Here is a 118,627-nt window from a genome sequence, read left to right as displayed (position 1 = left end):
TGAGCACACAGTGCTGCAGTGGAAGTGCTGTGTGCTGGGTGATAATGGTGAAAGTCGGGGTTGCAGACCTGCCTAAGACATGCAGATGAGCATATAGTTGTATTTACATTTGCATATTTGCTTTGCTGTGGAGGGTTTTTGTCACTTTTTTTACTCACCATAACTTAACTCAGTATATATATATATATATACATACATTATGAACCAATATACAAATAAATGTAGAAGGGTTATCAAAAACATGCTCTACTACAAATACCACTTCTCCATAGAAACAGTACAATAAAATCATATTTCCTTTAAAAATCCAATCTCATCTTCCAATCAAAATCCTCAAATGCCAATCAAAAGCCTCAAATGCCAAACAAAACAAATCCCTGCCGAATCACTGCGAAAGCAAAACGCCGATGAGCCGGTGATAAAAAGGCCTGGCTCCCGATAGCCTGGCGATAGGCCGTTTCTGCCGATATGTGTTTGCAGCAGAGAGAGAGCCGTCACTCTCTCTGCGCAAACTTCGGCAAAATAAAAAGATATCAAAACAACTTTTACTTATAGTGTACATGTGCAGAGAGTCTCCGGAGCTGAACCGCTTTGGTTTTAGGTCCGGGGACCCCCTGCTTCCCGAGATACAGGCCCCTTTATGAGGTGCTGGTATCCCTCTGCATTTAAAGGTCCCGATCACGTGACCGGGGAAAGTAAACAAAGCAGAGGGATACCGGCACCCCATAAAGAGGCCTGTATCTCGGGAAGCAGGGGGTCCTCGAACCTAAAACCAAAGCGGTTCAGCTCCGGAGACCCTCTGCACATCTACACTATCAGTAAAACACACATATAAATAAACAATAATTCCTTACCTTAGCGGCTATCCGCTATGGTAATTAAGCAGCCTTAATGTATTTTTAATAATATTGTGCGGGAGCAGGGGGTCACCTGAGCTGAACCACATTGATTTTTGTCTCAGGGACCCCCTGCTTCCCGAGTTACAGGCCCCGGTAAGGGGCATCGGGTGCCAGTGTCGCCGCCATTTTTAAAGAGCCCACGTTGCGTCTTGGACGCTTTAAAGATGGCGGCGACACTGGAACCGATGCCTCAAACCGGGGCCTGTAACTCGGGAAGCAGGGGGTCCCTGAACCACAAATCAATGCGGTTCAGCTCAGGGGACCCCCTGCTCCCGCACAATATTATTAAAATACATTAATGCTGCTTCATTACCATAGCGAATAGCCGCTATGGCAATGAAGGGGTTAAGGCATAATAGCATGTTTATTGGGGACAATTGCCCCCAATAAACATTGCAATACACAACATACAACCCCTGTGCCCCCAACAACCCCTATACCCCCATTACATATATTTCATTTTTGGGATGCACAGCAATGATACTAGAAACCGGCGGGGGCCCTCGGGTGTGCCCTGCAGGCCTGCAGTACCAATTCTGTTCCCCCCTCCCGAAAAATACAACAACATATACTTTACAATAAACACCCCCCCCCTAAAACATACAATACAGTAATGGGCAAAATTACTATTATCCACAAATGGATAATAGTGCATTTGGCCATTTAAAATACATAAAGAACAATAAATACATTAAATACATATTGCACTCACCCATGTCCGGCTGCCACGATGAAGGCCATCCTCATCTTCATCCTGCCCATGCCCCCTCCGCTGCTGCAAAACAGAAACAAGAATAAAAACATCCAATGTAATGTCCCCTAACCCCTTAATCACCATAGCGGTTATTAACCGCTACAGTCATTAAGGGGTTAACCCACCCTCACCCACCACTCGGGAGGCCTACATACCCTCCCCCACTAACCCCCCAACCCCGTGAGGCCTAACCACCCTCACCCACTACCCAGCCGGGAGGCCTACCCACATACCCTTGGGTCCAATACCCCCTCCCCCCACCCCCAGTACCCACAATAAAAACAATACACAGCCCCACAATAAACATCATTCTATTTATTTAATACATAACCCACCTCCTGTGCCCCCCCATAAATAAATGATTTATTCTTTTATATACAGTGTTCATACCCCAGGCCCACGCGAGACCCCGGTGGGCCTGACAGGTCACCCGACAGACCTACAGGACTTGTTTCATACAGGTTCTGGAGGCCTGTTGGTGGGTCCCGTCAGGCACCATGGCCCACCAGGTGGTCTCCGCGGGTCATCGTGGGCCACAATTGGGTCCCCACGGTAGGCCCGCGGATGTCTGAGAGCCCCGGGTCAGACCCACAGGTGTCTGCGGGGCCTCGGGTTGTTCTCACGGGGGTCTAGGGACCCACGGGTGGGCACTACGGGCCCGCGGTGCCCCCACAGATGTGGGGCCACCGGTTCTTCCCCGCAGGTGCCCCCCGTGGACCCACCAGCCTGATACCCGTGAGATACCCGAGGATACCGCAGGTGGTCTCCAGAGGTCTCACGCAGAACCAAAAGGAACAAACGCTGAATGTAAAATAAATAAACCTGACCTATACATTAAATACATCAATCCTCCCCAACACATACAGTACAATAATGTGCCAAATAACTATTATCCAGATAGGGATAATAGATTATTTGCCCATTATTAAACACATTAACTTGCATATTAAAATAAATAAAGTACTACTGACCTCATCAATAAGAAGCCCCCGTCGCCAGCACAATCCTTGTCCTCCGTTGCCCACAAAATACATAGCCAATACATAGCAATAACATTCAGATATCAATTAACCCCTTAATCACTTTATCGGATAATAACCGCAAAGGTAATGAAGGGGTTAAGCCACCCTGGCCCGATACACACCCTTCACCCATTTATTTGTACAGTGGCTTCATGAGAGAGAGAGAGAGACACAACTGTATGCTCATCTGCATGTCTTAGGCAGGTCTGCAACCCCGACTTTCACCATTATCACCCAGCACTTCCACTGCAGCAAGGGATTCTGGGAAATGACATGCAAATGAGCACACAGTGCTGCAGTGGTAGTGCTGTGTGCTGGGTGATAATGGTGAAAGTCAGGGGTTGCAGACCTGCCTAAGACATGCAGATGAGCATACAGTTGTATTTACATTTGCATATTTGCTTTGCTGTGGAGGGTTTTTGTCACTTTTTTTACTCACCATAACTTAACTCAGTATATATATATACACATACATTATGAACCAATATACAAATAAATGTAGAAGGGTTATCAAAAACATGCTCTACTACAAATACCACTTCTCCATACAAACAGAACAATAAAATCATATTTACTTTATAAAATTGAATTTCATCTTCCAATCAAAATCCTCAAATGCCAATCAAAAGCCTCAAATGCCAAACAAAACATTGCATTTACATTGTACAGGCATACCCCGGTTTAAGGACACTCACTTTAAGTACACTCACGAGTAAGGACATATCGCCCAATAGGCAAACAGCAGCTCACGCATGTGCCTGTCAGCACATCCTTAACAGCAATATCGTCTCTCTACCTGTACTGAAGCTGTGCGCAAGCGGGGAGACTATAGAGCCTGTTACAAATGCATTATTTACATCAGTTATGCCCTTATATGACGATTGCAGTACAGTACATGCATCGATAAGTGGAAAAAAGGCAATGCTTCACTTTAAGTACATTTTCGCTTTACATACACGCTCCGGTCCCTTTGGGTACGTTAATGCGAGGTATGCCTGTATACATGATGCATACAATCTATGCACCATGCACACTCTGCCAATGAATGTTAACAATAACATATTCCAAACAAAATACCGATATATCCAAATAGGTATACTATTTAAACCAATCAAGTAACCATAAATCAATTAGCATTCATTAATTATATCACTAAACAATTTAAATTCCATCCATAACAATTAAACAATTAACTATTTCAATCGTTAAACAGAACAAGTTATCCTCAGACAAAATATAAGTATCAAAAAGAATACAATATACAAAAGCAAGCCTCACCCTGACCTAAAGTACACCATACAAGACCAAAAATTACATCTATATAATTGTAAAATACATGACACACACATTTATGCATAGCCAAAAACATTTTAAAAACACAGCAAAACAAGCTTTTCAAACAACATCATTTCTTACCCTGTATGTATATATCGATCTAGACATACATACATACATACATACATACAGTGGCAAGAAATGATATACCAAAAAAAAACACATGTAAAAAAACAAAACAAAAAAAAATGAACACGTTAAATAAAATATATTTCTTTTGTTCACTTACCATTACTTGACCCACTCACCGACTCCCGTTGAACAGCTTACTCTCGAACCAATCCACGCACAGGAACCCATAAAATAATAAATCATAAAATAATAAACATTAAAATAAAAAACCAAAACAATCAAGGGGTCTTCTATTTGTAATCCATCTTCATCTGTATTCTTCTTTCTTGTATCTGTGGCTCTCTTCCGGGGTCTTCTTGTCTTCTTCAGCCACGCCCTGGCCTTCTTCTTCTGTAGGAGGTCCTTCCTCCTCGGCGTCTGCCTTCAAAATGAGATGACATAGGCTTTTAAAGGCCTATGACGTCACATTTTCGTCATATGGTTGCCACGGCCCTGATTGGGCCGTGAAAACCATGTGTTTTGGCTGATAAAAAAAAAATGATGACGTCATTTAAAGGCAATGAAAGCACAGCCAATCAGAATGGCTGTGCTTCAATTGCCTTTAAGATGACTTCATGAAAAGAAAGATGTCTGGCCTCACATGGTACGGTAGCCAATCAGAGCGTGGGAAATACATCCCAACTCTGATTGGCTCTAGTACCATGTGACAGTCTTTCAATGACGTCACATGCGATCTCCCCCAAGCCTCTGTCACATGGTGTTACGCCGGTGCTGCCCGCAGACCAGACCCGTCCCCTGAGCTGAAGGGGGAAGTGGTAATACACGCACCCGCAGCAAAGGGAGCGTGTCCGGAGTGTGGTATGAAGCGTTGCCAGGCCAGGTGTAGTAAGGTAGACAATACTTGCCGGTACCGGTTGTAGAGATAGAGTGAAGGATGCCTTGCCGAAGTCAGGGAGTGGAGAGTGGTGATAGGTCGTTGTCCAAGCCGTGTTCAAGGGGTTACCAGAGTGAGCGTTGTCCAAGGAGTGCTCAATAAGCAGTTGCAGGTGATTGGCTAAATATATTCAATTACACCATAGTAGTGTTGCCCTCTAGGAGCGTGCAACTGCTTATTGAGCAGTTTGTGGCAGGCCAGCCCCTCCTCTTCTAGGTATATAATCTCCTAGCAAGGTCCCCTTATTCCACTTCACTTACATGTGAGTATCTGTACTGGTATATACCAGTTTTTAATTGCACTAGGTTATACAAGCATATGCTTTGATATTTTAACCCCTTCTGGGCTTATTTCACATAACACTAGTATGCATTTAGCGTAGGGACCTGCTAAAGAGACTTACCTTGACGTGGTTAGCAGGCTTGGCATTATTTGATCAAAGGATGTATACCAAAAGTCTCCTTTTTTCTTATAGATATTTACACCATACATATATATATATTCCCCATTGATTGCTATCCCTATGGGAGAAGCGCAGGGATTCACTTTCTGTTTTGCACATTTGTATGGCCATTTCCTTCACTAGCTGCATGCTCTTTACATGGAGAAGCGCAGTGATTATATTTGTTTTACATTATTTGTTGGGCCGATTTTAATCCTTTGCAGCACGCTCCTAGAGGGCAACACTACTATGGTGTAATTGAATATATTTAGCCAATCACCTGCAACTGCTTATTGAGCAGTTTGTGGCAGGCCAGCCCCTCCTCTTCTAGGTATATAATCTCCTAGCAAGGTCCCCTTATTTCACTTCACTTACATGTGAGTATCTGTACTGGTATATACCAGTTTTTAATTGCACTAGGTTATACAAGCATATGCTTTGATATTTTAACCCCTTCTGGGCTTATTTCACATAACACTAGTATGCATTTAGCGTAGGGACCTGCTAAAGAGACTTACCTTGACGTGGTTAGCTGGCTTGGCATTATTTGATCAAAGGATGTATACCAAAAGTCTCCTTTTTTCTTATAGATATTTACACCATACATATATATATATATATTCCCCATTGATTGCTATCCCTATGGGAGAAGCGCAGGGATTCACTTTCTGTTTTGCACATTTGTATGGCCATTTCCTTCACTAGCTGCATGCTCTTTACATGGAGAAGCGCAGTGATTATATTTGTTTTACATTATTTGTTGGGCCGATTTTAATCCTTTGCAGCACGCTCCTAGAGGGCAACACTACTATGGTGTAATTGAATATATTTAGCCAATCACCTGCAACTGCTTATTGAGCAGTTTGTGGCAGGCCAGCCCCTCCTCTTCTAGGTATATAATCTCCTAGCAAGGTCCCCTTATTCCACTTCACTTACATGTGAGTATCTGTACTGGTATATACCAGTTTTTAATTGCACTAGGTTATACAAGCATATGCTTTGATATTTTAACCCCTTCTGGGCTTATTTCACATAACACTAGTATGCATTTAGCGTAGGGACCTGCTAAAGAGACTTACCTTGACGTGGTTAGCAGGCTTGGCATTATTTGATCAAAGGATGTATACCAAAAGTCTCCTTTTTTCTTATAGATATTTACACCATACATATATATATATATATATATTCCCCATTGATTGCTATCCCTATGGGAGAAGCGCAGGGATTCACTTTCTGTTTTGCACATTTGTATGGCCATTTCCTTCACTAGCTGCATGCTCTTTACATGGAGAAGCGCAGTGATTATATTTGTTTTACATTATTTGTTGGGCCGATTTTAATCCTTTGCAGCACGCTCCTAGAGGGCAACACTACTATGGTGTAATTGAATATATTTAGCCAATCACCTGCAACTGCTTATTGAGCAGTTTGTGGCAGGCCAGCCCCTCCTCTTCTAGGTATATAATCTCCTAGCAAGGTCCCCTTATTTCATTTCACTTACATGTGAGTATCTGTACTGGTATATACCAGTTTTTAATTGCACTAGGTTATACAAGCATATGCTTTGATATTTTAACCCCTTCTGGGCTTATTTCACATAACACTAGTATGCATTTAGCGTAGGGACCTGCTAAAGAGACTTACCTTGACGTGGTTAGCTGGCTTGGCATTATTTGATCAAAGGATGTATACCAAAAGTCTCCTTTTTTCTTATAGATATTTACACCATACATATATATATATATATTCCCCATTGATTGCTATCCCTATGGGAGAAGCGCAGGGATTCACTTTCTGTTTTGCACATTTGTATGGCCATTTCCTTCACTAGCTGCATGCTCTTTACATGGAGAAGCGCAGTGATTATATTTGTTTTACATTATTTGTTGGGCCGATTTTAATCCTTTGCAGCACGCTCCTAGAGGGCAACACTACTATGGTGTAATTGAATATATTTAGCCAATCACCTGCAACTGCTTATTGAGCAGTTTGTGGCAGGCCAGCCCCTCCTCTTCTAGGTATATAATCTCCTAGCAAGGTCCCCTTATTTCATTTCACTTACATGTGAGTATCTGTACTGGTATATACCAGTTTTTAATTGCACTAGGTTATACAAGCATATGCTTTGATATTTTAACCCCTTCTGGGCTTATTTCACATAACACTAGTATGCATTTAGCGTAGGGACCTGCTAAAGAGACTTACCTTGACGTGGTTAGCAGGCTTGGCATTATTTGATCAAAGGATGTATACCAAAAGTCTCCTTTTTTCTTATAGATATTTACACCATACATATATATATATATATATTCCCCATTGATTGATATCCCTATGGGAGAAGCGCAGGGATTCACTTTCTGTTTTGCACATTTGTATGGCCATTTCCTTCACTAGCTGCATGCTCTTTACATGGAGAAGCGCAGTGATTATATTTGTTTTACATTATTTGTTGGGCCGATTTTAATCCTTTGCAGCACGCTCCTAGAGGGCAACACTACTATGGTGTAATTGAATATATTTAGCCAATCACCTGCAACTGCTTATTGAGCAGTTTGTGGCAGGCCAGCCCCTCCTCTTCTAGGTATATAATCTCCTAGCAAGGTCCCCTTATTCCACTTCACTTACATGTGAGTATCTGTACTGGTATATACCAGTTTTTAATTGCACTAGGTTATACAAGCATATGCTTTGATATTTTAACCCCTTCTGGGCTTATTTCACATAACACTAGTATGCATTTAGCGTAGGGACCTGCTAAAGAGACTTACCTTGACGTGGTTAGCAGGCTTGGCATTATTTGATCAAAGGATGTATACCAAAAGTCTCCTTTTTTCTTATAGATATTTACACCATACATATATATATATATATATTCCCCATTGATTGCTATCCCTATGGGAGAAGCGCAGGGATTCACTTTCTGTGTTCAAGGGGTTACCAGAGTGTGCGTTGTCCAAGGAGTGCCGAGATCGAGAGCCAGAGGGGGTAGTCGTACGAGCTGCGTCAGAACCTGTGAAAACACTGAGAGAATCCAGAAGTACTTCCATGCAGAGACTAAAGAAAAAAGGTGGTGTATACAGCGCTAAAAATGTATATATGTGCAATACTAATATTAAACAACAAAGTGAACAACAATATGGTGGGGCAAGGCTGCCAGGAAAACTAACCCAGACACAGTTAGTGAAAGACACAAAGAAAACAATACAGACCGGCTCCTAGAGTCCAAATAAATGGAAATATGATAAGTCCAGAGATTGGTGGCAGTGTCCAATGTATGATGATCCAGCCGAATATACAGCAGATTCCTCAGCAGCAACAATAGTGTATGATGCAGGGGAGACAAGAAGGAAAAATCATAGCGTGACACTGTTTAAAATGACATAACACATAGACATAGACAGACACACACATACAACAATGAACAGATAGGCTGACTAATATACAGAGAATTTATTAAACAATAAAAAATAATAAAAAGCAGAAAACTGATGAGGAGCAGGTCTAGGATCCTGTGTGTAAAAGGCGTTACTGCAGGCAGCTTCCCACACCGCTTGCTCTCCGCGCCCGTAATGACGTCACGGTAGGCGGGACCGCGTTCCGGAACTAACTCCTGTAGTTGTATCTCCAACACACCGTTATTCAAGGGGTCTCCTGCAAGGGTCTGCTCCTATGCCAGTGTACTGCTGTAATGATTCTCAAAAGGCCCAACGCGTTTCGTGCGCATGCGCACTTCTTCAGGGGAATATTGACACAGTACATGATGAATTTAAATACTGACAGGATGTATACCATTGGTTGCGCTAAATGTCACTCAAACTGAACTCGTGGAAACCACGATTGGTTGGAATACCTGTCAATCTTGTACTGTGTGAAAAGCAGCCTAACATACACAAACTACACATATTTACTACATAAAACAAACTCACAATTGACAAGACATAATAAAATGAAATATATACAGTTCATACTTAAACATCTTAACAATCACAGCATTAGTGTTAGAACAGTATAAGATTAAAATAGATATTATTAATGGCAAAGTCTTTTTCACATTGATGTATTATACTTTAGCACGTAATTTGACTCTTATTTGTGCAAAAATGCAAATGATGCTGGAAGCTATCCATATACACGTCTCTATTGATTTAAAAACAACTTCGTGGATTAAAACTTTTATTTAAAACATGTATATTTTAATTATAATAAACTTTTAAATATATATTATTTATGTTAAAATCAATAAAATACAATAAAATATTTCATTTAAGAAAGACGCCTAGATCGAAATCAATGTTGAGACCATTAGGTGAGAGAGTTTTTAATTCGTAGATCCAATAGGCTTCACGTCTACTGATCTGTTGTAATTGATTTCCTCCCCTCCAATTAGTCTGTACGGTTTCTATGGCTTGACACTTGAGACCCATCGGATTTCTATTATGATGAATATTAAAATGATGTGAAACACTATGTGTTGTTAAACCTCTTTTTATATTATAAATGTGTTCATACACCCTTCTCTGATAACATCTTCCAGTCCTACCTACATATTGTAAGCCACATGGGCACTGTAACAAGTAAATTACAAAGGTGGAGTGACAATTTATTGATGTCTTGATGGTGTATAATTTATCCGTAACATTTGATTTAAAGGTTTCAGTGCTGCTACTAAATGAACAAGCCGTGCAATTAGTGCATTTAAAAAATCCCTTTTTTTTGCTGGTTGTTTTAGCAACTGAATTATCTAGAGGGCAGCTGGGGGCTAGACGCATTTTAATATTTGGAGCCTTCGTAAAGATAATTTTTGGTTTTTCTGGGAGACATTTTGATAGAGTGTTATCACACAGGAGCATTGGCCAGTGTTTATTAAAAATCTGGCGAATTTTTGGTGCCATCTCATTATACTGGGTGACAAAAGCCACTCCATTATTCTGTTCTGTTTCGTTTAGTTGATTTTTATTTTTATATTCAAGCAAGGTGGCCCTCTCAATTTTCTCCACCTGAAGGGACGCTTCCTCAAGTACATATTCTGGATATTTTCTATCTCGGAATTTATCTTTGAGCTCATCCGCCTGGAGCGCAAACTCCACAGGATTTGAACAGTTGCGCTTCAGACGGGTGAGCTGGCCCCTAGGGATATTCCGGATCCAGCTAGGATTGTGCTGGCTGTCTGCCCTGAGGTAGTTGTTGGCTTGAACAGACTTAAAATATGTTTTTGTGTCTATTTTGTTATTGCTAATGTATATATTGAGGTCTAATAATTCTATACGTTCCTTATGGTGGTTAAAGGTGAATTTAAGATCCCTATCGTTAGAATTTAAATAGTTAAAAAACGATTCAAGCTGTACCTGGCTACCTGACCAGACAAATATAACATCATCTATGAAACGGCGCCAGAGCACCAGGTGAGCCCCGAGCGGACAGTTGTTCCAAATATAATCTTCTTCCCAACTGTCCATAAAAAGATTCGCATAGCTCGGGGCAAACCTCGTGCCCATCGCCGTTCCACAGATCTGCAAAAAGAATTGTGAGTTGAATTGAAAGTGATTATGTGTTAAAATGAAATTAATGCTATCTACTAAAAATGACTTAAGTGCTGGTGACGTGGTGTGGTCCGATTCTAACTTGCGTGTTATAGCCTGACATCCTTTCACATGATTGATGGTGGTATATAGTGATGTCACATCTGCTGTTACCCATGTGTATTCTGGCTTCCACTCAAGGTCTCTCAATATCTGGAGGACATGAGTAGTATCACGCAAGTAGGATCGGACCTGGTGAACTAGGGGTTGAAGGTGATGATCTATAAATAAAGATAAATTAGAAGTGAGTGATCCTATACCTAAAATGATAGGTCTGCCAGTTTTCTGCTTTTTATTGTTTAATAAATTATCTGTATATTAGTCAGCCTATCTGTTCATTGTTGTATGTGTGTGTCTGTCTATGTCTATGTGTTATGTCATTTTAAACAGTGTCACGCTATGATTTTTCCTTCTTGTCTCCCCTGCATCATACACTATTGTTGCTGCTGAGGAATCTGCTGTGTATTCGGCTGGATCATCATACATTGGACACTGCCACCAATCTCTGGACTTATCATATTTCCATTCATTTGGACTCTAGGCGCCGGTCTGTATTGTTTTCTCCATGCAGAGACTATGTCGAGCAAAAACTGAGAGCAGAGAGGAGCTAGATAAAGCAGGAAGGTCCAATTAGGAACGGAGGCGGGACCGGAAGAGCTACAGGGAGACACTGCAGATTGGTGCAGGCATAACAGGCCAGGTGAGTCTTGTTGGTAACCTGAGTATGCCCGTGCAGTGTGCGGGGGCGGAGCCTGAGGTCCGGGGGACGGGAATAAGAGAGTGCAGACTGAGCGTGCTCCGTAACACGTGTACGCGCGTGAACCGAGCCAGTGGATGGTGCAGGTGTGCGTGCAGGAGGGCGTGGGCGCGCCCGGCTGTGAACAGAGGAATCACCGAGGGGAGTGATCCCGCGACGGCGGCAGGGGTGGGGAGCCGTGGAGGCCGGTAAGGCAGGATAGTTTTGTGTGTCCGGGGGCTCCCTGCGGGGAGGGAGTGCTCTGTGTGGGAAGCGTGGAGAACGCCGATTCCTGACAGTACCCCCCTCTTCAGGAACGGCCTCAGGACGGTCCAAGAACGGTTTCTCTGGAAACTTTTTCCTGAAGGACTTAAGAAGGGCCTGGGCATGAATGTCCTTAGAAGGTACCCAGGATCTCTCTTCAGGACCAAAGCCCTTCCACTGCACCAAGAACTGGAGCTGACCCCTGGATAGGCGAGAATCCAAAAGAGAGTGAACTTCGTATTCCTCATTATTTTGTACAGTAATGGGATCCGGTTTACGAGTCTGATCCGGAAAGAAGTGACTGGAGATAAATGGTTTTAAGAGAGACACATGAAAGACATTGGGAATCTTCATACTGGGTGGTAGTTGGAGCCGGAATGCCACGGGATTGATTTGTTCACAAATAGGGAAGGGACCCAGGAACTTAGGTGCCAGTTTAGGAGATGGTACCTTGAGGTGGATATTCTTAGAGGAAAGCCATACCAAATCCCCTGGTTTGTAACTGGGCGCCGAACGACGACGACGATCGGCCTGTAGTTTCGATCTGCGGGAGGAGTTGAGAAGGGTAGACTGAATCCTGGACCATGCGGTTTGGAGGGAAGAAATCCGTTCATCTACGGCTGGTACTCCAGAAGGGATGTTGGGAATGGGAAGACAGGGAGGGTGGAACCCATAATTTATAAAGAAGGGCGACTCCCGGGTAGACTCGTTTTTGGCAGAATTGACGGCATACTCTGCCCAAGAGATGAGTTGAGCCCAATCATCCTGGAAATCGGATATGAAACATCTCAGGTACTTCTCCAGGGATTGATTGATTCTCTCCGTTTGTCCATTGGACTGAGGATGATAGGCGGAAGAGAAAGAAGAAGAGATGCCCAATCTCTTCGTGAAAGCTCTCCAAAATTTGGATACGGACTGAGAACCTCTGTCAGAAACAATGGACGAAGGAATCCCATGAATCCGGAAAATCTGCTCCGTAAAGATATCAGCAAGGGCGGGGGAGGTGGGTAATCCTTTAAGTGGAATGCAATGGGACATCTTCGAGAACCTGTCCACGACCACCAAGATAGTGTTCATTCCTCTGGACCTGGGCAACTCCACGATGAAGTCCATCGAAATGTGGGACCAGGGGCGGTCGGGAACTGGAAGGGGTAACAGAAAAACCTGAGGCTTTTGACGAGGAGTCTTGCTTTGAGCGCACGTGGGGCATGCGCGGGTAAACTCCAGAATATCTTGAGACATCCTTGGCCACCAGAAATTCCGACGAATGAGATCAGTAGTCTTCTTAAAACCTGGATGACCTGCAGATTTAGAGGAGTGACCCCAAGACAGGACCTCTGGAACAAATTTGGATGGTACAAAGAGTTTGTTGTCGGGAACGACCAAGTCCTTGGGAATGCGTCTCTGGGAGTGCAAAATCTTGTCAAGATTCTTGAAAGAAGACGTGGCGAGAATCCTCTCATGCGGAAGGATAGTCTCCAAAGATTCCTCTGGCCTCTCTTCAGAAGAATGTATTCGGGAGAGTGCGTCTGCCTTTACGTTCTTGGTCCCGGGGATATAGGAAAGGTGAAAATCGAATCGAGAAAAAAAAAGAGCCCAACGAGCCTGTCGTGGACCAAGGCGTCGAGCGTTCTCTATGTAAAGAAGGTTCTTGTGGTCCGTGAGAATAGTAAATGGCTCTTTCGACCCTCCAGCAGGTGTCTCCACTCTTGAAGAGCCATCATCACGGCCAGAAGTTCCCTGTTACCCACGTCATAGTTCCTCTCGGCAGACGAGAATTTCTTGGAAAAATATGCACAGGGATGTAACTTATCTTGGGGCGTGAGTCTCTGAGAAAGAACGGCACCAGCGCCGCAATCAGAAGCGTCGACCTCCAGGACGAAGGGAAGTTCAATGTTTGGATGACGGAGAATAGGTGCGGAAATAAAGGCTTCCTTGAGTGTCTTGAAGGCGGAGATGGCCTCGGATGACCAAGCAGAAGGATCAACTCCTTTTTTGGTGAGCGCAGTAAGGGGTGCCACAATGGTGGAAAAACTCCGTATAAACTTATGATAATAATTAGCGAACCCTAAAAAATGTTGTATGGCCTTGAGAGAGTTGGGTCTTGGCCATTCGGTGACTGCTTGAAGTTTACAGGAGTCCATCATAAACCCCTCATCGGAAATGATGTACCCCAGGAACGGAGTAGAGGTCTGATGAAAGGTGCACTTCTCCAGTTTGGCGTACAAATGGTGTTCACAGAGACGGGAAAGGACGTAGGAGGTGTGGCGTATGTGGTCCTGGAGATCTTTGGAAAAAATCAGAATATCATCCAAGTATACAATAACAAAAATATTGAGTACCTTACGAAAGACGTTGTTGATGAAATCCTGGAAGACAGCGGGAGCATTACATAAGCCGAAAGGCATTACCAGATATTCGTAGTGTCCACTACCGGTGTTGAAGGCCGTCTTCCATTCATCCCCCTTCCTGATGCGCACCAGGTTATAGGCACCACGTAGATCCAATTTGGAAAAAATCTTGTAATTTATCGAACAGTTCGGTAATAAGGGGAAGGGGGTAACGATTTTTAATAGTTATGTGGTTTAAACCCCTGTAGTCGATGCAAGGCCTCAACGACCCGTCATTTTTCTTGACAAAGAAAAACCCAGCCCCTGCTGGGGAATTGGAGTGACGAATAAAGCCTTTCTTGAGATTCTCCTGGATATATTCATCCATAGCGTGAGATTCTGGTAACGACAAGGGGTAGGTCTTGGACTTGGGTAGGGAGTAACCTGGAACTAGATCGATCGGACAATCGTAAGTCCTGTGTGGCGACAAGAGGTCTGACTGCACCTTATTGAAAACGTCCCGGAATTGATGGTAAACAGAAGGTAGAATAACTTCAGGAACAGAGGTATTGGCCAGCAGTTGATGAGTCTCGCCTGACCTCGGCCTCCAGGAAATGGGAGCAGAGGAAGTCCAGAGGGGATTGTTAAGCTGTAGCCAAGGAAGACCAAGGGTGATGGGTATCCCAGGAGCGTGAATGGCATCGAGAACTAAGATCTCCTTATGCAGATGTGAGGACAGAAGCAAGGGAGCCGTCTCTAAGGAGATGTGGGCCGGGGTGAGAGGGCGTCCATCGATACCGATGAGTGCGATGGGAACCTTCTTTCGCACGAGTGGTATGCGGTTTAACCTGGCGAATTCAAGATCCACGAAGTTTCCTCCAGCTCCTGAGTCAATGAAAGCGGCGGTAGAAGTCTTGAACTTATCGCCTGAAAGGGAGACTGGAAATGTAAGTTTTTTAGGGAGTTCACCTTTAGAAAGGGGACGTGGAGACATTACACCCAGAGAGAGCCCCTCTGTACTCACTGGGTGTTCCCGTTTCCCGGACGCAGTGGACACTCCCGAACCAGATGTTCCATGGATCCGCAGTAGAAACACAATCCCCCGGCGTGGCGGAACTGCCGTATCGGTGTGCGGATGCGTTGTACCCCCAATTGCATTGGCTCTGGCAACTCCAGTGCAGGACGAAGAGGTATGGTAGCACTTGGGGGAGCAGGAGTGTTGCTGGGAGTACTGGAGAACGGAACTTGAAAGTTATGGAAGCGAGTGCGCTGACGCTCTGAGCGGCGTACCTGGATACGTTGATCCACTCGGACAGCCAAATCAATGAGGACCTCCAATTGATCCGGCCTGGATTGGCGAGAGAGTTCGTCCTTGATGGGATCTGCCAGGCCTTGCCAGAATACGGAGACGAGAGCCTCTTGTCCCCAGTTAGTCTTGGCTGCTAGAGTCCGGAATTCCACAGCATACTGTGTCACCATTCGCCGTCCCTGAGTGATCTGGAGGAGAGAAACAGATGCCATCTCCCGACGAGCGGGGGAATCGAATACTCGTTGAAACTCGGCTTTAAATGCCGGGTAATCTTGGGTAAGGTCAGAACGTCGCTCCCAAACCGGAGAAGCCCAAGCCAGGGCGCTACCAGTGAGGAGGTTATAAATGTAGGCTACCTTCTTGCGATCAGTATTGTAGAGATGGGGGGCCATTTCAAACTGCACCTCACACTGGTTTAGGAAACCCCTACAATCTTGCGGTTCACCTGCATAAGGCTTGGGGTGAGGAATCCTTACATCTGAGCTGCTAACTGCGCTTGCGGAGTGGGGGCTTACATCTGGCGGGGTCGCGGTCGGTATCCTGTCTGAGAGTACTGCGACCTGGCGTGTAAGTGCCACAATTTGATCCGCCATGGCCTGTTTTTGCTGAAGCAGATTAGAGAGAAACTGTTGTAGTTCGGTCTGGTCTGCGTCTTGTGGGCTCGACATGTTACGCCGGTGCTGCCCGCAGACCAGACCCGTCCCCTGAGCTGAAGGGGGAAGTGGTAATACACGCACCCGCAGCAAAGGGAGCGTGTCCGGAGTGTGGTATGAAGCGTTGCCAGGCCAGGTGTAGTAAGGTAGACAATACTTGCCGGTACCGGTTGTAGAGATAGAGTGAAGGATGCCTTGCCGAAGTCAGGGAGTGGAGAGTGGAGATAGGTCGTTGTCCAAGCCGTGTTCAAGGGGTTACCAGAGTGTGCGTTGTCCAAGGAGTGCCGAGATCAAAGACAGGATAGTTTTGTGTGTCCAGGGGCTCCCTGCGGGGAGGGAGTGCTCTGTGTGGGAAGCGTGGAGAACGCCGATTCCTGACACATGGTCTACTAGAGCCGATTTTTTCTAAGTGTCGACCTTGCCGATGCTTATACACCACCGACGGATTGGCGAAAAAAATCTCAATTCGGGAGTGCCGATCAGCAGCGAAAAGCTGATCGGGGCTACCTGAATTCAGCCGAGTTCAAAAAGTGCCGATAAGTGGCTTATCGGCATCCGGCTGCCGATAAGTTTTTATCGGGAACAAAAATTGCCGATTTTGGCCACTTATCGGCGTTTACTGAATGGGAAAGGCTTTTTTGGCGAGAAAATGGCGATAAAACGCTTTTCGGCGCTTAGTGCATGAGGCCCTAAGTTACCAAGACTTGGTGCCCCAGCCATTGCCAAACCAATTGCTTCCATAGTCAACTCTATCCTGTCTGCATGCCATATCCCTAAGACCTGTAAAACTGCCAAAGTTGTCCCAATCTTCCAAGTGGGGACAAAAACACTGTCTCAAACTACAGACCAATTTCTCTTCTCTCAATATTATACAAAGTCATGGAAAAATGTGTCCACTCCCAATTAAGCGATTACTATACCAAGACAAATTTCCCTAGCCAATTCCAATCTGACTTTCACCCCAAACACTCCACGGTAACTACCCTGCTAAAAGTTTGCAATGAAATCCAGTGTGGAATGGAACGGGGACAACTCACTGGTGCAGTATTCCTAGATTTTGCGAAGGCTTTTGATACTGTTGATCATGCTATCCTGCTTAACAAACTCCAGTGCTCTGGACTAGGTAGGACTGAAACCAGTTTAAAGCACGCTTCCCTATGAGGTAGATCCCAATATGTGTCCATCTCAGGCTCTAACTCCAACCCCATTGGACATCACCTGTGGTGTTCCGCAAGGCTCTGTTCTGGGGCCCCTACTCTTCTTAATGTTCCTCAATGATCCTCCCACAGCTTGTAAGGAAGCTCCAATACACATGTATGCCGATAACACAATCCTATATGCACACAGTCATAGCCTCTCCGACCTTGAGCACATACTTCAGTCTGATCTTTTTTTGAGTCTCGAATACTGGATTTCCCAAAACAAACTGTTTTTGAACACTGACAAGACTTTAACAATGGTATATGGGACCAATGGAAAAAATACTGTAAAGAAGGCAGTCACTGCTCCACCGATCAGAAGAAGGAAGCAAACCGCAAATAAAAATAAGTTATTTATTCATCCAAAAAGTAGACATACATGGAGCCAGGAACCCTGACGCGTTTCGTCCTTGCAAAAGGACTTTATCAAAGAATATTTGGGACCAAGACTAAAAAGCTTCCTGTGACTGAGCTCCAGATCAGTACCAACGCTAACACCAGAGCCAACGGTAATACCACCCTAACTCCTGTTACTAGTTTTAAATACCTGGGCACATGGTTTGACTCCCACTTAACATTCGGGATGCACATTGATGCTCTGACATCCAAAACCTATGCCAAACCAGGTGTACTTTACAGGAACAAATCCTCCCTAAGTCTGCTGGTCAGAAAGCGTATCGCACAGCAGATGTTAATGCCAATTATCGACTATGGAGACATAGTATAGGGCTCGGCACCCCAAACCCACATTAGCAAACTTGATACCCTCTATAATTCAATATGCCGTTTTGTTCTCCAATGCAACTACAACAGACATCACTGCAAATTGCTCAAAGAACTAGCTTGGTCATCACTTGAGTCTAGGCGCAAAGTTCATCTTTCCTGTCTTGCTGTCCAAAATTTTTAGGGCAAGCTACCCATCTATCTGAACAATCTCCTCACCCCTGCCACGTGCAGCACTTATCAACTGAGATCTGACTCCAAAAGACTGTTCATGATCCCAAGGCTCAACAAAGTATCCGGCCGTTCCTAATCTCTTACTGTGCAGCCCAAAACTGGAACAACCTACCGGAGACTAACACATCCACCACAGTCTAAGTTCTTTCAAAACTAAAGCGGTCTCACATTTTAATCTGGTCTGTAACTGTTAAATACGCCTATAATATATATTTATAACTGTGCATGCAATGTCTTGTATATAATGTATACCCTGTTCACTTATGTAACTATTTGTAACCATGTATTATTTGTCTTAACTCTATGCACAGGACATACTTGAAAACGAGAGGTAACTCTCAACCTATTACTTCCTGGTAAAACATTTTATAAATAAATTAATTAGCGCAGCCTAAGGCTGTGATGTATACCAGCTTCGGCAGGGCGCACTCCCTCTGGGTGATGCGAACACCCGAAACTGGCACTTCAGGCAGGAGACATCGGGAGGCGACAAGGAGGTGTGGCCATGACATCATGAGCGGTTCGCCCTCATTGGCTGAATTGCTCTCATGGTGCGGCCGTCGCTCCAGAAAATCAATTTCTTTTATCTGCTCGAAATTCTGACTGAAATCCCTTTTAAAACGCTGGGGCCCACACTATGTTAATCTGATGGGCGATTACAGCGTCTATGGACCACGTAGTTGTGCTCCCCATGGGCAAGAACATTTCAGCACTTTGTTTTTGAAGAGGATGGCTTTTTTTTTTGCAGCCTTTTTAATGGCGCGATTTATTTCTTGTATACTTTGTTTTGCAAGGGGGAGGATGGCAGCATTCTGCTTGAAGAGTTCATTTGTCCTATGCAAGGTGACCTGGCAGAAATTAAGAAACTGGCCTTAGAGGCTCACCTCCAGATTGCATCAATTCCTGATGCTCCAGTTATCATTGCAGACTTGGAACAGAAGTTGACCCAGGGTGCATCTGAACTTTCTAAAACCCAAGAACAACTAAACATGAAAATAAAGGGTAACATTCTTATTGATATTCTACAATAAGTATTTCTGTTTGCTGTTGTGTATGGAGTGATGCCAGGGACATCACTAGTGATCAAAATAGACACTAAGTGTAACGATGCGCGGAACACGCCCCCTGCGGCGTGTTCCTTCTTTACCTGTTTACTTCTGATCGCCGCCCTCTAGCTGCGAGTCAAGATCCTGCGTCTTTAAGGATTCTGAAGCAAGCAATGCCATCTTGCTTTCTGGCAAACCCTGCCCTCTTCCTCCTGACAGGAAGTAAGCCTCTCTTTGACTTTCTCTTTGCATTTAGTCTTTTGCTACAAGCCCTGGTGCCTGCTAGTACTCATCGCATACTGTTCCTGTCTGGACCTCCTTGGGACCTTTACTTATCTCCTGTGGATTCCGGGAGACTGGGACAGTCACTCTTATACTACTGAGGCTAGTTTATCGTCGGGTAGTGTAGGTACCTGCTTAGTAGGGTTCACCTTGACGTGGTAGCAGGCTTATAATTCCTTGGCCAATGGATTAGACTAAGAACCCTTATGTTATGTTTAGTTTCGCTGCACCTTGCTGTTTCTGTCACTATGCCTTTAAGAAGTCTGTACGTTCTCCAAGAAGCAATCCTTCTCTGGATGTTACCTTGTGCTCTGGACTCCATGTTTCCTGGTTTCCGTTTCCAGACTCCTGTGCTGAAGCATTGGCTTCCCGCAACCCCCGCGTTTGTGCCTGAGAGCGCGCACTCCCGCTCTGCTGTCAGAGCGTGCGCGCGCGTGCAGCTGGATCACTTGTGTCTCTGAGCAGGCACCGCACCTCCGGACGGGTCGCACATTCTCATGCGCGCGGCGCGGTCACGTGACTGCGTGCGCCGATCCCCAGCTGCACGGCAACTTACTCCCTTCGTATCCCCTGCGGCCTCCCCACCTCGCTAACTGGTCCTTCACTTTCTTCCCTGCGCTTGTGAGGAGAGCACAAGCGTGACACTAAGGCTACGTCTATACTTACTAAGACGGAGCGGAACGGAGGCGCACCCACGCTGCGATACTCTTGCTAAAGCCTGAGCGTTTTCATGGCTTTGCAGAGTATGCAGCGGGCGCAATTTTGGGGGCGTGTCAATAGGCGTGGCAATGACATTCCGGCGCGGACGTCACTTCCACTACTGTACCTCACATCCCGATCCACCGGCATTTTTTCAAATGCAGCATCTGAAGCACTGTGGTATTTCCCCCCGGTTGGAAAGTAACTAACTTTAATTTTTTGCGTCTGTTGTGTTTGTGTTGTGTGTGCTTACCACCGGCATCCAAAAAAGAAAAATGGCGTCACTTTGAAAATGTAACTTTACTTTGATTGGAGAAGACAGGTCATGGGATTATGGCATCGCGCAATAAATCACTTGCCTCTGTCTTCTTCAATTTCGCACCGTTTTGAGCTCTGTCTGATGTGCGCTCTGGCGCCATAAAAAAAGAGGACAATACATGTGATCACGCAGCGTGGGTCCGCCTCCCCTCTGTTCCGCTCCGTCTTAGTAAGTACAGAATAATGAATTAATGACACTTTCTCGGGTTCTGCAGCCACCTTCCCACCCTACCATTACATAGTTGTCGATTCTGGCGTCTTTATCGCACATATATAGATGCACCTGGCGGTTTTGGCCGAGATGCTGAGGAATTCCATGAACATGTCAGGGAAAATCCTTGGCATAGTCCATAGACGCTGTAATGGCGCATCGGATTAAAACGGCAGGATTCCCTGTGTTTGAATGGGACTTGCGCTGTGTGCATCCTACGGGACTGGAATCCCTTTTAAAACGCAGGGGCCCACACTGTGTTAATCTGATGGGCCATTACAGCGTCTATATACCACGTAGTTGTGCTCCCCATGGGCAAGAACATTTCAGCACTTTGTTTTTGAAGAGGATGGCTTTTTTTTTTTTTGCTGCCTTTTTAATGACGCGATTTATTTCTTATATACTTTGTTTTGCAAGGTGGGGGGCGGCAGCATTCTGCTTGAAGAGTTCATTTGTCCTATGCAAGGTGACCGGCAGAAATTAAGAAACAGGCCATAGAGGCTCACCTCCAGATTGCATCAATTCCTGATGCTCCAGTTAACATTGCAGACTTGGAACAGAAGTTGACCCAGGGTGCATCTGAACTTTCTAAAACCCAAGAACAACTAAACATGAAAATAAAGGGTAACATTCTTATTGATATTCTACAATAAGTATTTGTGTTTGCTGTTGTGTATGGAGTGATGCCAGGGACATCACTAGTGATCAAAATAGACACTAACCATTCATTATGTGTAGCCCAAACACACATGGTTTTGTGTGTGTAAATAACAGTATAGTTCATAGGATGTTGTCCAGGTGGCTCAGGATCACCCCCAGGATCATTCTGGATAACACAAAGATGTGTCAGGAGCATTCCAATAAAAGATGCTGTAATTCTAGTCACAACTAAACGCAAAGAGCAGTGGGCAATGTTTTATTAGGCCCTCATGGCTGCTTGTCAAGCCCAAGGACTTTACCAAGGGCAATGTAGGCCTGAAATACATGCACGTTTTATAAGAAAGTAAATACCCATTTGCTGTCAACGTTTCCCTTTTGATCACAATCCCTTAATGCCTTAGCAAAGGATACCCCTTTGTTTGCTAATGGTTGAAGATAGGACGATTTGAAACCTAAATATTAGTTGTGCTATATGCTCTATATACATATATATATATATATATATATATATTCAGCATGTAACTAGTTAAAATAAGTAATTTAGTATTAAGTTAGACTTTATATTGGATAATGATTAGCTGACTCTAAATCTGCTTATCTTTGCAGACATGTTGTGTGAGATTTAGAAACTTGGTATGTTTAATGTTTGCTGAGTTGAATAGTATACTGTATGATCTTGAGTTTGGAATCAAAGGTTAGTTAAATAGATAGTAGTAAAAGACAATACAATAGAGAGAGGTCTTGCAAAGATAAGAAACATAGGATTAACTATAGTTAGTGACAGAACAAAGAGGTTCTTTTAAATTAAAGTCAATTTCTAATGTTTGACTAAGAAGATTGAGCCGAAGGTGGGGAAAAACAGGTGATTGATATGTTAAGGAAATCTATAAATATTGTATTTGGATTTATAGAATCAGAATCATTTAACACCATCAAGCTAAGAACAACGAAGCTAAAGATTCTCCACTCTCTACCGTATTTCCTCGATTTGAAGACGCACCTTTTTTCCCAATTTCACATGTCTGAAATAGGGATGGGTCTTAGAATCGATGTACTAAACAAAAAACAAAGATAGGGGTGCGGCTGGAGATTCCAGCTGGGGATCTTCAGTGTGCAGGAACAGCATGGCTGCGATCACTGCACCCCTCCGCCTCAACCATGGTGCAGAGAGATCAGCTGGAGATGCCGGCCAGGGATCATTACAGGCGCCGATCACACGGCCCTCGCCCCTGTCATATCTCTGTGTGAACTGCAGGAGGTGAGAGGGAACTCTTGTGTCTGTGTGTGTCCCTTCAATCTCTCCCTCCCTTCCACTCCTTCCCCCCATTCTCTCCCTCCCCCCTTCCCTCTATTTTCTCCCTCTCCTCCATTCTCTTCTTTCACCCATCCATTTTCTCTCTGCTCATCTGATTTTCTCTCTCTCCCTGCCTCCACCTTCCCAATTCTGCGTCGGGTCTCTTTTCATTTCCATGTCTTATTTCCATTTCCATGTCTCTTTTCATTTCCATGTCTCTTTCCATGTCTTATTTCCATTTCCATGTCTCTTTTCATTTCCATGTCTCTTTCCATGTCTTATTTCCATTTCAATGTCTCTGCCTCTTTCCATTTCCATGTCTGTCTCTTTCCATTTCCATGCCTCTGTCTCTTTTTCTTTCCATTTCCATGTCTGTCTCTTTTTCTTTCCATTTCCTTGTCTCTTTCCACTTCCATGTCTCTTTCCTTTTCCACGTCTCTTTCCATTTCTCTCTCTTTCCATTTCTCTGCCTGTCTCTTTCCATTTCTCTGTCTCTCTCTTTCCATTTTCATATCTCTTTCCATTTCCATGTCTCTTTCCACTTCCATGTCTGTCTCTTTCCATTTCCATGTCTCTCTCTCTTTCCATGACTCTCTCTCTTTCCATGACTCTCTCTCTTTCCATGTCTCTCTCTCTTTCCATGTCTCTCTCTCTTTCCATGTCTCTCTCTCTTTCCATGTCTCTCTCTTTCCATGTCTCTTTTCGTTCTATTTCCATGTCTCTCTCTTTCCATGTCTCTCTCTCTTTCTATGTCTCTTTTTCTGTCCATTTCCATGTCTCTTTTTCTTTCCACTTCCATGTCTCTTTTTCTTTCCACTTCCATGTCTCTTTTTCTTTCCACTTCCATGTCTCTTTTTCTTTCCACTTCCATGTCTCTTTTTCTTTCCGTGTCTCTTTTTCTTTCCATTTCCATGTCTCTCTTTCCATTTCCATGTCTCTCTCTTTCCATTTCCATGTCTGTCTCTTTCCATTTCCATGTCACTTTTTCTTTCCATTTCCATGTCTCTTTTTCTTTCCATTTCCATGTCTTTTTCTTTCCATTTCCATGTCTCTTTTTCTTTCCATTTCTGTGTCTCTTTTTCTTTCCATGTCTCTTTTTCTTTACATTTTCGTGTCTCTTTTTCTTTCCATGTCTCTGTCTCTTTCCATTTCCATGTCTCTTTCCATTTCCATGTCTTTCTCTTTTTCTTTCCATTTCCATGTCTCTTTTTCTTTCCACTTCCATGTCTCTTTTTCTTTCCACTTCCATGTCTGTCTCTTTCCATTTCCATGTCTGTCTCTTTCCATGTCTCTTTCCATTTCCATGTCTGTCTCTTTCCATTTCCATCTCTGTCTCTTTCCATTTCCATGTCTCTTTTTCTTTCCATTTCCATGTCTCTTTTTCTTTCCATTTCCATGTCTCTCTTTCTTTCCATGTCTCTTTTTCTTTCCATTTCCGTGTCTCTTTTTCTTTCCATGTCTCTTTTTCTTTCCATTTCCATGTCTCTTTTTCTTTCCATGTCTCTGTCTCTTTCCATTTCCATGTCTATTTCCATTTCCATGTCTCTTTTTCTTTCCATGTCTCTGTCTCTTTCCATGTCTCTGTCTCTTTCCATTTCCATGTCTGTCTCTTTTCATTTCCATGTCTCTTTCCATTTCCATGTCTCTTTCCATTTCCATGTCTCTCTCACTTTCCATGTCTTTCTCTTTTTCTTTCCATTTCCATGTCTCTTTTTCATTCCACTTACATGTCTCTTTCCACTTCCATGTCTGTCTCTTTCCATTTCCATGTCTGTCTCTTTCCATGTCTCTTTCCACTTCCATGTCTCTTTTTCTTTCCATTTCCGTGTCTCTTTTTCTTTCCATGTCTCTTTTTCTTTCCATTTCCATGTCTCTTTTTCTTTCCATGTCTCTCTCTTTCCATTTCCATGTCTCTCTTTCTTTCCATGTCTCTTTGTCTTTCCATTTCCGTGTCTCTTTTTCTTTTCATGTCTTTTTTTCTTTCCATTTCCGTGTCTCCTTTTCTTTCCATGTCTCTGTCACTTTCCATTTCCATGTCTATTTCCATTTCCATGTCTCTTTTTCTTTCCAAGTCTCTGTCTCTTTCCATGTCTCTTTTTCTTTCCATTTCCATGTCTCTTTTTCTTTCCATTTCCATGTCTCTTTTTCTTTCCATTTCCATGTCTCTTTTTCTTTCCACTTCCATGTCTCTTTCCACTTCCATGTCTCTTTTCACTTCCATGTCTCTTTCCACTTCCATGTCTCTTTCCACTTCCACGTCTGTCTCTTTCCACTTCCACGTCTGTCTCTTTCCACTTCCACGTCTGTCTCTTTCCATTTCCACGTCTGTCTCTTTCCATTTCCACGTCTGTCTCTTTCCATTTCCATGTTTCTTTCCATTTCCATGTCTCTTTCCATTTCCATGTCTCTTTCCATTTCCATGTCTCTGTCTCTTTCCATGTCTCTCTCTCTTTCCATGTCTCTCTCTCTTTCCATGTCTCTTTTTCTTTCTATTTCCATGTCTCTCTTTTTCCATGTCTCTCTCTCTATGTCTCTTTTTCTGTCCATTTCCATGTCTCTTTTTCTTTCCACTTCCATGTCTCTTTTTCTTTCCACTTCCATGTCTCTTTTTCTTTCCACTTCCATGTCTCTTTTTCTTTCCACTTCCATGTCTCTTTTTCTTTCCGTGTCTCTTTTTCTGTCCATTTCCATGTCTCTTTTTCTTTCCACTTCCATGTCTCTTTTTCTTTCCACTTCCATGTCTCTTTTTCTTTCCACTTCCATGTCTCTTTTTCTTTCCACTTCCATGTCTCTTTTTCTTTCCGTGTCTCTTTTTCTTTCCATTTCCATGTCTGTCTCTTTCCATTTCCATGTCTGTCTCTTTCCATTTCCATGTCTGTCTCTTTCCATTTCCATGTACGTCTTTTTCCATGTCTCTTTCCATTTCCATGTTTGTCTCTTTCCATTTCCTTGTCTGTCTCTTTCTATTTCCATGTCTCTCTTTCCATTTCCGTGTCTATTTTTCTTTCCATGTTTCTTTTTCTTTCCATTTCCATGTCTCTTTTTCTTTCCATTTCCATGTCTGTCTCTTTCCACTTCCATGTCTGTCTCTTTCCATTTCCATGTTTGTCTCTTTCCATTTCCTTGTCTGTCTCTTTCTATTTCCATGTCTGTTATTCCATGTCTCTCTTTCCATTTCCGTGTCTATTTTTCTTTCCATGTCTCTTTTTCTTTCCATGTCTCTTTTACTTTCCATTTCCGTGTCTCTTTTTCTTTCCATGTCTCTATCTCTTTCCATGTCTCTTTTTCTTTCCATTTCCATGTCACTTTTTCTTTCCATGTCTCTTTTTCTTTCCATTTCCATGTCACTTTTTCTTTCCATTTCCATGTCTCTTTTTCTTTCCATTTCCATATCTCTCTTTCCGTCTCTCTCTCTTTCCATGTCTCTCTTTCCATTTCCATGTCTCTTTTTCTTTCCATGGCTCTTTTTCTTTCCATTTCCATGTCTCTCTTTATTTCCATGTCTCTTTCCATGTCTCTGTCTCTTTCCATGTCTCTGTCTCTTTCCATTTCTCTGTCTCTTTCCATTTCCGTGTCTCTTTCCATTTCCGTGTCTCTTTCCATTTCCGTGTCTCTCTCTCTTTCCGTGTCTCTCTCTCTTTCCGTGCCTCTCTCTCTTTCCGTGTCTCTCTCTTTCCGTGTCTCTCTCTCTTTCCATGTCTCTCTCTTTCCATGTTTCTTTTTCTTTCCATTTCCATGTCTCTCTCTCTCTTTCCATGTCTCTTTTTCTTTCCACTTCCATGTCTCTTTTTCTTTCCACTTCCATGTCTCTTTTTCTTTCCACTTCCATGTCTCTTTTTCTTTCCATTTCCATGTCTCTTTTTCTTTCCACTTCCATGTCTCTATTTCTTTCAATTTCCATGTCTCTTTTTCTTTCCGCGTCTCTTTTTCTTTCCATGTCTCTGTCTCTTTCTTTCCATGTCTGTTTCTTTCCATTTCCATGTCTGTCTCTTTCCATTTCCATGTCTCTTTCCATTTCCATGTCTCTTTCACTTTCCATGTCTCTTTCACTTTCCATGTCTTTCTCTTTTTCTTTCCATTTCCATGTCTCTTTCTCTTTCCATTTCCATGTCTCTTTTTCTTTCCACTTCCATGTCTCTTTCCACTTCCACGTCTGTCTCTTTCCACTTCCATGTCTGTCTCTTTCCACTTCCATGTCTCTTTTTCTTTCCATTTCCGTGTCTCTTTATCTTTCCATGTCTCTTTTTCTTTCCATTTCCGTGTCTCTTTTTCTTTCCATGTCTCTGTCTCTTTCCATTTCCATGTCTCTTTTTCTTTTCATGTCTCTGTCTCTTTCCATTTCCATGTCTCTCTTTCCATGTCTCTTTTTCTTTCCATTTCCATGTCTCTTCCATTTCCATGTCTCTTTCCAGTTCCATGTCTCTTTCCATGTCTCTCTCTCTTTCCATGTCTCTCTCTCTTTCCATGTCTTTTTCTTTCCACTTCCATGTCTCTTTTTCTTTCCACTTCCATGTCTCTTTTTCTTTCCATTTCCATATCTCTTTGTCTCTCTTTCCGTCTCTCTCTCTTTCCATGTCTCTCTTTCTTTCCATGTCTCTTTTTCTTTCCATTTCCATGTCACTTTTTCTTTCCATTTCCATGTCTCTTTTTCTTTCCATTTCCATATCTCTTTCTCTCTCTTTCCGTCTCTCTCTCTTTCCATGTCTCTCTTTCTTTCCATGTCTCTTTTTCTTTCCATTTCCATGTCACTTTTTCTTTCCATTTCCATGTCTCTCTTTCTTTCCATGTCTCTTTTTCTTTCCATTTCTATGTCTCTCTTTCTCTTTCCGTCTCTCTCTTTCCATTTCCGTGTCTCTTTCCATTTCCATGTCTCTATCTCTTTCCATTTCATGTCTCTGTCTCTTTCCATGTCTCTTTTTCTTTCCACTTCCATGTCACTTTTTCTTTCCACTTCCATGTCTCTTTTTCTTTCCACTTCCATGTCTCTTTTTCTTTCAATTTCCATTTCTCTTTTTCTTTCCCTTTCCATGTCTCTCTTTCTTTCCATGTCTGTCTCTTTCCATTTCCATGTCTGTCTCTTTCCATTTCCATGTCACTTTTTCTTTCCATTTCCATGTCTCTCTCACTTTCCATGTCTCTCCATTTCCATGTCTCTTTCTTTCCATTTCCATGTCTCTTTTTCTTTCCATTTCCATGTCTCTCTTTCTCTCTTTCCGTCTCTCTCTCTTTCCATTTCCGTGTCTCTTTTTCTTTCCATGTCTCTTTTTCTTTCCATTTCCATTTATCTCTTTCTTTCCATGTCTCTTTTTCTTTCCATTTCCATGTCTCTCTTTCTCTCTCTTTCCATGTCTCTCTTTCCATTTATGTGTCTCTTTTTCTTTCCATGTCTCTTTTTCTTTCCATTTCTCTCTTTCTTTCCATGTCTCTTTTTCTTTCCATTTCCGTGTCTCTTTTTCTTTCCATGTCTCTTTTTCTTTCCATTTCCTTGTCTCTTTTTCTTTCCATGTCTCTCTCTTTCCATTTCCATGTCTCTTTTTCTTTCCATTTCCGTGTCTCTTTTTCTTTCCATGTCTCTTTTTCTTTCCATTTCCGTGTCTCTGTCTCTTTCCATTTCCATGTCTCTTTCCATTTCCATGTCTCTTTTTCTTTCCATGTCTCTGTCTCTTTCCATGTCTCTGTCTCTTTCCATTTCCATGTCTCTTTCCATTTCCATGTCTCTTTTTCTTTCCATTTCCATGTCTCTTTTTCTTTCCATTTCCATATCTCTTTTTCTTTCCACTTCCATGTCTCTTTCCACTTCCATGTCTCTTTCCACTTCCATGTCTCTTTCCACTTCCACGTCTGTCTCTTTCCATTTCCACGTCCGTCTCTTTCCATTTCCATGTCTCTTTCCATTTCCATGTCTCTTTCCATTTCCATGTCTCTGTCTCTTTCCATGTCTCTCTCTCTTTCCATGTCTCTTTTTCTTTCTATTTCCATGTCTCTCTTTTTCCATGTCTCTCTCTCTTTCTATGTCTCTTTTTCTGTCCATTTCCATGTCTCTTTTTCTTTCCATTTCCATGTCTCTTTTTCTTTCCACTTCCATGTCTCTTTTTCTTTCCACTTCCATGTCTCTTTTTCTTTCCACTTCCATGTCTCTTTTTCTTTCCGTGTCTCTTTTTCTTTCCATTTCCATGTCTCTCTTTCCATTTCCATGTCTCTCTCTTTCCATTTCCATGTCTGTCTCTTTCCATTTCCATGTCTGTCTCTTTCCATTTCCATGTCTGTCTCTTTCCATTTCCTTGTCTGTCTCTCTCTCTTTCCGTGTCTCTCTCTCTTTCCGTGTCTCTCTCTCTTTCCATGTCTCTTTTTCTTTCCATTTCCATGTCTCTCTCTCTCTTTCCATGTCTCTTTTTCTTTCCACTTCCATGTCTCTTTTTCTTTCCACTTCCATCTCTTTTTCTTTCCACTTCCATGTCTCTTTTTCTTTCCGTGTCTCTTTTTCTGTCCATTTCCATGTCTCTTTTTCTTTCCACTTCCATGTCTCTTTTTCTTTCCACTTCCATGTCTCTTTTTCTTTCCACTTCCATGTCTCTTTTTCTTTCCACTTCCATGTCTCTTTTTCTTTCCGTGTCTCTTTTTCTTTCCATTTCCATGTCTGTCTCTTTCCATTTCCATGTCTGTCTCTTTCCATTTCCATGTCTGTCTCTTTCCATTTCCATGTACGTCTTTTTCCATGTCTCTTTCCATTTCCATGTTTGTCTCTTTCCATTTCCTTGTCTGTCTCTTTCTATTTCCATGTCTCTCTTTCCATTTCCGTGTCTATTTTTCTTTCCATGTTTCTTTTTCTTTCCATTTCCATGTCTCTTTTTCTTTCCATTTCCATGTCTGTCTCTTTCCACTTCCATGTCTGTCTCTTTCCATTTCCATGTTTGTCTCTTTCCATTTCCTTGTCTGTCTCTTTCTATTTCCATGTCTGTTATTCCATGTCTCTCTTTCCATTTCCGTGTCTATTTTTCTTTCCATGTCTCTTTTTCTTTCCATGTCTCTTTTACTTTCCATTTCCGTGTCTCTTTTTCTTTCCATGTCTCTATCTCTTTCCATGTCTCTTTTTCTTTCCATTTCCATGTCACTTTTTCTTTCCATGTCTCTTTTTCTTTCCATTTCCATGTCACTTTTTCTTTCCATTTCCATGTCTCTTTTTCTTTCCATTTCCATATCTCTCTTTCCGTCTCTCTCTCTTTCCATGTCTCTCTTTCCATTTCCATGTCTCTTTTTCTTTCCATGGCTCTTTTTCTTTCCATTTCCATGTCTCTCTTTATTTCCATGTCTCTTTCCATGTCTCTGTCTCTTTCCATGTCTCTGTCTCTTTCCATTTCTCTGTCTCTTTCCATTTCCGTGTCTCTTTCCATTTCCGTGTCTCTTTCCATTTCCGTGTCTCTCTCTCTTTCCGTGTCTCTCTCTCTTTCCGTGCCTCTCTCTCTTTCCGTGTCTCTCTCTTTCCGTGTCTCTCTCTTTCCGTGTCTCTCTCTCTTTCCATGTCTCTCTCTTTCCATGTTTCTTTTTCTTTCCATTTCCATGTCTCTCTCTCTCTTTCCATGTCTCTTTTTCTTTCCACTTCCATGTCTCTTTTTCTTTCCACTTCCATGTCTCTTTTTCTTTCCACTTCCATGTCTCTTTTTCTTTCCATTTCCATGTCTCTTTTTCTTTCCACTTCCATGTCTCTATTTCTTTCAATTTCCATGTCTCTTTTTCTTTCCGCGTCTCTTTTTCTTTCCATGTCTCTGTCTCTTTCTTTCCATGTCTGTTTCTTTCCATTTCCATGTCTGTCTCTTTCCATTTCCATGTCTCTTTCCATTTCCATGTCTCTTTCACTTTCCATGTCTCTTTCACTTTCCATGTCTTTCTCTTTTTCTTTCCATTTCCATGTCTCTTTCTCTTTCCATTTCCATGTCTCTTTTTCTTTCCACTTCCATGTCTCTTTCCACTTCCACGTCTGTCTCTTTCCACTTCCATGTCTGTCTCTTTCCACTTCCATGTCTCTTTTTCTTTCCATTTCCGTGTCTCTTTTTCTTTCCATGTCTCTTTTTCTTTCCATTTCCGTGTCTCTTTTTCTTTCCATGTCTCTGTCTCTTTCCATTTCCATGTCTCTTTTTCTTTTCATGTCTCTGTCTCTTTCCATTTCCATGTCTCTCTTTCCATGTCTCTTTTTCTTTCCATTTCCATGTCTCTTCCATTTCCATGTCTCTTTCCAGTTCCATGTCTCTTTCCATGTCTCTCTCTCTTTCCATGTCTCTCTCTCTTTCCATGTCTTTTTCTTTCCACTTCCATGTCTCTTTTTCTTTCCACTTCCATGTCTCTTTTTCTTTCCATTTCCATATCTCTTTCTCTCTCTTTCCGTCTCTCTCTCTTTCCATGTCTCTCTTTCTTTCCATGTCTCTTTTTCTTTCCATTTCCATGTCACTTTTTCTTTCCATTTCCATGTCTCTTTTTCTTTCCATTTCCATATCTCTTTCTCTCTCTTTCCGTCTCTCTCTCTTTCCATGTCTCTCTTTCTTTCCATGTCTCTTTTTCTTTCCATTTCCATGTCACTTTTTCTTTCCATTTCCATGTCTCTCTTTCTTTCCATGTCTCTTTTTCTTTCCATTTCTATGTCTCTCTTTCTCTTTCCGTCTCTCTCTTTCCATTTCCGTGTCTCTTTCCATTTCCATGTCTCTATCTCTTTCCATTTCATGTCTCTGTCTCTTTCCATGTCTCTTTTTCTTTCCACTTCCATGTCACTTTTTCTTTCCACTTCCATGTCTCTTTTTCTTTCCACTTCCATGTCTCTTTTTCTTTCAATTTCCATTTCTCTTTTTCTTTCCCTTTCCATGTCTCTCTTTCTTTCCATGTCTGTCTCTTTCCATTTCCATGTCTGTCTCTTTCCATTTCCATGTCACTTTTTCTTTCCATTTCCATGTCTCTCTCACTTTCCATGTCTCTCCATTTCCATGTCTCTTTCTTTCCATTTCCATGTCTCTTTTTCTTTCCATTTCCATGTCTCTCTTTCTCTCTTTCCGTCTCTCTCTCTTTCCATTTCCGTGTCTCTTTTTCTTTCCATGTCTCTTTTTCTTTCCATTTCCATTTATCTCTTTCTTTCCATGTCTCTTTTTCTTTCCATTTCCATGTCTCTCTTTCTCTCTCTTTCCATGTCTCTCTTTCCATTTATGTGTCTCTTTTTCTTTCCATGTCTCTTTTTCTTTCCATTTCTCTCTTTCTTTCCATGTCTCTTTTTCTTTCCATTTCCGTGTCTCTTTTTCTTTCCATGTCTCTTTTTCTTTCCATTTCCTTGTCTCTTTTTCTTTCCATGTCTCTCTCTTTCCATTTCCATGTCTCTTTTTCTTTCCATTTCCGTGTCTCTTTTTCTTTCCATGTCTCTTTTTCTTTCCATTTCCGTGTCTCTGTCTCTTTCCATTTCCATGTCTCTTTCCATTTCCATGTCTCTTTTTCTTTCCATTTCCATGTCTCTTTTTCTTTCCATTTCCATATCTCTTTTTCTTTCCACTTCCATGTCTCTTTCCACTTCCATGTCTCTTTCCACTTCCATGTCTCTTTCCACTTCCACGTCTGTCTCTTTCCATTTCCACGTCCGTCTCTTTCCATTTCCATGTCTCTTTCCATTTCCATGTCTCTTTCCATTTCCATGTCTCTGTCTCTTTCCATGTCTCTCTCTCTTTCCATGTCTCTTTTTCTTTCTATTTCCATGTCTCTCTTTTTCCATGTCTCTCTCTCTTTCTATGTCTCTTTTTCTGTCCATTTCCATGTCTCTTTTTCTTTCCATTTCCATGTCTCTTTTTCTTTCCACTTCCATGTCTCTTTTTCTTTCCACTTCCATGTCTCTTTTTCTTTCCACTTCCATGTCTCTTTTTCTTTCCGTGTCTCTTTTTCTTTCCATTTCCATGTCTCTCTTTCCATTTCCATGTCTCTCTCTTTCCATTTCCATGTCTGTCTCTTTCCATTTCCATGTCTGTCTCTTTCCATTTCCTTGTCTGTCTCTCTCTCTTTCCGTGTCTCTCTCTCTTTCCGTGTCTCTCTCTCTTTCCGTGTCTCTCTCTCTTTCCGTGTCTCTCTCTTTCCATGTCTCTTTTTCTTTCCATTTCCATGTCTCTCTCTCTCTTTCCATGTCTCTTTTTCTTTCCACTTCCATGTCTCTTTTTCTTTCCACTTCCATCTCTTTTTCTTTCCACTTCCATGTCTCTTTTTCTTTCCATTTCCATGTCTTTTTCTTTCCACTTCCATGTCTCTTTTTCTTTCAATTTCCATGTCTCTTTTTCTTTCCGCGTCTCTTTTTCTTTCCATGTCTCTGTCTCTTTCTTTCCATGTCTGTTTCTTTCCATTTCCATGTCTGTCTCTTTCCATTTCCATTTCCATGTCTCTTTCCATTTCCATGTCTCTTTCCATTTCCATGTCTCTTTCCATTTCCATGTCTTTCTCTTTTTCTTTCCATTTCCATGTCTCTTTTTCTTTCCATTTCCATGTGTCTTTTTCTTTCCACTTCCATTTCTCTTTCTTTCAATTTCCATGTCTCTTTTTCTTTCCATTTCCATGTCTCTCTCTTTCCATGTCTGTCTCTTTCCATTTCCATGTCACTTTTTCTTTCCATTTCCATGTCTCTTTTTCTTTCCATTTCCATATCTCTCTTTCCGTCTCTCTCTCTTTCCATGTCTCTCTTTCTTTCCATGTCTGCTTCTTTCCATTTCCATGTCTGTCTCTTTCCATTTCCATGTCTCTTTCCATTTCCATGTCTCTTTTTCTATCCACTTCCATGTCTCTTTTTCTTTCAATTTCCATGTCTCTTTTTCTTTCCGCGTCTCTTTTTCTTTCCATGTCTCTGTCTCTTTCTTTCCATGTTTGTTTCTTTCCATTTCCATGTCTGTCTCTTTCCATTTCCATGTCTCTTTCCATTTCCATGTCTCTTTCCATTTCCATGTCTCTTTCCATTTCCATGTCTCTCACTTTCCATGTCTTTCTCTTTTTCTTTCCATTTCCATGTCTCTTTTTCTTTCCACTTCCATGTCTCTTTCCACTTCCATGTCTGTCTCTTTCCATGTCTCTTTCCACTTCCATGTCTCTTTTTCTTTCAATTTCCATGTCTCTTTTTCTTTCTGTGTCTCTTTTTCTTTCCATTTCCATGTCTCTCTTTCTTTCCATTTCCATGTCTGTCTCTTTCCATTTCTATGTCTCTTTTTCTTTCCATTTCCATGTCTCTTTTTCTTTCCATTTCCATGTCTCTCTTTCTCTCTCTTTTCGTCTCTCTCTTTCCATGTCCATGTCTCTTTTTCTTTCCATGTCTCTTTTTCTTTCCATTTCCATGTCTCTCTTTCTTTCCATGTCTCTTTGTCTTTCCATTTCCGTGTCTCTTTTTCTTTCCATTTCCATGTCTGTCTCTTTCTATTTCCATATCTCTTTCTCTCTCTTTCCGTCTCTCTCTCTTTCCATTTCCGTGTCTGTTTTTCTTTCCATGTCTCTTTTTCTTTCCATGTCTCTTTTTCTTTCCATTTCCATGTCTCTTTTTCTTTCCATTTCCATGTCTCTTTTTCTTTCCACTTCCATGTCTCTTTTTCATTCCACTTCCATGTCTCTTTTTCATTCCACTTCCATGTCTCTTTTTCTTTCCACTTCCATGTCTCTTTTTCTTTCCACTTCCATGTCTCTTTTTCTTTCCACTTCCATGTCTCTTTTTCTTTCCACTTCCATGTCTTTTTTTCTTTCCATTTCCATGTCTCTTTCCATTTCCATGTCTGTCTCTTTCCATTTCCATGGCTCTTTCCATTTCCATGTCTCTTTCCATTTCCATGTCTTTCTCTTTCCATTTCCATGTCTCTTTTTCTTTCCACTTCCATGTCTCTTTTTCTTTCCACTTCCATGTCTCCTTCCACTTCCATGTCTGTCTCTTTCCATTTCCATGTCTGTCTCTTTCCATGTCTCTTTCCATTTCCATGTCTGTCTCTTTCCATTTCCATGTCTGTTTCTTTCCATTTCCATGTCTGTCTCTTTCCATTTCCATGTCTTTTTTTTCCCATTTCCATATCTCTCTTTCTTTCTACTTCCATGTCTCTTTTTCTTTCCATTTCCATGTCTCTCTTTCTCTCTCTTTCCATGTCTCTCTCTCTTTCCATGTCTCTTTTTCTTTCCATTTCCATGTCTCTCTCTTTCCATGTCTCTTTTTCTTTCAATTTCCATGTCTCTTTTTCTTTCCGTGTCTCTTTTTCTTTCCATTTCCATGTCTCTCTTTCTTTCCATGTCTGTCTCTTTCCATTTCCATGTCTGTCTCTTTCCATTTCCATGTCACTTTTTCTTTCCATTTCCATGTCTCTCTCTTTCCATGTCTCTTTTTCTTTCCACTTCCATGTCTCTTTTTCTTTCCACTTCCATGTCTCTTTTTCTTTCCATTTCCATGTCTCTTTTTCTTTCCACTTCCATGTCTCTTTTTCTTTCAATTTCCATGTCTCTTTTTCTTTCCATGTCTCTGTCTCTTTCTTTCCATGTCTGTTTCTTTCCATTTCCATGTCTGTCTCTTTCCATTTCCATGTCTCTTTCCATTTCCATGTCTCTTTCCACTTCCATGTCTCTTTCCACTTCCATGTCTCTTTTTCTTTCAATTTCCATGTCTCTTTTTCTTTCTGTGTCTCTTTTTCTTTCCATTTCCATGTCTCTCTTTCTTTCCATGTCTGTCTCTTTCCATTTCCATGTCTGTCTCTTTCCATTTCCATGTCACTTTTTCTTTCCATTTCCATGTCTCTTTTTCTTTCCATTTCCATATTTCTCTTTCCGTCTCTCTCTCTCTTTCCATGTCTCTCTTTCCATTTCTGTGTCTCTTTTTCTTTCCATGTCTCTTTTTCTTTCCATTTCCATGTCTCTTTTTCTTTCCACTTCCATGTCTCTTTCCACTTCCATGTCTGTCTCTTTCCATTTCCATGTCTGTCTCTTTCCATTTCCATGTCTTTTTTTTCCATTTCCATATCTCTCTTTATTTCCACTTTCATGTCTCTTTTTCTTTTCATGTCACTTTTTCTTTCCATGTCTCTTTTTCTTTCCATTTCCATATCTCTCTCTCTTTCCATGTCTTTCCATTTCCATGTCTCTGTCTCTGTCTCTTTCCATTTCCATGTCTGTCTCTTTCCATGTCTCTTTCCATTTCCATGTCTCTTTTTCTTTCCATTTCCATGTCTCTTTTTCTTTCCATATCTCTCATTCTTTCCATTACTATGTCTCTTTTTCTTTCCATTTCCGTGTCTCTTTTTCTTTCCATGTCTCTTTTTCTTTCCATTACCATGTCTCTTTTTCTTTCCATTTCCATGTCTCTCTTTCTCTCTCTTTCCGTCTCTCTCTCTTTCTATGTCTCTCTTTCCATTTCCGTGTCTCTTTTTCTTTACATTTCCATGTCTCTCTTTCCGTCTCTCTCTCTTTCTATGTCTCTCTTTCCATTTCCATGTCTGTCTCTTTACATTTCCACGTCTGTCTCTTTACATTTCCATATCTGTCTCTTTCCATTTCCATGTCTCTTTCCATTTCCATGTCTCTTTCCATTTCCATGTCTATTTCCATTTCTCTGTCTCTTTCCATGTTTCTCTCTCTCTTTCCATGTCTCTTTTTCTTTACATCTCTCTTTTTCTTTCCACTTCCATGTCTCTTTTTCTTTCCACTTCCATATCTCTTTTTCTTTCCACTTCCATGTCTCTCTCTTTCCATGTCTGTCACTTTCTCTTTCCATTTCTGTCTCTTTCGCTTTTCATGTCTGTCTCTTTCCATTTCCATGTCTGTCTCTTTCCATTTCCATGTCTCTCTCTCTCTTTCCATGTCTCTATCTCTCTTTACATCTCTCTTTTTCTTTACATCTTTTTTTTCCACTTCCATGTCTCTTTTTCTTTCCACTTCCATGTCTCTCTCTCTTTCCATGTCTCTCCCTCTTTCTATGTCTCTCTCTCTTTCCATGTCTCTCTCTCTTTCCATGTCTCTCTCTCTTTCCATGTCTCTCGCTCTTTCCATGTCTCTCGCTCTTTCCATGTTACTTTTCCTTTCCATTTCCATGTCTCTTTTCCTTTCCATTTCCATGTCTCTTTTCCTTTCCATGTCTCTTTTTGTTTCCATTTCCATGTCTCTTTTTCTTTCCATTTCCATGTCTCTTTTTCTTTCCACTTCCATGTCTCTTTTTCGTTCCGTGTCTCTTTCCATTTCCATGTCTCTTTCCAGTAATATGTCTGTCTCTTTACATTTCCATGTCTGTCTCTTTACATTTCCATGTCTGTCTCTTTACATTTCCATGTCTCTTTACATTTCCATGTCTTTTTCCATTTCCATGTCTCTTTCCATTTCCATGTCTGTCTCTTTCCATTTCCATGTCTCTTTCCATTTCCATGTCTCTCTCACTTTCCATGTCTCTTTCCATTTCCATGTTTCTCTTTTTCTTTCCATTTCCATGTATCTTTTTCGTTCAACTTCCATGTCTATTTCCATTTCTCTGTCTCTTTCCATGTGTCTCTCTCTCTTTCCATGTCTCTTTTTCTTTACATCTATCTTTTTCTTTCCACTTCCATGTCTCTTTTCCTTTCCATGTCTCTTTTTGTTTCCATTTCCATGTCTCTTTTTGTTTCCATTTCCATGTCTCTTTTTCTTTCCACTTCCATGTCTCTTTTTCTTTCCGTGTCTCTTTCCATTTCCATGTCTCTTTCCAGTAACATGTCTGTCTTTTTCCATTTCCATGTCTGTCTCTTTCCATTTCCATGTCTGTCTCTTTCCATTTCCATGTCTCTTTCCATTTCCATGTCTCTTTCCATTTCCATGTCTCTTTCCATTTCCATAACCCTCTCACTTTCCATGTCTCTTTCCATTTCCATGTTTCTCTTTTTCTTTCCATTTCCATGTATCTTTTTCGTTCAACTTCCATGTCTATTTCCATTTCTCTCTCTCTTTCCATGTCTCTTTTTCTTTACATCTCTCTTTTTCTTTCCACTTCCATGTCTCTTTTTCTTTCCACTTCCATGTCTCTTTGTCTTTCCATTTCTGTCTCTTTCGCTTTTCATGTCTGTCTCTTTCCATTTCCATGTCTGTCTCTTTCCATTTCCATGTCTGTCTCTTTCCGTTTCCATGTCTGTCTCTTTCCGTTTCCATGTCTGTCTCTTTCCGTTTCCATGTCTCTCCCTCTTTCCATTTCTCTCTCTCTTTCCATGTCTCTCTCTTTCCATGTCTCTGTCTCTTTCCATTTCCATGTCTCTTTCCATTTCCATGTCTCTTTCCATTTCCACGTCTCTTTCCATTTCCACGTCTCTTTCCATTTCCACGTCTCTTTCCATTTCCATGTCTCTGTCTCTTTCCATTTCAATGTCTGTCTCTTTCCATTTCAATGTCTGTCTCTTTCCATTTCCATGTCTCTTTCCATTTCCATGTCTCTTTCCATGTCTCTGTCTCTTTCCATTTCCATGTCTCTTTGTCTTTCCATTTCCATGTCTCTTTGCACTTCCATGACTCTCTTTCCATGTCTCTTTTTCTTTCCATTTCCGTGTCTCTTTTTCTTTCCATGTCTGTCTCTTTCCATTTCCATGTCTCTGTCTCTTTCCATTTCCATGTCTCTTTCCATTTCCATGTCACTTTTTCTTTCCATTTCCATGTCTCTTTGCACTTCCATGACTCTCTTTCTTTCCATGTCTCTTTCCATTTCCATGCCTGTCTCTTTCCATTTCCATGTCTGTCTCTTTCCATTTCCATGTCTGTCTCTTTCCATTTCCATGTCTCTTTTTCTTTCCATTTCCATGTCTGTCTCTTTCCATTTCCATGTCTGTCTCTTTCCATTTCCATGTTTCTTTTGCTTTCCATTTCCATGTGTCTTTTTCTTTCCATTTCCATGTCTCTTTCCACTTCCATTTCTCTTTCTTTCAATTTCCATGTCTCTTTTTCTTTCTGTGTCTCTTTTTCTTTCCATTTCCATGTCTCTCTTTCTTTCCATGTCTGTCTCTTTCCATTTCCATGTCACTTTTTCTTTCCATTTCCATGTCTCTTTTTCTTTCCATTTCCATATCTCTCTTTCCGTCTCTCTCTCTTTCCATGTCTCTCTTTCTTTCCATGTCTGCTTCTTTCCATTTCCATGTCTGTCTCTTTCCATTTCCATGTCTCTTTCCATTTCCATGTCTCTTTTTCTATCCACTTCCATGTCTCTTTTTCTTTCAATTTCCATGTCTCTTTTTCTTTCCGCGTCTCTTTTTCTTTCCATGTCTCTGTCTCTTTCTTTCCATGTTTGTTTCTTTCCATTTCCATGTCTGTCTCTTTCCATTTCCATGTCTCTTTCCATTTCCATGTCTCTTTCCATTTCCATGTCTCTTTCCATTTCCATGTCTCTCACTTTCCATGTCTTTCTCTTTTTCTTTCCATTTCCATGTCTCTTTCCACATCCATGTCTGTCTCTTTCCATGTCTCTTTCCACTTCCATGTCTCTTTTTCTTTCAATTTCCATGTCTCTTTTTCTTTCTGTGTCTCTTTTTCTTTCCATTTCCATGTCTCTCTTTCTTTCCATTTCCATGTCTGTCTCTTTCCATTTCTATGTCTCTTTTTCTTTCCATTTCCATGTCTCTCTTTCTCTCTCTTTTCGTCTCTCTCTTTCCATGTCCATGTCTCTTTTTCTTTCCATGTCTCTTTTTCTTTCCATTTCCATGTCTCTCTTTCTTTCCATGTCTCTTTGTCTTTCCATTTCCGTGTCTCTTTTTCTTTCCATTTCCATGTCTGTCTCTTTCTATTTCCATATCTCTTTCTCTCTCTTTCCGTCTCTCTCTCTTTCCATTTCCGTGTCTGTTTTTCTTTCCATGTCTCTTTTTCTTTCCATGTCTCTTTTTCTTTCCATTTCCATGTCTCTTTTTCTTTCCATTTCCATGTCTCTTTTTCTTTCCACTTCCATGTCTCTTTTTCATTCCACTTCCATGTCTCTTTTTCATTCCACTTCCATGTCTCTTTTTCTTTCCACTTCCATGTCTCTTTTTCTTTCCACTTCCATGTCTCTTTTTCTTTCCACTTCCATGTCTCTTTTTCTTTCCACTTCCATGTCTTTTTTTCTTTCCATGTCTGTCTCTTTCCATTTCCATGGTTCTTTCCATTTCCATGTCTCTTTCCATTTCCATGTCTTTCTCTTTTTCTTTCCATTTCCATGTCTCTTTTTCTTTCCACTTCCATGTCTCTTTTTCTTTCCACTTCCATGTCTCCTTCCACTTCCATGTCTGTCTCTTTCCATTTCCATGTCTGTCTCTTTCCATGTCTCTTTCCATTTCCATGTCTGTCTCTTTCCATTTCCATGTCTGTTTCTTTCCATTTCCATGTCTGTCTCTTTCCATTTCCATGTCTTTTTTTTCCCATTTCCATATCTCTCTTTCTTTCTACTTCCATGTCTCTTTTTCTTTCCATTTCCATGTCTCTCTTTCTCTCTCTTTCCATGTCTCTCTCTCTTTCCATGTCTCTTTTTCTTTCCATTTCCATGTCTCTCTCTTTCCATGTCTCTTTTTCTTTCAATTTCCATGTCTCTTTTTCTTTCCGTGTCTCTTTTTCTTTCCATTTCCATGTCTCTCTTTCTTTCCATGTCTGTCTCTTTCCATTTCCATGTCACTTTTTCTTTCCATTTCCATGTCTCTCTCTTTCCATGTCTCTTTTTCTTTCCACTTCCATGTCTCTTTTTCTTTCCACTTCCATGTCTCTTTTTCTTTCCATTTCCATGTCTCTTTTTCTTTCCACTTCCATGTCTCTATTTCTTTCAATTTCCATGTCTCTTTTTCTTTCCATGTCTCTGTCTCTTTCTTTCCATGTCTGTTTCTTTCCATTTCCATGTCTGTCTCTTTCCATTTCCATGTCTCTTTCCATTTCCATGTCTCTTTCCACTTCCATGTCTCTTTCCACTTCCATGTCTGTCTCTTTCCATGTCTCTTTCCACTTCCATGTCTCTTTTTCTTTCAATTTCCATGTCTCTTTTTCTTTCTGTGTCTCTTTTTCTTTCCATTTCCATGTCTCTCTTTCTTTCCATGTCTGTCTCTTTCCATTTCCATGTCTGTCTCTTTCCATTTCCATGTCACTTTTTCTTTCCATTTCCATGTCTCTTTTTCTTTCCATTTCCATATTTCTCTTTCCGTCTCTCTCTCTCTTTCCATGTCTCTCTTTCCATTTCTGTGTCTCTTTTTCTTTCCATGTCTCTTTTTCTTTCCATTTCCATGTCTCTTTTTCTTTCCACTTCCATGTCTCTTTCCACTTCCATGTCTGTCTCTTTCCATTTCCATGTCTGTCTCTTTCCATTTCCATGTCTTTTTTTTCCATTTCCATATCTCTCTTTCTTTCCACTTTCATGTCTCTTTTTCTTTTCATGTCACTTTTTCTTTCCATGTCTCTTTTTCTTTCCATTTCCATATCTCTCTCTCTTTCCATGTCTTTCCATTTCCATGTCTCTGTCTCTTTCCATTTCCATGTCTGTCTCTTTCCATGTCTCTTTCCATTTCCATGTCTCTTTTTCTTTCCATTTCCATGTCTCTTTTTCTTTCCATATCTCTCATTCTTTCCATTACTATGTCTCTTTTTCTTTCCATTTCCGTGTCTCTTTTTCTTTCCATGTCTCTTTTTCTTTCCATTACCATGTCTCTTTTTCTTTCCATTTCCATGTCTCTCTTTCTCTCTCTTTCCGTCTCTCTCTCTTTCTATGTCTCTCTTTCCATTTCCGTGTCTCTTTTTCTTTACATTTCCATGTCTCTCTTTCCGTCTCTCTCTCTTTCTATGTCTCTCTTTCCATTTCCATGTCTGTCTCTTTACATTTCCACGTCTGTCTCTTTACATTTCCATATCTGTCTCTTTCCATTTCCATGTCTCTTTCCATTTCCATGTCTCTTTCCATTTCCATGTCTATTTCCATTTCTCTGTCTCTTTCCATGTTTCTCTCTCTCTTTCCATGTCTCTTTTTCTTTACATCTCTCTTTTTCTTTCCACTTCCATGTCTCTTTTTCTTTCCACTTCCATATCTCTTTTTCTTTCCACTTCCATGTCTCTCTCTTTCCATGTCTGTCACTTTCTCTTTCCATTTCTGTCTCTTTCGCTTTTCATGTCTGTCTCTTTCCATTTCCATGTCTGTCTCTTTCCATTTCCATGTCTCTCTCTCTCTTTCCATGTCTCTATCTCTCTTTACATCTCTCTTTTTCTTTACATCTTTTTTTTCCACTTCCATGTCTCTTTTTCTTTCCACTTCCATGTCTCTCTCTCTTTCCATGTCTCTCCCTCTTTCTATGTCTCTCTCTCTTTCCATGTCTCTCTCTCTTTCCATGTCTCTCGCTCTTTCCATGTCTCTCGCTCTTTCCATGTCTCTCGCTCTTTCCATGTTACTTTTCCTTTCCATTTCCATGTCTCTTTTCCTTTCCATTTCCATGTCTCTTTTCCTTTCCATGTCTCTTTTTGTTTCCATTTCCATGTCTCTTTTTCTTTCCATTTCCATGTCTCTTTTTCTTTCCACTTCCATGTCTGTCTCTTTCCATGTCTCTTTCCACTTCCATGTCTCTTTTTCTTTCAATTTCCATGTCTCTTTTTCTTTCTGTGTCTCTTTTTCTTTCCATTTCCATGTCTCTCTTTCTTTCCATGTCTGTCTCTTTCCATTTCCATGTCTGTCTCTTTCCATTTCCATGTCACTTTTTCTTTCCATTTCCATGTCTCTTTTTCTTTCCATTTCCATATTTCTCTTTCCGTCTCTCTCTCTCTTTCCATGTCTCTCTTTCCATTTCTGTGTCTCTTTTTCTTTCCATGTCTCTTTTTCTTTCCATTTCCATGTCTCTTTTTCTTTCCACTTCCATGTCTCTTTCCACTTCCATGTCTGTCTCTTTCCATTTCCATGTCTGTCTCTTTCCATTTCCATGTCTTTTTTTTCCATTTCCATATCTCTCTTTCTTTCCACTTTCATGTCTCTTTTTCTTTTCATGTCACTTTTTCTTTCCATGTCTCTTTTTCTTTCCATTTCCATATCTCTCTCTCTTTCCATGTCTTTCCATTTCCATGTCTCTGTCTCTTTCCATTTCCATGTCTGTCTCTTTCCATGTCTCTTTCCATTTCCATGTCTCTTTTTCTTTCCATTTCCATGTCTCTTTTTCTTTCCATATCTCTCATTCTTTCCATTACTATGTCTCTTTTTCTTTCCATTTCCGTGTCTCTTTTTCTTTCCATGTCTCTTTTTCTTTCCATTACCATGTCTCTTTTTCTTTCCATTTCCATGTCTCTCTTTCTCTCTCTTTCCGTCTCTCTCTCTTTCTATGTCTCTCTTTCCATTTCCGTGTCTCTTTTTCTTTACATTTCCATGTCTCTCTTTCCGTCTCTCTCTCTTTCTATGTCTCTCTTTCCATTTCCATGTCTGTCTCTTTACATTTCCACGTCTGTCTCTTTACATTTCCATATCTGTCTCTTTCCATTTCCATGTCTCTTTCCATTTCCATGTCTCTTTCCATTTCCATGTCTATTTCCATTTCTCTGTCTCTTTCCATGTTTCTCTCTCTCTTTCCATGTCTCTTTTTCTTTACATCTCTCTTTTTCTTTCCACTTCCATGTCTCTTTTTCTTTCCACTTCCATATCTCTTTTTCTTTCCACTTCCATGTCTCTCTCTTTCCATGTCTGTCACTTTCTCTTTCCATTTCTGTCTCTTTCGCTTTTCATGTCTGTCTCTTTCCATTTCCATGTCTGTCTCTTTCCATTTCCATGTCTCTCTCTCTCTTTCCATGTCTCTATCTCTCTTTACATCTCTCTTTTTCTTTACATCTTTTTTTTCCACTTCCATGTCTCTTTTTCTTTCCACTTCCATGTCTCTCTCTCTTTCCATGTCTCTCCCTCTTTCTATGTCTCTCTCTCTTTCCATGTCTCTCTCTCTTTCCATGTCTCTCTCTCTTTCCATGTCTCTCGCTCTTTCCATGTCTCTCGCTCTTTCCATGTCTCTCGCTCTTTCCATGTTACTTTTCCTTTCCATTTCCATGTCTCTTTTCCTTTCCATTTCCATGTCTCTTTTCCTTTCCATGTCTCTTTTTGTTTCCATTTCCATGTCTCTTTTTCTTTCCATTTCCATGTCTCTTTTTCTTTCCACTTCCATGTCTCTTTTTCTTTCCGTGTCTCTTTCCATTTCCATGTCTCTTTCCAGTAATATGTCTGTCTCTTTACATTTCCATGTCTGTCTCTTTACATTTCCATGTCTGTCTCTTTACATTTCCATGTCTCTTTACATTTCCATGTCTTTTTCCATTTCCATGTCTCTTTCCATTTCCATGTCTGTCTCTTTCCATTTCCATGTCTCTTTCCATTTCCATGTCTCTCTCACTTTCCATGTCTCTTTCCATTTCCATGTTTCTCTTTTTCTTTCCATTTCCATGTATCTTTTTCGTTCAACTTCCATGTCTATTTCCATTTCTCTGTCTCTTTCCATGTGTCTCTCTCTCTTTCCATGTCTCTTTTTCTTTACATCTATCTTTTTCTTTCCACTTCCATGTCTCTTTTCCTTTCCATGTCTCTTTTTGTATCCATTTCCATGTCTCTTTTTGTTTCCATTTCCATGTCTCTTTTTCTTTCCACTTCCATGTCTCTTTTTCTTTCCGTGTCTCTTTCCATTTCCATGTCTCTTTCCAGTAACATGTCTGTCTTTTTCCATTTCCATGTCTGTCTCTTTCCATTTCCATGTCTGTCTCTTTCCATTTCCATGTCTCTTTCCATTTCCATGTCTCTTTCCATTTCCATGTCTCTTTCCATTTCCATGTCTCTTTCCATTTCCATAACCCTCTCACTTTCCATGTCTCTTTCCATTTCCATGTTTCTCTTTTTCTTTCCATTTCCATGTATCTTTTTCGTTCAACTTCCATGTCTATTTCCATTTCTCTCTCTCTTTCCATGTCTCTTTTTCTTTACATCTCTCTTTTTCTTTCCACTTCCATGTCTCTTTTTCTTTCCACTTCCATGTCTCTTTGTCTTTCCATTTCTGTCTCTTTCGCTTTTCATGTCTGTCTCTTTCCATTTCCATGTCTGTCTCTTTCCATTTCCATGTCTGTCTCTTTCCGTTTCCATGTCTGTCTCTTTCCGTTTCCATGTCTGTCTCTTTCCGTTTCCATGTCTCTCCCTCTTTCCATTTCTCTCTCTCTTTCCATGTCTCTCTCTTTCCATGTCTCTCTCTTTCCATGTCTCTGTCTCTTTCCATTTCCATGTCTCTTTCCATTTCCATGTCTCTTTCCATTTCCACGTCTCTTTCCATTTCCACGTCTCTTTCCATTTCCACGTCTCTTTCCATTTCCATGTCTCTGTCTCTTTCCATTTCAATGTCTGTCTCTTTCCATTTCAATGTCTGTCTCTTTCCATTTCCATGTCTCTTTCCATTTCCATGTCTCTTTCCATGTCTCTTTCCATGTCTCTGTCTCTTTCCATTTCCATGTCTCTTTGTCTTTCCATTTCCATGTCTCTTTGCACTTCCATGACTCTCTTTCCATGTCTCTTTTTCTTTCCATTTCCGTGTCTCTTTTTCTTTCCATGTCTGTCTCTTTCCATTTCCATGTCTCTGTCTCTTTCCATTTCCATGTCACTTTTTCTTTCCATTTCCATGTCTCTTTGCACTTCCATGACTCTCTTTCTTTCCATGTCTCTTTCCATTTCCATGCCTGTCTCTTTCCATTTCCATGTCTGTCTCTTTCCATTTCCATGTCTGTCTCTTTCCATTTCCATGTCTGTCTCTTTCCATTTCCATGTCTGTCTCTTTCCATTTCCATGTCTGTCTCTTTCCATTTCCATGTCTGTCTCTTTCCATTTCCATGTTTCTTTTGCTTTCCATTTCCATGTCTCTTTTCCTTTCCATTTCCATGTCTCTTTTTCTTTCCATTTCCATGTGTCTTTTTCTTTCCACTTCCATGTCTCTTTCCACTTCCATTTCTCTTTCTTTCAATTTCCATGTCTCTTTTTCTTTCTGTGTCTCTTTTTCTTTCCATTTCCATGTCTCTCTTTCTTTCCATGTCTGTCTCTTTCCATTTCCATGTCACTTTTTCTTTCCATTTCCATGTCTCTTTTTCTTTCCATTTCCATATCTCTCTTTCCGTCTCTCTCTCTTTCCATGTCTCTCTTTCTTTCCATGTCTGCTTCTTTCCATTTCCATGTCTGTCTCTTTCCATTTCCATGTCTCTTTCCATTTCCATGTCTCTTTTTCTATCCACTTCCATGTCTCTTTTTCTTTCAATTTCCATGTCTCTTTTTCTTTCCGCGTCTCTTTTTCTTTCCATGTCTCTGTCTCTTTCTTTCTATGTTTGTTTCTTTCCATTTCCATGTCTGTCTCTTTCCATTTCCATGTCTCTTTCCATTTCCATGTCTCTTTCCATTTCCATGTCTCTTTCCATTTCCATGTCTCTCACTTTCCATGTCTTTCTCTTTTTCTTTCCATTTCCATGTCTCTTTTTCTTTCCACTTCCATGTCTCTTTCCACTTCCATGTCTGTCTCTTTCCATGTCTCTTTCCACTTCCATGTCTCTTTTTCTTTCAATTTCCATGTCTCTTTTTCTTTCTGTGTCTCTTTTTCTTTCCATTTCCATGTCTCTCTTTCTTTCCATTTCCATGTCTGTCTCTTTCCATTTCTATGTCTCTTTTTCTTTCCATTTCCATGTCTCTTTTTCTTTCCATTTCCATGTCTCTCTTTCTCTCTCTTTTCGTCTCTCTCTTTCCATGTCCATGTCTCTTTTTCTTTCCATGTCTCTCTTTCCATTTCCATGTCTCTTTGTCTTTCCATTTCCGTGTCTCTTTTTCTTTCCATTTCCATGTCTGTCTCTTTCTATTTCCATATCTCTTTCTCTCTCTTTCCGTCTCTCTCTCTTTCCATTTCCGTGTCTGTTTTTCTTTCCATGTCTCTTTTTCTTTCCATGTCTCTTTTTCTTTCCATTTCCATGTCTCTTTTTCTTTCCATTTCCATGTCTTTTTTTCTTTCCACTTCCATGTCTCTTTTTCATTCCACTTCCATGTCTCTTTTTCATTCCACTTCCATGTCTCTTTTTCTTTCCACTTCCATGTCTCTTTTTCTTTCCACTTCCATGTCTCTTTTTCTTTCCACTTCCATGTCTCTTTTTCTTTCCACTTCCATGTCTTTTTTTCTTTCCATTTCCATGTCTCTTTCCATTTCCATGTCTGTCTCTTTCCATTTCCATGGCTCTTTCCATTTCCATGTCTCTTTCCATTTCCATGTCTTTCTCTTTTTCTTTCCATTTCCATGTCTCTTTTTCTTTCCACTTCCATGTCTCTTTTTCTTTCCACTTCCATGTCTCCTTCCACTTCCATGTCTGTCTCTTTCCATTTCCATGTCTGTCTCTTTCCATGTCTCTTTCCATTTCCATGTCTGTCTCTTTCCAATTCCATGTCTGTTTCTTTCCATTTCCATGTCTGTCTCTTTCCATTTCCATGTCTTTTTTTTTCCCATTTCCATATCTCTCTTTCTTTCTACTTCCATGTCTCTTTTTCTTTCCATTTCCATGTCTCTCTTTCTCTCTCTTTCCATGTCTCTCTCTTTCCATGTCTCTTTTTCTTTCAATTTCCATGTCTCTTTTTCTTTCCGTGTCTCTTTTTCTTTCCATTTCCATGTCTCTCTTTCTTTCCATGTCTGTCTCTTTCCATTTCCATGTCTGTCTCTTTCCATTTCCATGTCACTTTTTCTTTCCATTTCCATGTCTCTCTCTTTCCATGTCTCTTTTTCTTTCCACTTCCATGTCTCTTTTTCTTTCCACTTCCATGTCTCTTTTTCTTTCCATTTCCATGTCTCTTTTTCTTTCCACTTCCATGTCTCTTTTTCTTTCAATTTCCATGTCTCTTTTTCTTTCCATGTCTCTGTCTCTTTCTTTCCATGTCTGTTTCTTTCCATTTCCATGTCTGTCTCTTTCCATTTCCATGTCTCTTTCCATTTCCATGTCTCTTTCCACTTCCATGTCTCTTTCCACTTCCATGTCTGTCTCTTTCCATGTCTCTTTCCACTTCCATGTCTCTTTTTCTTTCAATTTCCATGTCTCTTTTTCTTTCTGTGTCTCTTTTTCTTTCCATTTCCATGTCTCTCTTTCTTTCCATGTCTGTCTCTTTCCATTTCCATGTCTGTCTCTTTCCATTTCCATGTCACTTTTTCTTTCCATTTCCATGTCTCTTTTTCTTTCCATTTCCATATTTCTCTTTCCGTCTCTCTCTCTCTTTCCATGTCTCTCTTTCCATTTCTGTGTCTCTTTTTCTTTCCATGTCTCTTTTTCTTTCCATTTCCATGTCTCTTTTTCTTTCCACTTCCATGTCTCTTTCCACTTCCATGTCTGTCTCTTTCCATTTCCATGTCTGTCTCTTTCCATTTCCATGTCTTTTTTTTCCATTTCCATATCTCTCTTTCTTTCCACTTTCATGTCTCTTTTTCTTTTCATGTCACTTTTTCTTTCCATGTCTCTTTTTCTTTCCATTTCCATATCTCTCTCTCTTTCCATGTCTTTCCATTTCCATGTCTCTGTCTCTTTCCATTTCCATGTCTGTCTCTTTCCATGTCTCTTTCCATTTCCATGTCTCTTTTTCTTTCCATTTCCATGTCTCTTTTTCTTTCCATATCTCTCATTCTTTCCATTACTATGTCTCTTTTTCTTTCCATTTCCGTGTCTCTTTTTCTTTCCATGTCTCTTTTTCTTTCCATTACCATGTCTCTTTTTCTTTCCATTTCCATGTCTCTCTTTCTCTCTCTTTCCGTCTCTCTCTCTTTCTATGTCTCTCTTTCCATTTCCGTGTCTCTTTTTCTTTACATTTCCATGTCTCTCTTTCCGTCTCTCTCTCTTTCTATGTCTCTCTTTCCATTTCCATGTCTGTCTCTTTACATTTCCACGTCTGTCTCTTTACATTTCCATATCTGTCTCTTTCCATTTCCATGTCTCTTTCCATTTCCATGTCTCTTTCCATTTCCATGTCTCTTTCCATTTCCATGTCTCTTTCCATTTCCATGTCTATTTCCATTTCTCTGTCTCTTTCCATGTTTCTCTCTCTCTTTCCATGTCTCTTTTTCTTTACATCTCTCTTTTTCTTTCCACTTCCATGTCTCTTTTTCTTTCCACTTCCATATCTCTTTTTCTTTCCACTTCCATGTCTCTCTCTTTCCATGTCTGTCACTTTCTCTTTCCATTTCTGTCTCTTTCGCTTTTCATGTCTGTCTCTTTCCATTTCCATGTCTGTCTCTTTCCATTTCCATGTCTCTCTCTCTCTTTCCATGTCTCTATCTCTCTTTACATCTCTCTTTTTCTTTACATCTTTTTTTTCCACTTCCATGTCTCTTTTTCTTTCCACTTCCATGTCTCTCTCTCTTTCCATGTCTCTCCCTCTTTCTATGTCTCTCTCTCTTTCCATGTCTCTCTCTCTTTCCATGTCTCTCTCTCTTTCCATGTCTCTCGCTCTTTCCATGTCTCTCGCTCTTTCCATGTCTCTCGCTCTTTCCATGTTACTTTTCCTTTCCATTTCCATGTCTCTTTTCCTTTCCATGTCTCTTTTTGTTTCCATTTCCATGTCTCTTTTTCTTTCCATTTCCATGTCTCTTTTTCTTTCCACTTCCATGTCTCTTTTTCTTTCCGTGTCTCTTTCCATTTCCATGTCTCTTTACATTTCCATGTCTGTCTCTTTACATTTCCATGTCTGTCTCTTTACATTTCCATGTCTGTCTCTTTACATTTCCATGTCTCTTTACATTTCCATGTCTTTTTCCATTTCCATGTCTCTTTCCATTTCCATGTCTGTCTCTTTCCATTTCCATGTCTCTTTCCATTTCCATGTCTCTCTCACTTGCCATGTCTCTTTCCATTTCCATGTTTCTCTTTTTCTTTCCATTTCCATGTATCTTTTTCGTTCAACTTCCATGTCTATTTCCATTTCTCTGTCTCTTTCCATGTGTCTCTCTCTCTTTCCATGTCTCTTTTTCTTTACATCTATCTTTTTCTTTCCACTTCCATGTCTCTTTTCCTTTCCATGTCTCTTTTTGTTTCCATTTCCATGTCTCTTTTTGTTTCCATTTCCATGTCTCTTTTTCTTTCCACTTCCATGTCTCTTTTTCTTTCCGTGTCTCTTTCCATTTCCATGTCTCTTTCCAGTAACATGTCTGTCTTTTTCCATTTCCATGTCTGTCTCTTTCCATTTCCATGTCTGTCTCTTTCCATTTCCATGTCTCTTTCCATTTCCATGTCTCTTTCCATTTCCATGTCTCTTTCCATTTCCATAACCCTCTCACTTTCCATGTCTCTTTCCATTTCCATGTTTCTCTTTTTCTTTCCATTTCCATGTATCTTTTTCGTTCAACTTCCATGTCTATTTCCATTTCTCTCTCTCTTTCCATGTCTCTTTTTCTTTACATCTCTCTTTTTCTTTCCACTTCCATGTCTCTTTTTCTTTCCACTTCCATGTCTCTTTGTCTTTCCATTTCTGTCTCTTTCGCTTTTCATGTCTGTCTCTTTCCATTTCCATGTCTGTCTCTTTCCATTTCCATGTCTGTCTCTTTCCGTTTCCATGTCTGTCTCTTTCCGTTTCCATGTCTGTCTCTTTCCGTTTCCATGTCTCTCCCTCTTTCCATTTCTCTCTCTCTTTCCATGTCTCTCTCTTTCCATGTCTCTCTCTTTCCATGTCTCTGTCTCTTTCCATTTCCATGTCTCTTTCCATTTCCATGTCTCTTTCCATTTCCACGTCTCTTTCCATTTCCACGTCTCTTTCCATTTCCACGTCTCTTTCCATTTCCATGTCTCTGTCTCTTTCCATTTCAATGTCTGTCTCTTTCCATTTCCATGTCTCTTTCCATTTCCATGTCTCTTTCCATGTCTCTTTCCATGTCTCTGTCTCTTTCCATTTCCATGTCTCTTTGTCTTTCCATTTCCATGTCTCTTTGCACTTCCATGACTCTCTTTCCATGTCTCTTTTTCTTTCCATTTCCGTGTCTCTTTTTCTTTCCATGTCTGTCTCTTTCCATTTCCATGTCTCTGTCTCTTTCCATTTCCATGTCTCTTTCCATTTCCATGTCACTTTTTCTTTCCATTTCCATGTCTCTTTGCACTTCCATGACTCTCTTTCTTTCCATGTCTCTTTCCATTTCCATGCCTGTCTCTTTCCATTTCCATGTCTGTCTCTTTCCATTTCCATGTCTGTCTCTTTCCATTTACATGTCTGTCTCTTTCCATTTCCATGTCTGTCTCTTTCCATTTCCATGTCTGTCTCTTTCCATTTCCATGTTTCTTTTGCTTTCCATTTCCATGTCTCTTTTCCTTTCCATTTCCATGTCTCTTTTTCTTTCCATTTCCATGTCTCTTTTTCTTTCCATGTCTCTGTCTCTTTCCATTTCCATGTCTGTCTCTTTCCATTTCCATGTCTCTTTTTCTTTCCATTTCCATGTCTCTCTTTCTCTCTCTTTTTGTCTTTCTCTCTTTCCATGTCTCTCTTTCCATTTCCGTGTCTCTTTTTCTTTCCATGTCTCTTTTTCTTTCCATTTCCATGTCTCTCTTTATTTCCATGTCTCTTTCCGTGTCTCTGTCTCTTTCCATGTCTCCGTGTCTCTGTCTCTTTCCGTGTCTCTGTCTCTTTCCGTGTCTCTCTCTCTTTCCGTGTGTCTCTCTCTTTCCGTGTCTCTCTCTCTTTCCGTGTCTCTCTCTCTTTCCATGTCTATTTTTCTTTCCACTTCCATGTCTCTTTTTCTTTCCATGTCTCTTTTTCTTTCCACTTCCATGTCCCTTTTTCTTTCAATTTCCAGGTCTCTTTTTCTTTCCGTGTCTCTTTTTCTTTCCATGTCTCTGTCTCTTTCTTTCCATGTCTGTTTCTTTCCATTTCCATGTCTCTTTCCATTTCCATGTCTCTTTCCATTTCCATGTCTCTTTCCATTTCCATGTCTCTCTCACTTTCCATGTCTCTCTCACTTTCCATGTCTTTATCTTTTTCTTTCGATTTCCATGTCTCGTTCTCTTTCCATTTCCATGTCTCTTTCCATTTCCACGTCTCTTTCCATTTCCACGTCTCTTTCCATTTCCATGTCTCTGTCTCTTTCCATTTCAATGTCTGTCTCTTTCCATTTCAATGTCTGTCTCTTTCCATTTCCATGTCTCTTTCCATTTCCATGTCTCTTTCCATTTCCATGTCTCTTTCCATGTCTCTGTCTCTTTCCATTTCCATGTCTCTGTCTCTTTCCATGTCTCTTTGTCTTTCCATTTCCATGTCTCTTTGCACTTCCATGACTCTCTTTCCATGTCTCTTTTTCTTTCCATTTCCGTGTCTCTTTTTCTTTCCATGTCTGTCTCTTTCCATTTCCATGTCTCTGTCTCTTTCCATTTCCATGTCTCTTTCCATTTCCATGTCACTTTTTCTTTCCATTTCCATGTCTCTTTGCACTTCCATGACTCTCTTTCTTTCCATGTCTCTTTCCATTTCCATGCCTGTCTCTTTCCATTTCCATGTCTGTCTTTTTCCATTTCCATGTCTGTCTCTTTCCATTTCCATGTCTGTCTCTTTCCATTTCCATGTCTGTCTCTTTCCATTTCCATGTCTGTCTCTTTCCATTTCCATGTTTCTTTTGCTTTCCATTTCCATGTCTCTTTTCCTTTCCATTTCCATGTCTCTTTTTCTTTCCATTTCCATGTCTCTTTTTCTTTCCATGTCTCTGTCTCTTTCCATTTCCATGTCTGTCTCCATTTCCATGTCTCTTTTTCTTTCCATTTCCATGTCTCTCTTTCTCTCTCTTTTTGTCTTTCTTTCTTTCCATGTCTCTCTTTCCATTTCCGTGTCTCTTTTTCTTTCCATTTCCATGTCTCTCTTTATTTCCATGTCTCTTTCCGTGTCTCTGTCTCTTTCCATGTCTCCGTGTCTCTGTCTCTTTCCGTGTCTCTCTCTCTTTCCGTGTCTCTCTCTCTTTCCATGTCTATTTTTCTTTCCACTTCCATGTCCCTTTTTCTTTCAATTTCCAGGTCTCTTTTTCTTTCCGTGTCTCTTTTTCTTTCCATGTCTCTGTCTCTTTCTTTCCATGTCTGTTTCTTTCCATTTCCATGTCTCTTTCCATTTCCATGTCTCTTTCCATTTCCATGTCTCTTTCCATTTCCATGTCTCTCTCACTTTCCATGTCTCTCTCACTTTCCATGTCTTTATCTTTTTCTTTCGATTTCCATGTCTCGTTTTCTTTCCATTTCCATGTCTCTTTCCACTTCCATGTCTGTCTCTTTCCATGTCTCTTTCCACTTCCATGTCTCTTTTTCTTTCAATTTCCATGTCTCTTTTTCTTTCCATTTCCATATCTCTCTCTTTCTGTCTCTCTTTCCATTTCCGTGTCTTTTTCTTTCCATGTCTCTTTTTCTTTCCATTTCCATGTCTCTCTTTCTTTCCATGTCTCTTTTTCTTTCCATGTCTCTGTCTCTTTCCTTTTCCATGTCTGTCTCTTTCCATTTCCATGTCTCCTTTTCTTTCCATTTCCATGTCTCTTTTTCTTTCCATATCTCTCTCTCTTTCTGTCTCTCTTTCCATGTCTCTTTCCATTTCTGTGTCTCGTTTTCTTTCCATTTCCATGTCTCTCTTTCTTTTCATGTCTCTTTTTCTTTCCATGTCTCTGTCTCTTTCCATGTCTCTCTTTCTTTCCATGTCTCTGTCTCTTTCCATGTCTCTGTCTCTTTCCATGTCTCTGTCCCTTTCCATGTCTCTGTCCCTTTCCATGTCTCTGTCCCTTTCAATGTCTCTGCCTCTTTCAATGTCTCTGTCTCTTTCCATGTCTCTGTCTCTTTCCATTTCCATGTCTCTTTTCATTTCCATGTCTTTCTCTTTTTCCATCAAGAAAATGTGCGACCGTTCCCTGTGTTTCACATTTGGAGGATTTGGATGATGTGGCAGAAGATGGAGAAAGAGAGATATAAGAGCACTTTGACGGTGATGTTGGTGCTACTGATGAGGATAGTAGTCAAGAGGATAGTGGTCAAAATGATGGTAGTATAGTGGATAGTAGTCAAGTGGATAGTAGTCAAGAGGATGATAGTGAAGAGGATGATAGTGAAGAGGGTGATGACATTATCACGAAGATTGATGAGTATCAGGTGTGTATCGCATGACTACATTCAGGTTATTGGATGTTAATGGGAAAGGTTTGTCATGCCTTTATAGTCAATGCCAAGTGACTCTTTTGAAAGTCTGTGATAGAATCAATATTTTGGCTAAAACACTAAACGCACACAGTAATCTGCTTTTAATTTTTTTCATTTTTGTAGATTTTTATTTATTTATTTTCCCCCCGAGTGTGTAATTTATTTTTTGTATTCTGTTGATCTTAGAAACTGCCGGACATTGTAGAAGATCTGAACACGAAGCTGGTTAAAGCTCATGCCATGCAACGCGAAAACGACTTTAGGTAAAAAAAATTACATTTATTTTTTAAATATGCTTTCCCCTGAGTATCTTGTAATGTTCCTGGAAGTGGTAACTTAAAAATAACAGTAAGGAATGTTTTTGCAATTTTCCAGAGCGCTTTCATCCCTGATTTGCAGAGATGAATAACTTTGTTGCTCATTTTGCATTTGCTTCCACTCATCTTGGGTTCTAAAGCAGTAGCTGCATCAATTACCTGTTATAAATATATAGACAGACAGTCATTTGTTTTTTTTGGGGGGGCAAACTTTAATAACAAATCACGAGGCTGTCAGGCAGCGAGCATGCTGGGAGATGTAGTATTTTTGTGTCAAAAGCCATAGGGGAAAGGACAGGCAACAAAAAACAAAACCACACATGCCACCCTCGCCCGAATCTGATGAAGCAGGGAGAGAGCTGCAGATGCAGGTAAGTCCACGCGGAACCCCTGATCACGGCTGTTTTTTTTTAATTTATTTTTTACGCGGTCTCATTATGTGGACCCAGAGTAGCGTGTTCTAATGGGGTTCAGCTGTATTAACAATATCACTGTGTGTGTGTACACATAAGCTTAACTTTTTGACGCATGCCTTCACTTACTAGAGGTTTTAATTTACAGTAATTCAGATGTAGAAAACGCTATATTTATTGCTAGACACAAAACCCAACAGTTTAACATTAACCTCTCTACTGCCTTATGAGCACATTGCAGTACTGTATTTAACAAGCTAATCTTGTTTCTCTTCCTCCCCCCCTTTCGGTCATAATAAATAATAATAATGCTGACAAGATGTGGCCATCAAGAAAATGGTCGACCGTGCCCTGTGTTTCACATTTGCAGGATTTGGAGGATGTGGCAGAAGATGGAACTACCGATGAGGAAAGTAGTGAAGAGGAAAGAAGTCAAGAGGATAGTGGTCAAAATGATAGTAGTATAGTGGATAGTTGTGAAGTGGATAGTAGTGAAGAGGATGATAGTGAAGATGACGATAGTGAAGAGGATGATAGTGAAGAGGGTGATGACATTATCACGAAGATTGATGAGTATCAGGTGTGTATCGCATGACTACATTCAGGTTATTGGATGTTAATGGGAAAAGTTTGTCATAACTTTATAATCAATGTAATACACTGTCAATATGTCTATGCCATGGCCGGTTCTATCTCTGCATGCCAAGCGACTCTTTTGAAAGTCTGTGATAGAATCAATATTTTGGCTAAAACACTAAACGCACACAGTAATCTGCTTTTTATTTTTTTCATTTTTGTAGATTTTTATTTATTTATTTTCCCCCCGAGTGTGCAATTTATTTTTTGTACTCTGTTGATCTTAGAAACTGCCGGACATTATAGAAGATGTCTATGTCCATGTCTCTTTTTCTTTCCATGTCTCTTTTTCTTTCCACTTCCATGTCCCTTTTTCTTTCAATTTCCAGGTCTCTTTTTCTTTCCGTGTCTCTTTTTCTTTCCATGTTTCTGTCTCTTTCTTTCCATGTTTGTTTCTTTCCATTTCCATGTCTCTTTCCATGTCTCGTTTTCTTTCCATTTCCATGTCTCTTTCCACTTCCATGTCTCTTTTTCTTTCAATTTCCATGTCTCTTTTTCTTTCCATTTCCATATCTCTCTCTCTTTCTGTCTCTCTTTCCATGTCTCTCTTTCCATTTCCGTGTCTCTTTTTCTTTCCATGTCACTTTTTCTTTCCATTTCCATGTCTCTCTTTCTTTCCATGTCTCTTTTTCTTTCCATGTCTCTGTCTCTTTCCATTTCCATGTCTCTTTTTCTTTCCATTTCCATGTCTCTTTTTCTTTCCATATCTCTCTCTCTCTTTCTATCTCTCTTTCCATGTCTCTTTCCATTTCTGTGTCTCGTTTTCTTTCCATTTCCAAGTCTCTCTTTCTTTCCATGTCTCTTTTTCTTTCCATGTCTCTGTCTCTTTCTATTTCCATGTCTCTCTTTCTTTCCATGTCTCTTTCCATGTCTCTGTCTCTTTCCATGTCTCTGTCTCTTTCCATGTCTCTGTCTCTTTCCATGTCTCTGTCTCTTTCCATGTCTCTGTCCCTTTCCATGTCTCTGTCCCTTTCCATGTCTCTGTCCCTTTCAATGTCTCTGTCTCTTTCAATGTCTCTGTCTCTTTCCATGTCTCTGTCTCTTTCTATTTCCATGTCTCTTTCTATTTCCATGTCTTTCTCTTTTTCCATCAAGAAAATGTGCGACCGTTCCCTGTGTTTCACATTTGGAGGATTTGGATGATGTGGCAGAAGATGGAGAAAGAGAGATATAAGAGCACTTTGACGGTGATGTTGGTGCTACCGATGAGGATAGTAGTCAAGAGGATAGTGGTCAAAATGATGGTAGTATAGTGGATAGTAGTCAAGAGGATGATAGTGAAGAGGATGATAGTGAAGAGGGTGATGACATTATCACGAAGATTGATGAGTATCAGGTGTGTATCGCATGACTACATTCAGGTTATTGGATGTTAATGGGAAAGGTTTGTCATGCCTTTATAGTCAATGTAATACACTGTCAATATGTTTATGCCATGGCCGGTTCTATATCTGCATGCCAAGTGACTCTTTTGAAAGTCTGTGATAGAATCAATATTTTGGCTAAAACACTAAACGCACACAGTAATCTGCTTTTTAATTTTTTCATTTTTGTAGATTTTTATTTATTTATTTTCCCACTGAGTGTGTAATTTATTTTTTGTATTCTGTTGATCTTAGAAACTGCCGGACATTGTAGAAGATCTGAACACGAAGCTGGTTAAAGCTCATGCCATGCAACGCGAAAACGACTTTAGGTAAAAAAATTTACATTTATTTTTTAAATATGCTTTCCCCTGAGTATCTTGTAATGTTCCTGGAAGTGGTAACTTAGAAATAACAGTAAGGAATGTTTTTGCAATTTTCCAGAGCGCTTTCATCCCTGATTTGCAGAGATGAATAACTTTGTTGCTCATTTTGCATTTGCTTCCACTCATCTTGGGTTCTAAAGCAGTAGCTGCATCAATTACCTGTTATAAATATATAGACAGACAGTCGTTTGTTTTTTTTGGGGGGGCAAACTTTAATAACAAATCACGAAGCTGTCAGGCAGCGAGCATGCTGGGAGATGTAGTATTTTTGTGTCAAAAGCCATAGGGGAAAGGACAGGCAACAAAAAACAAAACCACACATGCCACCCTCGCCCGAATCTGATGAAGCAGGGAGAGAGCTGCAGATGCAGGTAAGTCCACGCGGAACCCCTGATCACGGCTGTTTTTTTTTAATTTATTTTTTACGCGGTCTCATTATGTGGACCCAGAGTAGCGTGTTCTAATGGGGTTCAGCTGTATTAACAATATCACTGTGTGTGTGTACACATAAGCTTAACTTTTTGACGCATGCCTTCACTTACTAGAGGTTTTAATTTACAGTAATTCAGATGTAGAAAACGCTATATTTATTGCTAGACACAAAACCCAACAGTTTAACATTAACCTCTCTACTGCCTTATGAGCACATTGCAGTACTGTATTTAACAAGCTAATCTTGTTTCTCTTCCTCCCCCCCTTTCGGTCATAATAAATAATAATAATGCTGACAAGATGTGGCCATCAAGAAAATGTGCGACCGTGCCCTGTGTTTCACATTTGCAGGATTTGGAGGATGTGGCAGAAGATGGAACTACCGATGAGGAAAGTAGTGAAGAGGAAAGAAGTCAAGAGGATAGTGGTCAAAATGATAGTAGTATAGTGGATAGTTGTGAAGTGGATAGTAGTGAAGAGGATGATAGTGAAGATGACGATAGTGAAGATGACGATAGTGAAGAGGATGATAGTGAAGAGGATGATAGTGAAGAGGATGATAGTGAAGAGGATGATAGTGAAGAGGATGATAGTGAAGAGGGTGATGACATTATCACGAAGATTGATGAGTATCAGGTGTGTATCGCATGACTACATTCAGGTTATTGGATGTTAATGGGAAAGGTTTGTCATAACTTTATAATCAATGTAATACACTGTCAATATGTCTATGCCATGGCCGGTTCTATCTCTGCATGCCAAGCGACTCTTTTGAAAGTCTGTGATAGAATCAATATTTTGGCTAAAACACTAAACGCACACAGTAATCTGCTTTTTATTTTTTTCATTTTTGTTTATTTATTTCCCCCCCGAGTGTGCAATTTATTTTTTGTACTCTGTTGATCTTAGAAACTGCCGGACATTGTAGAAGATCTGAACACGAAGCTGGTTAAAGCTCATGTCATGCAACGCGAAAACGACTTTAGGTAATTTTTTTTACATTTATTTTTTAAATATGCTTTCCCCTGAGTATCTTGTAATGTTCCTGCAAATGGTAACTTAAAAATAACAGTAAGGAATGTTTTTGCAATTTTCCAGAGCGCTTTCATCCCTGATTTGCAGAGATGAATAACTTTGTTGCTCATTTTGCATTTGCTTCCACTCATCTTGGGTTCTAAAGCAGTAGCTGCATCAATTACCTGTTATAAATATATAGACAGACAGTCTTGGCAAGCTCAAAGCCCCAAATTATAATAGAAACAATTTACCCACGTTGTGCACTCACAGAAATGCTTACATTATGATTATAAATTAGCTTGTACTTGTAGTAATTAATATCAACAGTAATAAGACAAATGAATGTTGATACAAAAATATTGAAGTATGGGGAAAAAAATAACGTCTATAAGGGTATAGACAGCAGTAGAAAAAATGTAACTTTGAGGCATAATAATGGTGTTCTCAAATGTCACTATATAAAGTAACTAAACCAAGCTTTTGCTGCTTTCATTGGAATGATCCTTGACCCCAGAATTGAACAGAACCTAAAAGAAACGGCAAAGAAAAGCCTCCGATGGTGAAGTATATCAAGCGAATTTAATAGATAAATAAAATAAATAAATGCACTTGCACATTGTGCTAGCAATAAATGTGAGTATAGTACACACTGGGCCTGACTCCCAAGCCCTGCGAGACGTCTCCCCTTTGTTGCTCCTGGTCGCAGCTCTGATGTTCTGCTTCTCCTTCCTCGTGACATTCCCCGGGGTCCTGCAGTGATAGTGGAGCTTGGTAACGTCTGAAGGGGGCGTGACTAGCACAGACGCCAGCTACCGGGGATTTCTGCTAAGCATTTCACTAGACTAGCTTTGTCATTTCCCTATAACCACGTCACTGTAATCCCATTAAAGCAGGTCCTACACTAGCAATATTATATGCTCATGTAGTTCTTCCGCTGCATAGAGGGCAAAGCACTGCAGCATGGGGTGCGTGACATCTCTTCGGTGCCTAAAGGGTGAACATTTAAGAAACTATGTATGAGCTACAGTACAGTTTAAACCGGGTTAAAAAACAAGTGCCCTGTAAGAAACGCGTGCAGAGGTACATCCAGGGAGATATATTTGGGGAAAATAAACCAAGGGTTTTATTCAGCCCTTCACTTTAAACACACATTTAAGAAAATGCACAAATGACCTATAACCTCTCCCCCCCCCCTTCTTTTTTTTTTTTAAGAGGGCAAACTCCCTTTCCCAGTTTTTATCGGCAGGGAGGATAGATAGGGTGACCTGATGTCCCGGTTTTAGCTGGGACATTCCCGTATTTTTCAGTTCTGTCCTGATTGTCAGTCCCTTTATAAAAATGTCCCGGTTTTTGACTCTGGTCCCGGTTTTTCTAGCAGGATGCGGTGCGTGATGCAGAGGTGAGAAGATGCAGCGGTGGCGGGGAGGATTTAGAGAATGCCAGGGTGTTGGGCTTTAGAGAATGCCGGCAGGGCCGCAGGGGATTGGCTAAAGGAAGCCGGGGACAGATCTTTGTGGAATGCTGGGCCGGGGGCGGATGTAGTGAGCAGAGCACACTGAGCTGCTTCTGAGAGCTAGTGGGTGTGTGTCACTGTTTGTCGCTGTTGGGAGGGTGGGGGGGTGTCACTGTTGGGGGGGCGGGGGGTGTCACTGTTGAGGGGGTGAGGGTGTCACTGTTGGGGTGGTGTCACTGTTGGGGGGTGGGGAGGTGTCACTGTTGGGGTGGTGGGGGTGTCTCACTGTTTTTGTCACTGTTGGTGTGTGTGTGTGACTGTTGGGGGTGTGTCACTGTTGGTGGATGTGTGTGTGTCACTGTTGGTGTGTGGGGGTGTGTCACTGTTGGTGTGTTTGTGTGTCACTGTTGGTGTGTTTGTGTGTCACTGTTGGTGTGTGTGTGTGTCACTGTTTGGGGGGGTGTCACTGTTGGGTATGTGTGTGTCACTGTTGGGGGTGTGTGTGTGTCACTGTTGGGGGTTGTGTGTGTCACTGTTGGGGGGGGTGTGTCACTGTTGGGGGGGTGTTTGTGTCACTGGTGGGGGGTATGTGTGTCACTCTTGGGGGGTATGTGTGTCAGTCTTGGGGGGTGTGTGTGTCACACTTGGGGGGGTCACTCTTGGGGTTGGTGTCACTCTTGGGGAGGTGTCACTCTTGGGGGTGTGTGTGTGCGTGTGTGTGTGTGTCACTGTGTGCACATATATTGGGAAGGGAGGTTGAGTTTGTGGAGGGGAGAAAAATACATGGGGGTGAGGGTGTAAGAGAGAGGGGGGAGGGTGACAGGGGAGTGTAAGAGGGGGGGTGAGAGTGAGGTGTGTGAGAAGGGGGGTTCTCGCAGGACCACCGAAACATGGGTAGGGGGCCCCAATGGAAACGTTGGTCCTGGGCCCCGGGAAAGCTGTCTGAGTCTGCGGCCCTGCATGGCAGTGATGTCACTGACTGCCACGAGGAGAGCAAGAGACCCTATTTTGCAAAGTAATATACACACAAGGTCAGGAATGTCACATTTTTTAAATGTCTTCATTTTAATTAATGCCTACATTTTTTTTTTCATTTTAATTAATGTCAATGAATTATTCATTTTATTTTAATTTGCCAATTATTTGAATGTCGTCATTATTTATTTACTTTTAATTACATTACAGTAGACAAAGTACATTTCAGATTTCAGGCTGCAAAGTGGTTTGATTTATTTCTGATAGTGAAATCCTTTTACTTAATAGAATTTGTTATGCTGAAGTTAAACTTTAAAAAAGGTGGTTTGTGGGTTTTTTTCTGCTGCTGTTTAGAAATGTAAATGTATTGCATTTAAATGCAGATTTCAAATTCATATTTGTGCACCCTTTTTCCTGCAGCGTGGGCACTCACAACGGACATTGTCGTGCCTGCCACGAGGACGAGTTTTGACAGACCACCACTGATCCATACAGACCTCCGGTCGTTCCAGTTACAGAATATAATAAAAATAATAAAAAATATATATGTTGCTTTTTATTTTTTTCAACTGTTTTAAAAAACACACAAACACACAGACACGGTGAGGGAGCGGAGAGAGCGAGAAAGGGAGTGAAGAGGGGGAGACGAGAGTTTGTGTTGTAGCGGGGTACCCATTGGCTACTATTCTACCCAATGGGCTGGCAGTAAACCCAGGTATTCACAGGTCTGCTATTCTGAACTCTCCATTCCAAGACCTTGGCAAGTATCCACTAACCCACTCTCGCCAACACAGACCCGGCTACGTTTGACAAACCGCCTGCCAGGCACGCTTCTGCTGCTTTGGGTGCGTGGTTTACTATTTCCCCACCTCAGTACAGGGGTCCTGTCTTGCTCGTGGGCAGCGCAAGCGTTACACTATGGCAGATGGGGGCACTGCTAAGTATTATGTGGGGTATGAACCCCAGAAGCCTGCTCCTGTGTCCCCAAGTCACCACGGACTACTCAGCCCTCCTGTTGCCAGCAGGTATATGCACCACATACACCCAGTAATGGCCCCGATATGCGATTGGGTTAGTGTTATGTTATGAATGGGAAATAAATACATTTTGAAGTAGTAATCACCTCCAAACTGGGCATTCCTGGCCAATAATGCCCTGGCTGTAAGAGTTGAAGGGCCCAAGCAAAGCCCCCACCTCTATACACACATAAACACACTGCAGCCCCCACCCTCTAAACAAACACACACTGCAGCCCCACAGTGCAGGGCCCACCTCTGTATACAGAAACAAACACTGCAGCCAGGGTTCCCACCTTTTATTGAAAGCTAACCCGGAGATAACATATATATTTATTTATCTTTCCTTTGGCTGTATTCTCCCCTCCAAATCCCATCAACATGGCTGCGCAACATCACATAATGCCCATTGCCATAACGAGACGCTCTGTGACGTCAAGCGGCATCAAGTTGACATGACAACGGGACGCATTATGGCGCCAAGGCATCACGTGATGCCGCATTGTCATGGCAACATATCACTGCCTGACGTCAGTGTCTCGTTGTCATGGCAAAGGGGTGCGTCATATGATGTATTTTGTTTTATAAATAATTTTTTAATGTGTCCGGTTTTTCATTTTGAAAATCTGGTCACCCTAGTGTAGAGAAGAGCCACCATATTAATAAAGGGGATGGATAATCTGAATTATGAGGAGGCGCTAGCTAAAGTAGTTTTATTTAAATTAGAAAAGACTCATCTAAAAAGGGATATGATAACTATTTATAAATATATTCAGGGACAATACAAGGAGCTTTCAAAAGAACTATACATCCCAAGGGCAGTACAAATTACACGGCTCATATCTTGAGGTCGGAGGAAAGGAGATTTCACTAGCAACAAAGGAAAGGGTTCTTTATAGTAAGGGCAGTTAAAATGTGGAATTCATTACCCATGGAGTCTGTGATGGCAGATACAATACAGGCAGTCCTCGGTTATCCGACACAATGTGTTACTCAAAATGGCGTTGTAAAGCGAAACGTTGTAAAGCGAAACACGTTTTCCCATAGGAACACTGTTTAAATTAAAGGTTCCGTTCCTGAAGGCATTTTTAACACTAAAATACACCAAATATTGTATGCAGGCAACAAGATATGCAGCACACACGTAAATTATATAGTGTATATACTGTATTATATATATATAATATAACATAATAAATAATATATTATAGAGTATAATATAATATTATAAAGTATAATATTATATATATATACGCTCTTACGACGCTTTGCAACGTTGTTTATGTGAATGTGTATATATATACACACATACACAACGTTGCAAAGCGTCGTAAGAGCGTTGGATAAGCCGTTTTGGCGTTGTAAAAATGAACATAGGTATGCATTGCATAGCGTTGGATAAGCCATTCGTTGTAAAGCGAAGCGTTGTAAAACGAGGACTGCCTGTAGATTTGTTCAAAAAAAGGTTGGACATCTTTTTAGAAAGAAAAGGTATACTGGGATATACCAAATACGTAAACATGGAAGGATGTTGATCCAGGGAATTATCTGATTGCTAATTCTTGGAGTCAGGAAGGAATTTATTTTTCCCCTTATGAGATATCATTGGATGATATGACACTGGGGGGTTTTGTTTGCCTTCCTCTGGATCAATAAGTAAGTATAGATATAGGATAAAGTATCTGCTGTCTAAATTTAGCATAGGTTGAACTTGATAAACGTACGTCTTTTATCAACCTCATCTACTATGTAACAATGAAACTAAAACCGGTCAATTTTTCCTCTAACATTGCAAAGATACGCCCTTTCCTGTGCTGCTAAAACGAACACAGCCCTCACCCTCTCCAGTCTCGACTGTTGTAACCTTTTACGGTCCAGCCTGCCTGCCTCTCACTTGTGTCCGCTAGAATCTATCCCAAATGCTGCTGTTAGAATCGCCTTACTCTCTACTACATCCAGTGGGGGGATTCAGCCGGTTCGGGCGAACCTGTTCCTGGAATTTTTCAACTTTGCCGAGCCGGTGTACTGACCGGCAGTAGAATCACTTGTTTCAGAGCAGGACTGCAGGGGAGGTGAGCCATCTAGCGGTCTGACCCCGAAGGTGCCTGCAGCTAGAGCTCCTCACGTCATGCTGCTCTGACTCAAGTGATTCTTCTGCCGCTGCATACCATCTCGCCCCGTCTGTGTGCAGCCAGGGAGGTGGGGAGGTGCGAGAGGTGCGAGAGGGGCTGGGGGAGGTGCGAGAGGAGCTGGGGGAGGTGCGAGAGGAGCTGGGGGAGGTGCGAGAGGAGCTGGGGAGGTGTGGGGATTGTCTTTGCCCTCCCTGGTCTGTCTCTGCCCTGGGACAAAAGAAACAGTATAATGACTATCAAGTAGCAATATGTAAATATTTTACGAAAGGCAAATAAATAATTTATTTCAATCAAATATTGTTTTTCGTTTTTCACTATAAAAGGGCGGGGCTCTCTCACCCCCCCCACCCCCCTCTCTCGGCTCTCTTCCTCCCCCCCTGTGAGAGAGAACCTGTTGCTAAACATTTTGAATTCCAGCACAGACTACATCTGTTTTAGCAACTCTTCTGCTGAAATCGCTTTCCGGCCTTCCTATCAAAATCCCATATTACAAATTTCCTCTTTTAAGGCTATATACACCTCATATACACTCCCCTGCTCCTCCTTACATCTCACTCCTAATTTCTCGCTATGCACCTGCCCGACCCTTGCATTCAGCTCTAGGATGTGTTCTCCTTAGCCCTTTGTTATCTACAGCCCTCTCCCGTCTAACACCTCTCACTGATTTCCCCACACCTGTGGAATGCCCTTCCCCTCAATATCCTACAAGCACCCTCTCTGTCCACCTTTAAAGGCCTATCTTAAAACACACCTCTTCAATGAAGCATTTGGGTAGCTCCATTGGCTGAACCTATATATCTTATATGCATTTACCAGGACTCTTTGCAGACAAACTTACCAAAACACCGTCCTTATGTCTATAAATTCTGCCCACCTACCACAGGATTGTAAGCTCTTAAGGCTAGGGACTCCTTTTCCTAATGTCTACTTTAATGTTGAAGCTCTTAATCCTTATGTCAGATGCATTACTGCTGTAAAGCGCTAAGTACATGGACGGCACTATATAAAGATATACATACTATATACACAAGTTTCTTCTGTTTTGATGGCCAAACTATTTTTGAACTTGGCAAAGTGCAACTGGGTGTTACATAGGAGGATCCCTCTCTGTGGAGAGCCACTGTGAAATTGGTGGCCCGGTCATTTAACCCTTGAAATATTGCAGGACCCAGTTTGGCAGCTATTTTGATGCCCAAATCCTTTTTGGGCCAGGCAACATGAATCTAGGTTTTACATAGAGTATCCCCTTCTGTGAAGTACCACTGATGAGGTAGCCCAAAGGTAATTTATCCCTTGAAATACTGCACCTCCTTATTCACATTGGGAAATACTGGCACCCATTCTCAGTTTAGCACCGTTTTGATGCCCAGATTAGTTTCGGCAAGACTAACACCAAAACTGTTACTGAGCGGCGCTTCCACACAATATACAATAAGTAATAATGCGATTATAAGAATTCAGTGAAATTGTGAATAAAGTGTATATATAGTGAATTATAATATTTGGGTGAAATTGCTCATAACCTCCGGTGGGGACTTGTTTCCAAAAGTCCCCCTCTTCATACATCTCTACAAGAAGGAACATCACAGCCTCAGTTTGGAGATGGGCTTTATCAGGGCTTGACAAATGTACACTGGCGATACACTTTATTCGAGCTTGGCTAGTCCCACGAATACGGGTATACCCGGGTGTATTGAGGTTTGTGACTGTTTTCTGCCCGAGTGCATTGAGTTATTTTCCGGCAGGGATTGAAGCATTTTATTCCCGTTGGCTGCAATACTGCACAGTACATATATATATACTGCATTACAATTCATGAATTTATGCCATCTGGTAGACACGCGAAGCATTGCAGCCTATTAAATCCTAATCATTATCATTTAACAGATCAGCCGCCCATCAGCCAGGCATGAACCCAGGCTGGGAAGGCAAATGCAACGGGGCTTGTCAGAGGTGAGGAGCGGCGCATTCCAGGTATCTGCCAGGTACATACCGGGTATTTGCTCGAATAAAGTGTGTCGGTGCAGTACTCTGCCACAGCGAGTGCCTTTTGGCTGCTGTCGAGTGTTACCTGAGGCGCGGTGGTACGGCGGCTCCCGGCATTCTTCTGCAAAGTCGAGTGGCAGACTCAGACAGCACCGAATGCACCCGGAGATGAAACCTTGCCAGCAATGTGAGCTAGAAGTAGAAGAGAGAACCAAAAAATAGTGATCCTCCTGGGAGAAGATAAACCACAGCAGGGCTGGCTGCACACTATATAAGCACCGGCCACAGGCTGAGAGACGCCCACTAACCCCCACATCCGTGTGTGTAACTGTTATCCATGTACCGTGCAATTATACCCTAGCCCCTATAATTCATGTACTGTGTAACCATTATACCCTACCCCCTGTTATTCATGTACTGTGTAACCATTATACCCTACCCCCTGTTATTCATGTACTGTGTAACCATTATACCCTACCCCCTGTTATTCATGTACTGTGTAACCATTATACCCTACCCCAGCGTTTCCCAAATGGTGGGTCGCGACCCGGCACCGGGTCACGGAAGCAAAATTGCCGGGTCGCAGTGAGGCTGGCCGCACGGCGTCCCCCCCTCCCTCCTTGCAGGGTACACCCCTCCCTCCTTGCGGCGGCCCGAGGTGAGGTGCGGGACAATGCTGAAGTGGGGTGTCAACGGTGATTCGCTGACTCGGGCTCCTACTGCAGCCCCGCATCATGATTTTGCCGCCCATGACATGCTCCGCCCCCCCCACAGGACACGATGCCCGGCGTGATAGGTTGGAAGTGGTGCGGGGGCGCACCTGTGCCTCTGTTCCTCGCGCTCCCTTCCCCTCAGTCCCCTTGGTGCAGGAGATAGGCGCAGGGGGTGGGCAGTGGTGGCTGCGTGGTCTCTGGCGGGCAGAGGGAGGCGTGGAGCCGCCTGCTCGGATCAAGGGCCTTTCCTCTCTCCCCCGCCCCCCCCCCCCCCTCTCCAGTCACTCACATCCATCGCTGCCTCTGTAATAAATTGTGTGTGTGTGTATATAAGGGAGTGTGTGTATCAGTGGCTGTGTGTGTGTATAGGGGAGTATGTGTGTATAGGGGAGAGAGTGTATGTGTATCAGTGTGTATAGGGGAGAGAGTGTATGTGTATCAGTGGGTGCGTGCATCAGTGGGTGCGTGCGTGTGTATATATAGGGGAGAGAGTGTGAGTGTGTGTGTGTGTGTGTGTGTGTAGGAGAGAGAGAGTGTGTGTATCAGTGTGTGTGTGTGTGTAGGGGAGAGAGAGAGTGTGTATCAGTGTGTGTGTGTATAGGTGAGTGTGTATCAGTGGCTGCGTGTGTGTGTATAGGGGAGATAGTGTGTGTATATATAGGGGAGTGTTTGTGTATCAGTGGCTGTGTGTGTGTGGGGGGGAGAGAGAGAGTGTGTGTGTGTGTGTGTGTGTGTGTGTGTGTGTGTGTGTGTGTGTGTGTGTGTGTGTGTGTGTCTGTGCAGGCCAGCAGTGGCTGTGTGTGTTTGGTCTGTCTGTGTCAGTGTCTGTAGGTCAGTGACTGTGTGCATCTGTGCAGGTCAGAGAGAGGGTGGGGGGGTAGGGAGAGGGAATAGAGGGGATTGGGAGAATATATGAAATCTGTATGTACATTCATAACGGTTTTATTTTACCTATAGGCGATAAAAAATTTAGTGGGTCACGAAGGAGAAGTTCAAAAATAACCGGGTCACGGAAAAAAAAGTTTGGGAAACGCTGCCCTACCCCCTGTTATTCATGTACTGTGTAACCATTATACCCTACCCCGTTATTCATGTACTGTGTAACCATTATACCCTACCCCGTTATTCATGTACTGTGTAACCATTATACCCTACCCCCTATTATTCATGTACTGTGTAACCATTATACCCTATCCCCTATTATTCATGTACTGTGTAACCATTATACCCTATCCCCTATTATTCATATACTGTGTAACCATTATACCCTACTCCCCGTTATTCATGTACTGTGTAACCATTATACCCTACCCCGTTATTCATTTACTGTGTAACCATTATACCCTACCCCGTTATTCATGTACTGTGTAACCATTATACCCTACCCCGTTATTCATGTACTGTGTAACCATTATACCCTACCCTGTTATTCAAGTACTGTGTAACCATTATACCCTATCCCGTTATTCATGTACTGTGTAACCATTATACCCTGTCCACTATTATTCATGTACTGTGTAACCATTATACCCTATCCCCTATTATTCATGTACTATTTAAATCATTGTACCCCAACCCCTATTATTCACGCTTTGGCAATACTGAAATGTTCTTTCGTCATGCCAATAAAGATAATTTGATTTGATTCGCCCCTGCAGCTCGTGTGAAAATTGTTGCACGGCATCAAATGAAGCTGCATTACCATGACGGGACGCTGCGCAACGTCATCACGCGGCGTCAAGTTGCCATGATGCCACTCAGCCATATTCACACGAGCTGCAGGGTAGGCACTCGAAGTTGCAGGAGAATAGCAGGAGACGCCACACCACGCCGCAGGTAAGACTCACTAGCAGGTAAAGTGAGGGGGGGGCGAGTGTGAATTTTTTGGGGGCGAGTATTTTTTTTGTTTAGAATTTGACGAGCCCTGGGCTTTATTTACACTTACACACTTTAAGTAGAACACCCATAAAGAGCCAAGATCCCATTCCAACTTCTCACAATAGTGTTCACTATATTTTCTCAGTGTGTTTTTGGGTTGATCGTGCTCCCTCTGGAATCTGTGGAGAGCAGATTCCTTTTGGGCCAGGTTAAATACAAATGCGTTTTATGTAAAGGACCCCACCATGCGGTAACATAAACAGGTGGCCCAAAGATGAACCTCGGAAAATAACAACACAAATAAGGCCTGGGACATAGTAAACACTTTGGTGCTGCTGCTCGCTGTTGCTTGCTGCCGCTCGCTCTACCAGGAGCTTTTTGCTGTCGTGGCAGAGGAGACAGCAAGCGCGCTTGGGAGGCGGGTATCACTGTGTGTGTGTGTGTCACTTGGTAGCTGTCAGTGTGTGTGTGTGTCACTTTGAAGTGGTCTGTGTGTTTGTGTGTCACTGGGGAACCCGTGTGTGCGTATATATATATGTGTGTGTGTGTGTGTGTGTGTATATTATATAATATTTTAAAAATTAAAAAAAAAGATGTGAGAATAAATTATTTATTAACATTGTGCAACTTTGATAAATATATTCACACACATACATCACACACACACACCACACACACACACACACACACACACACACCTCTGTGCTGCCTGTCTGGTCTGGTGGCTCTATAGTTACAATGCCGGCTGCAGCCCCATTGGATGGGAGCGGTCACGTGACCGCTCCTCCGCTTCCCCGAGCGGTAAATTTCAAACTTGCCTGTCTCGGGGAAGTTTCTCAACCTCCGCACGCATCAGCAAGCATGCGGAGGGAGAAACTATAGCCGCGCTGATTACAGATGCAGGGGCTTTGTGCATCTGTTCAGCGCGGCTCAGCCTTACTCAGCGATGGTGATTTCACTATGTCCTGGGCCTAAGAAGCTAACTTCAGCCTCAGTTCATCATTAGGCCTACCAACCCATCCTAATCCGCGGTGCACTTGTGTGCCTTGTGTTTTTTCTGTTGTGGGAAGGGCTCTTTCGGGGGCTCTCGTTATTAGGAGCAGTTGAGAAGTGGATCCTGGCGCCGATAGCTGCAAGTGGATAACAGATTTTGAAAGAACAGCACGAGCGCAGAAACCTCATTTCTTACCAACCCATTACAGCACCTTAGGTTATAATAGTGCGCTTATAGTGCTGGCGACAGCGACATTGCGTCTAAACAAATGCATTGCCGCCGTCGCATGCGCTCATAGTAAGCGCGACGGCTTGGTCGCGATCGCTGAAAGTCATCTCTATTGATTTTTCCAGCGACCGCAGCCTGACGTCACCGTCACGACGCCAGCACTATAAGCGTAGCCTTAGGCCTGGGACATAGAGGGTTCAGCCGCGCTCCTGCTCTGCCTCGCCTCCTGAAAATTGAGCTTTTCCTGTCCTTGCAGGCGAGGCAGTGAGCGCGCTCTGGGGGCGGGGTGGAGGCGTGTCAGGAGGCGGAGCGGGAGGCGAGGCTAGTCCCTCGCTCCCATTGGTTGTAAGCGGTCACATGACCGCTCACATCGCTTCCCCGAGCGGCAAATTTTAAACTTGCCTGTCTCGGCAAAGTTTCTGAGCCTCCGCACGCATCAGCACACATGCGGAGGGGGAAACTATAGCCGCGCTGATGACAGATGCAGGGGGTTAGTGCATCTGCTTAGCGCGGCTCAGCGAGCTTCGACTTACTATGTCCCAGGCCATAGGCGGCCCATCCTGTCACAGATCAGGTGAACATCCCACTCACACAAGGCAAAGAACGGCGGATAGCTGTAAAAACCCCACTATTTTATGTCTGATTACCTATACAAAGAATGTCATCAAGGAATAGTGGAAATGTGCGTGTATACATACATGCACTCACATACTGCTGCGGCAGATTTTATTCTAAAACTTGCCGGGAGTGTAGCGGGCTAGCCGCGGGTCTGCTCTCCGTTTAAAAATGGAGTTTCCCGCGCGGCGGCCGCTTCAATAGATAAGCGCTAATGGCGCTTACTATTGAAAGTGCCCGAGGCGCGTAAAAACCGGACGGTTTTCGCCGAAGACAGCCCGCGCGCCGCCCGCGCTATTTTTAAACTGCGGGGGCACTGCGGCTGCCCCCGCATGAGAATCAGCCCGGCCGACACTGTATACACAATACAGAGACACACACCCATCAACTACTTTTTGGTCCAATAAAAAGTTATACTATCTACGCTCCCTCCTTTGCTACTCACATACAACGAGAGATCCTCATTTTACTTGTGCCGCAATATATATTATCCACCATAGAAGTGATTCGCAGCCAGGATCCTGTCACCCAAGGGATGCCTCAGACTCCGCTAAAAGCATTGCACACAAAAAACACCATAACATGATTCTCTGACATAGTTCATGAAAAATATAAAATTAAAAAAATCTGCAAGAGTAACTGCCATTGTAAATGTGAAGTGCAGCGGCAATTAAGCTTTCCACTGAGGTTGGGGCCTCGGTTCGCCCACAGCTCCGTGACGCCTCTTGGCATGCACCCCCGGTGTCTGTGGGGTCAACAATCACTGATCAGGGCAGCTCAGGGGTTCCCCCGTCATGTGAAGCGCTAATGTTGCACTATGGGATCACACCGCAGGGTCACCCAGGAGTGACAGAGATACCCCCATATCCCCGCACCGCTGGCAGCACCCTCCACAGGCATCTCCACCCCCCCCCACACACACACACCCCCACCCCCCACAAACACAGCTCCACCCCCCCCCCCCAGGCAGCTCCATCCATTCCCCCACCCCCCCCCCACGACAGCTTTACCTCCACCCAGCCCCAGGCAGATCCACCCCCCCCAGGCAGCTCCACCTCCCCCCCCCCCCCCCCCGGCAGCTTTATCTCCACCCCGCCCCAGGCAGCTCCACACCCCCTCCCCCCCCCCCCCAAGGCGGCTCCACCCCCAACCCCCCCCCCCAGACAGCTCCACCTCCACCCAGGCAGCTCCATCTCCACCCCCCCCCCAGGCAGCTTCACCTCCACCCCCCCTCCCCCCCACACACACACACAGGCAGCTCCAGCACCCTCCCCCACACACAGGCAGCTCAACCCCCACACCCAGGAAGTCCCACCCCACCCAGGCAGCTCCACCCCCATGCAACTCCACCCCACCCCCTCCAGGCAGCTCTGCCCCAACCCCCCCAGGCAGCTCCACCCCCACCCAGGCAGCTCCACCCCCACAGGCAGCTCCCACCCCACCGGCTACACCTCCACTCTCCACCATTCCCCCAAGCACCTCCACCCCCCCCCCAGGCAGCTCCACCTCCACCCCCACCAGGTGGCTACACCTCCACCCCCCCCAGGGCAGCTCCACCCCCCTCTGTCCCAGGCAGCTCCACCCCCTCGCCCACCGCGTCCCCCACCTAGGCAGCTCCACCTCCACCACCTCCCCCACCTAGGCAGCTCCGGCTCCCCCCCCAGGCAGCTTCACCTCCACCCCCCCCCCCCACACACACACACACACACACACACAGGCAGCTCCAGCACCCTCCCCCACACACAGGCAGCTCAACCCCCCCACCCAGGAAATCCCACCCCCACCCAGGCAGCTCCACCCCCACCCAGGCAGCTCCACCCCCATGCAACTCCACCCCACCCCCTCCAGGCAGCTCTGCCCCAACCCCCCCAGGCAGCTCCACCCCCACCCAGGCAGCTCCACCCCCCCCCCCCCAGGCAGCTCCCACCCCACCGGCTACACCTCCACTCTCCACCCTCCCCCCAAGCACCTCCACCCCCCCCCAGGCAGCTCCACCTCCACCCCCACCAGGTGGCTACACCTCCACCCCCCCCAGGGCAGCTCCACCCCCCCCCGTCCCAGGCAGCTCCACCCCCTCGCCCACCGCGTCCCCCACCTAGGCAGCTCCGCCTCCACCACCTCCCCCACCTAGGCAGCTCCGGCTCCCCCACCCAGGCAGCTCCACCTCCCCCCCTCCCCTGCAGCTTTACCTCCATCCCCCCCCCACCCAGGCAGCTCCACCTCCACCCCCTCAGACAGCTCCACCTCCACCAGGAAGCTCCAACACACACAGGCAGCTCCACCCCCCCCCCCCCCACCCAGGCAGTTCCACCCCCCCCCACCCAGGCAGTTCCACCTCCTCGCCCACCGCGTCCCCCACCTAGGCAGCTCCGCCTCCACCACCTAGGCAGCTCTGGCTCCCCCACCCAGGCAGCTCCACCTCCCCCCCCTCCCCTGCAGCTTTACCTCCATACCCCCCCAGGCAGCTCCTCCTCCACCCCCTCAGACAGCTCCACCTCCACCTCCACCAGGAAGCTCCCCCACACACAGGCAGCTCCACCCCCCCCCCCCACAGAGGCAGTTCCACCCCCACCCAGGCAGCTCCACCCCCACCCGCAGGCAACTCCACCTCACCCCCTCCAGGCAGCCCCACCCCACCCCCTCCAGGCAGCCCCACCCCCTCCAGCCAGCCCCCCCCCTCCAGACAAAGCCTCCAGACAGCCCCACCCCCTCCAGACAGCCCCCCCCCTCCAGACAGCCCCCCCCACCCCCTCCAGACAGCTCCCGACCACCCCCTCCAGACAGCTCCACCCCCCACCCCCTCCAGACAGCTCCACCCCCCACCCCCTCCAGACAGCTCCACCCCCACAGGCAGCTCCACCCTCCACCCCCCCAGACAGCTCCACCCCCACCCCACCGGCTACACCTCCACTCTCCACCCCCCCCCACCCCCACCCCCCCCCAGGCAACTCCAGCACCTGCTTCCCCCCCCCCCCCCCGGCAGCTCCATCTCCACCCCCTTCCCCCCAGGCAGCTCCACCCCCCTCGACCCATCCAGGCAGCACCGCCTCCACCACCTTCCCCACCCAGGCAGCTCTGCCTCCCCCACCCAGGCAGCTCTGCCTCCCCCACCCAGGCAGCTCTGCCTCCCCCACCTTCCCCACCCAGGCAGCTCCTCACCCCCCCCCCCAGGCAGCTCCTCCACCCCCCCCCCCCAGGCAGCTCCTCCACCGCCCCCCCCAGGCAGCTCCTCCACCCCCCCCCCCCCAGGCAGCTCCTCCACCCACCCCCCCCACCCCAGGCAGCTCCTCCACCCACCCCCCCCCCCCAGGCAGCTCCTCCACCCACCCCCCCCCCAGGCAGCTCCTCCACCCCCCCCCCCCCAGGCAGCTCCACCCCCCCCCAGGCAGCTCCACCCCCCCCCAGGCAGCTCCTCCACCCCCCCCCCCCCAGGCAGCTCCTACACCCCCCCCCCCAGGCAGCTCCTACACCCCCCCCCCCAGGCAGCTCCTACACCCCCCCCCCCAGGCAGCTCCTCCTCCCCCCCCCCCCCCCCAGGCAGCTCCTCCCCCCCCCCAGGCAGCTCCGCCCCCCCCCCCCAGGCAGCTCCGCCTCCCCCACCCAGGCAGCTCTGCCTCCCCCACCCAGGCAGCTCTGCCTCCCCCACCTTCCCCACCCAGGCAGCTCCTCACCCCCCCCCCCCAGGCAGCTCCTCCACCCCCCCCCCAGGCAGCTCCTCCACCCCCCCCCCCCCCAGGCAGCTCCTCCACCCACCCCCCCCACCCCAGGCAGCTCCTCCACCCACCCCCCCCCCCCAGGCAGCTCCGCCTCCCCCACCCAGGCAGCTCTGCCTCCCCCACCCAGGCAGCTCTGCCTCCCCCACCTTCCCCACCCAGGCAGCTCCTCACCCCCCCCCCCCAGGCAGCTCCTCACCCCCCCCCCCCCCCCCACGCAGCTCCTCCACCCCCCCCCCCCCCAGGCAGCTCCTCCACCGCCCCCCCCAGGCAGCTCCTCCACCCACCCCCCCCAGGCAGCTCCTCCACCCACCCACCCCCCCCCCCAGGCAGCTCCTCCACCCCCCCCCCCCCCAGGCAGCTCCACCCCCCCCCAGGCAGCTCCACCCCCCCCCCAGGCAGCTCCTCCACCCCCCCCCCCCCCAGGCAGCTCCTACACCCCCCCCCCCCCCAGGCAGCTCCTACACCCCCCCCCCCCCCAGGCAGCTCCTACACCCCCCCCCCCCAGGCAGCTCCGCCCCCCCCCCCCAGGCAGCTCCGCCTCCCCCCCCCAGGCAGCTCCGCCTCCACCACCTCCACCCCCCAGGCAGCTCCACCCCCACTCCCCAGGCAGCTCCACCCCCACTCCCCAGGCAGCTCCACCCCCACTCCCCAGGCAGCTCCAGCTCCACCCCCAGGCAGCTCCAGCTCCACCCCCAGGCAGCTCCCCCCCTCCCCCCCAGACAGCTCCACCCCCCTCCCCCAGACAGCTCCACCCCCCCCCAGACAGCTCCACCCCCAGACAGCTCCACCCCCCACCACCACTGGCAGCTCCACCCCCCAGGCTGCTCCACCCCCCCACACACACACAGTCGCACAAACAAGCGAAGGGGCCCTACTGACCTAAACTACAGCGACAGCCCCAGCACACGGACTTCCGAGCCGCGGACAGACACCAACCGCTCTGTGCGGCGGCAACGGCTTCAGTGCGGCGGCTCTTTTCAAATGTATCCAGTCCGGTGCATTATTTGACGGGACTAGAACGTTTCCATTCTGACGTCAGGGCTCAGCCGGCCCTCGAGGGCTGAGTCCGCGCTGCCACTTGATCTTGCTCATGCTTGACGTCACCGCTCTCAAGCATGAGCGCGCGCTGTCCTGCATCTTTTTACATCGTGGGGGGGCGTGGCTATTACGAGAAGGGCGTGTGTGTGTGTGTGTGTGTGTGTGTGTGTGTGTGTGTGTGTGTGTGTGTGTGTGTGTGTGTGTGTGTGTGTGTGTGTGTGTGTGTGTGTGTGTGTGTGTGTGTGTGTGTGTGTGTGTGTGTGTGTGTGTGTGTGTGTGTTTTCGTGTGTGTGTGTGTGTTTTCGTGTGTGTGTGTTTTCTTTCCCCCAGGCTGCACCTCCCGTCTCCTGCCGCTGATTTCCCGGGAGTGTCACTGGTGTGGGGTCAGGGCGGCTGATTAATGTGCCCCCTCCCCCTCCCGATTAAGGCTCACTGATGAGAATTCGGTGCATTTGGGATCATTTGGTCTCCAGTCCCAGTGATTTGAGTTGTTAGAGGTTAGCAGCTCTGACACGGGTGTAAATAAACTAAACCCTTATAGCACCAGAACCGAATGCACAGTGCTTCCCGCATCTAACCATGTGCTCGGCACTCGCTTTACAGCCCCATGCAGCCACATAAGCTGCAGCTTCTCGCACCTGATAAGGTCCCTGCCCCCTGCTTCTCCCTGTCACCGCCATATAACCCCATACACTGTCCTTCATGTGTCTCACAACATACTCTGTGCTCTCGCAATCCCCTCTGCCAACCCCATGTTAAAAGTGCTTTTAGACTGGGGCACAGCATCTTCCCTGAAAAGACGGGTCACATACACTTCTAAATGTTTATGCTTATATTGAAACCCGGCTTATTCGTACCACAAACTTTGCATCGATTAGTTTCATTTCTGCCTGCGCCCTCAGTTTTTTGACCTCTTAACGCAACTCCAATACCATCTCTGGACTATTTCTGACCAGAGAAGAGCATATCCTGAATTGGCACAGAAAATGTCCCAAAAGCCTTTTAATTTCAGTAAACAATCTACTGGGTGATATTGACACCAAATCATTGCCCCGTATATGTATGGTCAAACTAAAACATCAGGCCCCTTTCCTAATTACGAGAAATAAATAAAGAAAGCAGTGTTACTCTGTCCTACAAACATCATCCTGTAATTTATAGTTCTATTGAGCAATCTGGGCACTCAACATACTGTATATACCTTCGTCACCAATGATATGCAATGACACATAAGCCTCTTGTGGGGGTCAGTCATACATTATTAGTAGTATAAATAGCATGTACATGTAGCACTGTCCCTGTCCCCCCTCCCGTGCCCCATGAGGGAGATACACAGCTTCCGCTACCTGTGTGTGGTGCAGCTACCTGTTAGGATCAGGAGAGCTGAGTTGGATCTGCGTTGATATGGAGATCTGGACAGGCTTAGGATCTTTCTGTAGTTCTTCTCATGGTGTTAGCGCCTCTAGCCATAGTGGGCTCCAGGGTGTCCAGAGATCAGCCCCCACTATTGCAGTCGTCTCCCTCCTGCCCAAGGACTGATACTTAGATAGGAGTGTGATAACAAGGGTCTTTATTGCGTGGCATGCACTCACTGCAGATCTTCCTTACAGCGATGCAATCTCAGAGGTCCCTGGCCTCTGGATGGTGATGGCCTCTGATATTACAGGGCCTCTGTGTGACGGATCGGGGGACTCACGCTACCCAGCGTGCCCCCGTCACCTCTGTTTCCACTGCCTCTAGCCCTCCCTCTTCCCTACGTCCTCACTCTCTCCCTTCCTTTCCTCCCGGCCGTTCCTCTGTGGGGCGGTTGGCATACTCTGACGCGCGTTCAGGTCACGTGCGCGTCCTCCGCAGTGTGCGCGCGAATTCGCGATCACTTGCTCCCCTCCGCAGCCCCTGGCGTGTCTATTCCCCCAGCCTCCACAGTACCTTGCTCCTCCGCTTCTCCGTCCCTCTCGCCCCCTTTGCCGGGCGCCCCGGCGCTGCGTCCCTCACGCTCGTGTGACACGCGCGGTGCGCCCGCACAGTACCCTTACAGAGGGCGCACGCACACGCGCTCCAGTTATCTGCCGTCCAGCTCCGCCCCCCGTGGCTTACAAGCCATATCTCTTAATTATTCCCCTGTCTCCACCCTGCTCTCTCTGACCTATCCCTGCAAACTCTCACTCAACCCTCTGCTCCTCCTCTCTCCCCTATTGGTTCTCCTTCGTTTATAACCCCACTCTGTCCTCTTGCTCATTGCTCGGCATAGCTTTCCTGTGACTCCTGCGTGTGCAGTGTCTATGCCTACAGTAGCTCCCTTGTTTATTTCAGCGCTGGTTCCTGCCCCTGCTTCTGTTTGGATTCCCCTGGCTTGAACTTGTACTGCTTTGGATTTGACTACTCTGCTTTCTCCTGCCCTTGAACCTTGGCATACGGACTTCACTACGCTGCTTTCTCCAACCTCTGAACATTGGCTTACGGACACCACTACGCTGCTCTCTCCAATCCTTGAACTCTGGCACACGGACATTACTATCCGATCTCTGGCACCCCGGACTTTGCAAGTATACATTAACCCTTTTCTTACCAGGCCCGGCAACGCATTACCACACTCCGGGCATGCCGTCACTGCTGTGGGTGCGTGTTATACCCTTACCCACCTCAGTACTGGGGACTGGCCAGGTCTGCGGGCATACAGGCGTTACATTATGCAGAGCCCAACAAATGCAGACCCACCTGAGGTGGGCCAAGGTGTTTCCGTGGAACAATTGCAATTTGTAAGTAACCAACTTACCACAGTGTCACAACAACTTGCCAATTTGTCTCTCCGGGAAACCCCAGTTGCCCCGTCACCCTCTGTTCCTGTCGCTATAAGTAATCCAGGACCACGTATACCACCTCCCAACCGGTACGATGGGGACCCCCTCGCTTGCCGTGGATTCTTGAATCAATGCGAAGTTCAATTTGAGATGTCCTCCTCCCTCTTTCCTACTGGTTCTATCAAGTTGCCTACATTTCCGCCTTACTCACTGGCGACTGTCATGATAGAGAGGGTTTGGCCCGGGATTAAAGGGGTTACACCCCATTTGGCCACCCTCTACTCTCACCTGGGAAGCAAGGGGTTAACTGGACTAAGGTCCAGTAATGTGTTTTTTTACCTTGCTTAAATATCCAAGTGTTTATTCCCCTGTGTAACTGTATTGTGTTATCCTGGTGTTGGCATGCACACATACACTAGGGTTGATGCGGGAGGGAAGGGGTTAATGTTATTTTGTGATTATAGCCCTTTGTTCCCTTTTCCCGCCTTTTCAGGCTCCATTTTGCAGCCGTCCATAGGTCGCCATTGAGCCTCCATGCTTTCTAATGGCAGAAGTAGCGGTTTTGGACCTGTTTTCCAGCGACGACCAGCAGGTGGCGTCCGAGAGGAGGAACGGCGGTTTCCCATTGTAAGTCAATGGGCTCATTGACTTCAATGGAGATTCCTCGACGCCGGCCTCGAAGAACAGGTTGGCAGCCATTCAAACCGCAGACCGCAAAAGCGGATACAGTGTCTTTTAAAAGAGTTTAATCACTACGGTCAAGTTCAACGACAATTGGCGTGGGAATCTTGGGTTCTAGGGCACCTGGGAATAAAACATTTTTTGCCCCTAGCCCCTAGGGACCCCCACACACGACCCCCACCGGGTCCGGGAATGAGGGACCCCCGTAAAGGGTTGAGCGGAGAAGGCGGGTCGCACCATTGAATCTATTGGTGGCGTGCGCCATGCATTGTCTATGGCGGCGCCGGCCATTGATTCCAATGGGGGAAAAGCCGCATGGCGTAAAAACGACTAAGTGTAAAATGCTGAAAAATGTAAGTCCATATCTCCGGGTCTGGAATGACCAGAGGGATGGACTTTGGGTGGCATGTAGCCATGATTCCGGTTTTAATGCCTGCCCATTCCCAGCCCTCTCAGACCAACCAGACGGAGTGTGGACGAATGTAAAGATTTGTGGATTTTCTCATAGACTTCAATGGCGGCGGTTTCTCCATTGAAAATCTGTGGCGGGAAACTCCATTGACTACAACGGCGGAGTTGCTCCATTGAAACCCATGGCGGCGGAGCCCGTTGTTTTCAATGGGGATTTAGTGAAAAGCTGAGATTTCTTTTTTTTTTTTGTAACAATTTTTTTATTGGTCACAGTCAAAGATAATTTTACATACACTAAGTGTCGTGGGCCCACAACATTTCTGCTCGTTACTTTCAGAGAAGGACCAATAACAGTTTTCCGTTTTCAGTGGGAAAAAGAGTAAGGGGAAGAGGAGGGGAAGGGGGAGACAAACATGTGGGGGGGAGAGGGAGGGGGGAATGTGGGCTTACCAGAGGTGTCCCGGTGTAGCTCTCCAATTGTTTGGTGGTGGTTGCTTGACCTAGGTGCTTTGAATTTTTGGGGGTTTATCTCTCGATCCAGGGGTCCCATGTGTTCCAGAACTGGGGCATTTTCTTTTGGAGCATGGCCGTAAGCTTCTCCATAGTCATGACCTCATTAACCCTTCTCACTACTGTGGCTCTCGAGGGGGCCTTAATCTGTTTCCAGGCTGCCGCTATAGAGCATCTGGCCGCTGTCAGCATGGCCCTGATCAGCCGGGACATTGGTGGGGGGAGGTCGTCAATGGGTTTGCTCAGCACCATGGTCAGTGGGTCAAGGGGGAGGGGGATTCCAGTGATCTCGTAGATAAGTGTCTGGATCTTGGTCCAGAACTTCTGGATCTCCGGACATGACCACCAAATGTGGGCCATGTCTCCCTTTTGACCACATCCCCTCCAGCACAGGTCCGGTGTGCCGGGGTAGACCTGGCTCAGCCTAGCCGGGGTCAGGTACCACTGGAATATAATTTTATAGATGTTTTCTTTTATTGTTGTGCAAATTGAGGTTTTAGGGGCTTGCTCCCAAATATCCTCCCAGTCTTCCAGGTCTATTGGGAGACCTAGTTCGTCCGACCATTTTTGCATATAGCGGTGTTTCGGGGGGTCTGATGTCGGTTCCGTGCTCTTGTAGATCTGTGATATCAAGCCTCTCTGGTATATGTCTTTGAGACATAGGGTTTCAAATCGGGTCAGTGGGGGGAATTTGAAGGTTGGGGACAGTGAGTGTAGGAAGTGCCTAAGTTGTAGATATTTAAATAGATGAAGGTCTTGGATCTGGAATTTGTTCTTTAATGCCTGAAAAGTTAGGATCTCTCCCTTCTGCAGTAGATCGGCAACCATCCTAATATTGTGACCCTGGAATTGGTCAAATTGTCTTGTGGAACACCCAGGCGGGAAGTTGGGGTTCCCAAAGAGTGGGGTGAGCTGGGAGGGAGAAGCTAGCAGACCATACTTCCCTTTGCTTTTGAGCCATGCGTCCCACGTGCATCTCATTGCTCCGAGGCCGAACCTCTGTGGCCCACTCCCTCTCCCTCCTGTGGTCCAGAGTGCCACTTGGATGGAGTGAGGCTGTGCGTAATGTGACTCTATTGCGAGCCAACAGGCCGAGGCTGGGTCGCAATTCCAAACTACAGCCTGCTTCAATTGTGCTGCGAGGTAATATCTGACTAAGTCGGGGACCCCCATGCCTCCTCTTGCTCTTGATGAGAGCATCACTGACCTTCGGACCCTAGGTCTCTTATCATTCCAAATGAATTGGAGTATTAGTGACTGGATGTTCTTTAGAGCCGGGCGTGGCACTACGATGGGGAGGGTTTGGAAGTAATATAGTAACCGTGGGAGGACGTTCATTTTTACGGACACTATTCTTCCGAACCAGGAAATTTGGTGTTTTTGCCACGTTTCCAAGTCTTTTTTAATCTGATCAAATAGGGGGGGTAATTGTGTTGATAAAGGGAGTTATACGAGTTTGAAATTTTGACCCCCAGATATTTTATATAGGTGGAGCTCCACTTGTATTTGTAGTGGGCTTGGATAAGTTTCCACGTCTGGGGTGGAAGGGAGATATTTAGGGCTTCCGATTTGTCTATGTTGACCTTATAGTCAGAGACCTGCCCAAATTGAGTCAGATGCCTTTGAAGGCTAGGAAGGTAGGAAAGGGGGTCATCGAGGGTCAGAATCACATCGTCCGCGAATAGGGAAATTTTGTACTCGGTCCGCAATTTGGATCCCCTTGATACTTTTTTCGGCTCTAATTTTGGCCGCAAGAGGTTCAATGGTTAGGGCAAATAACAAGGGGGAAAGCGGGCAGCCCTGTCTGGTCCCGTTCCTGATTTTTATTGGTTCCGAGAAGCCGCCTGATAGTTTGACATACGCTGTTGGGTTTTGATAGAGGGCTCTCACTCCCTCTAGGAAAGGGCCACTGAAGCCGAACCTCAGCATTGTTTGGTCTAAAAAAGACCATTTGATTCTGTCGAACGCTTTTTCAGCGTCGAGGCTCAGAATCATTGCTTTGGATCCGGTGAGATGCACGTGGTCTATTATATCCACGATTTTGCGGGTGTTGTCGGAGGCCTGTCTTCCTGACACAAAACCTACTTGATCTATGTGTATGAGTCTAGGGAGAATTGGATTTAGCCTGTTTGCCAAGATTACTGTAGATTTTGAGATCGGTATTTAACAGGGAGATGGGCCTATAGTTGCCGCAGAGGAGCGGGTCTCTACCCTCCTTGTGGATTATAGCCAGATTTGCCGCTGTAATCGTGATGGGGATTGGTTCCCCTTGGAGGAAGGAGTTGTACATATCTAATAGGTATGGGGAGAGGATTGGCATGAACATTTTATAATAAGAGTTTGAGAAACCGTCTGGGACCGGGGTTTTGGCTAATTTGAGTGATTTAATGGCTTCAGACAGTTCCTCTTGGGAGACATTTTTATTTAACTTCTCTACCTCTTCCTGGGATAGGGTGGGCAAGTTACATTGCTCTAGGTATTGTGAGATAGTGTTAAGGCTAACCGGGTCCTGGGTTGGGGGGTGAAGGTTGTAAAGGTCCGAGTAAAAGTCTGCAAATTACTGTGCTATCTATTTTTCTATGTATGTGGTCTGTCCGTTTCGTGTCTGTATGCGGGCTTTCTGAGATTTGACTCTCGTGCCCCTGAGTTTTGAGGCTAGAAGCCTGTCAGCTTTATTGCCTTAATCGAAGAATTTTTGCTTCGACCACCTTAGTGCCTTCTCTACTTCCTCGAGTTGGGTCTGTTTGAGGGCAGATCTAGCTAGATTTAGTTGTTTAAGCGTTTTTTTAGATGCCGTGGTTTTATGCTGCTGTTCTAGTTTGGTGATCTTGTCTAAGATCTCTTTTTGGAGCTTGAGTTTAGTTTTCTTTTTGTGTGATGCGATTGAAATCAGGTCTCCTCTGATGGAGGCTTTATGGGCCTCCCAGAGCATGGCTGGGGCGGAGACTGAACCTGCATTAATTTGAAAGAACATTAATAGCTTTTGGCAGAGTACCATTTCTCTGTCAGGGCAGTTTAACATGGAATCGTTTAATTTCCATCTGTATTGGGTGTTTTTCACAAAGGGTATGGATAGGTTAAGTTCAATTGGTGCATGGTCGGACCAGGTGATTGGGCCTATGTTTGACTGGGAGGACGCCTGGAAGATGTTGCTAGTACCTAGAAAGTAATCGATCCTCGAGTAGGACTGATGAGGGGTGGAGAAGAAGGTATAGTCCCTCTGACCCTGGTGCTGAGCCCTCCATATATCCACTAGAGAGTATTCCTCTATGATGTCACTAAATTTCTTAGCTTTCTTATGGGATTGGATGGTGTATGGAGTGGGAGAGGATGGGAGGAGGGTGGGGGCGGGGTTCGATTTGTCTAGTGCGTGTGAGGCCACCATGTTAAAGTTACCTCCGATAATCAGAGATGAGAAGGATTGCTGTTCTAGGGATTGGAGGATTGTTCTTAGGAAAGGGAGTTGGTTGTCATTGGGGGCATAGACATTTACAAGTGTGATTGGGGTGCCAGACAGGGTGCCCTGTAGTATCAGGAACCGACCATCGGGGTCTGGGAGTGACTTGGATAAAACAAAAGGGACGCCATTCCATATAAGGATGGCTACTCCTCTTTTTGCTTGGCGAGGATGCAAAATTTGCTTGGGGGAATACGCTTTTGAATGTGTTGGGTGGGGTTGGGGAATTGAAGTGAGTCTCTTGGATGAGGACAATGTCTCCCTTCGATTTCTTTAGGTCCTGAAGGACTAGCTTCCTCTTTATTACTGAATTGATTCCTTTGACGTTAAGTGAGATTAATTTAATGGAAGACATTGTCCCATGGGGGGTATTCCCAGAGCTCCAGGCTCTGTTGCTCTTGGATTTCCCATGACAAGAGCTCGTTCTTCAGACATAGGACGAAGGTCCCTAATCGGTGTGGATGGGAAGGGATAGGACGTCTCAGGGCATCGGATTGGAAGGGGGGAAGGGTGGACACATAAGGGAAGAAACGAACATACGGGCCTTTGTCAGGCCCAAAAAGAGTAACCTTTCTCACGGCAGTGAGAAAGGTGGCGGGGTCAAACACCCCTGGAGATCCTTCCAGGACACCAAGCCTGGAATGGGAGAGAGAGCCAGGTATGTGGTCCGACACACTCCGTGTCCTTGAACATACTGTGATTAATGGAGACTCCCAGTAAAATGAGGGGAAAGCTGCCTCCCGTCTAAATTTGCGGCGCAGTGTGGCCTTTGGGTCTTGTGGGCTGAAGGCATGGGACTAACTAGGGAGGAGAGGGATATAGAGCGGGGGGGAGGGGAGATGGGGGGAGGAGGGGAAAGGGAGAGAAGAAACGAAGAAAAACCTGTGTGCAAACATGTAAAGCATTTCTTTCCACAGTTGTTGTTTTGTAGACATAGTCTAATCAGGTTATTACTCTAAACATTTCAGCATCTTTCTAGTCCCACAATTGTTATAATCATCCTCAAAATACCTTTTATGGGACTCATCGGTGACATATTCCTGTGCCCTTTTGAGTGGGGGGGAGGGGGCAGGAAGAGGAGGGGTGGTTATGCTTTCTGACTGCTTTGTCATATTTTAGTGGTATATTCAACTCTCGTAGACTACTCTTTAATTTGATTTGTAGGGGAGGGGTAGGGTTGGGTCGAGGGTGGGGGGGAAGGGGAGGGGAGAGGAGCAGAGGGTGGGTGGGAGGGTGGGGTGGTTGCCTTGCGGCTGCGTATTTTTTTTTATGCCTTCATTACATTTCCCTACTCATCACTTCGGCTGCCCTGGGGGGGGGGGGGAGGGAGGGAGTGGGGGGAGGGGTTTGAAGGCTGCGTTACCCTTTCTGTTGGTTGGGGAGGGGGGGGTGGGAGGGGTGGGAGAAAAAGGGGGGGGGAAGAGGGGGAAGGGGAGGGATCCATACCACAACATTTTTAACATAGATGTAAGCATTTTCATACATGACATTGATAGGTTCTCTGTGCGTCCTGTCCCGTGATATTGGTCCTGGGTTTTGCCTCCCTTTGGCGGGGCGGTGGATAGTGGGTGGGGGGGGGGGAGGGCTGGGGGGTGTGGGGGGGGACTAATGGTTTGCTCGCAATTTCAGGGGTAGATAGTTCTTTTGGATTGTATGGGAGCTGGCGTGGCGATAGGGACCCAGGTCCGGGCCCCTCTGGGGGGGAGGGGTGGGGAGGGGGTACAGGGGAACGGAGAGGGGGTGGGGGGCAGTGGTGGCGGGGGTAGGAGTAGATTGGTGGCATATCGGGGTCAGGGGGGAAAGGGTGGATCCAACCTGATTGTTGCGGAACCCCCTTGGGTTAGGGATATAGTCTGCATAGTCCTCTTCGATAGCCAGGGTTTTCTCTCGGAGGGGCTGTACCACGATCGCCGGGGTTGGAGTCCCCAGGTTGGGGTCATCACCCTCCGGCTCCCCCGGCTCTGGTAGGTGGTGGGAGGAAGAGGGGGTGGGGGGTCAGGAGGGACAGGTAGGGGAGGGGGGGGATTCAGGAGGGGGGGGGAGTGGTTGGGGGGGTGGGGGTAGGGGGGGGAATGAGGGGAGAGAAGTTTCTCTGCTGGAAATGCGGTGCTGCGGCGGCAGTTGCCGGGATTGGAGGTAGCAGGAACATCAGGTGGGTGGGTGGACTTGGCCTCTCTTCGGGGGTGGTTCCTCTGGCGGCCTTCCTCAAGTCCTCGTCGGTCCCCTGCGGGTCTGCCGCGGCAGTATGGGCTAGGCAGGTTTTGGTGGGGAGCTGGCACTCTCGGCCCGTAGCGGGAGATGAGGTTATTTGGCTCTAGTGTTGCTTCTGGCTTGTCAGCCGTTCCGAAGCACGGGGGGTCTCAGAGGAGGCGGGTTTGTTGGCCGCTCTTGGGGGAGGCTGTTGGGTTTGTGGAGAGGGTATTCCGAGAGCCTTAAGGAAGTCCTGGATATCCTCTGGGTCCACAATGGTTAGAAAGCGTCCATTTCTGGGGACCACCAGTTTGAAGGGGAATCCCCATCTATAGCGGATGCCTTGAGCCCTCAGTATAGTAGTTAAGGGTTTCATGTCTTTGCGTTTGTTGATTGTGTAAGCGGACAGGTCAGCAAAAATCTGCAGGGTGTCTTCTCCTATTTGGATGTCACCTACCCCTCTGCTAGCCGCCATGATTCGCTCCTTTGCGGTATAAGTATGCATTTTGACTATGATGTCTCGGCGGCGGTTGGGGTCTGGAGATTTGGGACCCAGGGCACGATGGGCGTGGTCCATCAGTAGCTCATGCTCCTACAGATCCGGGACAAGCTTCAGGAAAATCTTGTTCAGGTAAGCTTGTATGGCGTCCGGCAGGATTGTTTCTGGCACATTTCTGATGCGGATGTTTTGTCTCCTCTGTCTATTTTCCTGGTCGTCGAGGGCATCCCTTAGCTCGTTCACGAGGTTACCAAGCCTGTTCACCTCGTCCTCTGTTGTCGATTGAGTGTGGCAGACCTCCTCTACCTTTGCTTCTAGTGTGTCAGTGCGTGCGGTGAGGCCATCTACGTCGGATCTGAGGCCTTCTATGGCTGAAGCCAAATCTTCCTGGAACCCCCTTCTGATTTTATTAAAGAGGGCCTCAAAGAAATCTTTGTACAGTCCATGTACAGGGAGTTCAAATTGGATCTGCTCCGCACTTATCCCGGCGTGGTCGGGGTCCGCAACGCCATCTTGGATCTCTACGGCCGGCTCCATCTGGCGGTGCGCGGGTGCATAGAACTTAGTGACCGTGTTATGGGTCCGCTTGTTCTTTGGCAGCATTGCGGCTGCTTCGGGGAAGGTGTTGGGACTGGTGCAGCTGATTATTTATTTATTTAGCTCTGTGCAATGTTGCTGGGAGGATAGAGGGTTGTGGCACTCTGGGGCTCAGGCAGCAGGGCCAAATTCTTGGCAATTGGGACAGGCAGCGTTATACCCCTTTAAGGGGAGATGGTGCCTCAGAGGAGTGCTCCTTTAAGATGGCCGCTTCCTCCTCTGCAGCCACGTGGAGGGACCCGCAGTTCCTTCAGTGAGAGGGTACTCACCCAGTGCTCTCCCCTGCCGCGATCGCCTGTTGGGGTATGAAACTAGCTTTATTTAGTTAATTCCGTCTCGGGGGGGGGGCAAGCGGGTACCGCAGCCGAGCGATGCTGCACTGGCTTCCTCACGGGGCCGCGGGAGGCTGCCTCAGACGCGCTTCAGGCACCGCTCACGGAGGGGGGGGGGTTTCCCCGTGCACCCCAGTCCGACCGGAGTCCGCGGGACACTCGGAGCTCAGCTCCACTGCCTCCTACCTCCCGCCCCGCTCCTCCAGATGGCTCCTCCGATTTTGTGTGTGAGGCAGGGGGAGACTTCCACCGGGGGTCGGGGCTCACAGGAGGCCTCCCAGAGCGCCGGCAATCCCTCTCCAAATCGCAGGGAAAGGTCACGCTTATGCCCAGCTAGTCTTTGGGGTTCAGGGCTGTAAGGTTTGGGGGGGGAGGGTATTTGTTTATTTAGGTGCTTAAAGGTTGGTTATTCGTTGGAGGGGCCCTGGAGCAAGTATCTCAGGCAGCCATTCCTCTTGACGTCACAGGAAGTCTCTCGAGATTTCTTTTTAGCGGAGATTTTTATAATAAAATTAACGGTTTATATGGTATTTGTATATCTCCGGTTCCGAAGGTTCCAGCGGGCTGAAACTTGGACCCTATAATGTACCACTTCCGGCATTAAGGTCGGGAAAGTTTGGACCCGCTGGACCTACCAGAACCGGGTATTTTAATATGTGAAAATATTAAAGTGTATTGAGATTTTGGATCTGCTCTGAAAAATGTAGACTCCATCTGCTATGCTAAATAGGGCAGGAAGGGCATCCTGAAGAAATTAGCATAGCCCGGTGATCAAAAATTAATTGTCCTGATTGTTTATACTAAGGGCAGGAACAAAGGGACTGAGTGTTTTTAAGTGTCGGTCTTCACACTTACAAGGGCAACCAAAATCTACTTCAAGATTTTTCTAGCCAACTCGGCGCCAAGGGTTGAGAGTAAAGGGTTGAAATGGTATATAAGCCAGAGTCACCCCTTACTCAATTGTCTTCATGTATGGTCTTCATGATCTTCATGTATTGCTGTGATGTCTACATCTAAACCTGAATTATGGAAGGAATGGCCCATCCTGTATCCTGATGGCTTTTCTTGTCCTAACCTTTAAGTAAGTGTTATATTTTGTCTGTTATTTGTATAATCTCGTGTGTTCACCTTTTTCAAGGAATAAATTATATATTTTATCATATCTAAGTGTCGTTCAGTTCAACCCAGTTATATTTGGTGTGTATTATTAATAGCCTGTTACAAAGTTACCGTCACAGCGACACAAACCTGAGTTAACCCAAGACTACCCCAAGTTCAGGCATGAGTTTCAACAGGTATTTGATACACCAGCACGTAGGGAAACTGCTGCTTTTTCTTTGTTCCATATCACGCAGGCTCGGAGGTCAGCTGCAAGATACGCGGTGGAGTTCCGCACCATCGCCGCAGAGGCCCAATGGAACGACGAGGCACTTGCTGCAGCATACTGGCATGGTTTGTCTGACACTCTAAAGGATGACCTCGCAGCTCATGCTCTGCCTTCTTCCCTTGAAGAACTCATTGCACTCAGCATCCGTATGGATCAACGCACCCAAGAACGATGACACGAGCGTCACTGTTCTCGTTCTCTCCCCCCTCTGTCTGTTTCTCATAGGTCTCCTCCTTCGCCCTTCCCTTCGTTGGACGCTCCCAAACCGATGCAAATCGGTAGCCAGCAACCTCGGGCAGCTGAGAAAGCACGACTACGTGAGGAGGGTCGTTGCTATTATTGCGGTTCCCCTGAGTACCGGCTCCGAAACTGTCGCCTGAAGCCGGGAAACGGGAACGCCCAGTAAAGGTAGAGGGGCTTCTACTGGGTACTATCTCCCCCTGCCCCTCTCTTCCTAAGGATCTACCTAAGAAGCTTATGCTCCCTGTTACGCTGGCGGGTCCTGATCTTCTAATAGAAGTGAAAGCTTTCATCGACTCCAGGTCTGGTGGTTACTTCCTTGATCACACCTTCGCCTGCAAGAACCGAATTCCACTGGTCAAGAAAAGATCACCCATTGGCCTGGAGGCTATCGATGGACGCCCGCTCCAGCCAGCCTTCATCATTTGGGAGTCCATTCCTCTTACCCTGACCACCGCGGATGGCCATAATGAGGTAATGGTCTTCGATGTCTTTCATTCCCCTACTGTTCAGGTCATTCTAGGATTGCCATGGTTGCAGCTTCACAATCCGCGTATAGATTGGACCGATGTGTTACCCATCCAATGGACTACCACCTCAGAGAAGACGGTTACTCCTCCTCCTGCTTCCGTGCTCACTGGCCTGGACACCACTTCCTCTAACTTCTCCGCTCTGCCAACGGTGTATCACGAGTATCTAGATGTTTTCAACAAAGTACAAGCTGAAGTGTTACCACCCCATCGCTCCTATGATTGTCTTATTGACCTAATTCCAGGAACCATTCTCCCTAAATCCAAGTCGTATCCCTTATCTGTGCCAGAGACAGAAGCTATGATGACTTATATCCAAGAGAATCTGGCGAAAGGGTTCATCCGCAAGTCTACCTCCCCTGCCGGGGCAGGCTTCTTCTTCGTGAAGAAGAAGGATGGCTCCCTAAGACCTTGTATCGACTTTCGTGGGCTTAACAAAATTACGGTAAAGAACCGATATCCTCTCCCTTTAATTTCTGAACTCTTCGACCGTCTACACGGACCATCTATATTCTCCAAACTCGATTTAAGAGGGGCCTATAATCTTATTCGAATAATAGACGGGGATGAATGGAAAACCGCGTTTAACACACGTTCAGGACATTATGAGTATTTAGTGATGCCGTTCGGTCTGTGCAATGCCCCTGCTGTTTTCCAAGAGTTCATGAACGATATCTTCCGGGACGTTTTGGGGACATTCGTCAAAGTATATTTGGAAGACATCCTCATTTTCTCTAAGAACTTAGAGTAGCACATTCGCCATACCAAACTGGTACTCTCTAGGCTTCGTGCTAATCGCCTCTACGCAAAAATGGAGAAATGTCTGTTCCATCAGACTTCAGAGCCTTCCTAGGCTATATTATCTCTAACCAAGGCTTTACTATGGATCCCGAGAAATTGAAGTCTGTACTCGACTGGCCCTTGCCGAATTCTCTCAAGGCTGTGCAACGCTTCCTTGGCTTTGCCAATTATTACCGGAAGTTCATCCGTCATTTCTCTACCATCGCCCTGCCTATCACCGCCTTAACCAAGAAGGGTGCTGATCCGACTACTTGGTCTCCCGAAGCCATAGAAGCCTTCGAATTCCTCAAGAAAGCCTTTGTGTCTGCACCCATCCTACGGCATCCAGATACTTCTCTTCCCTTCACGCTAGAAGTTGACGCCTCCGATGTAGGTGCCGGTGCAGTACTCTCTCAGAGATCCACTCCACAGAAAAAATTCTATCCATGTGGATTCTTTTCTCGGAAGTTCTCCTCGGCTGAGAGAAATTACAATGTTGGGAACCGTGAGCTACTGGTCATTAAAATGGCACTCCAGGAATGGAGGCACCTTCTTGAAGGAACCAAGGAATCTATAGCCATCCTCACCGATCACAAAAACTTACTGTATATTGAGGGGGCTTGGCGATTAGGATCCCGTCAGGCTCGTTGGGCACTGTTCTTCTCTCAATTCAATTATACAATTTCTTATATTCCCGGCACCAAAAATATTAAGGCTGACGCTCTCTCTCAGCAGTTCTCCACAGAGAACGACTTTAACGAATCCTCTGAGACAATTCTTCCCGCCAAATGTATAATTTCTGCAAATAATTTTGATGTGTTGGATGAAATTAATAAAGCCCAGGTTCACATCCCCAGGAGACTTAGGGTGCCAGAGGGATGCTTGTACACAGCTCTACGTTTTCGCCACAAGATACTACTTTGGGGCCATTCTTCAAGATCGGCCGGTCATCCAGGCTTCAAGAGGACAGCAGATCTTATCAAACAGACTTTTTGGTGGCCTAAGATGAACAAGGACATTTTCAACTTCACCAGTGCTGTGCCCAGAGCAAACCTTCTGGTCTCCTCATGCCCCTCCCCATTCCGGAACAACCTTGGAAACATATCTCTATGGACTTTATTGTGGAACTACCCAATTCTAAAGGGATAAATACCATCCTTGTTGTAGTAGATAGGTTTTCCAAGCATTCACACTTTATACCCCTCAAGGGTCTTCCTAATTCAGCTACTCTGGCCGACATTTTTTCTAAAGAAATTTTCAGATTACACGATGTACCTATTTCAATTGTTTCTGACAGAGGTTCTCAATTCATCTCTAAGTTTTGGCGTGCGTTTTCTCAGAGACTTGGGATTTCTCTTCTATTTTCCTCGGGTTATCACCCTCAGACCAACGGTCAAATGGAAAGAATGAATCAGACCCTGGAGCAGTATCTCAGATGTTTCGTCTCCGAGTCTCAAGACAACTGGGTGGATCTATTACCTTGGGCCGAGTTTGCTATTAACTCCTTAAAGAATAAGTCTACGCAAGAGTCGCCTTTCTTCATTAATTTTGGTTTCCACCCAAGCAGTCTTCCCCTCTCCTCCCTCCCCTCTGGTGTTCCTGCAGCAGATTCTCATGTCTCCAGTCTTCAAAACTCTTGGAGAAAGATTCTAAAAACCTTACAAACTGCTGTTCAAAAACAAAAGACGAAGGCAGATCGGCGACGTCAAGCGGGCCCAACGTTTAAACCCGGAGTTTGATTATCCTCTAAAAATATAAAGCTCAAGACCCCTTCTCAGAAACTGGCTCTGAGATTCTTGGGTCCTTTTAAAGTCCTCGAGAGGATCAATCCGGTCACATACCGTTTGGCACTTCCCTCCACCATGAGGATCCCCTCGGAGTTCCATGTGTCATTACTCAAACCGGTTATCCAAAACGCTCATTTTCCTGATCGTCCTCAAAGACCCAACCCTGTCACCATTCAAGGACAACAAGAATATGAAGTCCACTCCATACTTGATTCCCGTTGGTCCAGAGGCAGATTACAATTCCTGGTCCATTGGAAGGGTTGTGGACCGGAGGAACGCTTCTGGATACCATCACACCACATTCACGCCCCAACGCTACTTAGGCAGTTTTGCCGGAAGTTCCCTCATAAGCCATGGCAGGATCGTCCGGAGTCCAATCTTCAAGGGGGGGATACTGTGACGGATCGGGGGACTCGCGCTTCCCAGCGTGTCCCTGTCACCTCTGTTTCCACTGCCTCTAGCCCTCCCTCTTCCCTGTGTCCTCACTCTCTCCCTTACTTTCCTCGCGGCCGTTCCTCTGCGGCGCGGTTGGCATACTCTGATGCGTGTTCAGGCCACGTGCGCGTCCTGCGCAGTGTGCACTTGCATTCGCTATCACTTGCTCCCCTCCATGGCACCCGCGGCCCCCGGCATGTCTCTATTCCCCCAGCCTCCACATTACCTTGCTCCTCCGTTTCTTCGTCCCTCTCGCCCCCTTTGCCGGGCACCCCCGCGGCGTTTCGTCCCTCACGCTCTGTGACACGTGCGGTGCACGCGCATAGTACCCTTGTAGAGGGCGTGCGCACATGCTCCAGTTATCTGCCGTCCAGCTCCGCACTCGTGGCTTACAAGCCATATCTCTTAATTATTCCCCTGTCTCCTCCCCTGCTCTCTCTGACCTATCCCTGCAAACTCTCACTTAGCCCTCTGCTCCTCCTCTCTCCCCTATTGGTTCTCCTTCCTTTATAACCCCACTCTGTTCTCTTGCTCATTGCTCTGCATAGCTTTCCTGTGACTCCTGTGTGTGCAGTGTCTATGCCTACAGTAGCTCCCTTGTTTATTACAGCGCTGGTTCCTGCCCCTGCTTCTGTTTGGATTCCCCTGGCTTGAACTTGTATTGCTTTGGATTTGACTACTCTGCTTTCTCCTGCCCTTGAACCTTGGCTTACGGACTTCACTACGCTGCTTTCTCCATCCCCTGAACATTGGCTTACGGACACCACTATGCTGCTCTCTCCAATCCTTGAACTCTGGCACACGGACATTACTATCCGATCTCTGGCACCCCGGACTTTGCAAGTATAAGTTAACCCTTTTCTTACCAGGCCCGGCAACGCATTACCACACTCCGGGCACACCCTCACTGCTGTGGGTGCGTGTTATACCCTTACCCACCTCAGTACTGGTGACTGGCCAGGTCTGCGGGCATACAGACGTTACACTCTGTGGCTGAGTCAGATATTCCCCCAGTTCAATGGCTGGGGGTGAGCACGCTCATCCAACCATGGGAGATATTCACAACTCTACTGCTCTCTTACTCCTCCAGAGCAGGACTAACTAAATTTTCCACTACCTCCTAGGAGGAACCAGAAGGGGCGGGCTTATGTTCTATACCTATACCAGATAGGCTTACACAGGCCATGAGTCACCACTTCACTTCTGTCACTCATAAGGGAGAGGGGCATGAGGGAGGTCAAAAATCCACAGATTAACCTGTCATAGCCTGCAGCTAGCAGGGTTTACATAACAGGGAAGGGAAAGACAGGCAGAATAGACATATGAACTATTTAAGTTATAATCCCCGAAGAACAGGGCACTACTGGCCAATAATGCCCTGGCTGGAAGTGTTGAAGGCTAGAGGCGAAGCCGAGGGTCTTTAACCCAGCCAGGGCATTATTGGCCAGTAATGCCCTGTTCTGAGGGGATTATTACTATTATAGGTTAAATGTAGGCTTTTTTAATTTATTTTTAATTTTTCATAAAAAAGATAGACACTTTTGTAGTCATATTGATTTTTATCAGCATGATCATCTACATTCGTTTACTGCACGTGTTTATTAAAAGGAAATTGTACATACACACAGCCCCCCTCTATCTATACACAAACACACACTTCAGCCACCCTATATACGCACAAAACCACATACTCTGCAACCCCCCTCTATATACACAAACTCTGCAGCCCCCCACCCCCCCTCTACACCCACAAAATACTCTGCAGCCCCCCTCCAGCCTCTACAGTCACAAAACACATACAGAAGATACACACACAGAGCAGCCCACCTCTACATCCACTAACACACTACAGCCCCCGGTAAATGCACATAACTGCAGACACACACACGCACACACACCAAAACACACTCTGCAGCCCTCGCCCACCCTCTACACGCACTGAAGACACACTGCAGCTCCCTCTAAACTCACAAAACACATACAGCAGACACACACAAACCAAAAACTAGACTGATCCCCCCTCTACATCCACAAAACACACCAGCAGCCCCCTCTACACACACTACAGCCCCCCTGTAAACCCACACACTGCAGACATACAAAACACTCTGCACCCCTCCTCCACCCACAAAACACACACTGCAGAGACACAAACCAACAAAACAGACTCTGCCACCTCTACATTCACAAAACACACTCCAGCAGCCCCAGTGGGTGGTGGGGTGTGGTGTCACCATGTTCCACACACTATTGGACTTGATGTTCCAGGAGCAACTTTTACAGCAGTGTCGCTCGTACGTGAGGGCATGGGGTTTTTGACCATAAACCTAAAACTCATGTGGAAGCTGCTAAAATGGCTGATGAAGTCTCTCAGAAAGAGGTTCATGCTCGCAGCACAGAGCTTGAACACCCTCATCAAGAGGGCCACGGTCTAAACACAGAGCTGTGTACATTGAAGGAAGCCTATGAGAATGCTCTGAGTGATTTAGAGACTGTAAAGAGAGAGAATGTAAATCTGAAAGAAGAAAAGTCAGATTTGTCTGACCAGGCTAGTGAAGGAAAGGAGAAGTTTCACCAGCAGAAAAAGTGACGGAACAATTGTCCCAGGAAATTTTAGAAGTACAGGCAGCACTACAGAATGCAGAAAGAATGCTGGAAAAAGAATGCCTCTCCCTGGAGCAGCATACAAAAGCACAGCATATACTGCAGAGCCAGCTGCAAGAGCTGCGTGCGCATCTACAGGAGGCAAAGAAGAAGCAGTGGGTCCTGCAGGAAGAAAGCATCCTGGCTGCTAACAAAGTAAGAGCTCTGCAGGAGCATCTGAGTACCCAGTGTGTCCCCACAGAGCAGTATGAAAAGCTGAAGGCCACGTTGAGTGTCACAAGTGCATCGCTGGAGGTGGAGTTTAGATGCCAGGTGACTCTGTATGAGCGGGGAAGGTCCAGAAACTGGAGCAAGAGCTGGAGAAGCAGAGAGGCTGCTCCATACCCAAAAGTCAGAACACCCAGGAGAAAGAGATGTGGCAGACAGAAGCAGCAGCGATCCTAGTGACAAAAACTCCAGAGCTCCAAAATATGAAGGAGGCTCTGATGCAAACCCAAAAGCAAGCAGCAGGAAGAGGTGAAGGCCCTGAGAGAAGACTTGCAGGATCAAATTGAAGAGCTGCAGACGCAGATTGCTGAATGCAAGATACAGCTTGCCGAGAGGGGAGGAGGTGTCCGTCAGGCGGCCTGCTGACATTGTGCTATGAATCCGAGAGGACCCGGCTGCAGCTGGAGCTGGCCAAGGTTCGGGAGGAGCGCTGGCCGCTGCAGGTCAAGAATAGATAACAGGAAATAGAGTTAAACCTTGCTCTGAATCAGCTGACAGATGTGGAATTACGACTCAACTTCAAAGAAGCTGAACTAGCCGCTGCACTGAGTGGAAAAAGAAATACAGAAGGACAGCTTCAAGACCTGAGGAAGGACTTGGAGTCTGAGCGTACTGGCCGCAAGATGGCAGAGAAACAAAAGTGTGACCTGGGCGAGGAGCTTTAGGCTCTGAAGACTGAGTGGGACACAATGTTGGACTCTACTGCTGCCCAGCAGGAGGTTCCTCAGATGAAGTTGGAGAAAAAGGTTACAATCCTAAAATTGGTCACACTTGGGTCACAGAAGCAGTACATAGAAAAGATGGTGGTAGAGTTAAGACAAAGGAAGCTATGCGGAACAGTAATGCACAAGTGTCTCCACTACAGGAAAAGGTATTGACCCAAAACAAATGTCTGTATCCTACAGAAACGAATGCCTGTGAAGACAAGGGTACAGTGAGAGCTGGGGACACCGCTCAACTGCAAAACGAGATTACAAAGTTAGAACCGCCTGAGCAAGTGATGTGCTCCGATAAGCGTGACTGCAGTGCCCATGGGACCCAAAGTGGATTCCTTCCCATTAGGGCAACCTCTATGACGAGACAGTAGCAAGTGGGATGGAAGCGTGTCCGTGATCGTAAACTGAGAAAGACCTCACAGATTGTCCAATGATACTCCTGTCGGAATAAGTTAAGGGATCAAGAAAGAAAGGCCCAATCCTACCAGTCTACCGACTGTAATAGAGAGGCACCATGGGGTGCACTTGGGGTTAATGAGAATCCCGCCCAAGCTGAAATACTGAAGCTAAACGGTGTGGACCAAAGACAGAACTTGTGGTGAATGACCGGTCTCTAGTCTCAAACGCTGAAGGTATGCTGATGGAGGAACATCCAAAAGCCATCACCGCTAACGCGGAGTTACTGTGTTCACAAGAGAGAGCCAAACGAGTACAAGGCAAAGAGGTAGCGAAGTACCAGTCTGCAGGCCCAGAAAACATGGTAATTGCCCAGAAGGGATAAGTTTTCATATATATATATATATATATATATATATATATATATATAACAAACAAAGAATAGACTGCGCTCCTCAGGTGTAAAATCAGACTAATTACCAAATGATTGTATTAAATGGATATAGCAAAGGTGAATGGCAAAAGTGAATGCAACAGTATTATGGATGATTGACTCACACTAATAAAAATACATGCAATATGTTATAATAAAATGCTGAGTGCCAATGTTTAAAAAGCTGCTGTAAACACAAATATATGCCAGTGAACAATACAAATATAATAAAATGGCATGTGTTGGTAGTTATGACTACTGCACTAATGAATCCCTCCTGAATGATACTAAATGAATGATGAATGGAAAAATACAGAAAAAATGACACTAAGTGTGTCAAAGATAAAAATAAAAATAAAAATGAAAAATGTGAAAAATGTAAAAATATATCAACCAAACCAAGGGTCCATGCTAGGATCTGGCTGCTCTCATCAAGGACCAACGAACTCCCAGAAATCTGTGAACAACAAGAAAAGAAAGCGCCCGATCCTAGTGCAGCATGAAAAAATACAATTTAATAAAAATGAATATGAATAAAACCAACAAATGCGAACTCACAAACACAGGATAAATAAATGCATATAATGAGTATACTCATTCGCCAACCGCCCACGTTGTGCCTTGGATGGCGCGCCCTCTCTCTGTCTGGGTTTTCTCAGCTCTGCTGAACCGACATCCAGCAGGGGATACAGGAAAAAGCTCTCCACAATGTGACCTGGAAGTCCTCCACAATGTTAGTGTATCCGGATATGAGGTCTGCAGTCCGTGACCCCACGATGCAGGGGCTGATCAGAGAAGTCTCTCTGCACTCCCAAAGGCAGTCCGTAATGAGGTGGGCAGTAAAGGAGCTCTCCTGATGAAATCACTTTATGTGAAGAAACGCGTAGAGAAGAGCGTTTTTTAGCTGCTGTCACACCGGGATATACATTTTGACTCTATCCTCACTGCCCACCTCATTACGGACTGCCTTTGGGAGTGCAGAGAGACTTCTCTGATCAGCCCCTGCATCGTGGGGTCACGGACTGCAGACCTCATATCCGGATACACTAACATTGTGGAGGACTTCCAGGTCACATTGTGGAGAGCTTTTTCCTGTATCCCCTGCTGGATGTCGGTTCAGCAGAGCTGAGAAAACCCAGACAGAGAGAGGGCGCGCCATCCAAGGCACAACGTGGGCGGTTGGCGAATGAGTATACTCATTATATGCATTTATTTATCCTGTGTTTGTGAGTTCGCATTTGTTGGTTTTATTCATATTCATTTTTATTAAATTGTATTTTTTCATGCTGCACTAGGATCGGGCGCTTTCTTTTCTTGTTGTTCATATATATATATATATATATATATATATATATATATATATATATATACAGTGGTTGACAAATCACCAAAAAATCTACTCGCCACACAAAAAAATCTACTCGCCACCTAGTACCAAACGTGTGCTGCTTGGGCCAATATTTACTCGCCCGGGGGTTAAATCCACTCGCCCGGGGCGAGCAAATGTATAGGTTTGTCGAACACTGTATATATATATATATATATATATATATATATATATATATATATATATATTTGTGTGGCCCTGTCTCCTTGGACTACTGCTTTCTTGGCCTCATAACAATGTAAGCCCCCTTTAATAAGTGGGCAGTGTTAGCAGTAGACTAGATGGAGTATGTTATATTGTTCGTTGTGCATGTTCAATAAAGTTCAGGGTTAGCCTGCGGTTGTAAGGCGGGGTCTATGATAGTGAACCGGCCGGCTTACAAGCCACTCCCCAGGGAAGGAGGGGGGTTGTTCTTCTCTATAGAGTAGAGTAAGGTGTTGCGCTAAGGTTGTTCTGAGATAGACTTCAGAGTGAGCAGACACAGAAGAGAGTTTTCCTGCTAGAGGAGTGTGCTGAGGCCTAGCCCACTAGGGGGTAGGGTACTAAGGAGATAATGGCTAATGCCTCAAGATGGGGTATCATGTAAATCCTGTGATTCCGTGTATGTATTATGCTGTGCAATAAACCTCAGTCATACCAACACCTGGCGTAGTATTTGAAACATGGCTAGAGATCAAAGAAGAAGTGTCCATTAGGTTCATCCTGAAGCCTCAGGATCCTCTTGGACCGTGAGCCTGTCCTGATGTCGTCCCCGTGCCATCGCGGAGATCTCCTGCCTCATGTTTACCAACCAGGTATGAAACAGCAGCCACAGAATACACCAGTAGTAAGACCATTTCCCAGAGGGTGGGGGAAAGAGGAATATATATATTATATATATATATATCTATCCGAGCCCTATGGGGGAGAGGGGGCTATATATAGCACTTGGGACTCTAATTAAATATAGGTGTCTCTCATGGAAAGAAAAAAATCCACTTTGGCATCAATTACTTTTCTATGACAGGAAATTATTGTTAATAATTACATTATATCTAACCCAGAGTACCACTACTTTTTTCTAGTTTAATACAAATAATTGTATTATTTTAGAAATACTCTTTCCCTTTCTATTTTTCTCGAATACGGTCCTGTTTTGCTCCAATGTTTAATAAATTAAGATATACTGTATGTTTAATCCAGTATAGTACCACTGCTTTTTGTTAGGACACTTTGGGCGCTCTTAATACTAACCCTGCTCTGTAGCATGCCTGCTATTCCAGTACTAACTCCTTCATAGTGTCTCAACATTGTACCACAGCATCCTCTGCTATTCCTTAACAAGATCACATCTCTGTCCCTACACCACATCTTTGTTTAACAGCAACTGCTGCTATTGCTGTGCACACTGCCACTTTCTCCCTGATCAAACATCTCTCATCCCAATGAGGTCAATGACAGCGTCCCTCTTTCTCTGCCTGACCAGATCATTGACATGATGTATTATGTTCCAGGCTAGATTCTGATTGGATGACTTTATCAACATGAGGATAATTCAGGTTCCCGCCCCTTTCACAGGTGCATAAAGTCAGGGAGTAGGAGCAGGTACAGTAGGAGGAGGAACAAAGTGTCTATTGTCTCATACGCTGCCAGAATGTGCCTGAGGAGACTTCTCCTGAGTGTTTCCCTTCTGTGTCTCATCGCTGGAGGGAGATCAGACCCGTAAGTGATAAATCCATGTACAGCAACTCATTCCTCTACTGTACCATTTATATACAAAGCTCTGTCACTGCATATAAGTCCTGCCTGCAGCATCAATACTGCCATGTATAGAGACTGGTCTGTCACTGCACGAATCCTCTCTCATCTTTGTTTTCCCGTCTCCATACAGTAAGTGAGATCAATTGTATGTCTGGTGTGGGAACGCACATTAGGGACTCGTGCGATGACCCAATGATCCGTCACAGCCCCCTGCTAGGACACACTGATCAGAGCCCTTCTAGTGGAGATAAAACTCCTCTCCTGGGGTGTTATATCTGGGGCAAACATTATATCGAGCGAGGAATGTCTGGTCTGGTTTTTATATCAGGGTCAGTCATTATGTAGAGTGAGGAATGCACTGTCTGCGTGTGATATGAGGGGCAGTTATTATATAGAGTGAAGAATGCACTGTGTGGGTGTATATCGGGGGCAGTTATTATATAGAGTGAAGAATGCACGGTGTGGGTATATATCGGGGGCAGTTACTATAAAGAGTGAAGAATGCACTGTGTGGGTGTATATCGGGGGCAGTTATTACATAGAGCGAAGAATGCACTGTGTGGGTGTATATCGGAGGCAGTTATTATATAGAGCGAAGAATGCAGTATGTGGGTGTATATCGGGGGCAGTTATTATATAGAGTGAAGAATGCACTGTGTGGGTGTATATCGGGGCAGTTATTATATAGAGTGAAGAATGCATTTGGTGGGTGTATATCGGGGGCAGTTATTATATAGAGTGAAGAATGCACTGTGTGGATGTATATCCGGGGCAGTTATTATAGAGTGAAGAATGCACTGTGTGGGTGTATATCGGGGGCAGTTATTATATAGAGTGAAGAATGCACTGTGTGGGTGTATATCGGGGGCAGTTATTATATAGAGCGAAGAATGCACAGTGTGGGTGTATATCGGTGGCAGTTATTATATAGAGTGAAGAATGCACTGTGTGGGTGTATATCGGGGGCAGTTATTATTAGAGTGAAGAATGCACTGTGTGAGTGTATATCGGGGGCAGTTATTATATAGAGTGAAGAATGCAGAGTGTGGGTGTATATCGGGGGCAGTTATTATATAGAGTGAAGAATGCACTGTGTGTGTGTATATCGGGGGCAGTTATTATATAGAGTGAAGAATGCACTGTGTGGGTGTATATCGGGTGCAGTTATTATATAAAGTGAAGAATGCACTGTGGGTGTATATCAAGGGCAGTTATTATATAGAGTGAAGAATGCACGGGGTGGGTGTATATCGGGGGCAGTTATTACATAGAGTGAAGAATGCACTGTGTGGGTGTATATCAAGGGCAGTTATTATATAGAGTGAAGAATGCACTGTGTGGGTGTATATCGGGGGCAGTTATTATATAGAGTGAAGAATGCACTGTGTGGGTGTATATCGGGGCAGTTATTATATAGAGTGAAGAATGCACTGTGTGGGTGTATATCAGGGCAGTTATTATATAGAGTGAAGAATGCACTGTGTGGGTGTATATCGGGGGCAGTTATTATATAGAGTGAAGAATGCACTGCGTGGGTGTATATCGGGGGCAGTTATTCTATAGAGTGAAGAATGCACTGTGTGGGTGTATAACGGGGGGCAGTTATTATATAGAGTGAAGAATGCACTGTATAGGTGTATGTTATTATATAGAGTGAAGAATGCACTGTGTGGGTGTATATCGGGGGCAGTTATTATATATAGTGAAGAATGCACTGTGTGGGTGTATATCGGGGGCAGTTATTATATAGAGTGAAGAATGCATGTGTGGGTGTATATCAAGGGCAGTTATTATATAGAGTGAAGAATGCATGTGTGGGTGTATATCAAGGGCAGTTATTATATAGAGTGAAGAATGCATGTGTGGGTGTATATCAAGGGCAGTTATTATATAGAGTGAAGAATGCACTGTGTGGGTGTATATCGGGGCAGTTATTATATAGAGTGAAGAATGCACTGTGTGGGTGTATATCGGGGCAGTTATTATATAGAGTGAAGAATGCACTATGTGGGTGTATATCGGGTGCAGTTATTATATAGAATGAAGAATGCACTGTGTGGGTGTATATCGGGGGCATGGAATGGGAATAATTCCCAACGGGGTGCTACAAAAACTCTTCTGTGGATGGTGTAAATGTGTAATGTATTTATTCAATCAAATTGTCAGGTAAAGACGGAAAATAATCATAATCAAAAGGTTAATGTCCCGTGGCACTATATACTGTGGTATATGTAAGTTGATAATGTTCACACCCGGAATATGCACAGGGGATGGAGGAGGGGGGCTGGCAATCTTCCCTGGTAGCAATTGTAAGCGTACCTAGTAATTATGTACTGGAATCCCTTACCCTCCTATGTGATCCTCCTGCTCCGTGTGACTAACAAAAATTCCCAGATACACACTGGCCACTTAGAACAAAGAACCATAAATGATATGAGTCAAATACACACTGGATCACCATGCATCCGTCCTGTTTGGCGTGCGTCGCTCCCAAAGTAGAAAACAGCAAACGAAGGAGGCAGGAACAAGCACTGCTAATAATCCGGGCTGGAGGCGGATTAAAAATGAGCTAATTTATTCAGGCATCAAGCCTCGGGACATAAAACAAAACCGGTAGGTTCCTCAGAGGTTGGATGTGTAGCTATTCGGAAAGCTTTGATGACATGCCAAACTCGCGCAAGAAGTGCTTCTTCCCGATCGGTCGCGCTCCCACACAGACGAATCGTGCGGGAGCTCATTTTGTGAACCGTGTGCATCCTATATAATAAAAACACATTTACACGCTGCTTCATTATCCTGGTGGCTAACCGCTCAGGTAATGAAGGGGTAAAATACCATGTAACAGGGTCTTATCCCTGTTAAGAATCTTGCCTCTAATCTAGCAGTGTGCTGGTTAATTGCACACCTGCAATCAACTCCACCTGGCTGATTAGAGCTCCCTCAGAGCTCTGTGAAATAGTGTCATGTGAGACACAGGAGGAGGATTTTCCTGAGCTGACATTTGGAACTGACACAGGAAAGCAGAGAAGCCTGCACACAGACTGTCTTGAGCACAAAGGGGTGCTGAGATCAAGACACCCAGAGACTTATATTCCTGGACACAGGGGACCCAGGAACCGACCAGAGACTGACATGAAGGGCCACCTGCTTTAAGGTATCTCTTGAGACTTTGGGGAATAGGGTGGTAAAGGGAGTATCCCTCCAGCCCTGGAGAAAGGGACTGGGGAAATAAGTTAGCCCTTAAACAGGGACAGGCGTTTGTTGTTTTCATATGTTTTGCTGTGTTAAAAGGGACAGGCGCAATAAAGCCTTATTTTAATTTCACCTTAAAAACGGTCTCCATTGCATACCTCTGCACACATCTCTTACATACCAGTACCCAGTTTATTGGTGATAGAGGAGGTTGGTGAAGGTGGTTGTTGGGCCGTGGTGAGTGTTTATGCCTACCGGGAAGGTTGCGGGCGGAGTCAACCCCTTCATTACCTTAGCGGTTAACGCCTCCCGCTACCCACCTAGGAGGCATAAACATCCACCACGGGCAGCTCCAACCTTCACCCACCCCCTCTACCCCAAATAAACATTAATATACACCCATTGATTACTACACTGGCAATCTATGCCCGCAATGTGAGCAAAGATAACCCCAATGGCAATGGATGGGAACCCTACTATCCGCCCCCACTACCCCCAACCACCACACACTCCCTACACACACATACTGTTCAGTAAGGAACAAAATCCCTATTATCCAGATAATAGCACATTTGCCCATTAAAAATGAAACATTATGCAGTTAAAAACAAAATGCAGGTAGATAACGGCACCCCATACTGAGGACTGTAACTCGGGAAGCCGGCGGTATCCAGGGCTGAAATTAACGTGGTTCAGATCCGGAGACCCCCTGCATCAATACGGTGTTTTTAAATTAAATAAAACCAGTGTGATCGCCTGTAAGAGCTGTGCAGGGAGAGGCAGCTCTCTCTGTGCAGGGAGATCGCCTGTAAGAGCTGTGCAGGGAGAGGCAGCTCTCTCTCTGTGCAGGGAGATCGCCTGTAAGAGCTGTGCAGGGAGATGCAGCTCTCTCTGTGCAGCTCTCTCCGTGCAGTTCTTACAGAGTGTGGGCAGATCACAGCAGCAGAACTTAGAACGGCTGAGATAGATACACTGCTATCCCGAGCGGCTCAGCATTATCCTACCTCACGGTTTCTGACTTGCGATAACTCTTTCTGAATACCGTGATAACACAAATGTCAGACCGTGAGGTAGGGTCCTGCCAAACCGCTCGATTTGGCAGTGATAACATTGAAGATACTAGAATAGGCACCTTTGTGTTACAATTAAAGTACACACTTTACCTTCCCATACTTTTGGTCAGATTGTGGATCTTGCTCAATGTTTGCAGTCCCTGCAGTTGGGGATCTTACATGAGCTGTACAAACATCAGCCTGAAACAAATGTCAAAAGAGAACAATAGAAATAATACTTAATTACTTAATTACACACATGCAATGTTATTTATCTACCAGTCTCATACTGTATATGACATTTGTTGATTGAAAGAATGCAACAGAGCAGAAAACACCTGTTGGCTTCTACTATTTGCAATTATTATTTAGCAATGTAAGACCTTTGGGATTATTTGTATTATTTGTGGTAAATAGTGGGATTAACAGGGTCACTGGATGTTCAGGAGAAGCTTAATATAATACACCAGCATTAGTTATTACACAAGCATTGAGTATTGTGCTTACCCTATCTGTACAAAGTCGTTATATCAGAGGAAAAGTCACTATACATCAGCGATGCGTAAACTGGGGGGCGCGCTACTAGGCGGGAGGAGAATTACTAGGGGGGGGCGTGGGCGGTTACAGAGGCCCCCGCGCTCTTCCCCACTGCATTTAAATTAAATACCGGGGGAGGCATGAGGCCTCTGTAACTCACCTGCTGCCAGCCGGGTCTTCGGCGATGCTTTGCCATGGCAACCCGGGATCCAATAACGTCACATGACCCACAACTTCATTTGGCGCCGAGTCATTGGAGACGGGGCGCGCGAACGCTGCGGCTCCCCTGACTCCCACGGACACCCGCGGAGACAACCCACCGGCGTCTTGTTTTAATGCTGTGCAGAAAAAAAATGCTTTTATGCATGTGTCATCTGTTTTGCGCCAGGCTTTAGCTGGTAAAAAGAAATGGTGAGCTTTTATAGTACAATACATTTATCACTGCTTTGTGAATAGCAGTTACTAGCAAAAAACGGCCCATTAGCCATTTTTTGGTCTATCGTAAGACTTTATTTTCACTGTTTAAAGGTGATAAAAAGCCATTATAGCACGATACTTCACTGTTATGACTGCTTTGTGACTAGCAGAGCAGGCAGTATCGCAATATAAGGGCATTTATCGCATTTAAAAACCACTTGTCACTGCTTTGTGAATGAGCCCCTAAGTCCTGCCTTCTCCACAAAGTCACTAGGATACACCCTTTTCTCACTCATGACGCAACTACAATCCTAATTCCCTCACTCATCTTGTCCCGCCTTAACTACTGAAACCTTCTTCTAGCTGGAATTCCACTTGTCCACCTCTCCCAACTCCAATCCACCCAAAATGCTGCTGCCAGACTCCTACCTCACTCACCGGTCCACTTCTGCTGCTCCACTATGAAAATCCCTACACTGGCTTCCCATATCCTCTAGATTCAAATGTAAAACCCTAGTTCTGACCAACTTACATCGCAGCCCTGATCCCCAAATATGTCCCTAAATGCCACCTACATTCTGCCCATGATATCCCATTTCCTCCTGCCTTATTATCTCTTCTCACTCCCGCCTACAAGACTTCTCCCTGTGTTGCACCCTCTCTCTGGAATTCCCTACCATGCACAGCATTAAGAAATAGAAAAACTCCCTGAAATCCCACCTTTTCAAGGAAGTCTATATGGCATACCCCTATCTGCTGCATGGCTGGACTAAACTCCACGCTAACTCCCCCTAATATCCTAACCCCCAAAGCTTAATGGGATAAGCTGTGCATCGGACCTTATTCCACCTTGAGGCATACTCTCTACCACAACCTTTTTTGTTCCAACATTGCACATTACTTCCTCTAGACTGTAAGCTCTCATTAGCAGGGCCCTCCAGTACCTTCTGTATCTGTTTCCAATTATTTGTTCTTATTTGGTATGTCATTCTGTTTATGTAATATACGTAACTCTGTTACATAACATGTACCCCCATTATACCACGCTGTAAATATGTTGGTGCTTTAGAAAATGATGATGATGGTGTAGAAAGGATGGACTCCCACTTATAGCTGTCCTGTCTCTCTGTCTGCAGACAATATGCCTTGTCTGTCCCTTCTATGCTAAAGAGCGGAGAGATTACTACAGCATGTGTGAACCTGGTGGATCATGGTGAACCACTGAACCTCAACGTTCTGCTTGAATACAAAGGAGAAAATACAACCATCTTCAATGAGCAAGTCCCAGCTACCAACACCTTCAAATGCAGTGATTTCCAAGTGAGTGTTTTGTGCCAATGGGAGGGAGTGATATGACAAGAAGGCATTAGGGTGGTTGGGCGGTTACTAAGTTGGAACATTCTGTGGTGAATTAACTTATGTTGCCAAATAGACCAGCTGATATTGTAAAACCACAGACATACTGTACAACAGTTATACCAGAACTGTCATCTTGTGCCACGTGTCATTCCTATATAGCCCATGTGGACACTATTGGAATACAGATGTCTAAACCTTGCATTGGTGGTAATTCCGTGTGCACACATGTAAAGGAGGCTAGTGACACATTGTATTACAATGTTATTATGTTCTTATTTATTCCTGTTTTAAGTGTAGCCAGGTCCCCTCTGGCTCCCCAGACATTCGGTTCTCTCGCTCTCACCTGCGAAAGCGTGAGGGCAGTTGCAGGGGTGATCGCGTCACCGGGGGCTCCCGGCGACATCAGCTACAGGGCGCCGCCATCTTGTGTGCGTTTGCGCATACGCGGAAGTTCGCGCGCGTGCAGTATAGCCTCAGATGCGATATGGCAGCCATTACAGGGAGTGAGAAGAGGCGCTCCATAGTCAGGGACATCCCCCAGTTCGCACATGCGCAGTTAGCAGCAGCAGCAGCAGCGGCCATTACACAGCGCGCACGAGGCCCCAATGTTAAAGAGAGCCACCAAGGACTACAGTTCCCAGCAGCCTCTGGGGACTGCACTTTCACCCTGGTCACAGGCAGCCAGACAGCCAATAAGGCTGACAGATTCTCATGCTGCAAAGTTGCAACAATGTTGTGTGAAGACAGGGATTGTCAGTTAGGAGCTGGGACACAGAGAGGGGAGGGTGTGTTTGTGCAGGGAGGAAAGTAGCCTCCTGCACTAGGCCAGAAGTCTCCCCTTAGGCCCCAGCTAGGCCTTACTCACCTCAGCTTGTGGTTACTACAGGGACTCCCCTTAGACTAGGGACAGGGTCCTGTAGAACCTAGACAAGTGAGGGTCCAGCCAGGAACCGTGACTATCCTGGCAATTGCTGTGAAGGTATAACATCCTCTGCGTTAGCAGAGATAAGAGACATTATAAAGGTGGATCACTCCATGCAAGAGCCACCCACCATTTAGGCGGAGGCATCTTGGACCATCTCCTGGAGCAAGGGATTCCAAGCAAAGGTCATCTGCGCACCCGGTAGCAAGAGCACCGGGCAGGTATTATCCAAGTCACCAAGTGCACCACCTATACACTTCATCTTAGTGGGCAGCGCTGTTCCACACGTGGGTGGGGTTGTGGGACTCTTGGGACTTTGGGTACAAGGACTTTGGGAATACTGTGTAAGGAGGTTATAGCCCAGGTAGGGGCAAGGTTATAGCTGCCAGCTAGTGGCAGAGGGTGACATATATATCGTTGTGCATACTGATGTTGCACTGTGAAAGTATGATACTCTGTGTTGTGTTGCTATACAATATGATGTGATGTTATTGTGTTATTTACTCGTTCAGTAAACCTTGTAGCCATAACCCTGGTGTATGTGGTTTCTGGGTGGGTTCCTATGCTAGGCCCATTCTACATTCCTATAGAATCCTACATAGGTGGAGGCGCTGACCGACGAGAACATTCCAGAGATTCACCCCAGGCTCTCACTAGCGGAGGCTCAGGCCTCCTGTGAGCCTGACAGGTATAACGCACCATACCAGGTAACATTAGCTTCCCCGCACACACACACTATATGCGATTGGGTGGGGGGGAATACCCGTTACATAAGGAAAAGATAAATGTAATGAAAATCGCACAGAAAGTGGAGACAGTACTGGAGAAGGAGGGGGAAAGGTGTAGATGTTTCTGGTTAATTTCCAATATCCTCATTTGCTACATTGTGTGTGATAGAAGGACCAATATCTGATATCCGTTATTGGGAAGATGGATAAAAGACGTCGTTAACCCTATAATGTAGCAAATGGACTTTAATACTCCGCCAGAAGCAATAATGCTCTTGATGATGAAGCCAATTTATGGCATTATGGTGAAAAGGCAAACTAGGGTAAATAACATGTACTCTGAAAGAGAGACAGGGGGAGAAGCCGAAATCTAGTCCCAGTGAAAAAGAAAGTGGAAAGTTGGAGCCACAAATACTGATAAAGAGAAGATATTAGGGGAAATATAGATTGGTAAAGAAAAAACCATGTTTACGTCATGAGCCTATCTTTGTATCCTCCAAGGTCCCAACCGTGCCAGTGGCTGTACCAGTCTTCATTACCTTTGAGGCTACTGGTCAGAGAATCCAACACCTGGAGCGCAGAAGTGTGGTGATTGATGTCATGAAGGACGTTTACTTGATTCAGCTGGACAAACCAGTCTACAAGAAGGGGCAGAAAGGTGAGAGGGCTCTGGTTTTGCTATAAAAATGTTGGGTGTGTGCTGTCTTTTCAGTTGCACTATTTCCAATGCAAAAAGGGAAAATTCCACAAGTTATCATATGTTTTTCTTTTTGTGCCACTGGATATTGAATTATAAATCAAAGGTGTAACATTTACATGGGATGTAAGATACTTATGATTAAACAATCTTATCAGTGGTGTCCCTTTCTGGCAAGTTAGGATAAAAGCCTGATTGTAGTATAACTTGTACAAAAGAGGAGTGTTAATAGGGTCTCAGCAGAAATCCTGGGACATTTCTGTGACGGTGAAGGGATTAACCAGGCTCACTAATAAAGGTTCAGCCCACTTGGTTACCCCTGATCCGTGTGTTGAGGTCCTGGAGTGTCAGATCTTGACCCAGATGTCCTAAATGCATTGCTGTGACACTGTGCAAATTATGTGGCATTAAAGATTTTTGTGTGTTTCGCCTTTCCTGGGATGCTGGGACCGGGAGATTTCTAGGCTGTAAGTTTCAGGGTGGGTTTGCCGGAGAAAGTCACAATGTGTCTATCTATTGGGGTTCCAGAGTTATGGGATACCTCAGGTGTTGGATCTGGGAATCGAGTGAGATTCTTGGATGCAGCCAAGCACATTGCTCTGGGCAAACTCTGACTCTGAAAACGTTCTTACGACTCACCGCCAGGATTCCTGCTGCAGCATCTTCCAGACAAGGTAAATGGGCATGACGGGGTTAATGTATACCTGCAATCATACACTAGGTCCCTAGTATAAAGAGGGGCCCCTAGTATAAGGACGGTGCATAGATACATGCTCAGGTATCCTGAACCTAGTATGTGGGGTTCAGGGGGTGCTCCAGCTATGTGATAAAGCTGAGAGTGGTTTCTTGTGTGAAAAAGGTTTTAAAGTTAATTTCTAAAGTGTGCCAAGAATGAGGCTAGTGAGAGTAGGCAACATATACTCTCACTCCATCCCTGACACTAGAACAGGGACTTAGATATTTTATCACACAGAAGACAGGACACAGTATATTTTATTAAAGAGTTATTTTTAATAGGTATATGTACTGATAACCTGTAAATGAACTGTGAGATTTCCAAGTCATGGATTCCGAGTGACCAGATGGCTACCAAACTTGGTGCCTATGGGTCTGTGCGGAGTCTTGACTTGAAAGCCTCAGGGATGCCAAGGTGTTAGAACAGGAGGGGTATTGCAATTCTGCTTGAGTACCCGCATCCTGGGCTAACACAAGGCTATCCGGCCACCATTTGCCAGAGCCCAGACTCTGTGGAGCCTGGACAGTGGGTGGGCTCAGTATGTAAAGAGGCAGAGGTGCCAGGTTGGCACATGCCCCTTTGCAGAATGAGAAAAGGTACCCACCCGGCTTTACAATACCGGCAAATCCTCTGATAGGCTGGCAGGAGAATTCCTCTGATAGGCTGTAGAGGTTTGTGAATGGGACCCTGAAACCCATAAGAAACCTTGCAGCCAATGGGTGGTGCAGATTCCAAATGCAATACCATCAGCGGCAAATTCAAAGATGTTCTGTGCTGAATAGACGCGAGCCGGCTTCGAAGATTTTGACTCAAGAAGTCCCACTTCTGAAGAACGTAGCGGTCGCGTCTGACATTACATGCCGAAATCAGTTCCAGAACTTTCGTGAGTACCTCCTGGTCATTGGAAAGGGCTCCTACAGAGGTCATTTTTGCGAGTTTTGTTTAAAGGACAAGTTTATTCGTTAGCCCCGTTCCCAGTAAGTGTGTTAACTGTGCAAATTGTGTTACATTGTGTGTGTGTCTTTTCCTGAAATAAATTATAATTTATTTTACCTCCTTGCTTTGCCCAATCAATGATCCCGGTATAAAAATGTGTTGGTAAACCTGGTCTGCCGTGACAATTTCCCCTCAGTTGTCTGAACAGTTTAGTTCTACATCTGTTGGAAGAGAGAAAGAGAGAACTTTGCTTGTTCCTATGATTCGTGAGATCTTTTAATGGACCAACAGGATAGTTATTCATAAATGAAATCCTGCAAGAACTTTCCAAACCTCACAGGTCTCGTCACATGTACAGTCTGCAGGGCTCATTAACACAATGTGTTCCTCTCTGCAGTGCGAATACGTTTGATCTCCCTAAATTCCAAGCTGCAGCCAGTGCCCACGAAGGTGAGTTCTTTACAGGGATTTTCTTGAGTGGGTTACAGGGAGATAGAGCCGGCACCTCCAGAGCCACCCAACTCGGGGACAGATATGGGAACCGGAACCTTGCAGCTCTTGCAATGGAAATCTCAAGGGAAGGACTTGGATACAGAACTTGAAGGCTCTAGTTGTGGGTGCTCAGCCCTCTACTGCTAGATTTCTGGTCTGGGATGGGGGCCTGGGATGGGTGCAGAGAAAGAAAGAACTCAAGATATTTGGTGATATGGGAAATAGACACAGATGCAGATGTTGGCTGGGAGTTACTGTACAATTAAGAGATAGAATGAAGGGACACAGAGCCCAGCACCTCTAGGGCTTTACAGGAACTGTCTAGGAATCTTGGGAAATTATATGATTATACTGTTCAGGAACAAATTTAAGAATATGGTATAACAAATATTAATATTTATTTTTTTCCTTTTCAGTACTCAGTGATTTATATATCGGTAAGAACATTTATTTACATTAACTAATTACTTGCATCTATATCCTTAATGTAAGCCTGCTTTGAGAGATGTAGACTTATTGAGTCATATGGAGGAAAAGTGAAGGAAAGATTCCCTAATAGGTGCATCCAAAAACTATAAGTGCTGATACATTGTTGTACATATTAACACTGCTATATGTAAATATAGTAAAAGGATGCAATCATAATGAATGTCACATAGGGGGTAACCGATCCGTGGCAAATGACAAATCGCCCAGATATATGTGAGGTAAAGACCCTCTGTGCTACCCAACGCCTGATGGTCAGGGCAGGGAGGGGAGAGGAACAAGCTACACCAAGAGGAAGCCCTGCAACAGAAGCACCCCCAACAGGCTCTCCAACTCACTCAACAAGTCCCCACCACAACATGTAACCACAGAACGGTCCTCACACTCTCTCAGATATAATAAAACTTTGGAATGAAATTCCTGCTCCAGCGGAGACAAGTAAGTACTCATGGTACGACTTCTCTAATGAGAAATTGTTCCTCGAAGCGTGTTTCAGCCTGGGAATCACTTGAAAGTAGAGAGATAGATGGAGGAGGAGAGGCAATGATAGAGCTAGAGGCAGTATTGTAAAATTGAAAGTTTAATGGATGCACATGGAACAGACAAACAGGAATGAAACAAGAATCCTCTGACCCGTTTCTCACCATGCTACGCAGTATCAAAGAGTAATGGAATAGGCATCAAGCATCTTATTTATAACCGTCTGTCAGGTGGAGGGCGGCCCCTTAAAAAATTCCCACCTGAAAACCAGATGAAAGTGGAAGAGGGAATATGGGAAGGGGAAAAACCAGGGCCGCTGCTCAACCAGGTAAAAGCCCAACATCGCAGAAGTATATGAAGCAAATAATAACTGTGTGTGTGTGTGTGTGTGTGTGTGTGTGTGTGTGTGTGTGTGTGTGTGTGTGTGTGTATATACATACATACATACATACATACATACATACATACATACATACATACATACAGATGCAGCCACCTGTATCCGATCACTTGCCTGGGTAAAAACGAAGGCATCTCACAGTAAATGCCTCAACATTTCTGTGAGATTCCTAATGGCCTTTCGGATTAACACAGCGGGGGTCCTGGCAGTCCCATTCAGTTTGCAGGGACCCCCCACTGTGTTAATCCGATGGGCCATTAAGACTCTCACAGAAATGTTGAGGCATTTTCAGTTGGATTGCCCCAGATTTTCCAAGGCAAGTGATCTACTGTAATACTGATGGCTGCATCTCCTACTGTACTGTACATATACACACGACAACACAAAACTAATAATCAAACACAGGGAAACTATGCGTGCAATTGTGCAATCATGAATGGCAGACACTTCCCCGTGTACACTGTTAAGATGTAAAAGAGTATAAACTGCCACAAAATAAAACAAAGAAAGCCTATAACTTGAACCGAAATGGGACATTGAAAAAGGAAGCAGCATGAATCTAAATCTAAAATGTTTGTTAAAATGTATTGGTGAATAAACAATGTATCCACTAATATATTGTGAGACTGTCAACGACCCCATGTAGTATTAGAAAAGCAGAAGCAATGATATTGAGCTTCTAATTACTCACAATTGACCATAATAGGGCCATAATAATATTAAAAATCAATTTGAATTATAATGAAATAAAATGGGAAATATTGATAGTAGATTCATTTAATACAATAGAATATTCACATTTAGATTGTCATTCATGTTGCCAACAAATAAAAACTTGACTAAATTATACTAGATGGATCGCTTTGACAAGAGATAAAACAAAACACTCTAAATAATAATGTCATGTGTAGAAATAATCCACAAATAAATAATAATAAATTGATAAATCAATGGAATAAGTCTAAAACATGAAAAAACTGGTGCAAAACGTTACATAACGTATGTTACATATATTAACTAAGTTTTATATATATATATATATATATATAGCAAATAAAAAGATCACTTGTGAGCACATTCACAAGTGCTCTTTTATTTGCTATATGCAATACGGTGGACTTTTCTTGTTGCCTTTTTCACCCACCATAATTTGAGATGTGTGTGAGTGTATATATATATATATATATATATATATATATATATATATATATATATATATATATATATATATATATATATATATATATATATATATATATATATATGTAGAGGTATCAGTACCGTGTTAGCCAAGCTTCAATAATCAAAAAGTTGAATGAAGCAAGGTAAGTATACCCTTGCATCATTCATTGTAACATCGCCGGAAGAAGAGATCAGTGTATCTCGAAAGCTCACACAAATAAAAGCATTTCGTTAGCCACAGAACGGTATCATCTATTTATTTTTTGATTATATATATATATATATATATATATATATATATATGTATAGTGATACTGCACTGTTCCATCCCTGTCATGGGAGACCAGTGCTTATCCCACAAAAATACCTGGATCCTTTGATTGCGCAAAACGTAAGATAATATAAATTGTAATTTATTCACACGAGACACACACAACTTGATTTACAAGATAACACGAAATAACACTTATGGGAATGAGGTAAAACTAAATAAATGGTTTCCAGAACAAAAGTCCAGGAAATACAGTCCCTAGGTATCAATTCCCAGGAGCGGGGTCGATACGCAAACAAGAGACGCAAAACCGTCTTTAGGTAGGGGCGCCGCTTGCAGCCCCTGTAACTCTGCCGAAAGAAGTATCTTCGTTTTGCGCTTGCAGAATTTGTTTACAAGTCCTCATTTCTAACAAACTTTTGTAGCGGGGTACAATCCTTGGTTACGATGGAATTGTCTCTGTACCGCACGCTATACCTTCCGATGGATCACAGAAGAACACCGTTGAACACCCGCCCGATAGCCTGCACAGTCTTATAACACCCTCCCAAGCCTATCTGGGTAATACACAGCCAATCTTGGCATGGGAAGCGAATTCCCACCCAATGGCAAGTTTGCCAACAGTTCCTGCAGCCAGGCAAAAGGCTTCACGGTATGCCAATGGTCATGCGCTAACTTCGCACTTAACCCGCTTAGCATACCAGACCAAGCCCCCTTGCACAGTGGCAGAATGTCTACCTTTCTCCAGGATGCCTATGTGAAGATTCGCCATTCTGCTGCTTCTGCCCCTTTAACCCTCACCCGCCCATTGGACTACCATGGCACTCAAGAGTGGCAACCTGGCGCCGGTACTTACGCGCGGCATGCGGTTTCTCTGCAGCCCCCTTCAGTTCCTGGGCATAGGGCGCATCCTCATCCCTCCTGTCTTGGCGCGCGGTGCACGGTCTCCTCAGTGGTCTGTGGTTCCCGTCCCTCGGTCCCGCCCCCAGCCTTTGAAGTCACCATTATTCAGCGCGGTCACGCCCCCTATTCCGCCTCTACCTCCACGGGTCCTGCCTCTGGTCTCTGCCCCCGCTGTGACGTCACGGTTGCACGGTCTCGCACCTCGCTCTGCCTCCTTTCCCGCGGGTCCCGCCTCTGGTCTCCACCCCGTGCTGGCACAGCTCTTGCGGCGAGTGATAATGGCGCGTGACCGGGTCACCTACGTGTTGCTCGAGTTGCAGGCGGCATGCACGCACATTTTGAAGCACTGACTATTGGCTGTGTAATAGGACGCATCTGTGTGGTCCAGCAGCCTATCTTGTGCCATTCTCCTGCGTCCTAGTCGCCTCCCATTGGTGGGAGGTCCTATACATATGTTCTCATTGCCGAGCATAACCTCTGTTTGTGTGACGCTGCACTCACTGCCTAGTTCCTGTCTGCTTGTACCCTGCTGCCTGACCCTGCCTGGATTCTACCCTGTGATACTCTCCTGCACTGACTTTGGCTTTGGACGACTACTCTACTCTTTCCTACACTGACCCTGGCTTTGGAACCACAACGACGCTGCTCTCTCCTGCACTGACCCTGGCTTGGCTCCAGAACTACTCTATGCTCTCCAACCTGGCCCCTCGCTAAGTACCCAAACGATCCGCTGCTCTATACGCCAAGACCCGGCAAGTACCTAGCTTATGCTGTCTGCTGTTACCCTGATCCGGCCTGCACGACTATCCTACACTCTAGGCGCGCCCTCGCGGTTGTGGTTGGCATTCTATACAATTCCCTACTTCAGCCCCGCAGTCGCGCCTCGTTTGTGGTGAGCTACGCGTTACAGTATGCTCGGCCAAACAAACTTCGACCCCGCTGAGGTAGGAAGAGTCCTGAGCACGCACGCCAACGCCCTGTTCAGTCTTGAAGATAAATGGGAGTCTAATGACCAAAACTTGAGAGTCATGAGATAGGAGTTTAGGCCCTTATCCCTCCACCTTCAAGGTTCTCGCCAGGATCCCATCCCACTGGTCACTAGTACTCCTCCCATGCCTGGCTATCTGTTTCTCAAGGTAACCGCTCTGTTGCTCGCTACGCACTCGAGTTTAGGACTATTGCCGCGGAGACGGATTGGAACGGAGAATCTTTGTCTGTTGCTTTCTGGCAGGAATTGTCAGAGACTGTAAAAGATGAACTGGCTACTCATGACCGGCCCACTGACCTGGAGGATCTCATTGCGATCTGCATCAAGGTGGATCACCGCCTCCAGGAGAGAAAGACCGAGAGAAGACTTCATCGCTCACCAACCTCAAGGATTACCCTGAATCAGGTCAGTCAGTTTGAATTTCCTGTCCCAGACTCTTCTGAACCTATGCAATTGGGAGTCACTTCGCTCTCGCACCTAGAGAGACAACGCCGCATAGATGCTGGACTATGTCTGTATTGTGGGGGTCCTCGACATTTCGCTTTCTCTTGCCCCAACAAGGCGGGAAACACAAGGTTCCCATGAGGTCCAGGGGAGTCTCATTGGGAACGATTTCTCTTTCCCCTATAACCATTTCTAATCCCACTAAGATCCTTGTGCCCATCTCTTTGTCTGGTAAGGGATTCTCGGGTTCCACTTTGGCCTTTCTCGATTCTGGTGCCGGGGGCAACTTTATTGATCAGAGCTTCGCAGAACACCACAAGATTCCTCTAGTGTGCAAGAAAAACCCCATTGCCTTAGAAGCCATTGATGGTAGACCACTTCAGCCTGCATTCATTTTCTTGGAAATCCAGGATATTCAGTTAAGGTCTGTAAATAATCACGTAGAAGACATTTCTTTGACCGCTATTCATACTCCCTCTATTGCAGTAATCTTAGGCCTACCCTGGCTACAGACTCATAATCCATGAATTGACTGGTTGAGCAAAGAACCTATTCAGTGACGTCCACACTGTATTCAGAACTGTCTGGAGGGTTCGAGTAGCGTTTGTGCAACCACCGTATCTGAAGAGAAGGAAAGGATACAGCTGCCGGAGGAATACTTCGACTTCAAGGATGCCTTTGACAAAGTCAAGTCCGAAATTCTTCCTCCTCATCGCCCCTACGATTGCCCCATCGAATTAATTCCAGGTACGACACCGCCCAGAGGGGCCTCTTATCCCTTGGTATGCCAGAGACTAGAGCCATGAAAGAATACAGTGCTGCGTATCTGTTAAGGGGCTTCATTTGCAAATCTACCTCTCCCGCTGGGGTCAGGTTTTTCTTCATTAAGAAAAAGGATGGGTCCTTGCGGCCATGCATAGATTATCGAGGACTCAACAAAATCGCGATTAAAAAACGCTATCTGCTTCCTCTCATTTCCGAATATTTTGATCGTCTTCAGGGGAGCTAAAATCTTCTCCAAATTGGATCTACGAGGTGCATACAACCTTATCAGAATCCGTCAAGGCGACGAATGGAAGACCGCTTTCAATACCCGGGATGGACACTTTGAATATTTGGTCATGCCTTTCGGTCTTTGCAATGCCCCCGCTGTCTTCCAGGATTTTGATAATGAAATATTCAGAGATCTACTCAATCCCTTTGTAATAGTGTACTTGGACGACATTCTCATTTTTTCTAAGACTCTTGAGGAACATGTAGGACATGTCAAACAAGTGCTACTCCTGTTACGTGAAAACCATTTGTTCGCTAAACTTGAAAAATGCCACTTCCACCAGTCTTCGACCACTTTCTTAGGATATATAATTTCAGACTCCGGCCTCACGATGGATCCTGCCAAAGTCAAAGTGGTCCAAGATTGGCTTCAGCCCACCACACTTAAGGCTGTGCAACGTTTCCTGGGATTTTCCAATTATTATCGCAGGTTTATTCAGAATTTTTCTTCTTTAGTAGCCACCCTGACGGCCCTTACTCAGAAAGGAGCAGATCCCTCGTCTTGTTCCTCCACTGCGGTAGAATCTTTTGATCTCTTAAAAAAAGCGTTTGTATCCGCCCCGGTTCTGGTACATCCTGATCTTAAACTCCCCTTTACCCGCGAGGTGGACGCGTCTGATGTCGGTGTTGGTGCAGTTTGGTCTCAGAAGAAAAACCCTCAGGCCAGGTTGCATCCTTGTGCTTTTTTCTCCAAAAAAATTTCCGCAGCCAAACGTAATTATGATATTGGGAATCGCGAACTTTTCGCCATGAAACTCGCTTTAGAAGAATGGAGACATCTTCTAGAAGGAGCCGAGACCCCTACAACAATTCTTACGGATCACAAGAATTTGTTGTATATCGAGGGAGCTCGCCACCTGGGAGCCCGCCAAGCCAGATGGTCACTCTTCTTTTCGAGGTTCAACCTTATCTCCTACCTTCCTGGGACAAAAAATGTTAAAGTGGACGCTCTGTCCCATCAATTTTCACAAGAGGATAATTCAGAGGATTAACTCAAAACTATTCTTCCATCCAAACTCATTCTGTCATCCACCAATTTTGAGGCTTTAATGGATATCGTTCTTCAGCAAAATCAGTTTCCTGACAATCTTTTGGTCCCGGAGGGCCGCCTGTTCACTTCTTCCTCCTTGCAAACAGGTCGTGGAATGGGGACACTCTTTGAAATCGGCAGGTCATCCCGGAGCAAAAAAGACATTGGATCTCATCTCCCGGACTTTCTGGTGGCCTCGGATGCAGAATGATGTTAAGGACTTTGTACTTGCGTGCCCAACTTGTGCCAGGACTAAAACTTCTAGAAATCTCCCCGCTGGGCTTCTTCAGCCATTACCTGTCCCGGTTCGGCCATGGACACACTTGTCCATGGATTTCATAGTGGATTTACCTAACTCCAGAGGTAGGAACACCATTCTTGTTGTAGTAGATCGGTTCTCCAAGCAATCACATTTCGTACTTCTCAAAGGTTTGCCTATCTCTCCCAGACTTTCTGAGATATTCATCAAGGAAATCTTTCGCCTGCACGGAGTTCCTACAGTGATTGTATCCGATAGAGGATCACAGTTTATGTCTAAATTTTGGCGTTCTTTCTGTCGGCAGTTGGGTATATCTCTTCACATTTCTTCAGGGTATCACCCGCAAACTAATGGACAGACGGAGAGGATGTAAGAAACGTGTTCAGAGGTACGCAATGGAGACTGTTTTTAAGGTGAAATTAAAATTAGGCTTTATTGCGCCTGTCCCTTTTACACAGCAAAACATATGCAAATAAGCCAA

General features: G+C 44.8%; 2 protein-coding genes and 1 long non-coding RNA gene across 7 annotated transcripts in view; 2 read left to right on the top strand and 1 right to left on the bottom strand.

Moving 5' to 3' along the window:
* The first annotated feature begins 21,442 nt into the window (after positions 1-21,442).
* Positions 21,443-55,397, top strand: LOC142502047 (uncharacterized). The gene is made up of 3 exons (XR_012803631.1): positions 21,443-21,665; positions 54,280-54,356; positions 55,194-55,397. It is a non-coding gene; the product is annotated as an uncharacterized LOC142502047 (long non-coding RNA).
* LOC142502044 (uncharacterized) lies at positions 54,401-75,440 on the bottom strand. 5 transcript variants are annotated; one of them, XM_075612837.1, is made up of 5 exons: positions 75,244-75,440; positions 71,094-71,198; positions 68,636-68,779; positions 66,306-66,412; positions 54,401-59,645 (listed from the first exon to the last, which is right to left on the bottom strand). In XM_075612837.1, the coding sequence occupies exon 5, from the start codon at positions 56,548-56,550 to the stop codon at positions 55,936-55,938; it is 615 nt and encodes a 204-aa protein (XP_075468952.1). In that variant the 5' UTR covers positions 56,551-59,645; positions 66,306-66,412; positions 68,636-68,779; positions 71,094-71,198; positions 75,244-75,440; the 3' UTR covers positions 54,401-55,935. The 5 variants fall into 5 exon arrangements, with proteins under 5 accessions (XP_075468952.1, XP_075468951.1, XP_075468950.1 ...); XM_075612839.1 differs by having other exon boundaries at positions 59,219-59,645; positions 75,244-75,402; XM_075612836.1 differs by lacking the exon at positions 68,636-68,779.
* Positions 75,441-99,384: 23,944 nt separating this feature from the next.
* The window catches only part of LOC142502043 (ovostatin-like), a 149,390-nt gene continuing 130,147 nt past the window's right edge, over positions 99,385-118,627 (top strand). Inside the window, exons 1-5 of the mRNA XM_075612834.1 lie at positions 99,385-99,543; positions 105,917-106,100; positions 108,291-108,447; positions 110,556-110,608; positions 111,067-111,087. Of these exons, the coding sequence (XP_075468949.1) occupies positions 99,476-99,543; positions 105,917-106,100; positions 108,291-108,447; positions 110,556-110,608; positions 111,067-111,087 (483 nt within the window). The 5' untranslated portion in view covers positions 99,385-99,475. The remainder of the gene's footprint in view (positions 99,544-105,916; positions 106,101-108,290; positions 108,448-110,555; positions 110,609-111,066; positions 111,088-118,627) is intronic.

This window comes from Ascaphus truei, chromosome 8 (genome assembly GCF_040206685.1).
Source record: "Ascaphus truei isolate aAscTru1 chromosome 8, aAscTru1.hap1, whole genome shotgun sequence".
Lineage (NCBI taxonomy): Eukaryota > Metazoa > Chordata > Amphibia > Anura > Ascaphidae > Ascaphus > Ascaphus truei.
The sequence above is the reverse complement of the archived record's forward strand: the minus strand, read 5'-3'. Positions and strand labels throughout refer to the sequence as shown.

Coding starts and splice junctions, on each gene's coding strand:
- LOC142502044 (XM_075612837.1), bottom strand. CDS start 56,550: ATGGAAAAAGAGAAAGACATGGAAATAGAAAGAGACATGGAAATAGAA.